At 45.5% G+C, this 138,823-nt stretch overlaps 2 protein-coding genes and 1 pseudogene across 5 annotated transcripts; 2 read left to right on the top strand and 1 right to left on the bottom strand.

Moving 5' to 3' along the window:
- Nucleotides 1–15,327: 15,327 nt before the first annotated feature.
- LOC114681163 lies at nucleotides 15,328–16,923 on the top strand (annotated as a pseudogene).
- Nucleotides 16,924–51,448: 34,525 nt separating this feature from the next.
- On the top strand, nucleotides 51,449–79,484 carry Cap1 (cyclase associated actin cytoskeleton regulatory protein 1). Of its 4 annotated transcripts, none has more exons than XM_028854478.2 (13): nucleotides 51,449–51,639; nucleotides 65,658–65,779; nucleotides 66,641–66,741; nucleotides 68,431–68,508; nucleotides 70,379–70,522; nucleotides 70,624–70,709; nucleotides 72,776–72,881; nucleotides 74,182–74,359; nucleotides 76,281–76,465; nucleotides 76,640–76,763; nucleotides 76,899–76,981; nucleotides 77,297–77,440; nucleotides 78,407–79,484. In XM_028854478.2, the coding sequence occupies exons 2-13, from the start codon at nucleotides 65,668–65,670 to the stop codon at nucleotides 78,488–78,490; spliced, it is 1,425 nt and encodes a 474-aa protein (XP_028710311.1). In that variant the 5' UTR covers nucleotides 51,449–51,639; nucleotides 65,658–65,667; the 3' UTR covers nucleotides 78,491–79,484. The 4 variants fall into 4 exon arrangements, with proteins under 4 accessions (XP_028710311.1, XP_028710310.1, XP_028710308.1 ...); XM_028854477.2 differs by having other exon boundaries at nucleotides 65,655–65,779; XM_028854475.2 differs by having other exon boundaries at nucleotides 51,449–51,658.
- A 58-nt stretch (nucleotides 79,485–79,542) lies between these two features.
- Nucleotides 79,543–109,383, bottom strand: LOC114681149 (palmitoyl-protein thioesterase 1). The gene is made up of 9 exons (XM_028854479.2): nucleotides 109,246–109,383; nucleotides 95,348–95,457; nucleotides 94,913–95,040; nucleotides 93,703–93,773; nucleotides 91,840–91,942; nucleotides 85,247–85,337; nucleotides 84,422–84,520; nucleotides 82,772–82,843; nucleotides 79,543–81,104 (listed from the first exon to the last, which is right to left on the bottom strand). Exons 1-9 carry the CDS (start codon nucleotides 109,367–109,369, stop codon nucleotides 80,982–80,984), a joined length of 921 nt encoding a protein of 306 aa, XP_028710312.1. The 5' UTR covers nucleotides 109,370–109,383; the 3' UTR covers nucleotides 79,543–80,981.
- Between the last annotated feature and the right edge of the window lie 29,440 nt (nucleotides 109,384–138,823).

The following is a 138,823-nucleotide window of genomic DNA, read 5'->3' as shown; positions in this document are numbered from 1 at the left end:
TTATTTTTGGTTTTTCGAGACAGAGTTTCTCTGTGTAGTTTTGGTGCCTGTTCTGGATCTTGCTGTGTGGACCAGGCTGACCTCGAACTCACAGAGCTCCACCAAATTCTGCCTCCCGAGTGCTGGGATTAAAGGCATGCGCCACTGCCATCCAGCCACATTTATGTTTTTATAATAAAAAACTTTTAAATGGGGGGCTGGAGAAATGGCTTAGAGGTTAAGAGCACTGACTGCTCTTCCAGAGGTCCTGAGTTCAATTCCCAGCAACCACATGGTGGCTCACAACCGTCTATAATAAGGTCTGGTGCCCTCTTCTGGTCATACATGCTGTATACATAATAAATAAATAAATTTAAAAAAAAACAACTTTCAAATGTATTGTAGTTTAATTTGCATACAGGAAAGTATATAAATTATAACTGTTGGACCCCAAAATCTAGGGTCTCAAGTGGGTGCCCCAAGAACCCAGACTCCAGTCCAGTTGACGCAACAGCACAAGGTTTATTGAAGCAACTGTACAGAAGGGCAAACTCTGCTCCTAAGAGCAAGAGCCACATCTTACTGCAGCCACATGGGGGCTTTTAAAGGAAAAACCCACAAAAGCCATAAGGTTACAATTCCCATACAATTTCGTTTCACAGATCATGGTCTGATCACAGAGTGGGTACAGTCACGTCTGCATGTACATTCTTCCTGAAACCTCAAGGGGGGGGTATCAGGGCAGGAGTGGAGTTTACACAAAGGTCACAGTGGTCCTTCCTGGAACACCTGCAACTATCCCAGTCACAGTTGGGCACATCTCTCTCTCTCTTTTTTTTTTTTTTAAAGATTTATTTATTATGTATACAATGTTCTGTTTGCATGTATCCTTACAGGTGATAAGGGAGCCAGATCTCATTGAGATGGTTGTGAGTCACTATGTGGTTGCTGGGAATTGAACTCAGGACCTCTGGAAGACCAGCCAGGGCTCTTAACCTCTGAGCCATCTCTCCAGCCCGAGCACATCTCTTAACAGAAATCTTTTTACATTGTTACATTGTTACAGGGGAGGTTAGTAATGATTGAGTCAGGTGGCCCTTGGAACTAGTTTTCTTTTTAGTTCCTTATTTCCTGGGGCTTGGGGGTATAAGCCTGAAGGGTTAGGGTCTTTCAATAACCATATAGCTCAATTACTCATCATGGAACCCCCTTCCAGTTGAAAAGCCAGGACATGCCATGTTCCTGTTGTGCACACTAAACACATGCCCTTACTGTAACAAGGTCTCGAGGTCTGCTTTCCTTAAAGGCACCGACTCTTTACTTTGGCCTACAAATGTCCGATGGCTAAGAGCAGGATTTAAAACTTAGCCTTTCTGGGGGCTGGAGAGATGGCTTAGAGGTTAAGGGAAATGACTGCTCTTCCAGACGACCCAAGTTTGATTCCCAGCACCCAGATGACATCTCATAATCATCTATAACTCGTGCATGTGGTGTACAGATACACATGCAGACAAAAACACCAATGTACGTACAATAAATGAGTGAAAACGAAATTTGATGTTTTTGTTTCCAGTTTACTGCCTCTTTTGCTCTGAGTCATTCTCTTCTGCCGTCACCCTGGACTTCAGGGACAGCAGTAACTGGTGGAAATTAAGCCCCACGCAGCATTGACTTTGCTATCACTGTAAGGTCCTGCCTGACCAATCCTGATGATAGTCAAGCAGACAAGATTGACACAATGATGCATGGTTTTTGTCCCACCCTCCCCACTTATGTCCCTTGGCTATATAACCTGAGAGTTCATCTTGCTCCCTCACCAAGGCAGAGAGGGCTACAACTGCTGATTGCCTGCCTCCCTAGTATGGTTATGCTGATTAAAATGCCTTCCTGAGGATTGTTGATCATGCAGAGAACAGGAATTCAGTTCTCAGTACCTCTGTTAGATAGGTCACAATTGAACAGATTGTGGCCTGTAATGCCAGTTCCAGGGAATCCAACACCCTCCTCAGGTAACAGCACACACACACACACACACACACACACACACACACACACACACACGTTCATGAGCATGGGGTAAGGTGAGGGGGGAAGAGTGAGAAAGAGACACTCTGAGCCATCTATCTCTCCAACCTTTAATTTCATCTTTTAAAATCATTTTTAAAAAAATATTCAGGGTCCGCCTGGCAGTGGGGCATACATACCTATAATCCTAGCACTTGGGAGGCAGAAGCAGGTGGGTCTCTGAGTTTCAGACCAGCCTGGTCTAGAGAGCTAGTTCCAGGACAGCCAAGGCTACACAGAGAAACTCTGTCTTGAAAATCCAAAAATCGGGCTGGAGAGATGGCTCAGAGGTTAAGAGCATTGACTGCTCTTCCAGAGGTCCTGAGTTCAATTCCCAGCAACCACATGGTGGCTCACAACCATCTGTAATGAGATCTGGTGCCCTCTTCTGGCCTGCAGACATACATGCAGGCAGCACACTGTATACATAATAAATAAATCTTAAAAAAAAAGAAAAAAAGAAAATCCAAAAATCAATCAATCAATCAATTTCAGGGTCCTTTGACTATATGCATTGGGAATAAGCTTGTCATCTTACACACACACACACACACACACACACACACACATACACACACACACACAGATAATGTGCCTGCTGGGAGTTTGATAGACTATTGCATTGAATAACCATTAAATATTGCATTGAATTGACTGTTTTGGAAACAATATTTAACTACTATTGAGACTTCTAACTCATGAATGTGTAAAATTTGTGCATGTGTGTAGGTAATGCTTAATTGACTCAAGAATGTTTTGTTGAGAGGTGGAGACATGGCTCAGAGGCCACAGGCACTTGTTGCTCTTGCAGAGGATCCAGGTTTTGTTTCCAGAACCTATATGGTTTATAATGTTTATAACCCCAGTTCTAGGGCATTTGATGCCTTCTTCTGACTTCCTTGGGTACCCAAGCATGCAAGTAGTACACAGACATACATACAGGTAAAACACTCGTACACATAAAATAAAAATTTAAGGAAGAAAAAGAATATTTTATTGTTTTCAGCCTTGGGTGTAGAGACAAAAGGCCGAAAAACAAAGCAAGGTTCCCACAGTTAAACAGGCAACGACTACTTTTTTGTTTGTTTGTTTTTCGAGACAGGGTTTCTCTGTGTAGTTTTGTTACCTGTCCTGGATCTCACTCTGTAGACCAGGCTGGCCTCGAACTCACAGAGATCCGCCTGGCTCTGCCTCTCGAGTGCTGGGATTAAAGGCGTGTGCCACCTCCGCCCAGCACAACTACTGTTTTTTTTTTTTTTTTCTTATGTCTATTTTATGTTATGATGTTTTATCATCTATAATATAATGTTATATTGTGATTTTTTTACATAGACATCTGAAGTGTAACCCAATGACCAGTCTCAAGGAAAATTTACACTATTAAATTTATAATTTTATAAGAGAGTAATGCTGGGCAGTGGTGGCGCACGCCTTTAATCCTAGCACTCGGGAGGTAGAGGCAGGCGGATCTCTGTGAGTTCAAGGCCAGCCTGGGCTACCAAGTGAGTTCCAGGAAAAGGCGCAAAGCTACACAAAGAAACCCTGTCTGTGGGGGGGGGGGCGGGGAGTGAGATGTCCATGTGCCTACCCTGATGCAGTTATCCCCCCCACACACAAATTCTCTTGCTGATTAGACCAGGTAACTCCCCCTTTAACTGCTACAAGGGAGCCCCCACTCCTCTCAGAGGTGCCACCTCCAGTCTGGGAACATGCCTGCTACTTTCCCGAAGTGTATTTCAATTAATTCTGCCCTTTTCGTGCCTTTGGTAAACTTTTTTTTTTTTTTTTTTTTTTTTTTTTTTTTTTTTTTTTGAGACAGGGTGTCTTGTGTGTAGCTTTGTGCCTGTCCTGGAACTCACTCTGTAGCCCAGGCTGGCCTCACAGAGATCCACTTGGCTCTGCCTCCCAGTGTTGGGATTAAATGCGTGTGCCACCACCCCCAGGCACCTTTGGTAAACTCTTTATACCACCGTATCACAGGTCTTCCATGCCACTTTGAACAGCATTGAGATCACACATGTTTTTCAATGAATTTATTCTTAAATACTTGCCATTTTTTTTCCTTAGCTGGGCTAGAGGGAGCTTTATTCATGGTCATGGGAGGCAAGAACTTTGCCATGAGTTTACACCCAGCCAGCATTTGATGTTTTTGATATGGTTGCAATAATACATACACATACATATGTAAATACATAAAAAGTGTTTGTATTTTTGAAACAAGGTGTCTTAGGGTTTTCTACATGGTGAAGAGACACCATGACCATAGCAGCTCTTCTAAAGGAAAACATTTAATTGGGCTTTGCTTACCATTTCAGAGGTTTGGTCCATTATCATGGCGAGGAACCTTGCAGCATGCAGACAGATGTGGTGCTGGAGAAGTACCTAAGAGTTCTACATCAGGACCCATAGGCAGGGAGAGACACTGCAACTAGCTTGGGTTTTGAAACCTCAAAGCCCACCCCCAGTGACACACTTCCTCTAATAAGGCCACACCTCCTAATCCTTTCAAATAGTGCCACTCCCAAGCATTCAAATCTATAAGCTATGGGGGCCATTCTTATTCAAACTACCACACCAGGTCTCTGTTCATACCTTAGGTGTGCTCTGAGGTACATGATGATCCTCCTGCCTCAATCTTCCAAACGCTATGATTACAGGTATGTACCACCATACCCAACTATGATAACTGTTTTGTAAGTTTCATTTTCCAACTACTCATTACTACATAGAAATGCATTTGCTTGACTGCATATCCAGTAGACTTCTAAAATTCACCTTTTGATTCTATGAAACTTGCACATTTTTAAATTAGAAAACATTTTTATTGATCTTTAAGTCTGTATGTTGATACCCTCCTGCTCAAACTCAAATCTTGGACTTAACATGATTTTCATAGTTCTGTGAGATTGTCGTAGCAAAATGCATAGATGTGATGGCTTAAATAATAGCCGTTTATTTCTCATGGTTCTAAAGACTGAAAAGGACATGATTTGGTGCTGGGTGAAGAACTTCGCAGATAGCCACCTTTTCTCTGTGTCTGCATAAGGGAAGGGGAGAGAGGAGAGAGAGAGAGAGGGAGGGAGGGAGGGAGGGAGAGAGAAGAAAATGTGCACTCAGATATCTCTTCTTAAAGGGCCCAGATTCTATCATGGAGACCCTACCTTCATAACCTCCTCAAAATCTCACTGCTTCCTGGCTTCACCTCCTGTTCTTCCAACAACTACCAGAAGTTTCTAGGACCCCACCTCGAGTGTCTTCTCTCAGCCATGTTCCTTTCCGTGGATTGCTGGTGACTCTCAACTCTATTACACCAAAGCGTCTTTTTAATCAATGTCCTTTTGTTTTGTAAATTTATTTTATCTTTCTTTTTGCTTCTAGAATATCTTTACAGAAGTTATTTTATGCTTATGTGGGATTTGCCAGTGTACATGTATGTACGTGTACCACATGTGTGCCAGAAGAAGGCAACAGATCCTTTGGAATTGTAGTTACAGATAGAAGTGAGCCACCGTGTGGGTTCTGGGAACCAAATCCAGGTCCTCTGTAAGAGCAGTGAGTGCTCTTAATCACTGGGCCAGTTTTTAGAATATCAATTTAATACATGTGTACGATGTTTCCTAATCATTCCAGCACCCCCTTTCTCCTCCAGCTTTCCTAGGACACCCCCAACAACACCCCTTGCCACCCTCCTGTTCTCTCCTTTGTTTTAAAATAACCCACCCAGTCCCATTAGTGTGGCCTGCTGGGATGTTGACTGATCTATCCTATGGGCTTGACCTTGTACAGGTGTTGTGTAGATAACAGCTGTGAGTTCAGAAGAGAGCCTTTTACAACCCTCCTTCCTATCCTCTGACTCTTACGTTCTTCCCACCCCCATCTTCCTCCATGAACCCGGAGGAGTTGTTGATACAGATGTCCCATTTAGGACTGACTATCCAAAGGTCGCTCATTTCTCAGCACTTTGGCCTAAGTGTCTGCATTGATGTCCACTGCAGACATGCATCTCCCATAGTAGCAGTGATCTACAGGAATGTGGTGATTTGAGTAGGAATGGCCCCCAGAGGCTCACAGATGTGAATGCTTGGTTACCAGGGAATGGCACTAATAGGAGGTGTGGCCTTGTTGGAGGAAGTGTATCACTGGCTTTGAGATTTCAAATGTTTAAGCCAGGCCCAGTGTCTCTGCTTTTCCAGCTGTCTGCAGATCCAGATGTAGAACTTTCGTCTCCTTCTTGAGCACCATGTCCGCCCACATACCACCATGCTTCCCACCATGACAATAGTGGACCAAATGTCTGAACCCGTGATCCAGCCCTAATTAAATGTTTTCCTTATAAGAGTTGCTGAGGTCATGGTGTCTCTTCACAGCAGTAGAACTCTGAAGACAGGAAACAAACACGAGTATTTAGAAGGCAGTTTGATAATGTGTCTGTCTAGCAAAACAATGGCACTAGGTTCTTCCACACCCCCAGGGCCTCCCCAGCCATGGACTTTTGACTAGGTTTATAAAAGGGGATATAAATTACTTTGCTGGAGCAGGCCTCAGATCCAATCAGAGAATGTTTGGTTTGTAAACTATTTTTTTATGACATACATACAAAACAAAAGGAAATAATAGTACAATGTGTTCATAGGTATGGACACCTGAATTCAATATTCAGTATTTAACTATAGTTCCATCTATGATGGTTTGAAGGAGAATGGTCTCCATAGGCTCATATATTTGAATGCTTGGTTCCCAGTTGGTGAAATTGTTTGGGAAGGATTGGGAGGTGTGGCCTTATTGGAGGTGTGTCACTGGGGGAGGCAGGGGTGGGGGTGGGGAGTAGGGAGTGGGGTGGTGATGGCTAGGCTCTGAGGTTTCAAAAGTCCATACCATTTCCAGTTAGTGCTCTCTGTCTCTTCTCCCTCTCCCTCTCCCTCCCCCTCTCCCTCTCTGCATTATGCTTGTGGATCAAGATGTGAGTTCTCAGCTACTGCTCCAGCACCATGCTGGCCTGTCTGCTGCCATGCGCCTCACCATGATGACCATGAACTCTAACACTCTGAAACTGTAAGCCCCAAATTAAATGTCTTCTTTTATACGTTACCTTGGTCACGGTGTTTTAATCACAGCAATAGAAAAGTAACTAAGAGCTGGGCAGTGGTAGCGCATGCCTTTAATCCCAGCACTCGGGAGGCAGAGTTCGAGTCCAGCCTGGTCTACAAAGTGAGATCCAGGACAGGTTCCAAAGCTACACAAAGAAACCCTGTCTTGAAAAAACCAAAATAAATAAATTTTAAAAAAAATAAAAGGAAAAGTAACTAAAACACCACCCATTCCCATTATTTCTGTTTCTTCATCACAGTATTGTAAAGAAAATCCTGGGCAGTATCTTATTTCACTCTGCTTATCTCAGTATCCACGTCTTAAAGACATAGACAATTTTCTTATCTATCTATGGTGTCACTGTCAAATTTAACAGAACGTAAGTTAGTTCTTTGGTGTTATGGAATGACTGGTCTGTCATTGCTCAATGCCTCAGGTCCCATCATGGCTGGGTTTGCTCACATTTAGATTTGGGAAAGGGCTGTATATTACACCATGTTGAATCGAACCCTGCAGTCTCTTTAATCTGCAGTCCTTTCTCCCTCGTCATCTTTTAAACCACGGGTTTACTGCAGAACCGCTTCAACTGTCCTGTAAAATGTTCCACATTCTGGACCAACTCCCCTTTTTACAGCACGTCTTTTGTGACTTGGCTCAGCACAGTTCTGAAATGAAATGCAAAGATAATAAATATGTCTACTCTGTTAGTTAGGGCCTGGCAGGAAACAGATGGCACACTCAAACGCAGTCTGACTGAGACCTGTGTAATGAAGGGAGTATTGTCAAAAAAAAAAATATTGGCAAAGTTATGGGAGTCAAGAAGAACGATGAAGCGCCAGAGAGTCTCTGCCGCCCACAGGCTCGAAAGGACAAGATAGGAAGTAGTGACCTCTTTTGGCTGAACCCAACTGCAAGCCACTGGGCCAATGACCTGGCTGGTGCCATTCTTAGATACAGCTCCTGAGGGCAGGGAGTGGGGTACGAAAGAAAGTAGTGGATCAGGAGGGACAAATTGAGGACACCCACATACAACTGTGCATGGGAAGTTTCAGACTAATGAGCTGTATAAAATATTATACATTCAAACAAATACAGATCATGTGCAGCTTCATGAGAAGCCCTGACGTCACTGTCAGAGGCTTAAAACCATCCCTAGAGTTACTCTAGTGATGACAATAGTTGTGTATGTGGACCAATCTAGGAGACCTGGACTGGGGAGACGGCTCAATAGAAAATGAACAAAAGCTGGGAGATGATGGTGTACACCTTTAATACCAGCACTCGGGAGGCAGAGCCAGGCGGATCTCTGTGAGTTCAAGGCCAACCTGGTCTACAGAGTGAGATCCAGGAAAGGCACCAAAACTACACAGAGAAATCCTGTCTCAAACAAACAAACAAACAAACAAACGAACACCAAGAAAATAAAAATAAACTAAAATCAAGATCAAGAAACTGAGTAGAGGACCCAGGGTCTGAGCAGCCATGGGAAAGGCTTTGGCTCTAACTCTGAGTGAAACAGGAAACTATTGCAGGCATGATGTGACCTAGCTCTGTGGTGATTTTGTTTGTGCTCTAACAAATAAAGCTTGCCTGTAGATCAGAGTACGGAGCTAGCCACTGGTTAGTCAAAGAGCCCAGGCACTGGTGGCACACATTTTAATCCCTACACTTGGGATCTCCTGCCTTTGATCCCAGTACTTGGGAGGCACAAGTCTTTAATGCTAGCACTAGGGAGGAGGAAACAGGAAGTGATATGGATGGGTGGGAAGAGGAAAGTAAGGCAGGAGGAGACAGGAGGTCACCCCTTGCAGGCTAAGGAGTTGATGAGGTAAGAGGCAGCTGTGACTTGCTCCTTTGTCTCTCTGATCTTTCAGTATTCACCCTGATATCTGGCTCCAGTTTTTATTATTAAGACCAGTTAGGGGCTGGAGAGAAGGCTCAGTGGTTAAGAGCACTGACTGCTCTTCCAAAGGTCCTGAGTTCAATTCCCAGAAACACATGGTGGCTTACAACCATCAATAATGAGATCTGATGCCCTCTTCTGGCATGCAGGCATACATGCAGACAGAACACTGTGTACATAATAAAATAGATAGATAGATAGATAGATAGATAGATAGATAGATAGATAGATAGATAGATAGATAAATCTTAAAAAAAAAAAAAAAAGATTACTGCCGGGTGGTGGTAGTGCACGCCTGTAATCCCAGCACTCGGGAGGCAGAGGCAGGTGGATCTCTGTGAGTTCGAGACCAGCCTGGTCTACAGAGCTAGTCCAGGACAGGCTCCAAAGCTACAGAGAAACCCTATCTCGAACCCCTCCCCCCCCAAAAAAAAACCAGTTAGAATTGGAGCTACACAGCTCGCATTTAGAAGTCTCTCATACTGTCATCTTCTTCTCTGTCCTCTTCTTCTCTGCATGCTCACTGCCCTCTCTCTCTGGTCTCAACTACTCTCAGTTTTGAGCTGCTTGGACATGTTAAAGTCCCCTTGCCTTCTGTCTTGACTGCTTCAATCTGTTTGCCACACGATTTTCATAGAGACTTGTCATTTCTCTTTTTTATTTACTTTGGGGGGTCGGATTCAAACCCGGTGCCCCCATGCATGCCGGCCAAGTGATTTACTGCTGAGCCACATCCTCAACCCGAGAGGTTTTCCTTAAGCACAGATCTGACTGAGAGGTCTCCCCCAATTTCAGCATGCCATCAGCTCCCCCTTTCCAGAGGACCTCTACCCACACACAGACTCTGCCTGCCATGTCCCACTGAGACCAAGCATGCACCGGTCTCCGGCCAATCTCTCTACTTGTGCGCTGGAATCTCTCCTCTTCCTAGTCAAGGTCAAAGCCATTGCTCTTAAAATTACTACTTTTCTGCAACATTATCTTTCCCCAGAGGGGGGGTAAAATCATGCTGACACATTTCCCTCATTAGCAAAAAGAAAAGTCTTTCTTCAGAGACTGCTTCCTTTGTCTGCTGCTACTCCCAGCTCTCCCAGTGGCTGGGCCAGTAAGTCACGGCCTTCAAAGTGTCTTTGGCTGAAAGCAGAGAGAATATGGAATAGGAAGGGGGGGGGGAGAAAGTTATACATTCTGAGTATGGTCATGTGACTTCATGTGGAAATAGACTATTACAATGCATCTTTTCTTCTTTGTTCTCTGTGTGTAGATATTTTTCCAAATGTTTTTGAAACCAAAACACTTGTTTTATGACTGACTGTTGAAATTGCACCAGCCCCCCTCTTGGGTTCAGATGCTGCTCCTTTATGGAACCCCTGTCGGAATCTGAGACAGACAGTCTCTAGGTGCCTCATTCAACAGTGCCGGGATGGTTTGGGCTTTCAGCCTTTGCATCCCAGTTATACGTTCTCTTGCACTTGGCAGGCTTCCCACACTGGCCTCAGATGGACTTCGGAAGGTGGAGAGCTCCAGAGCCTCATCTGTGGCTCAGTGTGCACACCTGACTGAGGTGCTTCCCACATGATGATGTTCCCTCCAACAACTTGCTTCTGCTGCCGAAGCCGAAGAAATGTTCTGTGTATGTTCACAGACACACACACACACACACAGAGAGAGAGAGAGAGAGAGAGAGAGAGAGAGAGAGAGAGAGAGAGAGAGAGTTTGTTTTGTATTGCTCAGGATCAACCCAGGGCTTAGTATATGCTAGGCAAGTACTCTACCCATGAGCTGCGTCCCCAGCCCATATATTTGTATGTGTTAATATATTAATTAACTTACCCTCTCTCTTTCTTCAGTGTCTTTATAGGGATTAGTAGGGGTTAACTTTGTGACTGCATCTTTCCTTACAGGACACTGAGGTAGGATCACAACTCAACTAGAAGAATTAATGCCACTTTGAGATTAATTCAGTGACTAATGGGGCTTTTCATCTTCCTTCAGAGGTAGGGTGAGGTAGTGGTCTTAGTTTACTGGGCCTGTGTCTCACTCTGTTTCTTGTTACTATAACAAAATACCTGATACTGGATTTTTATTTATTTATTTTTGTAAAGGTGTTTATTTGTGTCTACCGTTCTGGAAGTTATCAGACAGCTCAGAGCCACTTGGCTTCTGGTGAAGGCCTTGTGTGGGGAAGATCAAGAATGACCATGCATCTGTGAACCCTTTCTGCTCTTGCAGAGGACCCAAGTTCAAATCCCCAGCACACACAACTGTCCATAACTCCAGTGCCAGGGAAATCTGACACTTGGACCTCCTAGGCACTCTCATTCATGTACATATGACTCACACACACACACACACACACACACACACACACACACACACGTTTAAAATCAATACATACATTTTCTTAAAGAAAAAAGAAAAGTTAAGCATGGATACAAGATCTTGCACATATGAACGTCGCCAGCTAACCCAGGGTGTAGATCACATCGTCCTGCTGACATTTTGGGGACATCCTCACTTCCTCCCATGCTTTCCCTTCCCATTTGAGTGCTGGAAGCCTGAGACTTAACTTTCCAGATTCCTCTGCCGGCAGGAATCCTGCTCACCGGTGAGATTCAAGGCCCGAAGGAAAAAAGAAGCCAACATCATTAAGCCACTGGTGAGGCCTTCATCAGCCAGCAGCCAGGAGTTTAGGGTACAGCTTCCAGGCATTACCATGAATCACTCACTTTGGTGTTTCTGGCAGATGGGATCACTGGTGGTTGGGCCACATGAGCGCCACACTTCCTGATTCCCAACGCCAGCAAACATCTTTGGCTAGAGATCCTTTTTCCCTTCAAAATACTTCTCAAATCTGTTATTACTAAGTGTTCTTCCTTTTCCTTAGCTGCACAAACGCGGAGGCCAAGTTGAGCAGGCCAGGGCAGCTCAGCCCCGTTCTCCAATCCAGAGCAGAGGCATGGAGTGACACCAGACCTCCTGGTACCCTACCACAGCTGGAATGTGTCACAAAAATTCATGTGTTAGAAACTCAGTTCTTACCGGGCTTGGTGACCCATGACTTTAATCCCAGCCCTCAGGAGGCAGAGGCAGCCAAATCTCAGAGTTCGAGGCCAGCCTGGTCTACAGAGTAAGTTCCAGGATAGCCAGGGCTACACAGAGAAAAACCAAAACCAAAAACCAAACCAAAACAAAAAACTCAAAACAACAACAACAACAACAAAAAAAAACAAAAAAACAAAAGAAACTCAATTCTTGATGTGTCCATGTTGGCATGGAACCTTTCAAAGGCTGGCAAGACGGCTCAATGGGTAGAGGTACTTGGTATGCAAGTCTGATGACCTGAGTTGGATTCCCAAGAGTCCTTGTAAAGGTGGAGGAAGGACACCGACTCCATAATGTCAGCCTCTGGTCTGCCCACGCACCTTCCTGACACATCATGCCTTCCCACAACAATAGTAATACATAAACAGTTTTAACCAGGTGTCTCCGGGACAGAACTATCATGGATGTGTTAACAGTATTACAGGAGCAGGTGTCCTGTCAACGCATGCCCAGTCTCCTCATGTTTTCTTACTGAGTAGCATCTTTCACCACATTAAACCCACATCACATGGGATCCTGGGAACCTGGATTTCCCAGGCGCCAGACCCAAGGCCTGAATCAATTTCAATTCGTTATGAATTATGCAGCCTCAGAAATTCTGTTATAGCAGCACAAACCGGACTAAGACACACCTCTGGACTTCGGTTCTAGCCCCCTTCCCAGGGAACACGAGGTAGGTGGTTCGTTGCAGGGCATGGACAAGGATGGAGTCGATCTAGACCTGAGCAGCTGCGGCCGTGACTCAGTGGTAGCGAGCCTGCCTTGCGCATGCGAGGTTCCAAATTTGATAGACTTCCAGCTCACAGCCAAGTGGGAGAGTAACCACGGGCAAGCTACGGAACTTCCCTGAGCCCCTGTGCCCTTGTTTCAGAAGGAAACACTAACAGGGGCAAGGCGAAGAGAGCCGCAGGCGGAGTCGCCCTCCTTCTCCTTTTCTCGGGACTCCTTGTAACACGGCCCAGGCGCAGCCTGGAGGATTCTCAGGGTTTGGTTTCAAAGCTCTGGCAGAGCCTTTGTGCCATTGTGTAGAAAAGGGAGAAGTCATTAAGAGGTACCTGACTCTTCAATAGGCTTGCCCGGTATTCCCAGCAGGCCTAAAAGAGCACTCTTTGAAAGGACAGGGATCAAAGAAAGAAAACTGCTCTTCCTTGCCCAGAGAAGTCTCGAGTCCTTTGTGAGAGGGGCAGCTTTGCTAATTATGGGAGCGAGGTGGCTAGGACAGGAAGCCCCAGTGGAGAACTGTAGAGACCTCCAAGGGAAAGTAGGCAAGGAGGTGCACCATAGGGCAGAAGTGGGAGGTACAGGCTTCCCCGTCCTGTTCTGATAGAGTGTGTGTGTGTGTGTGTGGGGGGGGGGTGTTAGGGCTATCTCTACACCGTAGTAGGGCTGCCGGGTGCAAGTTAGGAACGGGTGCCTGCTCTCTAAGTGGTGTCTCTCCCTGTCTGGTAAGAAGAGTGTGGGCAGTGTGACTTCAAGGTTATGCTAAGCAGCGCTGATTGGCAGCCTTCATTGTTGACAAGTGCAAGGTACATCTGCCCACAGGAATGGAGGACAAGAGGAAGGAGAACAGGGTGAGGCTCGCCCCCGGGTGCGGACATACCTGTGAATGTGAAAAGCTATTAATCCTTGGAGGCCACTTCAAATCAGCTCTAACTCCAGTCCTAAACCTATGGGGGATTCTACACTGTCCCTGAAGAATCCTGAATTTCCGGGGATTGCATTCTCGGGCTATCCTTCTGGTTTTTGGATTCCTTCTCCTTTTCTCCTTGTGGTACTGGGAATGGAAATCAAGGCTTTGCTTGTCCCAGGGAAGTACTCTACCACTGGGTGTATCTTCTTCCCTGGGATTCATTCTACAAGTACCATCTCATGTCTTTCTTGCACATTCTACGAGCACCACTCATTCTTAACATTCATTTGGGTATTAGGGTATTCCAAAAGATTTGAGGGGAACTGGAGAGACGGCTCAGAAGTTAAAAGCACCAGAGGAATGGGGTCTGATCTCCAGCACCCACATGGTGGCTCACGAACATCTCTAACTCCAGCTCCAAGGGATCCAACACCCTCTTCTGGCTTCCATGGGGCACTGTGTACCCTTAGTGCACAAACATCCATGCAGGCAAAAATCCCATACACAAAATAAAAATAAATACATTCTAATAAATAAATAAAATATTTGAGAATGGGTGATAGGAAAATGAAGTGTCGTTTGTCTTGTTTGTGTGGCTCAAACCCAAGGCTTCTCTCAAGTAAAACGAACTCTCCACCGCTCAGGTCCCTCCCAGTTTGAAACAAATGTCTATCATAGGTGAGGTACACTTAGACTTCAGAGCAGGAGGAAATCCCATCTCCCAACTCCTCTCAGTTGCCCGAGCACCCTGGAGTCCTCACTACCATGCAGCGCTTTACACACTCCCCCAGCTTTCAGGAGGTTCTGATTTTCCTTTCCTCCCCTCCCATCTCCAGGCTTATTTCACCCCGGCATGAAGAACAATTCAGAATTCCCCGGTTCTGGACCTCAGCTCTGGTAACTCCACCCGTTGAGGAGAGTCTTGTAGTGAGTGGAAAGCATCCTCTTCATACTACATCATCCAGCTTGTATCAAGTTGACAAGAAACAAAACAAAACAAAACCCCACCAACGATGCAGCCTCATTCAGCGCTGCGGTTTTCTGGTGACTCTCTGGGCTGGATAACACTTAATAGAGGGAACACAGGACGGTAAGTAGAGTCGGGAGAGCGAGCTTCAGCCAGACTAGAAGCTCAAGTTGTGGTGTGGATTTCCATACTGCTGGGAAAGGCAGGTGTTCCCCCTATCTAGTTTAATTGGGAGTATATTGGCCCCATTGACTTTTCTTTACATTGAAATCAAAGTCTCTCAATAATGAACACTTTAATTTGGCACTCCTTAAAGTACAGAAGGGGTGAAGTTAGTTAGGCTAGGTTTTGGGTTTTGTTTTTTGTTGCTGTTGTTATTTTGAGACAGGGTCTTGTGTGTCCTTTCTTTTTTTTTTTTTTTTTTTTGAGACAAGGTCTCACTATGTAGCTCTGGATGGTCTGGTACACACTGTTAGACCAAGTGACTTCTGCCTCCCAAGTGCTAGGATTAAAGGTGTGTACCGAGGTTCTCTTACATCGACCGCCTAAGAGTCGCGCTGTAAGAAGCAACACCTCCTCCTCGCCTCCGCCATCCTCCCGGCAACCGCGAAGCAACAACCATGCGTGAGTGCATCTCCATCCACGTTGGCCAGGCTGGTGTCCAGATCGGCAATGCCTGCTGGGAACTCTACTGCCTGGAACATGGCATCCAGCCTGATGGCCAGATGCCCAGTGACAAGACCATTGGGGGAGGAGATGACTCCTTCAACACCTTCTTCAGTGAGACAGGCGCTGGCAAGCATGTGCCCAGGGCCGTGTTCGTAGACCTGGAACCCACGGTTATAGATGAAGTTCGCACTGGGACCTACCGCCAGCTCTTCCACCCTGAGCAGCTCATCACGGGCAAGGAGGATGCTGCCAATAACTATGCCCGGGGCCACTACACCATTGGCAAGGAGATCATTGACCTTGTCTTGGACCGAATCCGCAAGCTGGCTGACCAGTGCACAGGTCTTCAGGGCTTCTTGGTTTTCCACAGCTTTGGCGGGGGAACTGGCTCTGGGTTCACCTCCCTGCTGATGGAGAGGCTCTCTGTTGATTACGGAAAGAAGTCCAAGCTGGATTTCTCCATCTACCCAGCCCCCCAGGTTTCCACTGCTGTGGTTGAGCCCTACAATTCCATCCTCACCACCCACACCACTCTGGAGCACTCTGATTGTGCCTTCATGGTAGACAACGAGGCCATCTATGACATCTGTCGTAGAAACCTCGACATTGAGCGCCCAACCTACACTAACCTAAATAGGTTGATAGGTCAAATTGTGTCTTCCATCACTGCTTCCCTCAGATTTGATGGGGCCCTGAATGTTGACCTGACAGAATTCCAGACCAATCTGGTGCCCTACCCTCGCATCCACTTCCCTCTGGCCACCTATGCCCCTGTCATCTCTGCTGAGAAAGCCTACCATGAGCAGCTTTCTGTAGCAGAGATCACCAATGCCTGCTTTGAGCCAGCCAACCAGATGGTGAAATGCGACCCTCGCCATGGTAAATACATGGCTTGCTGCCTGCTGTACCGTGGTGATGTGGTCCCCAAAGATGTCAATGCTGCCATTGCCACCATCAAGACCAAGCGTACCATCCAGTTTGTGGACTGGTGCCCCACTGGCTTCAAGGTTGGCATTAATTACCAGCCTCCCACCGTGGTACCTGGTGGAGACCTGGCCAGGTCCAGAGGGCTGTGTGCATGCTGAGCAACACCACAGCCATCGCTGAGGCCTGGGCTCGCCTAGATCACAAGTTTGATCTGATGTACGCCAAGCGTGCCTTTGTGCACTGGTATGTGGGTGAGGGCATGGAGGAGGGGGAGTTCTCTGAGGCCCGTGAGGACATGGCTGTCCTGGAGAAGGATTATGAGGAAGTGGGTGTGGATTCTGTTGAAGGAGAGGGTGAGGAAGAAGGAGAGGAATACTAAATTAAATGTCATGAAGGTGCTGCTTTTACGGGGAAGTTATTCTGTTCTGACATAGAAAGTTATGGTCTGGTCAGTTAATTTGTATGTGGCAATGTGTGCTTTCATACAGTTACTGACTTATGCTTTAAACGTGAATGATTTGTCATAGACCCAAGCTGTCCATCTCACTGATGGGTTTTAAATAAAACATTCCCTGTCTTAAAAAAAAAAAAGGTGTGTACCACCACACCCAGCTCCTTACTAGTGATTCTTAAATACTTATAAAGTCAGCAAATACTCGGCTGGATAAAGTGTTTGCCAAGCAAGGGTGAGGAGCAGAGTCCAGACCTGTCTGTAATCCTAGCATGTCCACAGTGAGCTTGGAGCTGGGGATGGGAGAATGCCCTGAAGTTCTCAGGCCAGCTAGCATCTGCAGAGGCGAACGAGAGCCTTGCCTCAGAAGGACATGGAAGGTGAAGATGGACACCGGAGGTTGTCCTCTGACCTCCACCTCTGCACATACGCGCTGGCACTCACAGACACATGAACACACACACATCCACGCTAGAGAGAGAGAGAGAAAGAGAGAGAGAGAGAGAGAGAGAGAGAGAGAGAGAGAGAGAGAGAGGTTAGTGAAAATGTGTTTCCGTAAGTCTTTTGCAAGTGTGTGCATGTGCATGTGGGTGCTCACACCTGTGGAGGCTAGAGGACAACCTTGGGTGTCATCCTCAAATGCCATCCACTTCTTTGGAGACAGGGTCCCTCTCAGGACGGAAGCTCACTGATTAGGCTAGGCTGGCTCACTAATAAGCCCTAGGGATCTGCCTGTCTCTACCTCCCAGCGTCGGGGTTGCTGGCACGTGCCACCATGCCCAGCTTCATTTTTTCTTTCTTTCTTTATTTCTTTCTTTCTTTCTTTCTTTCTTTCTTTCTTTCTTCCTTCCTTCCTTCCTTCCTTCCTTCCTTCCTTCCTTCCTTCCTCCCTCCCTCCCTCCTTCCTTCCTTCCTTCCTTCCTTCCTTTATTTTTGCATGGGTACTAGAAATCAAATTCAGGTCTTCATGCCTGAGCAGCAAGTTCTGAACTGACTAAGCTGAGACGTCTCCTCAGCTACAGCTTCATAGTCTCCAATGCCCTGTGACGGAGATGATGAAGAGGAGGGTGAGAAGTTGCTGTAGCAGGCAGCTTCCCATTGCTATGATCAAATGACTGAAGACCTCAGCGGTCCTGGGTTTCTCTCTGTTCCTGTGATAAACACCATGACCAAAGCCAACATGGGAAGGGAAGCGTTTGTTTCAGCTTACAGGTTACACATGATTGAGGGGAGCCGGAGCAAGTGAGCTCAAGGCAGGAACCTGGGAGCGAGAACTGGAGCGGAGACAGCGGAGGAATGTTTCTTCTGGCATGTTCGGCTGTCTTTCTTATACATTTCAGGCTCACCTGCCTAGGGGATGGCACCAACCACAGTGGGCTGAGTCCTCCTACATTAATTAGTAGTTAAAATAAAAAAAAAAATACTCCCATAGACATGCCCACAGACCAATTTGACGGAGACAATGTAACTGAGTCACTGTGTAATTGAGGGTCCTTCTTCCCATAAGACTCTGGGTTGTATCAAGTTGACAGTGGAAACTAATTATGACACTCCAACCCTTGTCAGCTTTGACCCACAAACACATAGCTTTGAGCCATATCCTTTTCATTTCCTGTCCCCAAGGTCTTCTGTTTCTATCACAGTATAAAACACAGTGCAATCTTTCCCCCCTTTTGTTAAAAATAGATTTGTTTTCTCATATCGTGTATCTTGATTATGGTTTTCTCCCCTCTATTCCCCCAGTTCTTCCCCCCTCCCCTCCCATTCAGATCCGTCCCCTTTGTTTCTCATTAGAAAACAAACAGGCTTCTTCTAGATAATAATAAAATAAAGTAACAAAACTAACACATCAGAATATGAACAAACAAACAGAAGGAAAAGAGGCCAAGAAAAGGAACAAGAAACAGATTTAGACGGACAAACCCACTTGTTCACACACCCAGGAATCCCATTAAAAACCCCAAACTGGAAGCTATAATATATACACAAATATCCTGTAGGGCTAAAAAAGAGGAAAGAGCCAGGCTGGTCTGCAGAGCTAGTTCCAGGATAGCTGGGGCTGTTATATGGAGAGTGGGGGGAAGGGGAGAGGAGGAGGAAGAGGAAGAGGAAGAGGAAGAGGAAGAGGAAGAGGAAGAGGAAGAGGAAGAGGAAGAGGAAGAAGAAGAAGAAGAAGAAGAAGAAGAAGAAGAAGAAGAAGAAGAAGAAGAAGAAGAAGAAGAAGAAATAAATAAGTCCTGACATGACATTATGGGACCAAGAACACTCGAATAAGCCATTGAGTTCATTTTCTGTTAGCCATCTAGTGCTGGGCATGCAGTCTACCCGTAAGAGTAGTTTGTTTCCCCAGTGAAACTCTTTTGGAGAAAACTAAACTTTCATTTGCAAGTGGTTATCTGCTGGAGATAGGTTCTGGGTTAGGGATGGAGGCATGTGTCCACTTCTCCTTAGAGCTCCAGGACCCCAGCTGGTGTAGATCTACGCAGGTCTTGTACATGCTGCTACAGTTTCTGTGAGTTCTTATGTGTGTCCATCCTGTTGATTCAGAGGGCCTTGTTTTCCTGGTGATCTCCATCCCTTCTGGCTCTTACGCTCTTTCTGCCTCTTCTTCCTCTGAGTTCCCTGGGCCCTGACAGGAGGGTTTTGATGGAGACATCTCGTTTATGGCTGAGTGTTCTAAGGTGTAGCTAGAGTTTTCCTGCCTTGCCCACAGTAAGGACAAATCTTTGTCACCCGCCAGTCCCACAGCCGCTCAGACCCAACCAAGTGAACACAGAGACTTATATTGCTTACAAACTGTATGGCCGTGGCAGAATTCTTGCTAACTGTTCTTATAGCTTAAATTAATCCATTTCCATAAATCTATACCTTGCCACGTGGCTGGTGGCTTACCGGCGTCTTCACATGCTGCTTGTCATGGCGGCAGCTGGCAGTGTCTCTCCTCCTCAGCCTTCCACTTCCCAGAATTCTCCTCTCTCCTTGTCCCACCTACTTCCTGCCTGGCCACTGGCCAATCAGTGTTTTATTTATTGACCAATCAGAGCAATTTGCCATACAGACCATCCCACAGCACTAAGGTCTCTCACTCTTTGCATATTGTCTGGCTGTGGGTCTCTGCATTTGTTCCCATCTGCTGCAGGAGGAAGCTTCTCTGATGATGGCTGAGCAAGGCACAGATCTATGGGCACAGCAGAATGTCAGGGGGGCTCATTTACTGCAGTGTTCCTTTAGTAGAACAGTCGTGTTTGGTGTTGCTCTAGACCCCTGGGCTGTCTAGCCTCAGGTTCTTGGTCACAGGATCAGGTATGGGTTCCATCTCATGGAGTGGGCCTTGAGTGAGATCAGATATAGGTTGGTGACTCTCACAAGCCTTGGGCCACCACGACACTAGCATATCTTGCAGGCAGGACAGCATTGTAGATGGAAGGGTCTGTAGCTGGGTTAGTGTTTATGTTTTTCTATGGCGGTGTGCAGAGTACCTTCCTGTACCAGACGCCAGCATGTAGGCTGAAGGCTGTATGTAGGCACCAGCTTGACTTCTCTGTTAAAACACAGTACAACTTCTAAAAGCACCAGTCTTTTTAAACATTCTGGTGGTTTTAAGGTTCAATATCTCTTTAGAAATTCAAAGACTATTAACTGGAGATTCTTGTAAAATCCAAATCACAGGGCTGGAGAGATGGCTCAGAAGAGCACTGTCTGCTCTTCCAGAGGTCCTGAGTTCAATTCCCAGCAACCACATGGTGGCTCACAACCATCTATAATGAGATCTGATGCCCTCCTCTGGCCTGCAGGCATGCATGCAGCAGGACACTGAATATACAATAAATAAATAAATTTTAAAAAAAATCCAAAATACATTACATGCTTCCTTATTCCAAGAGGGAAAAATAGGGGTACAGTTACAAGATCAAATCAAAATCAAAACCCAACTGGGTAAAAATGCCCACAAACTTGCCCATGGCCAGTCAGATGAGGTAACTCTTCAACTGAGGTTCCTTCCTCTCAAGTGACTCTCGAGTTGTGTCAAGTGGACATCAGAAGCTAACTATGACATTACTTATAAAGAGAAAAGATGTATTGAGCTCCCAGGTCTGGAGGTGCCACCCTGAGATTGGGTGAGTCTCTGGTGAGAGCAGTGCCCATGGCAGGAGTGTGCTGTGGACCAAACCGAATTCACTTCATGAGCCAGGAAGCAGATGAGAAAGAGAGGCAGCTGTGGTCCACTCTCAATACCTCTCACAAGACTCCCACCTCTGAGAAGTTCTACCACCTCTCCAGGGTCGCCGTTCTGTGGGGGACAAGCCTGTAACTCATGGACCTTTTGGAGACACTCATTTGAATCATGCCAGTATAATCACTTGGGGGTAATTTTACCTAAAAGTGGGGGCAGAGCTACCTCTGTAGCTACAGTTTCTAAATGCTTTGATCATTCATTTGATCATTCGAGTAGAGATGGAAGCAAAAGATCTCCACGTATAAACAAGTTAAATAAGCCAGAGATCTCCCTGTGTACCACATTTAACTGCATCACTCCAGACATCAGTGAATCACAAGTGGGAAGGACATAGGGCCACGCACATCTACTGCTTGCTCACTGATCTCACTGTTCCGTAGAGGTGAGGCCAGGAAGCTAACATGAAGTTTCATCAAGATATCTAGACATGGGGCTGGAGGGATGACTCAGTGCAGCTAGTAAGAGCTATAACTCCAGTCTCAGGGGATCCTACATCCTCTGCTGGCCTCCATGGGCTCTGCATGCACACGGTGCAGAGACATACATGAAGAAGGCAAAACACACACATTAAAGAAAAAAAAAGATATCTAGAAACATCTTTCTTTCTTCCTTCCTTCCTTCCTTCCTTCCTTCCTTCCTTCCTTCCTTCCTTTTTTCGAGATGGGGTTTCTCTGTGTCCTAGCTGTCCTAGAATTTGGTCTGCAGACCAGGCTGGCCTTGAACTCACAGAGAACCACCTGCCTCTGTCTCCTAAGTGCTAGGATTGAAAGCATGCCCCACCACACCCGGCAACATCTATCAGAGTTCTTAGCAAGCCCTTTTTGGGGTTGCTGAGTTAAGGGCGTGGGTGCCAAGTGACCTGGAATGATTAAAGCAGAAGCCTTCCCAGTAGATTGACAACCTCTGGCGAGCAGCCAAGAGCCACGGGCACTCTGCACACCCTGCTCTCTTCCCCTACGTCCTCATGCTGCTGAGATCCTCAACTTCCTGTTCCTGGGAGCAGACACACAACCCGGGAAGAGGGCAAATGTTTTAAAAAGAAATTCTTATTTTATTTGATGGGTATAGGTGTTTTGACTGTATGTGTATCTGCATCGCCTGTGTGCCATGCCCGTGGAGGCCAGAGGAGTGGGATCCTCTGGAACCAGAGTTACAGACAGTTGTGAGCTGCCGTGTGGGTGCTGGGAATCAAACCTGGGTCCTCTGAAAGAACACCAAGTACTCTTAACCGCGGAGCCATCTCTCCAGCCCATACTAATTTCAATTATATGTTGGTGTATGTGCATGCATGTGGGTATGTGCACTTGAGTGCAGGTGCCCTCAGAGACCAGAGGCCTCAGATCCCCTGGAGCTGGAGCTACAAAGAAGGTTGTGAACCATTTGATGTGGGTGCTGGGAACCCAAGTCAGGTCCTTTGGGAGAGCAGCAAGTGCTCTTAACCACCGAGCCATCTCTCCAGCCAAGTGGGAAATTTTCTTTTAAAGAAAAAGAATGCTGGGACCAGGGGGAGGTGCTCAGAAGCTAAGAGTGCTTGCTGCAAAAGCCTAGTGACCAATTTGATCCTTGGAATCCACATAAAGGTGGAAGCAGAGCCAGATGTGGTAGGACACATCTTTAATTCCAGCATTGGAGAGGAAGAGGCAGGAAGATCTCCATGAGTTCAAGGCCAGCCCAGCATACATAGCAAGTTTTAGGATAGATAGGGATTATATAATGAGACCTTGGTTTAAAAAAAGAAGGAGGACGAAGAGGAGGAGGAGGATAAAGAAGAGGAGGAGGAAGAAGAAGTGAAGAAGAGGAGAAGGAAGAAGAGGAGAAGGAGGAGGAAGAAGAAAAAGAGAAGAGGAAGAGGAAGAAGAGGAAGAAGAAGAAGAGGAAGAAGAAGAAGAAGAAGAAGAAGAAGAAGAAGAAGAAGAAGAAGAAGAAGAAGAAGAAGAAGAAGAAGAAGAAGAAGCAGAGAAGCAGAGAAACCATCTGTACAAAGCTGTCCTCCTGACCTCCACATACATGCTGTGGCACACAAATCCCCTCCACATACACGTCATGTGCACACACCCAATAATAATATAAAGGATACAAAAGTATGGTACAGGGAATGGAGATGTAGCTCAGTTACAGAGTGCTTGTGCGGCACGCATGAGGCCCTGGGTTCCAGAAATTAATTCTCAGCACTGCACAAGCCCATCATGGTTATACACACCCAGAATCCTGGCACTTGGGAAGTAGAGGCAGGAGGACCAGGAGTTCAAGTTTATCCTCAGCTTCATAGTAAATTGAGGTCAGCCAAGGATTCATAAGAACTTGCCTTAAAAAACACACACACACATTAAAATATGAATACAAAGTTAAGTACACGGTCTTGGAAGGGTGTGCCACAAGAAAGGGCCATAAATTAGGTTCCATGAGTTTCACAGTCAATATGCCTCCAAGTCTGCCCGAGATTTAGAAAGCCTCTTCCGGCCCACTGTATTTTTGGCCGTCTATTCTTCTGGAAGACAGCATGGAAAAGAACCAAAGTCCATGGCATTCATTTCTGCTGAATGGATGGCATAACATCAGAGCAGCCCGGGTCACAGAATCCAGCCTCTTTAGTTCATCAAAGGCCAACTTTGAAACGGGAGAAGCAACTGGACATGGCAGGAACCTATCTGGAAAACATCCGGGTTATTATGAGTGTTTTCCAAGCGTTCTCACACTGATTGCTCAGAAGTTGTTCACAGCGCACAATGCAGTGTGGAGAAGAGCCAAGCCTGGCTATTTATAACTTTCTATAGCAGCAACATTGCCCCACCCTATCTTTTTTTCTAAATTTCATTTTATGGGGCCTGGGAGTATGGCTCAGTGGTAGAGTAAGTGTATTATGCTTAGCATATATGAGACCTTGGTTTCAATCTCCAGTAGCTAATACATAGATGAATAGATCATTAATGGGGCAGCCTCCAGGCTTCCTGTACTGTGGCCAGGAGTGACAGAGCTATGTTTACCTGCTACCTTTCACACTGACCTGTGAGTGGATCTGATGTGATCTGACTTGATCTCGGCTGTGGTTTGGAGACCTCCTGGTGGGACAAGAGTCAATGCCGGTGGATGAGTTGGGGGCTGCAGTAGTTGAGGCAAGAGATGTCAGGGTTTAGTCTTGGTCCTGAGGACTTCTGAGGAAAAGTTAGATTCTGGGTATCTTTGGAAGGCAGGGTCAACAGAATAGATGATGAATTAGATGTGGGGTGGAGACTGAGGGACGGGAGGAAAAAGAGAGCTCAAGGGTGTTTCTAGAGTTTTGCCTGAACTACTAAAAGAAGTTCCAGAAGAGGTGAAGATAAAGCCAAGCACATGTTTGGAAAAAGACAAGAGTTCTCTTCTGGAGAAATAGGGATAGAGAACATTGACCCATGTAAATGATAGACGGGAGCAGGAAATTCCGGCATGATGTTACTGTATAGCAGGCATTGTATAGTCGGGAAAGTGCTCTGCCACTGAGTTATGTCCCCAGCCCTGATTTGTTTATGAAGAGTAGTTGGGGCTAGAGAGCTGGCTCAGATCTTAAGAGAACTGGCTGCTCTTTAAAGGACCCCAGTTCAGTTCCCGGTACCCACACAGCAGCTCACAACCTTTTATAACTACTTCCAGGGGATCTGCTGCCCTCTTCTGGCCACCAGGGGCAATCAGACAGGACTGTGGTGAGCAAACAAACACATAGGCAAACGCTCACACACATAAAAAGAAAGGAATCATTTTTATTCCTAATGCAAGGGTCCTGAGCCTCACTCTGAGGGGTGAGAACTGTCACTCACCTGGCAAGCTAACTCAAAGTGATGAAGCTGATAGGACAAGCCATGAACAACCTTTCAAAGCAGGACACGACCTTGAGCACATATTTTGATTTCCAGAAGCGCTGTCCCTGGAGAAATTTGGTTTTTTGCCGAGTTCTCTACGTTTCTAAAATGAAGTTTTGTTTTATTTAACCCTTTGATAGGAAGGACAGTGTATTTTGTTTACATTTTTCACAAGGGAGCAACAGGCCTTTTGGAATTGGAGCTACCATATGAGTGTTGGGCATGGAACCCTGATCCTTTGCAAGACCAGCAAATGCTTTTACCTGCTGAGTTGTCTTTCCAGGGCTCCCAAATAAAGAAATCTCTTAAAAAACAGAGAGCTCTCATTTCCTATGTAGGCTTGGTCAGCCTCCACATTACCATCCTCCTGCCTCAGCATTCTCAGTGTTAGGAGTATAGGCTACGTCATTGCTTCCAGCTTTACAAAACAAACAAACAAACAAACAAAAAGCAAACTCCTCCCCCTTTTTTAAAAGATTTTATTTTTCAATTATGTATGCAAGTGTGCTGTATGTGAGTATGTTTATCTGGGAGTGGGTATGTGTATTCTTGACTGTGTGTGGGTATGTGCATGTGTGTTTGTGAATGGGTATGTGTATTGGTGAAATTATTAAGGCCACTCACGTAGTTAAAAGGGAGGTTTATTTTGTGGGCAACTCACAAAAAGGGAAAGGTAGGTCACAGGGTCTGGGGAAGGTGTGGTGCAGTCCAGTGGTGTTCTCTGGAGAACTCTGCTCTGTCTACCTCCAGCGTCCAGGGTCCAGGAACCAAGAGAGATGGCGCAACCAGATCTCGGGTCTTCAGGGTGGGTCCTCTCTTGGCCCCGCCTTGTAGACATGACAGTTACCGAAGCCTCAATGGGGGTTGGAACTTCCAGATCAAAGCTGGAATGGCTACCCACTACATATGTGCATGTGCGTCTGCGAATGGGTAAGTGCATGTCTGTGAAGGTGCCTGTGGAGGCCAGAAGCATCAGATCCCCTAGAACTGGAGTCGCACAGACTCGATGTGGGTGCTGGCAGCTCAACTCCTATTCTCTGCAAGACCAGTAGGCACCAACTGCTGAGTCATCTCTCCAGACCCAGGAATTTCTTTTGATCACGGAACTGACCAGCATTTGAGCCCCAGTCTGTGGGATATGAATCTAAGCATTTGAATTTTCAAGTCAGTCAAGGAGGGGGCTCTGTAATTACCAATGCAAAGAACATATGTGTGCAGGTAAATTTTGTTCCTTTTACCCTAACATGTAGATAGTCATGGCCTGTCAGTGTCCTAACTAAGTGGGCATAGCCAAATTATACTTCCCCTGGAAGCTTTCTCAGTCTTACAAAAACAAACAAAACAAAACAATAAATAGAAGAAGGAAACTCAGGATTACTTTATTTATAATTTAAACAATGATATCTAAAAGACAAGTCTCAAGGATAAATCACCAGCAGTGCTTAAAGGGAATCCTGTCCTGTGGACAGTAGTCTTCTAGGTGCCTTCCCATTACTTTTTATAATGTATTTATTTTACGCGCATTGGTGTTTTGCTTGCGTGTATGTCTGTGTGAGGATGCTGGATCCCCTGGAGCTGGAGTTACAGACAGTGGTGAGCTCCCATGTGGGTGCTGGTGATTGAACCTGGGGCCTCTGGAAGAACATTCAGTGCTCTTAACCACTGAGCCATCTCTCCAGCCCAACTTTTCCATTACTTAACTAGCTAATTAATGTAATGATCTCCTTCATGAGCAAAAATGTGCTTATCTTCTCCAACAAGAGATAACACTTGCCCAGTTATGTCATTTCTTCCTTCCTTGGTTTCATTTATTCATTCACTAACCATTCATGGAAGCCTTCTGTGTACCAGGCACAGTGCTAGGCAACCTGAACACAGTTGTGAGCAGAGTATCTTCCTTGCTATAATGGGGCTTTCTTTCTAGTTGGAAGGTAGAAAAGTAAGCACATGGGTCTTCCAGCTTCAGTAATTCCACAGATTAGATAAGCTGAAAAAGTCCCTGTTCCATACTGGCTATGAAGAATAGAGATACAGAATTGATGTGTAATGTGGAAACATCTCCAGGGTCCAGAGTGAAGGCAGAGCTGAACTCCAGGGTGGTGTGAGAGGAGAAGACACAGCGAAGCTGTTCCAACATTCAGAAACATTATAGGCATACTCCAGGAGGGAGGACACTACACAAGGGTGTGAATATCGGGAGGTGGGAATCATTCTGCCTTGATGGCTGAGTTCCACAAACCACCTGGCGTAGCACTAAACCAAGTGAGGTGCTGGCCAGCCAGTGGTCGGACAGTATGGAATGCGGATGGGAGAACAGAATTACAAATGCCAGGAGGAGGAGCTGGAGAGATGCCTCAGCAGTTAAGAGTGCTTGTTGCTCTTCCAGAGGACCCGAGTAAGGTTCCCAGTACCCACATACTGAGAAAAGGGCGCTTGCAGGTTCGGCTAGTAACTCCAGCGTCAAGGGATCTGCTGCCCTCTTCTGGCTTATAGAGGCACTGCATCCATGTGCACACTTCCCCCTCCCCTACATTATATATTTTATTAAAAAACAAAACAAAACAAAAAAAACAAAACAAAAACAAAAACAAAACCCACAAAAAAACAAAAATGAAAAAGCCAGGTGTGGTGGCACACTCTTTTAATTCAGCACTCTGGAGGTGGAGGAAGAAGACTCTATGAGTTCAAGACCAGCCTGAGTTTCAGGCCAGCCCAAAAAGAAGACCGCTCTCCCAGACAAAACAAAAAACAAACCCCAAACCAACCAAATAAATCCCACAAATAATCAGGTAAGACTATAAATGGGGAGCATATCACTTCTTTTATGTATCATGATTTATTTTTGGTTGAAGTAGAAGTTATACGCATAAAGTTAGATATATTTAAAAGGCAATAAATCGGGTGGTGGCAGCTCAAGCCTTTGATCCCAGATGGATCTCTGAGTTTGAGGCCAGCCTGGTCTACAGAGCAAGTTCCAGGTCAGCCAAGACTACACAGAGAAACCTTGTCTCAAACCCCTCCTACCCTCACCCCATGCCCCACAAAAAGGTAATTATCCTTCTCTTGTCCTAGAATTATGTGTGTGGTGGATTGGTGCTGGTTAAATCTGACATCTGCCCACAAGTTGCTATGGAGGAGGATCATGATCAAACTCGGGGTGAGTGTGTGGGGGGAATGGATGCCATTACTGGGCACGGGTTGTGTCTTTTTGGAAGGAGCTGAGTGTGTCTTTTGTTTGCCTTTGAAATAATCATATTATGTGAGGCAGAAGCATTTAAAAAATTGTATATGGTATTTTAAAACGTGGGAACATGTTGCCTGGCAACCCGTGGTTGGAATGCAGAGGACATCTGTTGTTTTCCTCTATCAGCCTTTCTATCAGCCTTCTATCGCTTTCTCGTGGAGAAGCCCGTCCCCACTGCACACTTGGTGGGTTGTCAGTCACGGTTCAAACCCCCCTGGTCGAAGGATGATGTCCCATCACAGCCAGGCCAATTGGAGGCACTTCCTCTTGGGAACAACAAGAACAACAACAACAAAAATAGTGTGAGACAAGAGGGCAAAAAAATACTCGGAGTTGATTAACTCTGGGATAGGTAGCAGTATGAAGGGATTTGTCTGTGATCTGCGTATCTGGAATCACCTCGATCCCTGATATTTTAATATAATACTCTCCTGCTCTGATGGACAGTTTTTTCCAGATTGTTTTGAGTCTATGTATCATTCACATTTTTCTTTCCATAAATATTTTAGTTTTTGACACAGATCTCGCTGGGTAGCCCAGGCCAGTCTTAAACTAACGTCAGTCTTCTCCCAAAGGATGGGATTGGGGGGCGGGAACCACACTCGGGCTTTCTGTTCCTTCTTCAGTGTGTCAGAGCTGGTTGCCGTTGTTCGCAGCCAGCGAGCTTTAATTCCCGGTTGCTCCTCTGGCACTCCCTCAATTGGGAAAACACTCCAGCAAGGGGATGCATAAGTGAGAGGAATTATAACGATCAAGCTTTTCCAATATATGCGCATGGCAATTTCCTCCCTAGGCACGCCTCCACAGGGTGTAAGTCAGCAAGGCTCTCCGGGAAGGTGCCAGAACTTTCCGACACGTTGTACTCAGAACTACTCCCTAAGGTGTGCCCTGTTAACTTGGGTGCCACCGGCAGGCAAGAGGGCTCCGGTAGAGCATTTGCCCTGTACGCCCGAGGGCCTGAGTTTGATCCCTGGAACCAACCAGTGGTAGACGGACAAAATCAACTCTTTTGAAACGTGTCCTCTGGTCTTCACACACGCACGGTGGCACAAACACACGTCACACACATGTAACGGTAATAACAATAACATGCACTATAAAAGCCTCTAGGAAATGTCGCTCGTGTAGACTGTGGTGTGAACGGCCCCTGTGTGTTGTAAAGTGGGGGGCCCTGTGCACCTCTCTCTTCTTGCCCTTTTGAGGCAGTCCTTCTGCTGGATTTGTTCTTTGATGTCTCCTCCTTCCCTTGAATTTTTTTTCTCGAGTGTATGATTGAGCGTCTGCGTAAGCTGTTAAGGTCCTATCAATACGGACTGATTTGCTGCTGCTGTTTTGTTTGGAGGGTTGGTGTTGTCATTATTTTGTTTTGTTTTTGAGGCAAGGTCTTGTTATGTAGACCAGGCTGGCCTCAAACTCAGAGCTTTACCCAAACTCTGTCTCTGGTTTGCTGTGATTAAAGGCATGTGCCATCACACTGGCCAGACTGATTTCTTGAAAAAAAGAAAAAAAGAAAAAGAAAATATCAATTCAGAATAATTTCTTTTAAAAAAAGATTTATTTGAGCTAGGTGGTGGCGGCTTACACCTTTAATCTCAGCACTTGGGAGGCAGAGCAAGGCAGATCTCTGTGAGTTTGAGGCCAGCCTGGTCTACAGAGAGAGTTCCAGGAAAGGTTCCAAAAGCTACACAGAGAAACCCTGAATCAAAAAACAAACAAACAAAAAGATTTATTTTATTATTTTTAATTTAATTTTATTTACGCTTATGTGTGTGTATGTCTATGTATGTATGTATGTATGTATGTATGTATGTGTGTGTGTGTATGTATGTATGTATGTATGTATGTATGCCTGTGCCCATGGAGGCCAGAAGAGGGCATTAGATCCCCTGGAGTTAGTGTTACTCATTGTTGTGAGCTGCCTGATGTGGAGCTTGAAAAAGAATATATGTTCTGAAATGCTGAGCAATCTCTCCAGCCTCATATTTGGTTTGTAAAATTATGTGTGTGTGTGTGTGTGTGTATGTATGTATGTATGTATGTATGTATGTATGTATGTATGTATGTATTCGGTTATGTGCACATGCATGCAGGTACCCTTGGAGGCCAGCAGAGGGCATCAGATCACCTGGAGCTGGAGTTAGAAGAGATTGTGAGTTACACAGTACAGGTGCTTACAAACCAAACTCATATCCTCTGCAAGAGGAGGATGTACTCCATTCCCCAGGTTGATTTCTTTGGGTTTAAATAAAATGGTGGAGAGATTTTGTTACAGCTGGGCCTGAGGGTACATCCCTGTAATTCTAGCACTTGGGGGATAGAAACAGGAGGATCAGGATTCAAGGGCATCCTTGGTGGGGGGCCAGCCTAGGTAATATAAGACTTTGTCTCAAACAAAACAAAAAACCTTTTTTTTTTCTTTTTTTCTTTTTTGGTTTTTCAAGACAGGGTTTCTCTGTGTAGTTTTGCGCCTTTCCTGGAACTTGCTCTGTAGCCCATGCTGGCCTCGAACTCACAGAGATCCGCCTGCCTCTGCCTCCCGAGTGCTGGGATTAAAGATGTGTGCCACCACTGCCTGGCCCTAAAAAAAACTTTCTTAAGGTTCTAGGAGAGCTAGATATGGTGGTATTCACCTTTAATCCCACTACTCTGGAGGCAGGCAAATCTCTGTGAGTTTGAGGCCAACCTGGTCTATGTAGAGCGTTCCAGGTCAGCCAGGGCTGCATAATGAGACCCCGTCTCCAAAACAAACAGCAACAAAACAGAGGACAGAACAAAACAACAACAAAGGCCCCAGGGAATGTGCTGAACCGGTAGCGGAACCTAAACTAGTGTGTGAAGTCGACGCCCTCACTCCCAGTGGGGTTGTTCTGGAGACGACTCCTGTAAGGAAGTAATTAAGGGCACATTAAGATTGGAGCCTTAACTGGTGAAATCAGTATTCTCGTGAGACACCAAAGGAACATACCTCACACCTCCACACAGGTACACACCTCTACCTCCACACAGGAACATACCTCACCCCTCCACACAGGTATACACCCCACACCTCCACACAGGAACACACCTCACACCTCCACACAGGTACACACCCCACCCCTCCACACAGGTAGGTACACACCCCACCCCTCCACACAGGTAGGTATACACCTCACACCTCCACACAGGTACACAAGGTCACTGGAACACAGGAAGAAGACAGTGTCCTGCAAACCAGGATGTAATGACTCACCAGGAACCAAATCAGCTGGTACCTTGATTTTAAACTTGCTAGCTTCCAGAACTGTGGGCAAATATCTTTCTGTTCTCTAAGCCACGTGGTCCATGACATTTTGTTACTGCAGTCCAAGCAAAGACAGATTTAAATAGATAGATGGAAGCGGAGAGAAGGCTATTCTGTTCTTCAAGAGCGCCGCCTCTAGACTGTCCCCTTCTAGCTAGACAAGGAAGTGAAAATTTAATGTTTTTTGTGAAGAGGACCAGTCAATAAAAGATGTGAGAATATAGTATAGAATCAGCTTTGTTATGGATTTCATTGTTTTCCGCAATACATCATCGATAAACATTGCTCACTATAGCAAGGTAATTATCATACCGTCAAAACACACACACACACACACACACACACACACACACACACACACACACACACACACTATAAAACACAAACCCTATTAGCCATTAGAAAAATACAAACCCAAACCATAATGACTGAGCCAAATAAAAACAAGCAAAGAAAACAGGATTGGACAGATGCTCAGTAGTTAAGAGCATGTGCTGCTTTCCCAGAGGACCTGAGTTCAGTTCTCAGCACTCACATCAGGTGGCTCACAACTGCCTGTAACTCTAGCTTCAAGAGAGGACACCCTCAATCCCAGCACTCCAGAGGCAGAGGCAGGTGGATCTCTGTGAGTTCGAGGCCAGCCTGATCTACAGAGCAAGTTCCAGGACAGCCAGAGCTACACACAGAGAAACCCTGTTTTGAAAAACCGAGAGAGAGAGAGAGAGAGAGAGAGAGAGAGAGAGAGAGAGAGAGAGAGAGAAGAAGAAGGAGGAGGAGGAGGAGGAGGAGGAGGAGGAGGAGGAGGAGGAGGAGGAAGAGGAGGAGGAGGAGGAGGAGGAGGGACTCTCTTCATCTATACTCATGTGCATACACACATACATGCATACAACTAAAATAAATAAAAAAATTAATGAAAACAAGCAAAAACTCATAACAGAATACGACTCTCCACCCAGTAGGATAGCTGTAACCATAAGAGACAAGCGTTGAGAGAATGAGCTTAGAACCCCCAATCCATCAATGGGGGAGAATAAGGTTCTGCAGAGAACAGCCTGGCAGTTTCTGAAAATATCAAGAATGGACTTATGGGGCTGGAGAGATGGCTCAGTGGTTAAGAGAACTGGCTGCTCTCCCAAAGGACCAGGGTTCAATTCCCAGCACCCACATGGCAGCTCACAACTGTCTGTAACTCTAGTACCAGGGATCTGACACCCTCATACAGACAAATGTGCAGGCAGAATACCAGTGTATGCAAAAAAAAAAAAAAAAAAAAAAAAAGAATGTACTTATTACTACTCCTAGGTATATGTCTAAGAAGATTTAAAACATGTTCATACAAAGCCATGGCTGTTCAAATAGCCAAAAAGGGGGAGGGGAGGGGACACAAACAGCCTAATGTCTATTAGTTGATGAATGTATAGAAATGTGACCTGTCCATAACTGAGATGCTGAGTCCCCAAATGAGCGAAGTGACGGATGTCACACACGGATGAAGTCTGAAGGCATTGTGAAGGAAATAAGGACCACGTACTACACAGTCTTACTTACGTTAAGTGTGAAGTAGGAACGTGGAGCAGAGCTTGCCAAGTGCTAGGCGAAGGGACTAGGGAAGGGTTGTTAATGAGCATGTGGCTTCTCTTGGGGGCAATAAAATATTTCTGGAATTTGGTGGTGGCAATGGTTGCACTACCTTATGAAAAGGTACATATTATGTACTTGGGGGGTGGTGGTGGTGGTGGTGAATTTTATAGTGTGTGAATTATGTGTCAATAAAGAACACCAGAAATGAAAGCAAGGTGATTTCAATGCTTGTAGACTTTGGTAGCGCCATCCGACCTTATGTTTTTTCACCAAAATGTTAGGGGAGACGGCACGTCTGGAGGTTTGGGGATACAGACAACAGCAGCACTCTCCACAAGCATATGCACAGGTTTGATCTCCAGCACTGCCAAAACAGCTATGGCTAGAAAAAGAGAAATGACTGGTTATGAATTATGAGCCTCTAACTTTAAAAAACATATACATGCTAATGATGATTGCAACACAAAGGTCTGCAAAATGCAAACAATGCCTGCAGACATAGCATAGAAAGTCAGCATTTTCTTTAATTCTACGTAGAAATTAAAGACATGTTCATAGTTTAATGTCAGTCCTAATACCTCCAATGCATAATAGATACTTTACTTTTTACATTTATGTATTTATTTATTTATTTGTATATGTGAATATGTATGTGTATGGGAACATATGTACCACAGCACATATGTGGCGGCCACAGGACAACTTGTGGGATTAGATTCTCTTCTTGCACCATGTGGGTTCTGGGGGTCGAACTCAGGTCTTCAGTCTTGGTGGCAAGCGCCTTTACCTGCTGAGCTATCTGGCCAGCCTTCTTTTATTTTAAGAGTCTAAAATTCAAAATAGGATTGCAATAGTTTGTAGTTCTTTTTTAAGGTTTGTTTTTATTTGTGTGTGTGTGTGTGTGTGTGTGTGTGTGTGTGTGTGTGTGTGTGCGTGCGCGCAGCATGGGCAGGTGTCTAGGAGAGTGTTTTATCTCCTGGAGGTAGAGTTACAGGTTGTGAGCTGCCCTATGCGGGAACTAAATTTGATAGTTGCACAAATCAGATTGCTATCATTCCTGGTGTTCTTCATCGACGTACGATTCACACACTATAAAATTCACCTTTCCACATATATAATAAAATAACCTTTTGTTTGTTTGTTTGTTTTCCAAAACAGGGTTTCTCTGTGTAGCCCTGGGTATTCTAGAACTCGCTCTGTAGACCAGGCTGGTCTCAAATTCAGAGATTCATCTGCCCCTGCCTCCTGCATGCTGGGATTAAAGGCAAGCACCATGACCGCCTGGCTGAAATAACCTTTTTATATAAATAAAATAATAAAAAAAATCTGTGAGATTGCACAACCATTGTCGTTACCAAATTTCAAACTCACTGTTCAGGGTAATTCAGCCTATCAAGATGGAAGGTGTGGTAGGCACTCATGGAGCCAAGAGCAGCTCCTGTCTGTGGGAGCAGGAGTGTGCGGTTCGGCCTGTTACATTTTGGCAGATCAAGGATGGGATGACTCAGGTGGGAGGTGGAGCCAGTCTGTAACCCCCACAGCCCACACCCGTATCTCTAATTGCCAGTTCGATCCCATGTGCAAAAGGCTTCTTACCTCTTCAAAACTGTCACCATCTGGGAACCAGGCAGCAAACATTCAACCACGTGCACCTTGGGGTGGGGGCATTTTATAACCAGACTTTAAAGAGAATTACCCGTGCACAATTTTCATCATCTAGGGCCAACAAGGACATAAGCAAATTAGATGAAAAGAGAGAGGCCTTTGCACCTAGACCCTCTTAGAAGCAGGAAGTAGCCTAGTCATTTGTAAAGTTAATTTCCTTTTGGAAGAGAAGGGATGATTCAGAGGGAGCAACCAAGAGCCCAGATGCTGAGTCAAAACCACAGGGAGTGACCCTGAGCTAAGTTCTGGGATTTCAGAATTGTCTTCGCTCTCATTTTGCTCTGTTTTTGAGAGTGCAGCTACAGAGGCTACTCCACGCCTTTCTGGTTTGTATAAGAGGCAGAAACCTGCCTGTTCAGTTCACTGTGTAAGGAAGGGCTGTCCAATCAGGAGATAAATCAAGGAATATTATGATAGTCTCAGTAGGAGATGATGGTGGCTTCGAGTGGATAACTGTCCATAAAATGATTATGTGATGAGACCCAGAATATATTTTGAACTTAGAGTCCATAGGTTTTTTTGGAATATTAGAAATGATTCATGGCCAGGCGGGACATTGAATATGACACCACAATCTTTAGCTTGAAGAACTAGGTACATGAACATCCCTCTGTGACTTCTTAAACATTTTAGATCTTCCCAAATGCTGGGATTAAAGGCATGCACCACCATGCCCAGCTAGATTTATTTATTTTTATGTGTGTAAGTGTTTTGCCTTTGTATATGTATGTGTACCAATCTGTGTGCCTGTGTCCACAGAGGTCAGAGAGGCCATTGGAGGGACAGAAGGTTGTGAGCTGCCACATGGGGACTGAGAACTGAACCCAGGTCCTCTGAAAGAGCTTCAGATACCCTTAATTGTTGAGCCATCTCTCCAGCCCCTCCCCTGTGACCCTTTTTGACTGTTCGTTTTCAGATGAAAAATTTCAAGAGTAACCACTGTGTCTGTTTTCTGGCTGTCCACTTTTCATCCCACTCCTGTGTGGGCTCTGCTGACTGGCCCTCTACAAACAATGCTGCTGATGTTGTCAGTGGTCACCATCATGCTACAATTTTCGGTTCTCTTCTTCACATGATCATCATGTGGCGTTTAATACGAACTTACACTGTCTTTTTCTAAGATTTACTTCTTTTGTTTATTTGTATGTGTGTGTGTACTTATGTACAGGTACCCATGGGGGCCAGGACAGGACATCAGACCCCCTAGAGCTGAAGTTACAGGCAGTTATGAACTGTGGGGGAACATGGTGCTGGGAACTGAGCTTGGGTCCTCTGAAAGAGCATCAGGTGTTCTTAATAGTCAAGCTGGCTCTCTGGCTCTCTTCCCCATGCCTTTAAAAAATTTTTCTTCTCATGCCGGGTGGTGGTGGCATACGCCCTTAATCCCAGCACTTGGGAGACAGAGCCAGGTGGATCTTTGTGAGTTTGAGGCCAGCCTGGGCTACAGAACGAGATCCAGGAAAGGCACAAAGCTACACAGAGAAACCCTGTCTCAAAAAAACAAAACAAAAAGCAACAACAACAACAACAAAAACCCTTCTCTTCTCTTGGCAATATTTTAAAAGAAAAGTTATGTTAATTTGCATTTTTTTTATTTGTCGTTTATTTATTGTGTTACGCATGTGCTTGAGTGGAATGTAGAAAGTGCATGCAGGAGCCAGAAGAGGACCTTGGCTCCTCTGGAGCTGGAGTTACAGATGGTGGTAAGCCGTCATGTTGGTGCTGGGAACGGAATCTGGGTTCTCTACAAGAACAGTAAGAGCTCTGAACCACTGAGACATCTCTCTAGCAGCAGCAGCAGCAGCAGCAGCAGCACCACCACACACACACACACACACACACACACACACACACACACACACCAGCTCCAAAAACCCTGTCTCAAAACAAAACAAAACAGAAAAAGAAAGAAAGAAAGAAAGAGAAAGAAAGAAAGAAAGAAAGAAAGAAAGAAAGAAAGAAAGAAAGAAAGAAAGAAAGAAAGAGGGTTTCTTTGTGTAGCTTTGGCTGTCTTGGAACTCACTCTGTAGAGCAGGCTGGCTTCCAACTCATAGAGAACCACCTGCCTCTACCTCCCAAGTGCTGGGATTAAAGGCCTGTACTACCAGGTCCAGCTCCCTCTATCTGTCATTTCCCTTTATTATTTTACTTTTTTTTTTTTTTTTTTTTTTTAAATTTTTGAGGCAGAATTTCTCTGTGTAACAGTCCTGGCTGTCCTGGAACTTGCTTTGTAGACTAGGCTGGACTCGAACTCACAGAGATTCACCTGCCTCTGCCTCCCAAGCGCTGGGATTAAAGGCGTGTGCCACCAGCGTCCGGCTTCCTTTTATTCTTGTGCTCAGGCACACTGATCTCAACTTCTTCCTTTTTTTCTTTTTACATTTTAAAAATAATTTATCTTTATTTTTATGCCCATCAGTGTTTTGCCTGCACGTGTGTCTGTGTGAGGATACACAGTTCAGAAGTCTTGGAACTGGAGTTACAGACAGGTGTGAACAGGTGTGGGTGCTAGAAATTGAACTCTGGTCCTCTGGATGAGCAGCCAGTGTTCTTAACTGCTGAGCCATCTCTCCAGCCCCTGATCATCTCAATTGCTTGAGCATGCTTTCTGCATACTGTCACAATCTGCGCGCGCGCGCGTGAGTGTGTGTGTGTGTGTGTGTGTGTGTTTCTTCACTGTAGTAAAACCTGTTACCTGTTGCTGTCTGTTGTGTCTGAGATTTTCCCTTTGCCTTTTAATTCTTTAATCAGAAGAGAAATGAAAGCCAATAACTCCTAGAAGTTAACACTTTTGCATCAAAGCCTGATATATAAAATATACACACTAGGGCCATTTTCTTTTTCCTCTTTTTTCCTCCCTCCCTCCTCCCTCCCTCCCTCTCTCCTCCCTCCCTCTCTCCCTCCCTCCCTCCCCTGTCTCTGTCTTTCTGACTGGGTATCACTGCATAGCTCTGGCTGTCCTGGAACTGCTATGTAGAGCAGGCCTGGAACTCACAGACATCCACCTGCCTTGCCTCTTGCTGAGAACTGAGCCCAGGTCCTATGGAAGAGCAGTGAGTGTTCTCAAGCCCTGAACCACCTCTCCAGTCCCACAAGTCTTGTTAGTCTGGTTGTTACATTGCTCTGTCAGACTGGGAAAATTTGATTTTTCCTAACTTGTAATTTAAAAGAAAAAACGTAACACTATTGCAGAACGAAATTTATCTACTTAATGGGAGGATTACTACCCAAGTTTGGAATCTGAAAACTCTGGTTTCAAATTTAGAACCTGACTAACTAAGCAAGTTAACTAAGGTCAGCTTTAGTTTCCTCATCTGAAAAGGGGATAAACCCAACTTTTGAAAATTAAAAAAAAAAAAAAAACCATCAAACTTCTAGTATATTAAAAGACTCAGGATTGAACAGGATTTCAAGAATTCTTAAGACTAAAAAAAAAAAAAAAAAAGAAGAAGAAGTCTTAAGACTTACTCAGAAACTTCTTTCATCTTGAAGGAGCCTGTATACAGGACTCTCTGAAGTCAGAATTGGCAAGGCTGCCATCTTGTGGCGATTTAAGCTTGTGCTGGTTAACGTCATTCCCAGCAACTAAAAGATGTTCAAAAAAGTAAAGCTCTACCTTAGTATGTCAGACACTCTAGAGAGACTTTGGGATAAAGATAATAATTAAAAACAAGGTTGCGCGCCATTACTGGAAAAAACAAGAAATAAAGGACCTAAGAAGGAACCTTTAAGAATCCCAGCACTCAGGAGGCAATGGCGGCAAGATCTCTGAGTTTGAGGCCAGCTTGGTCTGTAGAGGGAGTTCCAGGACAGCCAGGGCCACACAGAGAAACCCTGCCTCGAAAAACAAAACAAAAAAAGAAAAACAACAACAACAAAAAGAATCATCCCATCTGCCCTGAGCGATGATGCACACCTTTTCTTTAATCCCAGCACTGGGGAGGCAGAGGCAAGCCTGCTTGGTCTACATAGCCAGTTTCTTGACTTGCTCTGCCCTCAGGCTTGAGGGGACATCTGCTTTTACTTTCCCACCTGTTGAAATAAACCTTGACTGCTTACTCTTAAAACAAAACAAGAACAAAAAACCAAACCAAACTCAAACAAAACAAAACACCCCTACCCCATCCCCCACAACAACAATACTTACTTCTAGTAGGGAACTCTGAAAAGGGGAAGAAACAGTTGATTTGAGCTGGAGATAAGGCTCAGAGGTTAAGAGCACTTCCTGCTCTTGCAGAGGACCCAGGTTTGACTCCGAGCTCCACACGGCAGCTCCAATGCTGGATTACAGTCAGCAAAGGACAGGGGTGAGCACACGTGGCCAGTGGCTAGGAGATTCAATTGCGTCGGAGCTTCTCCAACTTTCACGATGACTGGGAAAACAGAAGTTGCTGCCATAGGGTAGTACACTCCAGAAGAGCAACTTCACCTGCAATTCCATTTCCAAAGGCGTCCATGTCCTCTCTGGCCTCCATAGGTCCCAGGCACACACTGGGTGCACAGACAAAATTCAGGCATAATGCTCATACACATAAAATCACAAATCTGAAAAATGAAGTCTTGACTGCGTTATGTGGTTTTTTTTTTTTTTTTGGTTTTCCGAGACAGGGTTTCTCTGTGTAGCTTTGCACCTTTCCTGGAACTCACTTGGTAGCCCAGGCTGGCCTCGAACTCACAGAGATCCGCCTGGCTCTGCCTCCCGAGTGCTGGGATTAAAGGCGTGCGCCACCACCGCCCGGCACGTTATGTGTTTGAGATAATGGCTAAAGTCGATCCTGTCCTTTCTTTTGAAAATCTTTAAAAGCTTTTCAGCAGATTTGACCATTATGATCATGTTTGTTATGGATGTACCCAAACTACAGTTTCCACTGTGCCCCTTCTGAAGGTGTATAGGGAAATCTGTTCCTCCCACCTCCTTGCCACTCCCCCCCCCCCTCTATTTAGTACTGGGTGTTAGACCATGGGCCTGCCCCCTTAACGTGCTGATCACTCTGGAAGGCCAGATCTCCCCTGCAGGTCTCTCTTTGGGACAGAGTTAAGAAGCTTGTCTGTCCTGTGCTATTGTCCTGTGCTCCTTTGCTGGTTTGTTTAATTTATTTTATTTTCCATCGAGTGTGTGTGTGTGTGTGTGTGTGTGTGTGTGTGTGTGTGTGTGTGTATCTGTGTAGTGTGCACACAAGTGCAAATGCCAGCAGAGACTAGAGGAGTCAGATCTCCTTTTCCAGGGGTTAAAGCCACCTGGGTGCTGAGAATTGAACCTGGGTCCTCTGGAAGAGTAGCAAGCGCTCTTAACTGCTCAGCTACCTCCCTAGCCCTAAGCCTGTGACTTTACAACTCCTAATCCAGGGTTTTACCCATCGAGGACTCCTCCATTCTCCTTGCCACACAGGCTATCCTGGTATGAAACTTCTCAGAACAGATATAAAAGGCAAGTGTTTTCTTTGTTCTGGGGATTTCTCTGGAGGGTTCCTTCTTTGGGACTCCCCCATCCATCATAATGGCTGTCTCTTTTACGTCCTTTCAACTATCTGGCTTAATAAAGCTCCAGGTTTTAAAGGGAATCCTCTCCTTCTCTTTAGGTCCTCTTGTCCTGTTTTTGATACATTGTACTTTTCTTTTAATGCTGTGTCACCTCAGCATCCTTCATGAGACCATGTTCCAGGCCCTCTCTCCCAATAAAGCGTAATCATGTGTCAGCTCCTTTCCCTAACCAGCCAATCAACTGTGTGCTCCTCCCCCACACCTGCCTAATGAATTTAGGACCCAGAACAGGCAAACCCTATGACAGAGTTCCTTTTCCAGCCTTTCCTTTCCCAGCCTTTCACCGAGTTCCTTTTCCATCCTTTTCGAAGCCCTCTATGCTTTTCCTATCACCTGCTCTCTTTCCTTTTCTTGTTTTGATTTTCTTTGTTGTTTTATTCACCGCCCCCACTCCCACCCCTTCTGGGGACCGAACTCAAGGCTTTGCTCAACCACAGAGCTATACCCCAGTCCTGTTTGCCACATCTCTGACTCTGTCTTCCCTCCTTCCCTTTTACAGGTCCATGTGATTATGCTTGATTTATCTGGACAATCCAGGATGCTTTCCCCACCTAGTCTCCTTAATTTAATCAGGTCTGCAAGATCTGTCTTGCCACAAAAGGTAACAGGGTCACAATTTCCAGAATTTAGGATGTGGGCATTTTTGGAGAGCCGTTAATCTGCTGTACCACAATGCATTTCTCTTAGTTTTATATTTAGTGATGTAACTTTGATGGGTTAAGATCATGGGGAGTATTTAGACATACACCAAAAAAAAAAAACAAAAAAAAAAAAAAAAAAAAAAAAAAAAAAAAAAAAAAAAAAAACAAAAAAAAAACCCTAGAAGATCTAGAAAATGTTGCAAATCAGGGTTTTACTCTCCTGGAAAAACTGCTGCTAATCCTTTCTTGCATCCACACCTCTGGTCACAACGGCAGGCGTGTTATCAAACAGAGAAATGTCCACTAGTGTGCTGGCTGACACCCGTAATTCCACTTTGGAGGCTGGGGCAGGAGGACTGCTGGGAATTCCAGGAGCTACGCAGTGAGTTTGAAATTAATCTAGGCTATGCAGTGGAGACCTTGTCTCAAAAAAGTTAGAGGTGGGTGGCCCACACCTTTAATCTCAGGACTCAGGAGGCAGGAACAGGTAGATCTCTGAGTTCAAGGTCAGCCTGACCTACAAATCGAGTTCCAGGACAGCCAGGATTGTTGCACAGGAAACCCTGACTCAAAAATAAATAAACAAACAAACAAATAAATATAAAAAAATAAAAAGGAAGAAAGAAAGAAAGGAAGGAAGGAAGCAAGGAAGGAAGGAAGCAAGGAAGGAAGGAAGAACTTTTGGAGCTGGAGAGATGACTCAGAGCCTCCAGAGGTCCTGAGTTCAATTCCCAGTAACTACATAGGGGCTCATAACCATCTATAATGAGATCTGATGCCCTCTTCTGGTGTGCAGGCAAAAATTTAATAGAAGACTATGGGAATATTATACACTCCTTAGCACCCAGATAAAAGCTGGACGTAGTGGTGTGTGTCCTTAAGCCCTGGGTTGGATGTAGGTAGATCACAGGGCTGAGGCGGAAGCTCTATGTTCAGTGAGAGACCCTGTATTAAAAGCAAGCATGGAGGAGCTAGGGAGATGGCTCAGCAGCTGGAAGCACGTGCAGAGTACTGTGGGTCAGTTCCCAGCACCCACATAACCCAGATCCAGCGCCCTCTTCTGGCACCTCGCATGGATGCAGTGTACCCACATACATGCAGGCAAAACACCCATACACATACAATAATAAAATAAAGTAATTTTATTTAATGACCTCTGACATTGACTCCCCCCCACACACACACCTGAAGGAGGGAGGGAGAGACAGAAGGAGGATATATGGATAAAGATTGATTTGGTCCACATATGAAAAACGCAGCGATTGTCCCAACTAGAAGCTATGTAGAATGCATTCTACTGGATTCAATACAAACACAGGGATATGTGCTACTGCAGGACTGGGCTTTTAGGACATAGCACGCCTATTTCATGGCTTCTTTCTGCTTGCATTGCTAGGACCCCAGTGAACTGAGGTGTTGAATGAAGACAAAGAGAATACAGAATGAGCAGGGGACATGTGCAGTGAAAAGCTACCGACTGAGGCCTTGAGACCAGTCACAGGAAGGTTTCTTGATCTTCACTCAATATTTACATATCGTACCGAACTCTCTCCTTTCTTTCCCCTTCCCCAGTCCCACATAGCAGATGTGGCACATTGGAGGGGCTGAGTCTGTAGTTGACAGGGCACGGGCGGGGATGGGTGGTGGGGGGGGTGGGCTGCTCACTATGGAACTGGAAGAAGCACGACTGTTATCTGGAGATCCTGGACTCCATACTAGATAAAATAATGGAAGAGGTTTTGCGTTGATTCCATTTTTTAGGGTAAAAGGTAGGTATGGGACATACTATTTAGATTATAAAAAATTGTTCGAGGTTTGGGGGCTGTTTCAGTTTTTGAGGTGTAAAAATAGAGAGAAGGGTATATGTTGCTATTGAACACTCAAAAAGGTCTAGCGTAGTGCATGCCTGTCATTCTCATTGGACCGTCAACACTGGCATCCCCCCCTCCCCCCATGTGTCTGGGCAATGTGCTTACCAGAGACAATGTAAGGGAAGAGAGGTTCCCTTCGGACTACAGTTTCAGAGGGATCTTAGCCCATCACAACAGAAAGGGACAGGAATGTGCTGTGGCCATCACAGAGGAGGACTGTGTTCACAGGAAAGCCATCCAGGAAGCAGAGAAGGCACATTAGAAGCATGGCTGAGCATAACCTTCAAAGGGCCACTTCTGGTCACCCATTCCCACCAGTCAGGATCCGCTTCTGAAAGGCTCCACAGCCTTCAAAACGGTGCCACAACTGGGCACCAAGCATGCTCAAAATGTGGGGGCACGTTCCAGATTTAAGTCATAGCAGGCTTATCCCACATGGGAGAGTGGGAGAGGGCCCACCTTCTCCTGCCCAAGCTGACACTGCTCACTGTGGATTGATTTCCCAGGGCATTAGGCCCAACCAAGTCCATTGTTTTTTAAATTAGATTAATTTATTTAGATGTATGTGTGCCCGCTTGTCTGTAGGGACACCACATGTGTGCCGGTGCCCATGGAGGACAGGAGAGGATGCTGCATCCCCTGGAATTAATTATAGGTGGTTGTGAGCCACCCAGTGTGGGTGCTTGGAACCAAACCCAGGTTCTCTGCAAGACGAGCAAGTGTTTTTAACCACTGGGCCATTTCTTCAGCCCCTCCGTTCTCTTTTTAAAAAGTTAATTATAATTACTGTTGTTCTAGTGGTGTGTATATTTGGGGGACGGAGGGGCACCAGTGCAGGCCACGGTACACATGTGGAGGTCAGAGGACAAATCTGTGGAGTCAGTTCTCTCCTTTCCCCTTCCGTAGGTTCCAGAGGTCAAACTCAGATCACCCGGCTGCTGCAGCAAGTATGTTTACACACTAAACCCTCTCTCTGAGTTCCCGAAGACAAGTGAGTTCAAATGAGTTCAAGTCGTCTGGTGTGTGTGATTGTTTACAGACAGCGTCTCAAGCGTCTCATGCTAGCCTGGAACTCACTTTGTAGCCCAGGATGGAGTTGAACCCTCACCCTAACCCTATCCCCTCTCTCTGAGGCTAGGATGACAGGTGTGGGCCACTACATCTGGCTTATGCAGTCAGCTTGACATAGAAACTAGAGGTATCTGAAAGGAGGGAAACTTAATTGAGGAAATGCCTCCATGAATAGATGAGGTTATATGAGCACACTGGGGGGGAGGGGCGGTAATGGAGGGTAAGGGATGAGGGATGAGAACTTAGGGGTACGGGAGGTTCAAGCTGTAACAGGGACAGAGTGGGAGAGCAAGGAAAGAGATACCATGATAAATGAAGACATCATGGGAATAGGGAGAAACGGGGTGCTAGGGGAGTTCCCAGGAATCCATAAGGGTGACCCCACCTTAGACTACTGGCACTAGTCGAGAGGGTGCCTGAACCGGCCTACTCCAGTGATCAGATGGGTGAATACTCTAACTGTCATCATGGAGCCTTCATCCAGTGACTGATGGAAGCAGACGCAGAGATCTGTGGCTGGGTATCAGGCCAAGCTCCAGGAGTCCAATCGATGAGAGGAGGGATTCTATGAGCAAGGGACATTGGGATCATGATGGGAAAATTTACAGAGACGGCCAGCCAAACTAGTAGAAACGCATGAACTGTGGACCAATAGCTGTGGAACCCCCATGGTACTGGACCAGGCCCTCTGGATAGGTGAGACGGTTGTTTAGTTTGAACTGTTTAGGGGGCCCCCTGGCAGTGGAACTGGGATACATCCCTGGTGCATGAGCCAGCTCTTTGGAGCCCAGTGCCTATGGTGGGACATCTTGCATGCAGCCTTGGTGCAGGGAGGAGGGGCTTGGACCTACCTCAACTGAATGTACCAGGCTCTGATGACTTCCCATGGGAGACCTTGCTTTGGAGGAGGTGGGAATGGAGGAGTGGGTTGGGGGAGAAGGCTGGGGGGGCGGGAAGAAGGAGGAGAGGGGGATCTGTGGTTGGTATGTAAAAGGAATAGAAAATTTCTTAATAATAAATTTTCTTCCAGCACAAAGGAGGTGTAGCCAGGAGGATCTCTGTGAGTTCAAGGCCAACCTGATCTATAGAGCTAGATCCAGGACAGGCACCAAAACTACACAGAGAAACCCTGTCTTAAAAAACCAAAACAAAAAAATTCTTAATAATAATAATAATAATAATAATAATAATAATAATAATAATAAAGAAAATGCCTCCATAAGATCCGGCTGTAAGGCATTTTCTTAATTAGTTATTGGTGGTGGAGGGCCCAGCCCATTGTGAGTGGTTCTATCTCTGGGCTGGTGGTCCTAGGTTATAGCTATGAGCAAGTGAGCTCAGGACCTCTGGGGAACCCTGAGACAGGGAAGCTGAACTCAGTTCACTGAGAGATCTGGCCCTGAGACCGGAAACAGGGTATGCTTTGTGGGTTCTTGAGAAAACTTCATCTTTCCAGTTATAGACACTGCCTCTTCCCTTTCCTCTTTCCTTAAATATGATGAGACAGCTTGGCTGCAGCAGCTTACTTGCAACTGAAAGGGTAAGACAGGCAGTGGGGACGCATGCCTTTAATCCCAGAACTCAGGAGGCAGAGGCAGGCGGATGAATTCCAGGTCAGCTAAGGCTACATCCTGAGTGAGACCCTGTCTCCAAAATAAGTGGCAAGGGGGAGGGGTCAGAAGGTACTGGCTTTGATATTGAGCCATTGAAACATTTTTTTTTTTTTTTTAAATGTCCTTGCAACCAGGTTCTCTGCCATTTGCAGGCAAAGGCATTTCAAATTCCTAACTGATTTGCTTTAGTTTCACTTGTAGCCAAGAACACAGCCCCTGACCCTGTGTCAAAAGATAGCCACAGAAGTAAGCAGGGACTGTGGAGATCTTTCTGGTGAGATAGCAGTGGCAGTTCTGGTGGCACAGCCAGTGTGTTGACACTTCAGATCCTATTTTGCTCTCTAGTGGCCTTTACCAGGGGCGCAGACAATGGGTTCTTTGTTCCGAGTACTAACTGTTAACATTCACTGGTTCCTAAGAATCAACTGCTTTTATAAACTGTATAAATTTTCTTTCTTAATTATATCAAGCATTTCAGTGGGGTATACATTTCCTTCTTGGAGGTTAAGTGAGGATAATTCTGAGATCACAGTCAGTGGCAGATTTGGGATTCGTTTTCAGGTCAGTGTGACCCCGAAGTCAGATTTTTAACCACCACATTTTATCTTTGCTCTTTCTTTTGGCAACTCCTAAGTGTGGCCTGGGACCCTTTCTCAAGCTGTGGCCTGGGGCCCCTGCCTTAGGAAGGGGAGAAAGACCACAGTGTCCCAAAGTCTGTTGTCTGCCATCAGCCCCTCCTGGCAGAGGATACAGGATCTGCCCAAATGCACACAGGCACGGAGCCAGGCTACACAGATGCACACAGTCCTCTGAGCCAGGCTGCAGGGATCCGTGCTGTCCTCTGAGCCAGGCTGGGAAGTGCTCCAGATGAACTGTCAGAATTCTGTGTCTGAAACCCTGGGAGATAAGAAAGAGAGTTGGGTACCACACCCCCCTCCTACCCCAAACCCCCCATCCTGAGACAAAAGCAATTCTGCAGATCCAGAATGTGCTGAAACCCAGCCCTCCACCCCACCAGAAAAACAAAAAGAGGTGATAACATATGCAAAGAGTGTTGCAATTCCTCTCTTTTTCTTCCCAGGCTGGAGTTTAAGGCCTGAAACTCAAAGCCTACAAATCCAAATCCTGTCCTGCTCTCACTTCCCATCACCCACACCCCAAGTCTCCTACCCTTTTCATTTAGTCAATTTTTCCCTATAAATATTTGCTATCAATTCTGTGCCAGACACACAAGGAATTGCAGGGAAAAAGAAACTAACGGGGAGAAAGACATTCAAAGATAATTGTGCCCAGCATTTGGGCAACAGCAGCGGGTGGATCTCTGTGAGTTTGAGGCCAGCCTGGTCTATATAGTGATTTTCAGGCTAGGCAGTGCTACATAGTGAGACTCTGTCTCAAAACAAATAACCAACCAACCCCCCCAACAATTATGATTATAGTGCTCACTGAGGAAGAAATGCAATATTAAGTGAAAATATACACCTGCTGTCAGCCCTTCCAGCTACTATAGTAAAATGCCCGAGACTGGATAATTTATAAACCAAATAAATTTGTTTCTAACAGTTCTGGAGGTTAGAAGTCCTCAAGCTGTCTGATAAGGTCCCGTTCTGGGCTTTCTGAGATGGTTTCTTATTGCCAAGTTTTTTACAAGGTAGAAGGTAGGAGGGCAAAGTGTCTTTCAAGTCTTTTAAAGACATTACTGCTATCCATATGGGCAGAGTCCCCATGGCCTAATCATATCCTAAAAGCCCTGTCACTTGCTATTGATTGAGGCAGTTTCTATGAGTTTTAGAGGAACACCGGCATCCCGGCGGTAGTCCCGGGGACCAAATGTACTCTAGAGGATCATATTCATTAGTCCTACTTCTATCTCACAATCAGCATTCCTTTCTCAAGAATAGTGTCTTTTTATTTTTTATTGTGTGGATAGTTTTATGTCAACTTGACAAGGAATGGTGTCTTTTATCTTGGACCATATACTGCAACTTTGATTCAGATCCTCTCTCTCTTTAAAAAATATTTATTTATAATTTTAAAAATTAGGTGTATGTATGTATATCTCTGTGTGGTTATGTGCATATGAGTGCATGCGTTCATGGAGGCCAGAGACGTCAGATACCCTTGGAGCTGGAGTTACAGGCAGTTGTGACCCATCAGACATGGGTGCTAGGAACCAAATTTGGGTCCTCCACAAGAACTGTACACACTCTTAACTGCTGAACCATCTCTCCAGGGCCTGCCCTCTTTAAAAGAACATAAATTATCAAATTATTATTATTTGTGTGTGTGAGTGTGTGTGTGTGTGTGTGTGTGTGTGTGTGTGTGACATATGTGCGTATGCATGCCACAGAGCCATGTGGAGGTCGGAGAACAATTTTGTGGTTTGTTCTCTCCTTCCACCCTTATGTAGTTTCCAGGAATAGAACTCAGGTCATCAGGCTTCCGTAGCAAGTACGTTTACTCACGGAGCCATTGTGCCAGCCCTCTTTCTGTCTTCTAATAGGTCTCCCTGTCTCTTTGTCCTGCCCACTCAGGTCCATGCTCTACAGCACATTTTAAAATGCAATCTAATAGCTCATCCAGTAAGGTCCACCTTGCCTGTGTGTGTGTGTGTGGTGGTGGTGGTGGGGCACAGCCCAGGGGTAGAGCATTTGACTGCAGCAGGTCTAGCTCTCCTCTTGAAGGGTTGGTTTTGCTTCTTTGTCCAGCCTTATGTTGAGGTCTTTTTCTATAGGAACTACTTACCTCATCCTGACCAAATTCCCATTTCCACTGTTTTACCCATCCATCTTAGCCCAGGAAATGAGTATTCTGAATCCAAGGCACTTACTGAATATGTGCTAGAAGTGAGCCCAATTGTAGATGAGACATTGTGGAACAGTATCAGTGGGAAAAAAGAAACCTGGAAGCCACTGTTGTAGCTGGAAGTTTTCCTGCATCCTGCCTGGTCTCACAGCCACTCAGACCCAGATAAACATAGGGAGTCTTACGTTAATTACGAACTATATGGCCATGGCCTATGGCTCAAGCTTCTTGCTAGCTAGCTCTTAAAACTAAACTCAGCCCATTTCTAGTAATCTATATGTCGCCACATGTTCCACGGCTTTACCTGTGTGCCATTACATGCTGCTCCCTGGACAGTGGGATGGCGTCTCTCCTGCTTCTTCTTTCTCCTTTCACTATCTCCCTTGGATTTTCCTGCCTGGCTCCATCCTGCCCTGCCATAGGCCAAATGGCTTTATTTATCAACCAACCAGAGTAACACATATTCACAGCGTACAGAAAGACATCCCACAGCATACTGTTCTATCATAGTTGTGGAACTTGAAGAAAATAACATAGTGCTTGGTACACAGGAAGAGCTGAATACATTTCCTTCAATATATAGACAAATACACAACAGGCAATGTTTGTATTCTGTGACTGGAGTTGGATTCAAAACAGGCAGTTCCTTAGGGTATGGGTTGTAAGTTGTGTGTTCGTTTTCTATGATCATTTTACAAAATGACTTCAAAAAGGTCATTGTCATTGTGACCTCACGAATTATCATTCCAGTTTTATAGGTAAGGAAAAGGTCTTTCATTTATGTATGTATTATAATACATGCATGATACATGCCATTTCAAGTGCGTGGAGGTCAGAGAATAACTTCCAGAGTTGGTTTCTCTGCTTCCACCTTTGTGTGGGTTACAGGGATCTTCAGGTGTACATAAGCACCTTAACCCATGAACCATGTCACCGGCTCTCTTTCATCCCTTTTTATCCCTCTTTCTCCTATTACTCTTGGATGCATGTGTGATCTGTATGACATTTCTTGTCCCTATTCAAGAAAGGGGTGTGGGAGGGTGAAATAGATTAGGGGGAGGGGGTGTTGGTTCTTCATACACATTTAAATTTAACCTTTTAATTTTTTGTTTTGTTTTTAGACAAGTTCTTGCTGTGTAGCCCAGGCTGGCCTCAAACTCAGAATCCTCCTACCTCAGCCTCCCACTAGCTGAGATCATAGGTGTGCACCACACCTGTCTCTCACCTTTTGATGCTGAGACAGTATTTTTGACCAAGTGGTGGTGCTGCATGCCTCTAATTACACCACACAAGAGGCAGATGCAGGCAGATCTCTGTGAGTTCGAGGCCAGCCTGAAAACCCTGTTTCTAAAAACAAAAACAAATTTAAAGGCACATATATAGTTTTAAATAAAAAAAAAAATATTTATTGGCCAGTACACCTTTTAATGCCAGCACTCAGGAGGCAGAGGCAGGCAGATCTCTGTGAATTTGAGGCCAGCCTGGTCTACATTGTAAGTTCCAGGCCAGTCAAGGCTATGAGACATTGTCTCAAACAAAACAAAACAAAAATTGTGTCTGTGTGGGGACTAAGAGCACATGGGCCCTGGGTGACTTGCTGGGGTCTTCTCTCCTTCCATCATGTGGGCCTTGGGGGATTCAACTCAAGTTGTCAGCCTTTGCAGCAGGTGTCTTCACCCCACTGAGTCGTTTTTCCAGCCCAAATTTGCTTGTTTGAGGCAGGGTCTCACTGTGTATCCCTTGCTGGTCTGGAACCCACTATGAAGATCAGGCTGGTCTTTCACTCACAAAGATCTAGCTGCCTCTGCCTCCCAAGTGCTGGAGCTAAAGGTGAGAGTCATTAGGCCTGCCCCGCAAATCCACATATTTTAAATATACAATTTTTGTCAGTTTGTTATGCTGTCATTTCTCTTTTAAACATACTAGGATCATAGAAGTAGGAGAGGCCAGCAAGTTGTCCAAAGCAACTTGTCCGAAGTCGGACCCCTAGTAACAGGCTCAAGACAGGAATGGAACCAACGTGCATCTAGAGCCAGAGGCATCCAATGTCTCAAATGATTCCAGGTTGGTCTATCACCGGGCTTAATTAAACTCATGGGTTTTAAGAGTCAGATGTGTGTTCCGTTCAAAGTTCCAACATCTACTTTGTGACCTTGGCAAGTTATTCAGCTTCCTCATTTGAAGCTCCGAGAATGTAATGGTACCTACCGCAGAGAATTGCTATTAGGATTAAATGAAAACGGGTTGAGCGCTGAGCACAAGCCTGGCATGTAGTCAGCGCGCAGTAAGTGGTAGCTATTATTACAAGAACTGTATTTATTGAGTGATTGACTCTGGCATATAACACCTGCATTCAACTTGAACACGGAACTGTCAGTCATTCAGTCTCAGGGGTAAGAACCATAGCACAGCACTCGCCAATTTTTTTTCTAGAAATAAATCTTTGTGGGAGGATAATGACCAGTTAGAAAGTGTTAAGTCCAGAGGAAACAAAGACGTGATCTCCTGTCTAAGAAGCAGGGAGGCGAAGACTGCCCTGCAGGCTGCAGTTATAGTTCTCAAACGCGCTTGGACCCATTAGCAGCTACCTGGGCATACGTAGCCTGGGGCGAGGACGCCTCAAAAGCACGATTTTTGAGGAGTGGGATAGGATCCCCCTCTAATTCTGCTCATTTCATTCTCAGGGACCACACCCTGCTGGATGGGAGGAAGGACTCCAAAGCCTCGGGGCGGAAGCTTTCACGCGGCCACAGACCTGACCATCTATGGTCACAAAGCGCATAGAGCAAACAGGAAGTGGGGCGCGGGAGTGGAAGGTTTTCTCCACCTTCCCAGCCCTAGCCACAGAACCGAGCAAGGGCGGGCATGCTCAGACCTGCTCAAAGCCTGACCTGCTACGCTCAGCCTCCGTGAGTGCAATGCTTTTCCGCACCACAGACAGGGAAACCAAAGTTTGTACGCCCAGCGAGGGGTGGAGTTTGGCCCCGATCCCCACCACCACCAGAGACTCTGGCTCTCGGAGCCTTCAGCGTTACTGTTCTTCTCAGCCGCTTCCGGAGTGAGGTTAAAAATGGACCAGCCTCAGTCACCGAGCACAAACTGACAGGAGAAGCAGCCACTCAACTGTCCTCTTTTGCGGAGGAGGGACTTGTCCAGGGACTTCAGATCCTCATTGGTCCGGGTCTCGGGGCGTGACCAACCTGTAAACCCGCCCCTTCTCCTCGTCGCCCCCGCCTTGGGGGCGGAGCCCTTCCCCAAGTGCGCCTAGGCCGGAATCTCTCTCCGGTGGCGGGGAGTGAGGGCGGAGTCACGAGCCGGGCGGCCAAACTTCTTCCTCTCTCCGGGGCTAGCGTTTCAGCCGGTGGTTTATTTCCGGTGGGGGTGCCGCGCCCAGTGAGGGCCCGGAAGTGGGTCGCGCGAAGACCGCTGGGCGGTTCTTGCCGGAAGTGGAGAGCGGCTGATCGCAGTCCGGAGGTGAGGCGGAACTCTTAAGGTGAGGGTTGGTGTCTGGTTAGGGACTGGGGTGGTCTTTGGGGCCCACCGGTTCCTGGCGTTGGTAGTGGCCTTGTTAGCCTACTCGTCTATGGGGAGCCCTGTTGAGGGGGCCGTGGTTCTTCGGCGATCCCGGGTTCCTGGGTGCGGTCTCTTGAGGTGGGGCCGGGGTACCAGATTGAGCCTAGAGATCCTGGGGAAACCACTTTCCTCTCGATTTCGCAGCTCTGCCTATCAGCCTCCGCTGAGGCCCGACTCCGTGAGACCTTAGAATTTTCTTCTGATCAGGTCTCGTTCCCATTGCACGGATGGGTAAATTGATCTTGGAGAAGAAAAGAGTCTGGTTTTAGAGAGAGGCTTCCAGTCCCAGGTCCTTCCCATGTTCTTTTCCTTGGAAACGCACTAACTTGGGGTAGTTTTTCGATCTGGGCAGCTGCAGGTTAAAGGCTACCTGCTATCTGGAACTAAAAATAAATAAATAAATAAATGTTTGGGATGTCTGTTGAGTTTAAAATAGTCTAGTAAGCCCCGCGTTTACGTTCAGAGAACTCCCCTACTCTTAGACTGCCGCTGTTACTAGGAAGCCAGGCTAATTTTATGGGAGGTGCTGTCCACTTCTGGATCTGAAATCAGATGGTTCGGGTTGGATCTGGCCCAGTTGCCCAGTGCCCGTTAGCGGTAGGATTCCTTATTTAGCTTTTTTACGCCTTGTTTTGCTCATTTTTCAAGTGGAGGTGTTTGCTCTTCTCACAGGGTTAAATTCAACGTATAACAAAACTGTGTTTATTCTGTGTCAGCAACAGGGAAGATTCATCAAATACAGCTTTGAAAAGCCTTGTCCTTGCCCTCGTGGAGTTAACAGTGCAGAGACGGTTAAGAAGTAGTTATACATGTGATGAGGGTGCCGAGGAAGGATGTAGCAAGAGAGTCAGAAACATTTTGAAAGATCAAGAGGGGATGAGACTGTTTTAGATAGAGGTTAGCATCAGAACTGTGAGCTGTAGCTCTTTGTATCACTTTCCCTTGAAGGGAAACTCCAGGGTTAGGACAGCACATTCATCATTTGCTAAGCATTTATTGGCCCTTACTATGTGAAACACCTATTAGATAAGGCACTTAGCCTTTGTAGCTAGGAATGCACTTGTGAGGTTTACAGCTTGGGAAAGGGCCACCAAATCAAGGATGGCTGAGTGTGTGCACCGTGTGAGCACAGAGCTACTGAGACCAGAGAGGAGAAATATCCGAGCCACACTTCTAGGCCTATAAAGAACCTAGAAAACAGATTTCTAGGCAGAGAGTACCTTTGGTGGAAGGAGGACATAGAGACTTGGGCATGTGAAAGACAGTGACTAGTCAGCCTATAGTATGACTTGGAGAAGTGGAGAAAATCAGAGGTGGTGGAGTCCAATATGGAGGCTAAAGAATTTGATTTTAGCCTGGAAGCTATGAAGGATTTGAAAGGTTTTCTCACTAGGAGGATGGGAAGGGACCAGACACTGGAGTAGACCAGTATTGAAAAGATGCCACTGTGCCACGGCTTGCACTAGAGAAGGGAAGTGGAAGTGACCAGGAAGGGTTGTGTTTGAGCAGTGTTAAACTGAAATTTGGCCAAATGTGGTAGTGCATAGCTGTAATGTCAGCACCTCAAGTCTGAGGCAGGAGAATCACGAGTTAGAAGGCTAGCCTGGGGCAGATATCAAGGCTGGAATCCAAGGATCTGGAGGCTTGTTATTTATGGGAGTGAAGAAATAGTTGTAGTCTAGAAATTGCTGGTGTTCTGGCCTAAGGAACTGGGTGGTACCATTCAGACAAGGAATGTGAAAGACTCATTGGAAAGAGGAATAAAACTGAAGTGACAACGCAGGACAACATCTGGAGCCTTCCAGGTGTCTGTGGTCCAGCCAGAACAAACTGCAGGAACACGGGTGTGGAGGCAGAAGAGGGTCTGGTCTGTACGGCTTAAAGAAGTACTCAGTCCTGGGCGTGGGCAGACACTGGGGGTGGGGGGTCTGCCAGGCTGTTCGGGGCTTTTGGTGTCTAGTCCTCGTGTCTTTGGATTTTATTTTGTGGCTGTCAGTTTGCTAATTGGGTTGCCGTAGCCCAGCATGAAGAACTTTCTGTAGGTACTTCCTACTTTTCCAGAAATACTTCGGAGGTCAACTGAGTATAATTGATGACTCAGAGAAGTTTAATAAAAGTGGTAGCAGTAAAAGTACCCTGCAGACTAAGAGATAGATAGTACCGCAGACTCCCTGAGTGCATCTGGCTTTGAGGAAGCAGTGTTTGTGAAATGTTTCCATCCTGAGGGGGACCTTTTCGTCCGTGTCGGTGGTAGTGAATGCGTTTTTTAGTTGATTTTTTTTTTTTTAATAATTTTAATAGAGACTAAGCTTTTAAAGGTACGATTTCTTTCAGTTTTCTGTGAAACAATAAGTACAAGATTCATTTTGCTTAGAAAAGCAAATACAAAGTGTCACTGGAAGTAAAACCCTTTGGTTTGAAATTTAATGCTGAGGTTTGAAATCTGAGGGCCATATACTGTATCTTACCCAGTGGTTGTGATTATTCCGGTAGATCCCATCATCAGTTCATCTCCCATTAGCCCGTCTTCTGTACCTAACATTCCAGTTTGTGTACCATAGTGAATCTTATAAAGTTCTTTAAAGTGGATCATTTTTCACCCTTTGCCCATTTCCGCATTATTCTCACAGACTTCATATCCAAAAGAATCAAGTCTAAATTCCTTTTCCAGCTTACGGGGTCTCCACAGCTAGACTCCCACGAGTTGTATTGTGCTGTGTGGTGTTTTGTTTTGTTTGGGAAGTGCTGGGTTTTCGTCCCAGGGCCTTGGGCTTGCTTGTCTACCCCTGAGCTGGAGCACAGCCCCACTCAGACACTTACCTAAATTAATATTCAGACGTGACTTTCTAATTTAGAGTAGTGTTTTATGTGAGTCATTTGTTCTCCCCTTATGCTTCTTATATTAGAACAGGTTTTTTTTCAGCCTTGGCACAGTTGACTTTAGGGGCTGTCCTGTGAGATGTTTGGCCGCCTCCTTGGCTTCTATCAATTGGATGCTGGTAGCACTTCCTCAATTGTGACAACCAAAAATTGCTTCTTCTCTTCAGTCATTGCTAACTGTTCCATGGAGGAAAGAATTTCTCCTGGTGGAGAGCTGCTTAGGATGACTTCACAGGTGCTGGTGAGATGACTCCCAGTGCAAAGGCCCCTACTGCTAAGCATGGCCACCTCAGGTATATCCCTGACAACATGGCCATGGTTCTGCAGGGTCTTATTTCCTCAGCTAAGGTCTCGGAGGAAGCTCTGTAGCTTCACTTAGCACGTTATAAGTAGAACGAAGGAATCATTTGTTTCATTGAGGTACCCAGAAGTTATTGTGCTTTTAAGGAAGTCCTTGGTTGTCTTTAAAGAGCTCGCCATGCTCCTGGCACCCCCCCCCCCCCCCCCCCCCCCCCCCCCGTTTAAGTTATTTTTTAAAAACATTTTAATTTTATGTGTATGTGTGCCCAGGTGTATGCATGTACACCACATTTGTGCTGGTTATGGAGGCCAGAAGGCGGCATTGGATCCCCTGGAGCTGGTTACAGACAGTTGGGAACAGCCTGATGTGGGGCTGGGAACCTCGGCATCTTCTCTGAGAGCAGCAGTGTTCCTAACTGCTGAGCCATCTCTGCCTCGAGCGCCTCAGTTGCATCTTTTACTAGAGAAAGGCCAATGATTGGCAGGTCCTAGCAGCAGAGTTTGTGGTAGTTACCTGGCAGGTTAGCAGATCTGCCTCTCCCGATACTGTGGCTGTGTAAACTGCGTTGGTCATGTTGGTATTGCCAGCTTGCTTGGGTTTAGTGGATGGGGACTGTAGAGTTGATAGGTTTGTAGTTTCTCTGCCTTTAAAGCAGTATAACTTCAGCCTTCACCATGAAACTGTTTCTTCTTGATATACCATTATATAAACCCAATTAAAAAAACAGCCAAAGCTCTGAAAATATTCCTCAGCTACAGTGCAGCTTTGTTTGCCTTCTATTACCAGACATGTGCCAAACTTTTCCATTTGGCTGGAAAATAGTTGAAATGTTTAATGGAAGGAATAAGCAACCTTGCTATTTTTGTTTGAGGTTCCTTTTTGGGGGAGAAGTGTTTTTAGTTCTTTTTTTTCCCCCAGAGGCCATTACAATTCCTATATTTAAGTTAATTACAGACTTGGAATCACAGATCTTTTCATATCTCTAGTTGTAGCTGAATCATGGCTAAGGATGGATTTCATCTTGGAATCCGTATTTGTGAGCAGGGAAGGCTGTTCCATTAAAGTCCCCATCCAGGCCGAAATGGGCCGTGGAGTTGTTCGACACAGGATAAAGGAGGAAGTGACAAGGGCCTGCTGAATGTTCCTGATACTCTTAGTGTCGGGGAGAGGATCCCAGAGCCACCATTATCTGTTAACCCGGACCACTGAACCCTCTGGTTCCCAGGTCAGCCTTCAGCTTTAGAAGTACTGAAATACTGTACAGTACTGGTTTCACCTAACACTCCTGGAGCCTCCACTAGAGGACCGTGGAAGGAGGGAACAGGAGACAAGCACTGATACTGGGTTGGATTCCTTCCCTCCCTAGAAGAGAGGCCTTTCTTTTCTCATCTAATCCTCAGGTGGCAGTGACTTGGGCCCTAGAGGTCATTTTCATCAGTGAAACCAAAATCTTAGGGAAGAACAGTGGCTCCTGATTTGGGTTAGATTTAGATGACATCTTTACTCTGCAGAGTCAATTCTTTGGTTTCTGGGTTAAGCCAGCTGTCTTGGCTAGGGTTTCTGTTGCTGCAGCGAAACACCATGACCAAAAAGCAAGTTGGGGAGGAAAGGGTTTATTCTCCTTATACTTCAGACTGTAGTCTATCATTGAAGGAAGTCAGGACAGGAATTCAAACGGCAGGATCCTGGAGGCAGGAGCTGCTGCAGGGGCCATGGAGGGAGCTGCTTACTGGCTTGCTTCCTGTGGCTTCCTCAGCCTGCTTTCTTTTTTCTTTTTTTTTTTTTTTTTTGGTTTTTCGAGACAGGGTTTCTCTTGTGTAGCTTTGCGCCTTTCCTGGAGCTCACTTGGTAGCCCAGGCTGGCCTCGAACTCACAGAGATCCGCCTGGCTCTGCCTCCCGAGTGCTGGGATTAAAGGCGTGCACCACCAATGCCCGGCTTCTCAGCCTGCTTTCTTATGGAACCCAGGACCACCAGCCAACGGATGGCACCAGCCACAATCCCCCCCCCCCCCCCCCCCCCCCCCCCCCCCCCCCCCCCCCCCCCCCGCATTGATCACTAGTTAAGAAAATGCCTTACAGGTGCCCTTCTCCTTAGATGACTCTAGTTTGTGTCAAGTTGACATAAAACCAACCAGACACCAGCCTACATGTAGGTATTTCCTATTAGCATGTCTAGAGCCTAGTCCTAAGTATTGCTATATTGTTAGGGAGAGAAGAAGCTAATATTTAGCGTTGTGGTAGCTTGAAAGAGATACACAGGAGATAGTGTTCTCCCTCATCCCTTAGCCCCTTTTTGAAACTGGGTCTCACTATGTAGACCATCTGGCCTCAAACTCAGATATCAGACTGCCTCTGCTTCCTAGGTGCTGGGATTAAAGATGTTTTTCTTGTTTCATTCTAAAAAATTAGACTTTTAAGTCAAAGTTTAGAAAAAAGAATTTGCTGGAAAGTTCATCATTGTGATGTGATAGTTACTGTAAATCTTACATCCAGGTTTTTTTCCTCAGTGCATTTAGCTGTTCCCCATAATTAGGAGCCTAAGGTACATTCACTATAGACAGGTAGATAGATATTTAACACTGAGTGAACATCTTCATGTTATCACTTTCACTGTATTAGGATAGTTTACTTTCTTAGGATAAAGTCTCAACAAGCTTACAAAGCAAAGTCCAAGGGAAGCATTTGAAGGTCAGTTGGGTTATTAAGACTATAGGCTGACTTGGACGGTTGCTTTCATTTCCTTTTTGATGACTTAGAACTCCCATGGGACAAAATAGAAACTGTTTCTTCCTACCGGCTTTAATGGCCCCCTGAGTTGTGACCAGAACTGCTTGAGTGTCCCAGCCCATTGCCTTCTGTGAGTTAATGAATAGCAAGATTTTGGGATGAAGAGGTCGCGAGGTTGTGGACATAGCTCAGTGGCTGTGTCTGTGTAGCATGTACAAGGCCAGGCCCTGTTTTTCTGTCCCCAGTACTGCAAAATATAGGATCAGGAAAAAGAAGCAACTTCGGCAAGAATCTCTAGCCATTTCTAGTTTTTCTGGGTTTCAGGCCGCAAAAGAAATTGCTGGAGAATCAAGCTCATAGCTTCTTTCTGCTCTGCATGATGATGTCATGAGCTTTTCTTGCCAGTGACTTGTAAACATTATCTCTAGTCTTGATCCTTTCCCAGGCTCTTTCTAAATGCTTACCGGACATTTTTACTTGGAAGCTTCATCTTCTCTTCAAGATTCCATATGTCCAAAATGGGACAGCATGTTGTGCTAGCTAGAACCTGCTACTGCCTTAATTTGTCATCATCGTTCTAAGGCCCCCATCCGTGTAACTCCAGAATTGTCTGTATCTCCCTTCTCTGACTGCTGCGTGCCCTCAGTCAGGGCCACACAGTTACACTTGTTCTCTGTCTAGTTCACACTTGTTATGTGTGCCCTCCAAGGGCAGAGCTGAGAGCGGTGGGTGGAAGTTGCAGGGAGGCAAATTTGCCTCCATATAAGGAGTACTTTGAGCTGTCTGAATAGAATGGGCTGTCTCAGAAGTCGAGGCTCCTCCATCACTGAAGGTGCTTGGTCAGGGGCTGCCCAGCTAATTGCTAAGGATGTTGAAAGGACTGTTCTGGCGTCAAGAGGTGATTTCTAGTTACTTTAACCCAGAGAACTGATTCTGTGGAAGGGAGCTTTGTCTATCCCCTTTTGGGCAGGGAAACCATTTTATCCTTTAAAAAAAGTATCCCAGCCCTTAATTTAGGTGCTAGTTACCCAGTTGCCTAAAGGGGATTGTTTGTAGGCTAATTGATGGTTTTCATTTAGTTTGAATGCTTAGGCATCAATTATTGTGAGGTTTGATTTTTTTTTTTTTCTCATTGAAATCTACATGGTGTCATGCCTTTAATCCCAGCACTCCAGGCAGAGGCAGGTGGATCTCTGTAAGTTTGAGGCCAGCAGGTCTACACAGTGAATTCCAGGACAGCCAATGCTACATAATAAGACCTTTTCTCAAAAAAGAAAAAAGAAAAAGAAGAAAAAAAGAAAAAAAAACTTTTGTAGTAGCCTTCATTTTTTTCTCTGAGCAGCTAGATAGATGAGTAACCTTACGAACCCTGGTTTTTTTTTTTAATCTTTCATTCAAAACCCATTCTGTTTATCAGATAGTATCTGTAAGTTCTTTGCTTTCTTTATTGTAGTCCCTTTTTCATTTTATCATTATATCAAGCCAGACACTATCTGGCTTTTCCTGGATATCTGACCTAGCTAGCTTAGCCAGCCTTATTTCCATATGCCATACCATGTGCATTCTAGCTTTTTTTTTTTTTTTTTTAAATATAGCCTGTTTCTATCACTTTTTTTTTTTTTTTTTTTTTTTTTTTTTGGTTTTTCGAGACAGGGTTTCTCTGTGTAGCTTTGCGCCTTTCCTGGAGCTCACTTGGTAGCCCAGGCTGGCCTCGAACTCACAGAGATCCACCTGGCTCTGCCTCCCGAGTGCTGGGATTAAAGGCATGCGCCACCAACGCCCGGCCTGTTTCTATCACTTTTTAAAAAGATTTATTTTTAATTTTATTTATTATTTTTGAGAAAAAAGTCTCATTATGTAGCCCTTGCTGGCCTGGAACTCATTATATAGACCAGGCTAGCCTCACATAGATCCCCTTAAAAAAATAAATGGGCTTGTAAGTGGGCTTGGAGAGATGGCTCAGTTTATTTCCCCAGATCCCACCCCCTAAAAAATTTAGGGGGCTAGAGAGATGGCTCAGTGGTTAAGAACACTAGCTGTGCCAGGTGGTGGTGTCGCACACATTTAATCCCAGTACTTGGGAGGCAGAGCCAGGCTGATCTCTGTGAGTTTGAGGCTAGCCTGGTCTACAGATCAAGATCCAGGAAGGACAAGCACCAAAGCTTCATGAAGAAACCCTGTCTCAAAAACCAAAAAAAAAAAAAAAAAAAAAAAAAGAAAAAAAAAAAAAAAAGAGCACTAGCAGGCTGGAGGGATAGCTCAGTGGTTAAAGGCTAGGCTCACAACCAAAAATATAAGAACACTAGCTGTTCTTCCAGAGGACCTGGAACTGTGTATAACTCAAAGCCTAGAGGATTGGATGCCTCTTCAGGCTTCTTTGGGCAAGAAGCACACATCTACACAGACATACATGCAGACAAAACACACACACACACATGCACACACAATTTTTTTTAATTAAAGAAAACTGTAGTGTGTGTGTGTGTGTGTGTGTGTGTGTGTGTGTGTGTGTGTGAAGAAGATCGCTTGTGGGAGGTAATTCTTAGGATTTGTGTGTCCCGGGTATTGAACTCAGGTTGTCAGGCTTGGTGGCAGGCACTTTTACCTTCCGAGCCGGCTTGCTGGTCCTAAAATTACATATTCTAATAAGCAAAATTACTCACTGTGGTTCTTAGTTTTAAGGTATCTGTATATCTGTGATTTATGACTGAGAAGGCAGGATTTATTTTTAGATGAGCATTATTTTTTGTAAGCAAAGAATTATAAGAAGGAGGAAAAACACTTCCCCACAGAGTTGACAGGAAGGAGAGAGGCCAGGCCTGTTTTTAGATATTAGTAGGTAGGGTTCCACTCAAATTTGTATATTCATCTATCCAAAGACCTGGTGTAACCTACTGTATTTTTAGTTCCTGTTAATTTTGTAATGCTGTATTTACAAAGACAAGTCATGATCCCCTGCCCAGGGTGGCAGATTGCCTATTGGTCCCTTTCTTGTACATTTATTTATTTATTTACTTATTTATTTATTCATTCGTTTATTATTTATTGTGTGTGTTTGTCCATATGTCTGTCAGTACATGTCCCTGTCTGTTTGCTTTCTTTTACATCTGTGTATGTATATATGTCTGTCTGTCTATCTGTCTATCTATTTATTGTGTGTGTATTCGTGTGTGTATTCGTGTGTGTGTGTGTGTGTGTGTGTGTGTGTGTGTGTTCATCCATCTGTCCATTTGTCTGTCTGTCTGTGTCCCTGTGCACCTGCACAGAAGCACAGAGATGGAAGGACAACTTGCAGGAGTGTTTTCCCCATTATGTAAGTTCCAGGGATCTAACTCAGGTCATTAGGCTTGGTGGCAAATGCCCTTATATGGTGAGCCATCTTACCCACTCTAGCCTGTTGGTTATTAAACAATTTTAAGCCTCTGTGTGGTGATAGAGCTAAGTGCACAGTATCATGAAAGTACATAAATGGGCATGATTTTTAGGTAGGTGATATCTTATCTGAGTCTTAAAGAGATAGGGTAAAGTGCAACCAAGCTAATAAATGAAGAAGACATGGCTTTTTATGGAAATACAAGTAAGTCTTGGTTGCTGTAGTGTGGTTAAGATAGGTGGAGTGAGAGATTAAACCAGGTGAGCACAGGTGAGAATGCAAGGTTAACTTATGGAAAGGCTAACTTATTTGGACTTTACCCTGAATGCTGTGGGAAATGCTGGACAGTATTAATTAAAAGCATGTTAATTTTATGGGCCGGGGCAATAGTTTGGTGAGTAAAATCTCACACTGCACAAACCTATTGACTTGAGTTTGATTCTTGGAACCCATGTTGAAAAAAATCCCAGGTGCTGGCTGTTGGAGCTCACATCTGTAATCAGGCATTCTTACAGCAGTCTGGGAGGCGGAGGCGAGAGAATCAACCAAAGATCACATACACAAGGCAACCACAAGAGACACTGAGGGATCCTGCCTCAAAATCAACCAAAGATCACATACACAAGGCAACCACAAGAGACACTGAGAGATCCTGCCTCAAAACCTTCTATCTAGAAGGAGAAAATCAACACCTGAAAACTGTCCTCTGTGCCCCCCCCCCCATCTACACAAAATAAAAAATACATCCTAATTACATTTGCCTTTGAGATGGATGAAGAAAGGGTATGTTGCTGAACTTAGGGGAGACTAGCTAGGAAGTTAATGGCAGTAACCAAGGCAAAGCTTTAGTGGGTTTTTTGTTTGTTTGTTTGTTTGTTTCTTTCTTTTTTAATCAGGATGAAGGCAAGGGACATGTATCTATTCTTGAAATATACAAAATAGAGGCTGTAGTGTGTTTATTTCGGATGGTGTTCCATGAAGCATTTGGAAGATGTAGGCAGGAGAATCAAGAGTTTGAGGCCATCTTGCCCTAAGTGAGACCCTGTTTCTACAAAACAAAAAACTAGAAAGACAGCCGGGTGGTGGTGGCACATGCCTCTAATCCCAGCACTCGGGAGGCAGAGCCAGTCGGATCTCTGTGAGTTCGAGGCCAGCCTGGGCTACCAAGTGAGTTCCAGGAAAGGCGTAAAACTACACAGAGAAACCCTGTTTCGAAATAAAATAAAATAAAATAAAACAAAAAAACCAGAAAGACTACTTTTGTTCCCTCTTCTATGGCTGACACTTTCCAAGTTATTAGCTTAGGTATTTATGTGACTGCCGGCAGTGCTGGGCCACTGAGACAGTGTGGACAGGGCTTGCTGGGGAAGATGGGGAATTGTATTTCAGTTTGAGGTGCCTTCTGGACAGCCAGGTTTAGATGTCTAAATGGAAGCTGAATCTAAGATCTGAATCCGGGAAGAATGGCTTGACTTGGATATGCTGCTCTGAAGTCTTTACCAGATAGGTGCTTTCGAGTGGGTTGGGTGTGTTTCTACAGTAACAGCAGCTGAAGGCTAGGGGGAAGTGGACCTGACCACCCTGAAGAGAGTGTATAGGGTGAGAAGTGTGTCTTGTGGGAAGTGGTGGCTTGCACCTGTAATCTGAGCACTTGGGAGGAAAGTGGTATGTCATTTGGTTTGTCTCTCAGTCCCTTTGCTTCTGGACATTCTTTCCCATAACGCATCAAATATCCCTCTATTCCCACAAAACAAAACAACCCCAAAGCCCCAGAGTTCTCTATTTGGTTAGAGGGAGGAGGAGAGTAGCTATAAATAGTAGCTTTATCCAGGTAGGGTGATTCGTGCCTGTAATCTTAGCATGTGGGAGGTACAGGCAGGAGGATCTGGAATCCAGAGTCATCTTTAGCAACTTAGGAGTTGGAGGAAGATTTTTTTTTTTTTTTTTTTTTTTTAATTTTGTGTATTTGCGAGTATCTGCATGTGAGTGTAAGTGTCCATGGGACCAGAAGTTGTTAGTGCCTTGGAGTTGGAATTATAGGTGGTTGGGAGCTGTCTGAAGTGGTGCTAGGAACAGAACTCAAGTCCTCAGAAAGAGAAGTGCAGTCTCTTAACACTGATCCATCTTTCCAGCCCCTAAAGCTGTTATGATTGATGAGTGTTCAGGGCTGGAGAGATGGCTCAGTGGTTAAGAGCACTGGCTGCATTTCCTGAGGACTTGGATTCAGTTCCACCTACATGGCAGCTCACAGCTATCTGTAACTTCAGTTGCAGGAGATCTGACCCCCTTTTCTGGCCTCTGTGAACCATCTACATACATAATGCACAGGCACACTTTTCGTGATATTTTGTGTACCCCAATAAAGCTTGCCAGAGGATCAGAGGACAGAGCCAGCCACTAGATTAGATATAGAGGCCAGACAATGGTGGCACGCACCCTTAATCCTATCATGTGGGAGGCAGATATCCATCTGGATCTCTGTGAGTTCAAGGCCACACTGGAAACAGCCAGGCAGTGGTGGCACACACCTTTAATCCCAGTACTGGGAAGCACACATACGCCTTTAATATCCTAGGAAGTGACGACAGGGCATAGAGAGGTATATAAGATGTGAGGAAACAGCAACTAAAGTAGTTTAGCTGAGATCCTTTCCGGTGAGGACTCAGAGGATTTCAGTCAGGATTCGTGGAGTTGGAGAGGTGAGGTTGGCTGTGGCTTGCTCTGCTTCTCTGATCTTTCAGCTTTCACCCTGATATCTAGCTCTGGGTTTTTTATTAAAAGACCATCTAAGATTCAAACAACACACACTTGTAAGCAAAAACACCCATTCATGTAAAATAAAAACAAATCTTAAAATGAAGTTAGTTTTCACAGCTGCGGTAGCATGTACAATCCTACACAGTGTGTATTGTATTTTCCATATTAGCACTGGCCTCACTGGTTGCCTTTGTGTGTGGCAGAGCATGTTATACAACTGAGTGCTGTTCATGGACCATAGCTTTAGGATTGAGTTTCTTCCCCTAGACTTAGAGTGTAGATTATATGTGAGTGCCCTGGCCAGTGCCAGAATGGAACAGGGAAGCAGGATGGCTATTATTAATGCGTTTGCTAATGTGAGGGAGAGTGGATGTCTGCTGTCCGTGGTCTCTGGTGCTTGTGAGTAGGGGTTGGCCTAAAGGTTTATGTGCTTCTTCAGGTCAGGAAACAGAAAGGTTGCTTTGATTTTTTATGCTTATTTTTTTCTCACTAACACTCATAAATTTATAACATTCGGTAACAAGTGACTGACTGGGTCCAGAGAGATAGGACCTGCTCACAGAGGAGAATGAACAGGGATTGTATTGTCTGGCAAGCTGCTTATCTCCTGCACCGGGAGGCCAGTGTGGTAGATATTCTGGCGTGCTGTCTATGATTTTATGGAAGAATCATAATTGTTGTAGGAGTCGCTGAGTCCAGTCAGCTTCAGTTATTTGAATTACCGAATGTTTTGATGAATTGGAATATAAGTCAAGGCTTTAACTGAAATTCTCCTGGCACAGTTACCTTGTACAGGTGCAGCTAGGTAATGTCTCACACTCGGGTGTGTGGTCAGAGCAGCTGTCAGAGCCCTTGTCCCTCTGTGGCTTCATGATATGTATAGGTTCATAAAGACGTACTGCACACTTCCAACCTAACCTGCCAGATAGTGATCCATTGGAAGAGTAGAGTAAGACCCAAGTAGATAACCAACACTTTCTCCTCTCTTGGAGCTTACTTTCTTTAGGATCTTAGAGAGTGAATGAGGCCCTTTCAGGAAGGGACTCTGACAAGTCTGTAACAAGCTTTCAGGTCTGTCGGCTCCTACCCATTCTCTTTTGAGCCTGGCTCAGATGGCAGCTTCATGATCCCCTTATCTGATCCTCCCAGCTGATGCACTCAGCCCTTCTCTGAAACCCCATGCCACTCGGTCCGCAGCTTATGCCACCTTCGGCCTTTTCCCTATTTGTGGGGTGGCTGTTAGTGTATACATTGAGTACCCTCGCCCCGCCGTCAATAAAAAGTTAGCAAGGCTGGTATTTGTCCTGGTATGTGATGTCCCACTGCAGGCAGCAGGAAGTTGGGGGTGGGGGAAACCACATTGAACACATAGCTAGCTAGGAGATTTGAAAGTTGGCATCTGTAGTAACCTGTGTGCGACTAGAGACATGTCCTTGAATGTTACTAAGAATGAAATGTCTGTCTTGAAGAGTGTAGTAGTGGGTTGCGAGTCTGATGGAGTGCTTGCCTAGCATTGATGAAGACCAGGGCTCACCCTCCATCCCCCAAAAGGAGTATAGTAATTATTCCACATAGTTGTAGAGAGGCTTAACCTGAGAAAATATGTATGACCATACTTTGTAAATTCTAAATTCCCACACAAATATTTGTTAGTATATACTACGTACTCAGTAGGTGTTTGAATAAGATTTACATTAGTGAACACTTTTTCCTGAGTAGTTTTCTTACTTAATGAAGGCTGCATGGTTTTGCAAATTTTTTAGATGACTTTCCCACTGTATTTTATTACTAAATTATCCTGTTCCACAGAACTGGCATCCTTCTCACCTCATGTGGGTCTAATATTAAAATAACACCCGACATTTGATCTGTTTCAGCAGGTGGAACATTATGGCTGACATGCAAAATCTTGTAGAAAGATTGGAGAGAGCAGTGGGCCGCCTGGAGGCAGTGTCACATACCTCTGACATGCACTGTGGCTATGGAGACAGTCCTGCAAAAGGTAAGCCAGACCAGCGGGGTGCCCTGAGGTGCCCCTGCCTTAGTCTTTCTGTCCCAGGAGCCTTCCTCCCAGACTTACCGTAGGTAGTTCGTCTCCTGTGAACAGATAAGGAAGGAAGCAACTTGGCACAGGGAGGTCTGTGGTTAAGTAATTTTTAACACAAGAACTTCCTGCTTGTGTGGTGTTTCCTGCCCTTTAGCAGAATGACTTGAGTCATTCTGTCAAATGACAAATGATAAAGTTTCTTATTTCTAAATGGTTTGGCCAATTAACCATTTGCCTATACAGTAACTGACCCATAGAATGTTAGAGCTGCAAGGAATCCTGGAGGATCGTTCGTTCGTTGTGTTTATTTTCACTCGATGGAGAACATTGAGCCTGGAGAGTAAGGATGCCACAGAGGCAGTTAGTGATCCTGTTAGAGACAGCTCTGCCGCCCGACTGCTGCTCTAGTTTCCTGTGCACTGTGTCTCCTTGGCTTTCCACTTGTCAAGACACATCTCCTGTCTGGGGAGATAGCTCAGCCCGTTCAGTGCTTGCCAAACAAGCTCGAAAACCTGAGTTCCGATCCACGGAACCCGCTCAATGCTGGACACAGTAGCACGTGTCTATAATCCCAGTGCTCCTGTGTTGAGTCGGGAGACAGAGACAGAAGCCTCCCGGGAAGCTGCTGGGCTCATCAGCAGGTGTGTGCAGCCGTGAACAAGATGGGATGCTGTGTCAGAGCAGAAGGCAAGGACAGAGACCTGAAGTAGTCCTCTGACGTCGCATACGTGCCAGCTCACAGATCACCCACGCATGTTTCAATCCTTCTGTTGCATGACTGATTCTTCCTATTGTGTGTCTGCCTTCCTTCCCCAGGAGCAGTTCCGTATGTGCAAGCATTTGACTCGCTGCTTGCCAACCCCGTGGCAGAGTACTTGAAGATGAGTAAGGAGATTGGGGGAGACGTACAGAAACATGTAAGGATATGGGGTCTTTCTTTTCTTCCTGTTTAAGACCTGGCGGGTTTCTTCACATCTCCTTCACCCTCAGCTAAGCCCTCTGGAGCATCCTGGCTCCTTTTCTTCTACCTGCATTGGTCTGGGCACAGAAATGGTTTCATTTCCCTAGGCCTCCTGTTTCTATTACATATTCTGTGTATTTCTTTGAGAAGTTTGTTCATAAATTATAGCCGTGCTCATCTTTGTGGTGAAGAATGTGTTAGCGGTCTTATCTTCATGTTACATAACCAAGTGGAGGGTGGGCTTATTCAAAAGACTCATTATCCTGACTTAGCATTTCCAAAAGCATGCTTGATAGTTATTAGTTATGCTAATATGGGTTACTTTCACACTTACAGTCCCCTGTGAGAAACGAACAGGCAATGACAGATGCCTGTCCACCCACGTCCCTTCATGCGCCGCCTCCTACACTGTCACCACCACCCGCATCCCACACTCACATATACGTTACTCTGTATCTCTTCTGGGGCCCAGCACCTTTCTGCTGGTGCACTGAATGATCATTTCTAAACAGTAACTACATTTAGGATTTCTAACTGGTCCGGAGCCCCTTGTACACTAGCTCTTGGCAGTGTATGAGAGCTCTAAGCTCTGTAGAGTAGTGCTGGGACTCGGCAGTCACCGTGGGGGAGTGGTGTTATATTTTTTACTTTGGACAGTTTTGTAGCATTTGAAAAAGAATTAAAAGAAATTTAAAAAAAATTTTTTTTATGCATCCAGATTTTGCCTGCATGCACATCTCTATGCCACTTGTATGCATGCATGGTGCCCTCAGAGGCCAGAAGAGGGCATCAGATCCCCCGGAAGTGGAGTTACAGATGGTGTGAGCCACAGTGGATGCTAGGAATTAATTCTGGGGCCTTTGGAGGAACAGCTGCTGCTCTTAACTGCTGAGCCCTCTCTAGCCCCTTGAAAAACATTCCAAAACATATGTCACTTTTATCTTTGAAAGTACAAATCCAGCTGCATGTAGTAGCTCCCACCTGTCTTCCTAGTCTTGGGGGACTAAGGCAGGAGGAGGCCACAGTTTTAAGGTTTACTTAGGCAGGCTATAAAGTAAGATCCCCATCTCAAAACATCAAAAAGTGGAGTAAGGAGCCGGAGAGATGCTGCTCTGGCAGATGGCCTCAGCTCTCTTCCCAGCACCAGCATCAGGTGGTTCACAGCCATTTACGGCTCCAGTTCAGGGGATCTGACACCTTTTTATGGCCTACATTGGGATCTGCACACAGTGAGGTATATGCACACAGAGATACATGAATAAAAATAAAAATAAATTTAAACAAATTTATGTGGGGCTGTGATATATTATTAGCTTGGTGGTGGAGCGTTTGCCTAGCATTCACAGAGCCCCTCACCAAACAAATCCCAAAGCACTTCATGTGAACTCACTAACCCGCCTTCACCTAAGACAAGTCATAATTATCCTTATTTCCAGCTCTGGCTATTTGTCTTTGAAAGTTCCAACAAGAACAATAGGAAATGTGATTCTGGTATCAGTCCCTGGACTCTAGGATACATGAGGCAGACAGCATGGAGGGCTTGGATACTGTCAGGGCCTGTGACATGGAGGTTTCGGGTTCTACTTGATTAGGGCCTCTCCATTGTCAAGTGGCATGGATAGCAGCTGATTGTTTCTTCCTGCAGGCGGAGATGGTCCACACAGGCCTGAAGTTGGAGCGAGCTCTCCTGGTTACAGCTTCTCAGTGCCAGCAGCCAGCCGGTGTAAGTTCATTACTAGGTGGTTTAGTTGTTCTGTTGCTCAAGGCAAACCGAGGAATTTCCAAGAGGCGGTCACAACATGCTGTAATAGAGCTATCATACTCGTGGTAATATACAGTCATTCCAAATCAAGAGCTCTCGTGGGAATGTGTCTTGGGTAGCTACGGGTCCCTGGTGACTTTTGTTTTCTGTCATTTTGTCTCTAACTTGAGTTGCCCCTGGGACGCTGCTGCCTCTGACAGGAAACAGGTGGCTCTGGTGTTTGATGATAGGTGGGCAAGGCTGTGGTGCAGCACCCAAGCCTCTGGAACTGTGGCTCCCCTTATCCTTTTCTGGTCTCGGAGTCTTCCTTTAACTCGTACTTCAGCATTGTGCGCTACAAGATGTGGAAAGTTAAATTAGAGAAATGAGAGTTTTCTCAGAAGGAAAGAGTCTTCTGTCTTAGGTTTTCCTAGTCGTAGAAGATTATAAAACAAGTCTTCCTGCCAAAGCTAAAATTAAACACTTGATCCGTGTCAAGCCTAAGTAATTCGAAAATAATGCAGGATAATTGAAATATCTGTCTAGAGTTTTATCTAGATCTTTTCTCCAAGCTCATACTTTCCCAAATAAATAAAGCAGCTGAGACATTGTCATGTTTTAGACCAAGTGTTAGCAAAGCTACAAGTTGCAACTTAATCTGACCTGTCTCCCATGTATGGAAATGAAATTTTTTTGTGTGTTTTGTTTTGTTGGGTTTTTTTTTTTTTTTTTTTTTTTTGAGACAGGGTTTCTCTGTGAAACAGCCCTGGCTGTCCTGGAACTCACTCTGTAGACCAGGCTGGCCTCAAACTCACAGAGGACTGCCTGTCTCTGCCTCCCGACTGCTGGGATTAAAGGCACGTGCCACCGCCCCGCTGGAAATGAAGTTTTCTGGGAACAAATATTTACTGACTAGACTTTTAGAGAAGTTTTCACACTTCTCATTAGACTGTGTACATGTAGGATCTGAGAACTGACATGATTAGGAAACCTAGTTTTGAAGGTAGAATCAAAAAATGGAAACACGAGGTTCCTCCATTCAGCAGCTGCTCATGGTACATGGAGGACAAAGGAGAACTCAGACAAAGCCCTTGCCTTTGAAAAATTAACAGGAAAAGAAAAGCATATTTACACCAGGCTTGGTGGTATACCTTTAATCCTAGCATTTGGGAGGTAGAGACAGAAAATTAGGAGGAGTTTAAGGTTATCCTCGGCTACATAAAGACCAGCCTGGGCTGCATAAGACGCTGTCTCACAGAGAAACAAAGGAAAGGAAGAACATACGTGGGTCCAGTGGTAGTTTGCAGTGTTGTGTGTAGTATGGTGCTAAGACTGGTTATATTTTCACATGATGTAGAAGCATGCCATGGCTGGGGTAGCAGGGCTGTTCATGAAGCATTTGGATAGGTGGAAAAAGAATGTAAGTGAAGAGACAAAAACAAAGTGGCATCTTTTATCTACTAGGGGGTCAGAAAAGAGACAAGTGGCCTGAATGGTAAGCTTTCCTGGTATAGAATATGGATCTTGAGCACAGAGTCTCTCCTGAGTAGTTGAAACTTTATGCAGAGGAAGGATGTGAGCAGTATCTTAGCTACATGATTCAAGGCAGGAGGGATACAGCATTTACCTGTGTGCTCACTGTAGACCGTAACAAATTCTTACATCATCGGGTGTTTTAGCACATGGTTATAATTTCAACATTCGGGAGGCTGAGGCAGGAGTATCCTGGAGTCTAGACTACATAGAATATTGTCTCTAAAGAGGGGGAAAGCTTGCCTTCAGCATCAAGAGTTGATCAGCATCTGTAGCTTTTACAGAAATCCTAACCACAGTCATTTCTCGTCTCTCGTAGAATAAGCTCTCTGATTTGTTGGCACCCATCTCAGAGCAGATCCAAGAAGTTATAACCTTCCGGGAGAAGAACCGAGGCAGCAAGTTCTTCAATCATTTGTCAGCTGTCAGTGAAAGCATCCAGGCCCTGGGCTGGGTGGCTCTGGTAAGTGGGAAACGGGGGGCGGGCGGGGGGGGGGGCACTAAGCAGGTCAAGGAGTTCCAGCTACAGAGGCCCTCAGTCACCGACTGCTTCTTCCCCCACAGGCTGCAAAACCTGGCCCCTTTGTGAAAGAGATGACTGACGCTGCCATGTTTTACACAAACCGAGTGCTGAAGGAGTACAAAGATGTGTGAGTCTGGGGACGGGACGGCGCAGCTGGCTGCCCCTGGAGGGCTTCTGTGTGGCCTCTCTCACCGCAGCCCTGTTCTGTGGGAAGCTCGGTGGACCTGGCTCAGACAGTGCTTTTGCAAGCAGGAACTAGTTCCGCTTCCCTTTCTTTTTCCACTCTGAATGGCAGACGCTCTTCGGTTTCTTAGTCCTTAGTCTCCCAGGTTTAGGGTTATGCTGGAGGTGACGCGGATTAATGCCCTTGAAGTTGTGTCCCCCCCCCTTAAATACTGTATTATTCTTATCTGTTTTGGTGTTTTGCCTGTGTGTAAATATGTGCACTTTGTATATGCATGGTTCCTTCAGAGGCCAGAAGAGAGCCTAGGATCCCCTGGAACTGGAATTACAGATCTTGTGAGATACCACGTGGGTGCTGGGAATTGAACCTAGGTCCTAGGTGAACAGCAACCACCACTCTTAACCACTGAGCTATCTTTCCAACCCCAGGAGTTGCTTGTTTGTATCAGATTTTGCTCTCGTGTTGTTATGTCTCAGCATTGGTACTGTGGCAAAGGGGTCGGTGGGACTTCACTAGAAAATGACCTTGCATATTCACGTGTTCAGATAAAGTGACAGCAAGGTTGCCTAGCCAACACCGGGCTCAGTAAGGGAGTCAGTGCGTTCCAACCACACAATCATGCTAGTCACTCCTAAGTGACTTCTTTCTCTATTGCTAATTTTGAGCTGGAGTGACTCAATTACTAGCTCTATAGCTGTCCAGACCACGATCAGTCAGTAGACATTTGTTGACTGGTCGTGTAAGAAATAAACCTTCATTTGTGTGAAATGTGTCCACAACACCACACACTTTCTTTAATCTTTCTAGCAGCCTGGAATTACCCCATACTCTGCTTGGAATTTACCCTATCATTTTATAGCTGACGAAACTAGGTCTTGGGCTAAGTAATCACAGAGTCTTCCAGCTACCATTTAGAAAGAGAAGGGATTATTCTAGACACAGTGCAGTGTATCTTCTGTAATAAACACTGATTGTTCCGTTTTTTGGGTTGTTTTTTTGTTTGTTTGTTTTTGAGACAGGGTTTCTCTGTGTAGCCCTAGCTGTCCTGGAACTCACTCTGTAGACCAGGCTGGCCTCAAAGTCAGAAGTCCGCCTGCCCCTCCTCCAGAGTGCTGGGATTCAAGGTGTGTGCCACCACTGCCCGGCTGATGGTTTCCTCTTAAAGAAACATCTTCAGTTGGGAGCCTGCTTTGACAGGGACACTGGGCTCCTGGAGTCCCTCAGTTCCATGGCAGCGCTTGAGTCATCTTGGCTCCACCGGGGCTCCTGTACAAATGCCTGCTTTTACCACTTTGCTGCTCGGTTCTGCCTGTGGTATATTTTGAAAACCACATTTCTGGTCCTAACAAAAACACTGGTAAACAGTGCTATCAAAGATAGCCATCATGCCAGCACCTCTGTCCTCCTGGAATTCGGTCTCATTAGGGGAAGGGGAAAATTTGATTTTGGTTCTTTCGTTTTGTTTTGTTTCGTTTTGTTTTGTTTCGAGACAGGGTTTCTGTATGTATCCCTGGCTGTCCTGGAACTCAACTCTGTAGATCAGGCTGGCCTTGAACTCAGAGATCCACTTCCTCTACCTCCCAAAGATTAAGGTGTGCACCACTTTGCCCAGTTTTTTGTTTTTGTTTTTAAGAAAAACATCATTGAGAGGCTAGAGAGATGGCTCAGGAGTTATGAGCACTGGCTGCTCTTGGGGAGGACTCTGCTTTGATTCCCAACACCCATATGGAGGCTCACAACCATCTATAACTCCAGTCAGGGGATCCAACACCCTAGTCTGGCCTCCTCCGGCATCAGGCATACACGTGGTGTACTTGTAGGCAAAACATGTGTACACATAAAATAAATTAATTAAACTATTAGTTATTTAAAATTAAACTGTTAATGATGATAGGGAAGCTGCCATTGAGCAGAGCCTAAGAAATGCCCCAGCAGAAGGATGTGAGCCCATGGGCAGGAGGGGTCTGGAGTCACTATCATACTCTGAAATTCTTTTTTAACTTTCCCAGGGATAAGAAGCATGTGGACTGGGTCAAAGCTTACTTGAGTATCTGGACAGAACTGCAGGCTTATATCAAGGAGTTCCACACCACTAGCCTGGCCTGGAGCAAGACGGTTAGTGAGTCCTCCTCCCTCTTCCTCTCCTTCTCTCTCCAGGATAACCTTTGAACTCCTGATCCTCATGCTTCCTCTCCCCGAGTGCTGAGACTCTAGGTACATCCTACCATGACAGCTTTTAAAGCGTGCTGGGGATTGAATCCAGGGTTTCAGGTACATCCCCAGGCCTGGATTCTAGTTGGTTTTACTAAATACTGGTTAGGGACAATGATTGGTGCTGGAGGGCAGGTACAGATGAATGAGTCATGCTATCCCAGCTTTCAAGGAATTAAAAACTACAGATGATCAATGTGCATCTGCTCCCTTATGTGCACACGTGAGTGCATGCATACACACAGACACACATAGTCTACAAAGACAGGGCTATGGGAATATAGTTTAGTTGGTAGAGTGTTAGCCTAGCTTTCAAGGAGCTCTGGGCTTAATTCCCAAGTCATGATGTCACACGTTTATGTTAAACAAATCCATGAGAGTCCTTTAAAGGGGACCAAGGATTTATTGAGATATAAAATGGGGAGAAATACACTCTTGGATACAGAACAAAGTAAACAACAGTCATTGGCCTCTATTCTGCCCAGGTGGGGGTGGGTGGTCAATGGAAGCAGCCTTATGGTCTCTGACCACCTCAAGAGAGGCTGAATGCATGCCCCCTCCTCAATTTTAAGCAGTTAGGTACCCAGAGAAAAACACACCTGTATTGGGCCTTGATACCTCAAGGTCATTTGCCGAGCAAATTCTTACAACACGTGTGTTACCTCAGGAGATGGAGACATGAGGATCAGGATTTCAAGGCAATCTCTCTGCTACATAGTAACTTCCAGGCCAGCCTGGGATACATGAGTCCCTGTCTCAAAAAAGAGGAAAAAAAAAAAAGGTAAATAAGTACATCAGCCCATATCACAGCCAGTCAGAATCTATTTTTTTAAAAAAATGGAGAGACATGGGGCTGGAGAGATGGCCTAGCAGTTAAGAGCACTGACTGACCTGTTAGAGGACCTGGTTTTGATTCCCTAGGCCCACAGGGCAGCTCGCAGTTGTCTGTAACACCAACCTCCTCTCTGGCCTCCCTGAGCACCAAGCACACCTGTGGTACACAGACGTGCATGCAAGCAAGATACCCATACACATAAAATAATAAAAAAGTAAGTTAAAAGTAAATGAAATTTAAAAAATACAAAGATAGACCCCTATTATAATTACTGAGCTGAATGCTATAATAAATACACAGAGCACAGCAAATAAAGAAAAGACGGAGGATAATGAGAGGCTGACTATACTCTCTGTGCTTCCTGTTCAGGGGCCTGTGGCGAAAGAACTGAGTGGATTGCCATCTGGACCCTCTGTGGGATCAGGCCCACCTCCCCCTCCACCGGGCCCACCTCCTCCTCCAGTCCCTACCAGTTCCGGCTCCGACGACTCTGCTTCCCGATCAGCACTGTTTGCACAGATTAATCAGGGGGAGAGCATCACACATGGTGAGTATTTTGGCAGGAGCAGTTGTTAAAGCAAATTGTTTGGATTAGACTTCATCAACCAGACACAACAGCTAGTCTAAACCAGAACCCTGGCTTGCATGTGGGAGCATTCATTTGGGATGTCACTTGCCTTCAAGTTACCCAAAGGGACATCAAACCTGAGTTGTGATTGAAGGGCCAGTGAGCTGCTCAGTAGGTAAAGGTGCTTGCAACACAAGCAGGGTAATCAGTCCCTGGAACCCACAAAAATGGAAAGAGCTGACTGTTGTCTATGCACACTGGATGAGTGCCTCCTACCCACAATAATAATTCTTCATAATAGAGCAGCTGGTGCAGTGGAGAAAGGAGCTAGCCACCAAGTCTGATTGATGATTTGAGTGTGACCCCTGAGACACACTTGGTCCTCTAACTACCCTCTCCCTTCCTATAATAAATGCAGAAATAAATACTTATTTTAACGAGTAGAAAAAACTTGGGTAATGACAGTGGAAGTCATTAAGTAGCATGTCCGGGGCACCTTCTTAGCCAACTCAGTGCTGGCAGTTTGCCCGGAACCTGTGCCACATAGTAAGTACCACATGGTCTCTGAAGTCATTGTGTTGGGATGCTAACTTCTCAGAGGATGTATACTTGTCACATGGGTAATTTGCATAAGAAGGACCTATTGTTAGAGAGAAAGATGACACTTGTATCCCTAGCTGGTGGAATTCTAAATTGTACAACCCTTCATTAAGAATGTATTCATAAAAATAAATAAAACAGTCTTACATTGTTACAGAAGCCAGTGGCGTAGTCAGGGAAAAACCCAGCATTAAGGGAAATGGCTGTTACTGTGGTGTGTCCTCTTGATTGCACACTGTGCAGCCATGAGATAACCTCTTCCGCCAAAGGCACATGTCATGTTTAAGGAGCAAACAATCTCGTACAGAAGTGCCCCCTCTTGGAGCAGCTATGGGGATGCATAGATCCAGCCCACCTGAGGAAGGTAGATCTCAGCACCCTCCCTCCAGTTCTAAGTCCCTCCCGAAACAGCTTCTGCCTCCCAGACAAGGAGTGGTAGAGCTACACTGCCACTCCCTGTGGGTTTATGTAGTCAGCATACTTTGGACCAGCCTGCTTACGAAGACTGTGTGGTCTTTACCACCACTCCCCGCCCCCTCCCCCGCCCCCTCAAAAAAGGTAAAAAACATGAGAAGTTTTTTAAAATTGATTAGATCAAATTTGTTGACCATCTGTATGGCTGTAAGGAAATGGAACAGTGTGAGTAGGCAAAGACTAGATGACAGAGGAGAGCCAGGACGTAACCTCTGCTTACCCGAGCTCCTGTAAGCCAGCCTGGTGAAGCTCATTGTGTCGAACACAGGGACCGAAAGGAGAAGGGGCGGGGGCAGGGGACAAGAGAGGTAATGGGGGTGAGTGTGATCATAGTCTACACATGTGTGAAACGTCACAGTGAAACCGGGATTGTGGGTAAGTAATACACAGTAACAAAAAAGTAGATCGGCAGATGCCAACCAACACCTGCCTGATTAGGAGGGGTAGCTGTATGGGAGGCTTTCCTTGTACTAAATTTTCTTCATTGTGACATAATTTCCCCTTTTTGTTAGGACATACATACATATTCTATGTGCGTACACTTGAGACATACCTTTCTAGATCTGTTTTTGTGCATTTACATATTCTTGCTCCTTCCTCACCTTCGACACACACAGTTGGTTGTTTTTTTTTGTTTTTTTTTTTTTAAATAAACCATATAACCTAGAGGACAAGAGAAACCATCAAAGCACTTCTCAAACTGCTTGCAAGATGGCCTCTCAAGCGTTTGAGTTCTTGAAGTTTCTCTAAGGACTAGTGATAGCAGATCTCGGTCCAAAGCTCTGGTGTGAAGAACAGGAACAAGGTAGCTGTTGTGTTCTTCCAGCCCTGAAACACGTATCTGATGACATGAAGACTCACAAGAACCCTGCCCTGAAAGCTCAGAGTGGTCCAGTTCGGAGTGGCCCCAAACCATTCTCTGCACCTAAACCCCAAACCAGCCCCTCCCCCAAACCAGCCACAAAGAAGGAGCCACCTCTGCTAGAACTGGAAGGCAAGAAGTGGAGAGTGGTGAGTTAAAGGAGCTTGGCCTCCTGGGAAACGGGAGGAGGACCGGTGCTTTGTGCAGAATTTAGCTGAGTCGCGCAGGGTCTGGTTTATGGGGGAGAACAAAGGTTTGGGGTGAGGCACTGTTTTCGTGGGCATGTGCTTTGTTGTAAGAATCCTGGGGTGTGTCTTCATCAGGAAAACCAGGAGAATGTTTCCAACCTGGTGATTGAGGACACTGAGCTGAAGCAGGTGGCTTACATCTACAAGTGTGTCAACACGACATTGCAAATCAAGGGCAAGATTAACTCCATTACAGTAGGTGAGTCCTCCTAGCTGCCCTGGAGGCGGTTCTGACCTAGAGCCTGAGAGGGCTGGAGCCATCTTCCACTGCTTTGAATTCTTACGTTCTTGTCCTTTGCAGTTACACTGTTGATCTCTTCCTTTCTCCTCCTAGATAACTGTAAGAAGCTTGGCCTGGTGTTTGATGACGTGGTAGGCATTGTGGAGATAATCAACAGTAGGGATGTCAAAGTTCAGGTAACTCGATATCTTGGCTCCTCCTTTTGGTCCCTGAGGAATTAATTGAGAGACACAGCAGACTCACAGATGGTCCTTGGGCAGGAATCTGATTCTCCCCAGTCTGTAAGCTGAGCTGGTTTGGATGTGGCAGAAGTTGGCTCTTTAAGGGAGCTCTTTCCAGGACCTAGCCCAGCCCACCCGTTCCCAATAGCTGTGTTGTGTACTGGGGGGGCTTTTGTGAAGTAGCATAATCACTTAAAGTAGTGAAAATTCTCTCCACAGCGTAGTCTACCCGTACCTGCTGGAACTCAGTTGTCTTGGTTTTCTCTACAGGTGATGGGGAAAGTGCCAACCATTTCCATTAACAAAACAGACGGCTGCCATGCTTACCTGAGCAAGAACTCCCTGGACTGTGAGATAGTCAGTGCCAAGTCTTCTGAGATGAACGTCCTCATTCCTACAGAAGGCGGGGATTTTGTAAGCAATCTGTCTTTCTTTTTTCTTTTTTCTTTTTTTTTTTTTAAAGTGTCTCTTGTATTCTAGGCTGTCCTGAAGCTCATTGGTGATCCTCCTGCCTCTGCCTCCCAAATGCTGGGATATGACCATATAGCACAGGGCTGTTTATTTGCTGCTGAAGATTGAACCCAGGTCTTTGTTGCATGCTAGGCAAGCACTCTACCAACTAAGCTATATCCCTGAGGAGTAAGACATTAAAAACGGAAGAAATAGGCTGAGCCTGTCGGTATACACCTGTATTCCCTGCACTCAGGAGGCTGAAGTAGGAGTTGGAGTTTGAGGCCAGCTTGGGTTAGGTAGTAAGACCCCATCTCTTGAATTCGAGAAAAGTATTTGATGGTCATTTGGAACTCTGTAGGTAAATCCCAACAATGTACACAGAAGCCAGGTAGTCCTGTGAAGGGGGCCCCATGGGAGGGTCGTTCCTGTCTTTCTTAGCTCCCTAAGAGTCAGAGTCCTAGGCCCCTCATCAAGCTGGTGTCTAGGGCTTTCTGAGCCTGTCAGGATCATGGCTCACTAGAGTGAGCAGCGCAGCACCGAGTGGCTACTGGGTTGGTTGAGTTTTTCTCATTCCATCCCACACTGCTCTCAAGGTTAAGTGGAAGCCAAGCATTGGTGGAAGTGTGAAGTATAAATAGCCCCAGTTCATTTATAGGCAGGCTTCCACTGTTACCTCCCGAGTTTGTTGTTGCTGTTTAGATTTGTTTTCTGTGCTGGAGTGTTTTGTCTGCATTATGTAGTTGCACCACATGTGTGACTGGTGCCTAAAGGTCAGAAGAGGGCACCAGGTCACCTGAGCTGGAATTAGACTGTTGTGAGCCACCATGTGGGTGCTGGGAATCAGCTCAGGTCTTTTGCAAAAGCAGTCAGTGCTCTCAACTGCTGAGCCATCTCCGCCTCCATCAACCTGTTACCTCTTCCTTGCAGAACGAGTTTCCAGTCCCTGAGCAGTTCAAGACCTTGTGGAATGGGCAGAAGTTGGTCACCACAGTGACAGAAATCGCTGGATAGGCGAATGCCAGCGGGTCCTGTGCCCTCTCCCTTCACACCATGGGATACATCTTTATGGAGACAGTTCTTTTCTAGATTTCCTCTACCTTTCTGCTCTTAAACTGCTTCTCTGCTCTGAGAAGCCCAGCTACCTGCCTTCACTGAATATACCTCAGGCTGAGATTGGGGCGGGACAGCAGGTCAGTGGATCTTCGGCGGGAAGCGCAGCTGCACCACAGTCCGTGCTTAAGAGCTACAGGCCCAGACTGGGGCATTGAAGCTTTCAGCTTTGGGGGTCATTCTACCAACAAACAGTCCTTGGGGGGGAAAAAACGTCCTGGAAACAAACAGATCAGAATGCATACTAATCTAAGAGTGAGCATGGAGGTAGCAGGAGCCAGTGTGATTCCATAAGGTCCTAGCCACCCTAAGTTTTCATCGTTGAGAAGTGAGGCCAGGGTTGCACTGGACCAAAGGCCAAGGCTTGCCACTCGGCATTCCAAGCAGACTTGTTTCCTAAGAGCATTCCTTCATTCTGCATTCCACCCTGGGCCAGCCTCAACCACAGAGTAGCAGGCTCCCCCTTTTTGAGAAAAAGTCTCAAACCTTCCCTCCTCCCCCCAGGATGACTACCTTGGTTCCCTTGGGGACAAATTCCAAGGAGTCTGGCGTTCCTCTTCCCTGCCAGATGCCTGTCATCGCCTCCGCTCCTCCTCCTGCTGTCATGCTCAGCAGCTTAGGCCTAGTGCAGGCGCCTGAGCAGGACTAAGACCTCCGCTGCAGGCCGTTTAGGTCTCGATTCACACACGACTCTTGCACAGCATTGCTATTGTAAATCCCAGCTCTCCCTCTAGGACACACTGACCAAAATATGCAACTTTTTTTTGTTTTGTTTTGTTTTTGGTGGGAAGAGAGATTGTCCTGTGACTTCTGCCCATTTCCTGAGGCCTGTGGAAATAAACCTTTATGTACTTAAAGTTATACAGAAAATAGAATAAAGTTAATACCAAACTTGTTCAGTTACTCACCTGATCTGTACTGAGATGTAAAAATACTGAAGATGACACCATGGGTAAGAAACTATTCTTTATTTTAGACAGCCTGGTAAAGTTATTTTCACATCCTCCCGCTTCCTGTCCTTAAACCTCATTTTTTTATTTGAACAATAGATTTAAGAAAAGGAAAAGCTGGCAAAGGGCTAACAGGGTGCCTTCATGAAAACAGTCATTTCTCCAAACTAGATAGGAATCATCCAGAAAGTGCTGTGGTCCCAGCATGGGTGCTGAAGGGTCCATGCTCCAATAGCCCAGGAAGGGGTGGGTCGCTGCTCCTCTTTAACCATCAGAGTCGGCCGTCAGTTTTTAATGTGGGTTGGTCTCCAGAGGGAAAAGGAAGTCTACAATATTCCTCCGTTGTTTTCTTGAACCAAATCAGCAGCAGCGTGGAGTATGCTGGTAAATAGGATTGGGGTAGGAGTGTAAAAGTCCATCTTTTCAGACTGGTTCCCCATGGGCAGTGGTGTAAGCGACATTTACTAGTAATATGAGGGCAGTGAGCCAAGAATGGAGTGGCAGGGACAGTCACCCCTGGTTTTCACTTGTTTTTGTTTTTTTGAGACAGGGTTTCTCTGTGTAGTTTTGGTGCCTTCCTGGAACTCGCTCTGTAGACCAGGCTGGCCTCGAACTCAGAGTTCCGCCTGGCTCTGCCTCCTGAGTGCTGGGGTTAAAGGCGTGCACCACCACCACCTGGCCTTGTTTTCACTTCTCATTTCCCACTATCTCATGGTATATATAAGACACACATTGCTGTAAGGTGTGGTGGCACATGCCTCTAATCCCAACAGTCAGCAGGCAGGGGGATCTCTGTGAGTTCAAGGCCAGTCTGCTCTACATAGTGAGTTCCAGCCAGCTAGGGCGACAAAGTGAGTCCCTGTCTCAAAGGAAAAAAAAAGTGCATTTCTTCTCTTAAGCAACCCTGCTGGCTGTTCCCTCCTTTTGTGACTAATTCCACTGCTGAGGATACAAGGTGAGTTCTGTGGGGGCGTGGCGGTAGGCCTGTGGAGTGTAGGCCTGTGGAGTGACTGCTAGGTGCCACTAGATAGGAAAACAGCCTTAGGAGATGGTGCAGAAACATCATGCAGGTGATGCTTGTGTGAGCACCTCGGGACTGGGTACCACCAGGCTCTTACTCGCTCCCAAGTCTGTGGGTTTTGCCCTCAGAGCCTGTCTCCCTGCTCCACGTCTTGTCTGCTTTGGGCACAATCATTGATCTGCAACAGCAGACTCCTTAAGAGGAAGCTCGACCATATCACAAGGTCGTAAGGCAATCTCCATGGTTATTAGCTAATTAAGCTTGAATTCAACACCATATGGGATAGGAGGCGGCAAAGAATAAGATTGGGATCTTAGATCTTCCAAGTAGGGCATGGTAGATAACAGGAGAGGACTACTTGCAAGCTAGATTAGCAGAGAGAGCTGGGGTTTCCTGAGCTCTGCTGCAAAGTGCAAGGGCTTCACTTAAGGAAAGGGATGATGTGGGCATTAAACCATTCTTTAGTCATTTGAAGATGGTCCCCTTCCTTAGCCAGAAACACTAGCTTTCCTGCTTTGTCCATTTGTTTTAGCCCCAGGCGGTCCTGTAGAGAGAAAGGCCATAATGAACTCCAGGCTTCCGGGAAGGTTTTAGACTAAAACAGAAACTGTACAACATTTAGTCTCACAATGCACTCTGCCCTATAGAGGTGTACTGTTGAGGGGGAAAGGATAGCTTCTTTCAGGGGTTTGTTTTGGCTTTTTGAGACAAGGTCTTGCTTTGTAGCCCTAGCTGGCCTTGGATTTGCAGCAATCCTGCCTCAACCTCTCGGGTGCTGGGATTTTAGCATGCGCGGTTATGCCTAGTTCCTTCAGTTTCTTCTGTGCATTAAAATACATGGGTAAGGCCGGCATAGTGGCCCACCCCGCTTAATTCCACCATTCAGGAGCCAAAGGCAGAGGTAGGTGGATCTCTGAGTTCAAGGCCAGCTGGGTTTATCTAGAGTTCTAGGACAGCCAGGACTACATACAGAGAGAGGCTGTCTTTTAAAAAACAAAAATGTGCAGCTGAGGTTGTTCTGGTTCTGCCCCACTCCCAACCCCTGCAAGGTGCTAGAAATAAACCCAGGACCTGCCCCTGACCCTAGTGCCTGTCGTCAGCTTTCTGAAAAGCAGCAGCTGGGTGAGCCACAGGTACACCTGGCACAGAGCATCTTTGTGAAGTAGGGCTGAGCCAGAGGCGGGAGAAAACTGGCCAGATGTTTCTAGAGACAACATACCCAATGCTTAGGCTAGTGAACTTGGGACCTGTTAGTATCTTGCAGTTATGGTGTCATCTCCCAAGAGCCAGGCCGTCAGTCTCTTGTTGGGAGGAGAAGATCTAGCGGTAGACAGTGCCACTGCTTGTCTGTCTGCCCCAGGGTTTGAGTTTCATGATAAGGAAGATCTTGGCTGTAATTTCCAAAGCTGCCAGAAACTGGCTTCCTTTTATTTCTACCTCACCCAAATTGGGGTACCATATTTATGAGAAAAGCAGAGGAAAATAGGCCTCTGAAATTGTGTGGGAAAAGCTCTAGTAAAAGATGGTTCAGGTATGATATGTGGGCATCTGTGAGTCCATCTCCAGTATAAAGTAGACATTCTTTAGTTGGTGGCAAGCCATAACTGGATGTAGTGAAACACTGTAACAGCTGCTTGAGAAACAGGACCTACTGTTAAGCAGCATCCACAACAGCCCTGGTTCAGATCTTAGAGTAGGAGCTTGCCTGGTCAATGCTAGATTGATAGGTTTATTGTTGGTGCTAGGGAAGAAGCCCAAAAATCATGAATGCTAAAAGCACATGGTCTACCATGGAGGTATACCTTCAGACCTCCAAAGTCCACGCCTCCCATTTACTGTTGCTATAGCATGACATCTCAGCCATGTCTGCATTTACTTAGAGGCTTCTGGGATTTGTAGTAAATTGCAAAGGAAGTCAGCTCCAAACCTTTTCTTCAAAAGTAAAACCTTAGAGATGTGTCTCTCTTTTTGTGTTTAAAAGCCAGTAGCTGCATGCATCTCTAAGGATGAGGTAACTATCTACAAACTAGCACCTAGGAAGTTAGTGTGACAAGCAATAGCTCAGTAAGACCTAAGTCAGATAGATGGCTCATGAGTGCTCTGGGACAGACAAGGCAGGGTCTGCCCCCAGAGAGCCAGCCCAGCAGCTCCAGGAGCCAGGGCTGACAGAAAGAGCGTCAACCTCCCAAGGCAGAGCTCTCCCTCCATTACCTCTGTGTACAGAGTGCTCTCCTGGAGGGGAATGGTTTCCTTAGCTTGGCCACTTCGGTAAAATCCAAACCACTGCAGGAGAGAAGGAAGAAAAAAGTCAGATAATCCATCCACCCAGCACACTTTCAAGATTATCTGACGCTGGCTAGTCCCTAAAACCACCAGCAGAATGGACACTGCAATGTACATAGCAGGCAAGAAGGAAGACGGAACGGGTTTTGGGTTTTGGTGACCTGGAACTCACTTGTGTAGCCCAGGTTGGTCTTGACCTTGCAAGCTTTCCGTCTGAGCCTCCTGAATGCAAGAACTATAGGCATGTGCCATCATACGAAACGTAAGGGTATATCTTGAGTCATCTCATTTTCAAGTTCAATCCTGAGGGATGAACTAATAATCCCTCTCTAGTTTTCCATTTCCCCATAACCTGCTTCCTTCCATAATGGCATCAAATCAAAGCCCCTGTGCTGGCCCAGTTATTCAAGGATGAATATACAAGCCCCTTTCCTGAGAAGCTCCCAGTCCAGCAGGCACAGACCCATTTCATTGTTTAGCACGGGGTCAGCGGACTCTGGAGAGACCAGATGTAGACACATGGTCGTGGCTACTCATTTGCTAATGGGATGCAAAGGGAGCAACAGTGTGAGAAACGAGCAAGGGTTTTCTAATGAAATGCAGTTGTAGACATGGGAATTTGGTTTTCATAACATAAAATATTTTGATTTTTTTTCTCTGTTTATATATATATGTAAAAATTCTAGCCGGGCGGTGGTGGCGCACGCCTTTAATCCCAGCACTCGGGAGGCAGAGCCAGGCGGATCTCTGTGAGTTCGAGGCCAGCCTGGGCTACCAAGTGAGTCCCAGGAAAGGCGCAAAGCTACACAGAGAAACCCTGTCTCGGAAAACCAAAAAAAAAAAAAAAAAAAAAAAAAAAATTCTGAGCTCATAGGCCACTCAAAAATATGGTGAGATTTGGCCCCCAGGCTGCTCCCCCACAACCCCCATGATCTGACAGTGCCAGCAGAGCTTCAGTTGAGGCTGGTGACCTAAAAAGCAGAAACAGCTGGTGGTCCCTCACATCTGTCATCCCACTACTCAAAAGAGTGAGGGTGAAGGATCAGTGCAAGTTCAAGGCCAGCCCAAGCTACTTGGTGGGGACCCCACTAAAAGGAAGGAGCCAAATTATGGGAGTATGGATGATGTCCTAGAGGAAGTGACATTGTATTTGGCCTTAACAAAAGAACAGGTTCATCAGGTGGAGAAGCCAGGGAAAAGCATTCAAAAGACTAGGGCACATGAGAGAAGCCTACAAGCTTGGGGCATTTCAAATACTAAAATATGGGTGACGCAGCTGGAAAGACTGATCATTCTGAGTCAAGGCAGACCTGGACATCAAGCTTAGGAGTTTATAAACATGGGGCTAGTGATTCTGAACCTCTTTCGGGACAGATCTCTTTGAGAACCTCTATAGACCCTTCCCCCACAGAGTGTAACCACATACTTCTACATGAAATTCTGGGTGCAGTGAGGGGATCGCAGCTGACTTTCACAGGAGGAACGTGGGTGGTGAGGACAGATGTGGCCAGGAAGCAGCTGCAGGGATTACTGTTAACCTCGTACAGTCTGTTGGCACACTGCGGCCGCATGTCTCACCTCAGAGTCTACAGGGTCCACCATGGAATCGTTCAGGAATTTCACCATCACAAACTTCTTGAGGGCCATCAGGTTCTTCTTGTAGGACTCATTGACACACTGGAAGAAGAATGGGCAGTCCTGTAGTGTGGCTACTGTCATGTGCTGGCAGGGTTTCAAAGATCAGTCTTCCCTTATAACTGTTTGACCGACATGGCATCAAGCATGTGAGTTCTGTCCACATACTCTCTACAGACATTAGTCACGTAGGTCACAGGCTTCAAGCCAAGGCAAAGCACACAGAATTCTGGGATGTTCTGTTATCTGATTCAGCATTGTTTCCTGACTTTTGTTTTTGTTTATTAACCCCTTCATCTTTCCTGCTTCAAACAACAAATACCCTCTACTTAGCCATCATATAAAATGAACCAATAAATTTACCAGAGTGTCCCAAACCATGCTTATGCCCGGGCACAGTCCATGCCCTTTCTAGAGTCCCTTAAGTATGTCTTTTCTGAGACCACCTGCTCTGGAGGGTCCCACCAGGAAGCCATCCTTTGAAGACGGCAGCTGTGAATTCCCACTTGGCTCAGCAGACCACCTACTGTAACTTCATCCTGCTGCTTCAACATGAAGGAAGCGGAGGGCTTCAGGGAGGAAGAGGGCCAGATGAGCCCCAGCCCAGCTGCCCTAAAAAGAACTGAAACTCATAGGAGTACTGCCTCTCATAGTGAAAACCCTTGGTTCCTGACTTCTACTCCAGCTATTTTTCATGAATGGTCCCTGCTCATCTTTCTGACGGCCAGAAAGGAATGCCTACCCATGGGAGCGTGTTTGGGTGCCTACCCTCTCTTGGTTTATGTCTGCCAGGAAGACGCTGTGGTTGCGGTACACATCCTCCTGGAGGGGGTCATGCCAGTACTCTGCTTGCACCAACCTGAGGAAGAGAAGAAATAAAGGTGAGTAGGTGCTTCTCAGTCAGTGTGTCCAGGGCATGCCTCAGTGCCTATATAACCAAGGGACTTCAAAAGGATGAAAGACCAAAGTCCCCAAGTCCCGGGCCTTGCCTTCTGATAGCGATGATGTCGTAGACCTGTCAACAAGACATATCTTACTGAGAGGGGGACAGGCCATTTGGCAGACACAGGTATTTGGGGGTTCTTTGTCTATCAAGGGCCAAAATCAATACTTGGCTTCCTTCTAATCACAGGGGCCCAGGCTATCCTTCCTCACAGCTCCACCTCCCTCCCTCTCCTTTGCTTTCCATTCATCCCGTAAGATGCATCTTCCTCCCCATTATCTCTTTCCTCGTCTTCCTCAGCCAGGGATGGAGACTTAGCCATCCCAGCCTGACTGTCACTAATCAGAACAACACTCTTCTAATCTGTTCATAAATGTATTTGGATGCCGGGCATTGGTGGCGCACGCCTTTAATCCCAGCACTCAGGAGGCAGAGCCAGGCAGATCTCTGTGAGTTCGAGGCCAGCCTGGGCTACCAAGTGAGCTCCAGGAAAGGCGCAAAGCTACACAGAGAAACCCTGTCTCGAAAAACCAAAAAAAAAAAAAAAAAAAAAATGTATTTGGAGCCAGAGGTGGTGTACCCACCTGTAATACCAGCACTTGGGAGGTAGGAGCAAAGGGATCAGAAGTTCAAGGTTATCTTTAGCTTCTGGTAAATTAGAGGCCAGCCTGGGCTAACATGAGACCCTGTCTCAAAAAAATGTATTTGGAAGTTCCAAAAAGTTTAATTTCATTGATACATAAAAATTCAGAGTTATGAGCTAAAGAAATGGCTCAGTGGTTAAGAGCACTGGCTGCTCTTCCAGAGGACCTGGGTTTGATCCCCCACCCCCACCCCCACCCCACCATGGTGGCTCACAACTATCTGTAACTCTAGTTCCCAGTGATCCAAAGCCTTCTTCTGGCCTCTCTGGGCACCAGGCACATATGTGGTGCACATACATACAGGTAGGCAAAACACCCAGACATATAAAAATATCTAATATATAAATAAATAAATAAATAAATAAATAAATAAATAAATAAATAAATAAAAACTTCTGGGCTAAAGGTATAGTTCAGAAGTAATAGTATTTGTCTGACCTGCAATGACTCTGGGTTTGATCCCCAGCACTGCAGAAAAAAATTAGATAAATGAAAGTTCAAAGGACAATGTATTAAGTACTGCCATCAGTACTGATTTTTGTCACGGCTTTAGTATTACTGTTCCCTGTTTTTCCCCTACAAGGCTGGAAGGCCCTTGATAGACAGACAGTAGATGCTCTATACTAAGGGTCTGCTAAATGACACGGACTCACAGGATGTGAGACAAGCTATGCTGGAGCTTGGCTTAGGATGTAAGAAGAAGGGAGGCTGTAGTAGTGAGAACACTCCGGGTGGGGCCACAGCTTCAAAAGTCGGTGGACAAAAGCACCAGGTGACACCGCTCTCCGAGGTGACTCATCCCGGCTCACTCACACAGTGGAAAGGGATGACGAGGAAGGTCTTTGGACCCAGTCAAGCCAGCTTCCTGGTGACCCTGACTTCCAGGAGGCCAATGACCAAGGGTGGCGTGAGGGCAACCGTCACCATTACGCTTTTGCCATCAAAAGGAGACAGCTAAGAGGAGATGGCAGGAGGATGCCAGGGACTTAAGTCCATCTTAAGGGGCTTGATGCAAGCGGTACAGCCCAGAGGAGGCCTGAGGATGAACAGAAGTGGAGGGCCTGGAAGGAGGAGGTTCGGGCACAGACAGAAGAAAAATGGGTGTGCACTTCCACAATCAACTCGCACCACCCAGGGGTAGATTGGAAAACTAATCTAAGCTCTACCACAACAGTAAAGATAAGTCTACCCACTTTGTTTGGAGTTCTGAGACAGGGTTTCACTATGTAGCCCAACTGGACAGTCTTCTCGCCTCCATATCCCCAGTGCTCGGATTACAGGCGTGCGCCACCACATTTGACTGTTTATCAGGGAAGGTCTTGCTATGTATCTGACTGGCCTGGTCCTTCACCATGTAGCCAATGCTGGCCTCAAACCTGCAGCAATCCTCTCGGGTCACCCTCCTGAGTGCTGGCGTTCCAGGGAGGAGCCAGTCACCATGCTCTCTGAGGTGTTGGGAACCGAAATGTTCTGGAAGTCCATTGATCTATTCTAGTGCGTATGTGTGAGTATACACATGTGTTCACATGGGTATGTGTGGGGATGACCCCTGTTCTTGTGGAGGATGACTGGATGTCCTCCTCTCTCTCTCTCTGTACCATAGTCTTTGAGACAGGGTCTTTCACTGAACCCGAAGCTTACAGCTCTGATAGGCTGGCTGGACGGCGAGCTCCCAGGATCCACTTGTCTCTGCCTCACAGTGTGGGGGTGGGGAGTGGGGGTGGGGTTGCAGGTGCATGCCACTCTCCCGGCTTAGTATGTAGCTGCTGGCAATCTGAACCTGGGTCCTCATGTCTGCACAGCAAGCATGACACCCATTCAGCCTTTGTGCTAGCCATTCTTTTCTTGGCTTTTCCCATGTTCTTTCCATCTCCTCCTTCACACCCCAGCTTAGAGGTACCCAGTGCGGGAACCACCTTCATTACTTGCATGCCTGCGTCTTAGCAGATCCCACCTAAGGTGTCTGTCTCCTCTCCCCGGCTAAGCAGGAGACCCAGGCGCCCAATGACCAGGTCTGGTAAATAGTAACTCAATATTTGATGAAATTATGAATTAAAGACGCCACAACTAAAAGAAAAGACAAAATGATACTAGAAAGGAAACAGAAAGCTGAATGTTTTAAATATAGCCCAACCATGAGAACAACCCAAACCTGTTTATGATGGGAACTCAGGCTGCACTAAATAGCTTATACTCAGCTTGCTTAACCTTGGAAATGACTCCAGGAAGGCATGTTACTAACCTCATGTCAGAGGTTCCAAGTGCCCATGGCCACACAGCTAACTGATAACAGAAAGATAGCTCGCCAGAGTCCCCCAGGAGGAGAACATGGGAGGCCATCTCCTTCCCCTTTATTTTACTTCATTTGCCTTCACGCTGGGTTGCTCCTTGGGACAGGCATACAGGACTCAAGGTTGGTGGACAAAGCTCCACACCACAGCCTTCTGGGTGGCAGTGGTGCTGTAGTGGAGTATGCTGCCCCAGGATTTGAACTCTTCAGCTGCATCCTAGTTAGGACCTATTCTCCATGCCCGATGCTTTGAAATTTCACAGGAGTGCACTGCAGTATGGCTTTTCTTTCTTTCTTTCTTTTTTTTTCCTTCTGTCTTTGCTGGGTATTTAGCAAGCTCTTTCAGTTTGGAAGCTCATGCATGGTAATGGCTTGGACATCTTCTTGCATTACTTCTTTAATTCCAGTTCACCCTTCCTCTGCTTGGAAAGTCCTGTTCGTCACACCAGACATCCTATCTGCTGCTCTCTGTTCTCTTTTCCACCTCTGTTGTAGTTACTGTTCCACTGCTGTGAAGAGACACCATGACCAAGGCAACTCTTACAAATGAAAGCTTTGAACGGGGGGCTTGCTTACAGTTTCGGAGCGTTAGTTCACGGGTGGGAAGCAGACAGGCATGGCACTGGAGCAGTAGCTGAGAGCTTGGTATCCTGGTGTGGGTTTTTGAAACCTCAAAGCCCACCCCCAATGACACACTTCCTGTATTAAGGCCATATCTACTCTAACAAGGCCACATCTCCTAATCCTTCCCAAACAGTTTATCACCTGGGGACTACTTATGCAAATATATGAGCCCATGGGAGACATTTTCATTCAAACCACCATAACCTCTCTGAATTTTTTGTTTTGCTTAACTTCTAGAAGTTTCTTCAACTTTAGATTCCAATATAACTAACAACTTAAAAAAAAATGGAGTTGTGATATTTCAATTTTCAAAAGCTCTCATTCTGACAGTTGATTTTACTCATGATCTGTTCTAGAAGCGACTTCTTCCTCTCTCTGAAGACAGTGATTACAGGTTTTGGAATCTGGTCTTCTAGGTTTTCTTCTGGCCAGGAATGTGGCTCAGTGGTAGACTGCTTGCCTGGCAAGTTGCTGCGCTGTGAGCAGTCTCTACCATGGGAAGTGGGAGAGGGAGGCAGGTTCCACAGGCTGACTGGAAGCCCTTCCTCCACGGGCAGAGCTTAGATAGGAGCTGATGAACTGGTGGCATCAGCACCCAGCAGTTAGGAGACTTTTCTTAGTCACTTCCTCCAAAGAGAGACCCCACAAACCCTGCCTTGCAAGTAACAAGGTTAGCTTTCAGTCTGGGTCACCCAGTCATGTTAAAGGGAGTAGATTTTGTTTCTGCTATGGTGGAGGAAAAATAGTTCCCTGGATGTGCATGAATTGGGGAGTCAGACTGCTTGGCCTCAGGTTTCTAATGAAAAGGTCTTGGTTTTGGCCCCACACTCTTACAAAACCGTCCAAAGTACTGTACAGCCCGGTTCCCACGCCTTCCGGGGGCTCCAGAGCATGGGTCACTGCTGTGTGCCTTCTACAGAGGTAAAGCCTTCGACCTTTCTGCTGCACTCCAACCATTCTTAGGTCCTGTTTGCTCTTTGAAAAACATGTACTGGCCGGGCGGTGGTGGCGCATGCCTTTAATCCCAGCACTCGGGAGGCAGAGGCAGGCAGATCTCTGTGAGTTTGAGGACAGCCTCGTCTACAGAGACAGCCAAGGCTACACAGAAACCCTGTCTCGGAGGGAAAAGAAAAAGAAAAAGAAAAACGTGCTGCCTCTTATTTCCTCTCTTGTTTGCTTTGCCCCTCTGAGTTTTATCCCTTTTAAGTCCTTTATTAATTTTTTATTTTATTTTATTATTTTTATTTTATTTTTTGATTTTTCAAGACAAGAGTTTCTCTGTAGCTTTGGAACCTGTCTTGGAACTCACTTTGTAGACCAGGTTGGCCTTGAACTCACAGAGATCCACCTGTCTCTGCCTCCCTAGTGCTGAGATTAAAGGCATGCGCTGCCAACCACCTGTCTATTTTTATATTTTTAATGCTGCGGGCCACAGGAATCTATCATAAGAACTCAGCTGGTTATGGCAAAGTCACTACTGTTGGTTATTTGTGCTGCTCGTGGCTGGCTACCGTGGGCAGCGGCCACGCCAGCAGAGGAGAGTGCTGATTGGAAGAATCACAGCCATGGTTACCTTTTAGAGCCCGAATCCTTACAACTACCTGGAAGGATCAAGGATTTCCTCCAGAGGAAGCCAAATTCTAAGGAGCTTTTGGTGTTATTTGGCTTGTTATATATCAGCTGTATTCTGTTATGAAAATCATGTGTGCCTTCATAGTTTTCCCAACTGACTTTTCCCTAAGAAGGGCTAACAGTGTGGACTGATCACTCTCTGGACATACACATTCCAGGTATTTGGAGAACAGCCTCAGGAAAGGCTTTTTCCTCTGGAATCCCTTAGCTACTTTCAAGGACTAACAGTGATAACAGTTCACCTGCTAGTCACCTGACTTAAGGTAAATTCCACAAGGAGACACCGCCTAGGTCAGGTGGACATTAAGTAATAGCTTTACACAATTTAGCTCGGACCCTCCCTTTTTTTATACCAGGACTTCCAGGGCATGGGACGGAGAAGAGAAAAGAGAATGGAAGAACTAGATGGGTAAGAACTTGAGAGGAACAAACTGAGATGGGGAAGAACTAGGTTGAAGGGCTAGAAGAGAGGACTAGAGGAACGAGATGGAAGATGAGGAAGAGCCAGATGGGGAAGAACAAGATGAAAGAGAAACAGATGGGAGAGGAGCTGATATGGGAAAGAACTAGATGGATGAACCTAGAAGGGGCAGAACTAGATGAAAGAATTAAGATAGAACCTGGAGGGAACAACAGATAAATGTAGAGAAACAGCAAGAAAGGAGCTAAAAATGAGAGCAGATTATAAACTTGTAGAGAGAGAACCAACACAGAATAATAAAGTGTATGAACTAAGAAGTTTCGTTTACATAGACTCATTTCTTTTCATCAAAGATTAATTATCAGCTGGTTGATTCTTCCTGGACCCTGGGAGGGGACTATTGAGGGGCTGGACCCCAAAGTCTCACTATGTCACCTTGACTGGTGTGGAACTGGCTATGTAGACCAGGCTGGCCTCAAACTCATGGAGATCTGCCTGCCTCTGCCCCCTGAGTGCTGGGTTAAAGGTGTGTACCACCACAACAGGCCTCATATGTTTTAAGGACAATTTTTAAAAAAGGTTTATTTATTTATATTTTTATATATATGGGTGTCTTACTTGCTGTATGTCTGTGCACCACCACATTCAGGCAGTGCCCCCAGAGGCCATAAGAGGGCATAAGATCCCCTGAGACTAGAGTTAAAAACAGTTGTGGTATCATTAGCAAATACTCCTCGAATCACTGAGCATGAATGTCAGCAAGGTACTCACGCCCCCAGTCTGGACGGGACAGCTAGCCACACTCACCATTCTTGAACAGTTTTGGAGTAAGCACCAGCATTGATCGTTTTCCTGATGAAGTCACAGATGTGAGAACTCTCTCCTGGGCATCGAGGGAAGCCAAAAACACCTGTGTAGGTAGAAGACAACCATGCCTTACTCCAATAACCATGTATTGAATGCCCTCTGTACCAGGCACTGTGAGAACAAAAACAAAATGGCAAAGAGCTGGAATATGAACTTAGTCATTTACTCCAAGAAAAAAAAAAAAAAAAAAGCCTTAAGTTCTGAGAACTAACACCACCACCAACTTCCTCCTGGCACTCTCCCAGGGATCTCTGTCCCAGCCTTACCCACATGTGGCTGTTACATACAGCCACACATCGCATGACTGCCTCTTCCTCTTTCTTGGGAAATCATCTGGCTCCCTGTCCCCATTCCCCTCCCTGTCACTCTCGGTCATCCATGCACCTCTCTTCCTTTAAATCCTGTGTAAATTACCTTTGCTACCTAATACAGGGCAAGTGCTCTGTGGACTGTCATTCCACTGTGTTGTTTAGGGAGTGAGAAGAGTCTGTACATGTTCAGTACAGATGCGATCGTTTCCCCCACCCTCCCTCCCCACCCCTGCCCCTCTCTTCCTTTTTATGAACATAGGGTAGGGTCTCACATAGCCCAGGCTGAACTCAAACTCTCTGAGGATGATTCTCCTAACTCCACTCCCTAAATGCTGGGATTGTAGGCATACATAACCACCATGGCCTCTTCCAGAAGAGTTCTCATCCACGGATCTTTGAATCCACAGATATGGAACTCATGGATTCAGAAGGCCAAATGTGTGGTGGGGTAGAGTTCTTGTGGTAGAGTTTATCCAGGATAACACACACACAGACACACACAGACACACTCACACTCACACACAGACACACACACACAGACACACACACACACACACACACACACACACACTCACACACGAATCTAGGTCTAGGCTATCTCTGCATGCCCAGGCCTTGCTCTCAATATGTGACTTTAGCACCTGCTTTTCTTGCTAAGTGCAGCTCTCAGCCTCATCACAGAAGCTTCCTCCTGCAGCAGATGGAGAATGCTACAGAAATCCACAACTGGTCAAAATACAGAGAACAGGTGACTGTGAGGTGCCCAGCTGCAACTGATACATCTGCAGCCCACCACACCCAGGGCTTAGGAAAGAAGGGCCGAGAGAGTTGTAGGAGTCAGAGGCCCAGCACAGCTGCTGCTGAGAGTGTCTTCTATACGTGACTACAGGGACACTACACCCATGAAATCTCAGCAACATGGTCACCTAAACAAGACCTGCATAATGACATAATGACATGCCAGTGCGGGTGGGGGAAATCTCACGGGGCCCCACACCTAGATGAAGAACTACAAGCAATTAATGATGGCAGAGAGTAGGAGAACCAGTCTTCGGGGATGAGTCCCTGGTAGGTTGTCCAATCCCAAGTGGTCATATTCATATGAGCAACCCTAAATGGACCCAGCAGCTTACACACACACACACACACACACACACACACACACACACACACACACGCCAGGTGTGGTGGCACATGCCTATGATCTCAGTACCAGGGTGGCTGAAGCAGAATTGCTAAAGGTTTGAGGGCAGCCTAGCTACTGAACAAGACCTTATCTAAAAAGGAGGAGGAGGAGGGGAAAAGAAAGAAGAAAGGGAGGGAGGAAGGAGGGGATGAAGGGAGGACCGGAGGGAGGAAGGATGGAAAAAAGGAAGGGAAAGACAGACAGGAAGGAAGGGAAAAAATGAAAGAAAAACGAAATACAAAACATCAGATAGACATGGGTTAGAAAAGAGGAAGAGAACCACAGGGACAAGAGGGTGAACATTACCTTGATGTTGTCCCCCAACTGAGACCAGGTTGATCATGGGAGGTGATGGGCATCTCTGGGCCACTGCCCTCCTGAAGAAGTCAAAGGTGACTGTCAGCTCTGAAGGTCAGATTGGAATGTATCAACACTCACTTCACAGGTTAAGCTATTCAATACACCACGGGTCCCCAAACCATGGAGTTACAGGATCTTCCTCCTGATTGGATACAAATCTCACTTCATGGAAAACAAATCAAGAGGAGTTGGGAAGATGGCTCAGTCAGTGAAGCCATAAGGACCTGAGTCTGGATTGAACGCTCCCCCTTAGATAAAAGAAAAGGAGAAGCCTGGTACGGGGCAGTTCCGGTAATACCAGTACAGGGGAGGTAGAGGCAGAGGGTGGGTCCTTGGGCTTGTCAACCAGCCAGTCTAGCTCAACACTGAGCTCCAGGTTCACGGAGAGACCTGTTCTCAAGAACAACAACAACCACCATGCTGTCCAGTGAGATGGGTTAAGCACTCACTGCCAAGCATGATGACCAGAATCGATTCCTGATGACCGGAATCTATTCCCGGGCCCCACATGTTGGCAGGGGAGAACTGATTCCTCAAAACTGTCTGTCTTCTGCCCTACACACACACACACACACACACCAAGGCATGCATACATGCATGGGTGCATGTGCACACACACACAGTAAATACAGTTTAAGCATTTTTAAGTTAAAATAGAGGATTGGCGAGATAGCTCAGTGGTGAAGAGTTCTGGGTCTATCACAATAACTTATAACTCCAGCTTGAGGTGATCTGATACCTTCTTCTGGCCTCTGTGGGCATTGCATTCACATGTACACACATCCCAACACACACATAACTAATAAAAAAAAAATCTTTGGGGTTGGGGATTTAGCTCAGTGGTAGAGTGCTTGCCTAGCAAGATCAAGAAGGCCCTCAACTAAAAAAAAATCTTTAAAGTTCTTTTTCTAAAAATGTAAGGTGGAGAGTAATTGAGGAATACACCACACATCTGACCTTTGACCTCCACACGTATGCTCACACATGTGTACACACAGAGAAAACAATAAACTTAAGCTTCTTACGCAGTGACATTTTAAGACCAACTTCCTTTCTGTGAGAATAGAGGACCCCCAAATAGTTACAACCAATTTATCCGAAGAGAAGGAAGGCCAGCTCCATGTGGGTAGTAACCATGGCACAGGAGGGTACTTACAGAAACTGGCCTCCCTGCGAGAACCCGATAGCATTGTAGCCCTGCTGCAACTTAGGATCCTTTTCCAGAATCTGGCACACTATCGTGACTTGGGAATTGACATTCATGAAGAAACTGTTCTTCACATCCTGAAAAATGAGTAGTGAGCGTGACATCAATATGGATGCAGGTCAATACCCTCAGACAGCCACTAGAGTTCAAGCGTTAGCTGAGTTCGATGGAACAACCCTGTCGTTCAAGCACTTGGCAGGATGAGGCAGGAAGAGCCAAGTTCCAGGCTAGCCTGGGCTACACAGCAAAACCCTCCATCCCAAAACAAAATGAAACCAAACCAGGGGGGCTATGGCTGGCTGGTCAAAATGGGAGGTGAAATGTTCAAAGAGCACACTTATCAAACCCGGCGGCAAACTCCCGGGGAATGCGCTGCCATCTTACCTCCATCATGTTCTTCCCAATCTCTAGAGACAGGATGTAAATCCCAGGTATTTCCTTCTCCACCATCTTTTTAATGGCACCCATGCTTATGGGGTTACAACAGCTGTCTCCTAGCCAAGGAAAACAATGATGGAAACTCATGAATCAAAACATTATTTAAGAAACAAAAACCTTTTATGTCTCAGAGGGCGATATCAAGATTGTGAAAGGGCAGCATACAGAATGGAGAGGACCTGGAAACAAGGGTCTACTGCAGGGATCTCCAGCTTTCCCCACACAGCGCCCTTCTCAACTCAAATGCTTACGACACCTTGGCTATATGGGTTGATAAAATATGTATACAAATCTAACGAGGACTATGGGGGTCCAGCCCCTTGATAGTCCCCTCCCAGGGTCCGCGGAAGGCTCTATCAACCAGCTGAGAATCTTTAGGGTCGGTAAATCAGTCTACACACTCAGAGTTCTTTGATCCATTCGCTTTAATTCCTCTGGCATAACATCCTTTATACACAGTTTCAGTTCTGTTCTCATGTCTAGCTCCTTTCTTGTATGATTTCTCTCTATATTTATCTACTGTCCCCTCTAGGTTCTATCTTAATTCCTTCATCTAGTTCTGTCCCCTCTAGGTTCTCATCTATCTAGTTCTTTACCCTATCAGCTCTTCTCCTGTCTCCTTCTCTCTCATCTGGCTCTTCCTCATCTTGTTCTTCCCCATCTGGCTCTTCCTCATCTTCCATCTTGTTCCTCTAGTCCTCTCTTTTAGCTCTTCAATCTAGTTCTTCCCCATCTCAGCTCGTTCCTCTCAAGTTCTTACCCATCTCGTTCTTCCATTCTCTTCTCTCTCCCCTCCCTGTGTCCCCTGCTTTACAGTTATATATCTCCCCAAAATCACAATCCTCCCTCCACCCAGGACACTCAGCCTGAACTTCCTCAGGCAGTGATTGTCCACTATCAGGATCAAATGGAGGGTTGATAAGAATTACAAAGAAGGGCACTAGTTGTTAATTACCATTTGTGACCCAAAGGGGAAGTGACTAATGAATCAACTAAAGGCTAAATATGGGTAATATCTAAGAAGAGGGGTCTTACGTGCACAACTATAACCTTAAATGTGTTTGGTAAAGGATGTTAAAAATCTATAAGTTGCTAGGTCAATGGGAGAAAATAAAACTGTCTTCTTTTTTCCTGTGGCTCCTATCTGTCCAAGCTGTCTGCCGTTTTTCTGCAGGGTGGGGGAAAGTGTGCTCAGTCTCTAGGCAACCTGTGTACAGCTAGATGCCTCTGGTGATACAGGGAGGCTTGAACTGGGAGTTCTGGCTGAGCATAGCTGTTAGCACAGAAGTTTATCTAAATATTCCTAGAAGTGGTTAGGTAAGTAGTTAGAGGTCTATAAAGTTAGTAAGGCTGTAAGGAAGAAGGGCCTAAGCTAAATTGTGTAAAACTATTACTTAGTGTCCACCTGGCCTAGGCGGCGTCCTCTAGTGAATTTACTGTGTCAGGAGACTTTCAGGTGGGCTGTTATCATTGTTAGTCCTTGGCAGTTGGGCGTCCACCTGGGTGGTGTATCCTATAGTCCTTGAAGTGGCTAAGGGGGATAACTGGTTCCAGAGAAAGCCTTTCCCTGAAGCTGTTCACCAAATTACCTGGAATGTGTATGTCCAGAGAGTGCTCAGTCTACACTGTTAGTCCTTCTTAGGGAAAAGTCAATTGGGAAAGCTATGAAGGCACACATGATTTTCATAACAGAATACAGCTGATATATAACAAGCCAAGTAACACCAAAAACTCCTTGGGATTTGGCTTCCTCTGGAGGAATTCCATGATCCCTCCAGGTAGTGACTTTGCCATAACCAGCTGAGTTCTTATGATATATTTCTGCAGCCCGCAGCAGTTCCCCTTTTTTCATTTAGTTAAAAAAATTTTTTTGTAGGACAATGAATATGTAGATAAACTTAAGTTTGGAGATTTCTGAAAAATGATAAGTAATGATTAATTTGATATTTAATCAATATTGTACCTATGATATATATATTTATAACCAATAGTCTATATAGATGGCAGGCTGAGGATTAGTTTAACCATCTAATTGGCACAGCTGTATATAGTTAGAATAGCTCTGTCTCAAAAAGGGAGCAGAGGAATAACATAAGAATCTATCCTTAGCTAGTATGGCATGATATGGTCAAAAAGTGTCTGAATACTATGATTGTGACTTATCAAAAAGAAATGGTTAGTTTGGAACATTAACTCTATCTATTAATCTTTGATTAGTGGTATTAATTTGGTTAACCTGTAATTTAATGAGGCATAGTTAAAGAGTTACCTGAGCTAGTCCTGAACACCGTGGGACCAAGGCTGCAGCTGAGGCTTACCTAATTTAAATTTGTAATCAATGCAATATTAAACTATTAGCTATGAGAGAACAGTAATAACCTGTGTCAGGGTATACATAGCAAGACTTACATACATACAATTCAGGATCATGGGCCGAACTTATACAATTAATAATAGAGCATTTTTAAGGGCAGTCCAGCCCCTGGGCTGGAAAGTTCAGTTCAGAAAAAGGGGTACGTGACAAAGGGGGGCTGTAGAAATCTCTCATGGTTACTTTTTGCGGATATGGGGGCGAAGCTGGGGGTCTTGAGGCCTGGGATGCAGTGGAAACCCAGGAATCGCAGGCTGTTTCAGGCTCTGTGAGACAGGCAGTGTAGCAGAATTTTCTGTCTCGAGGGCTGGAGGGCGTGATGCAGGGTTGGGCTGGACAGCACATCGGTGTGGGCTGGAGGGTGGGGTGCAGACCTGCAGCTAGACAGCATGTCCATGGTCCAGAGGATGGAAACCTGTAACTCTTTAAATGGTTAGAATTTCTGCTGGAAACAAATGTGTGTATTAATGGTAGAACATGCAGCCGAAGAGTTTTAAAGATGAGGAGTTTTAAAGAGGAAACTTTTTCTCTTAGGCGTACCTATGGGATATTAAATGCATGGTTAGCAGATAAGAGAAGGGGATACCAGGTCAGGGAGAGGGAAGGCTCCTCCCCCACTCAGAGAAGAAAAATTTTGTAAGTGGGAGATAAGAACTGTAGTTAGGTTGCATTCCTCCCAGTCCTTCTTTGGCTTGTGAGCGTTGGCAAATTTTGATCTCCTGAAGCTGATAAGAAACTTCTTAATGGACAAAAGTCTTAGACATGTTAGCAATATAACAGTGGTAAATTTTGTCAGAGCAAAATTATGAATCCTTGGAACCTCAAAAAAACTTCAGGATAGCCAGAGAATGAACTCTGAAATGTGTCATTTATATATCTCTCAAGTCTCATTTATCTTTTGACAAAAATTAATAAAATGTATTTAGAACAGAATTGTTACTTCTAATATATCATTGATGAACAGTTCATCAAAAGGAATCTGGAGTTGTATCAATTTATTTATATTCAAAGCTCAATATTTAAGAATCTAGAGGTAAATAACAGCCTGTATTCAGTCTGGCAGTTTTAGAGCGCCTATGTCCTGCAGTGGCCTAGTATGTGGCATGACCAGGCGATCCAGGATTCATAAAGGCAGGTCAATGTCCTGTGAAGACATGTAGGCATATCCTCCTCCTGACAGTATGAAAACATCAGGACTTTTTCAAATACCCGTGAGAAGATCACAGAGGCTTAGGTGTAACTTTGTGGCTTGGCCTGGGAGTAATAAGGAATGCCTGTAGTGGGACATATGAAAAATCTAAGCGCCAATTCTTAAGAGTTCTTGAAGTATAAGTAAAGCTATTGTCTATATAAGTTCTAGGCATTCCTAAAATTGAAAAGCAGTAAAAATAAATGGTGTATTACTTCTTATTTCATAACCATAAATCATAAGTAAGCCTCATGGTGAACTTCCATAGGGAAAGAATTTGTAATTGTTGGACAGACATAAGAAAAGGTGCCAGTATATCCTGTAGAGTTATTTGCCATTCTATAGACTCATAAGTTTCATAGTTTGATATCACCTGTGCAATAAAATTATTGTAAGATACACACACACACATACACACACATACACACACATATAATTATTAGGTTGGGGGACTGTGAGGAAGCTATAACTGACAGTTCTGAAAGTTAATCTGTATTGATAAAATGAGGAATTCTGTTCAAAGAATGAGTCCTGGATAAACAGAACTCGCATTTCCTGTTCTATATGTCGGCTTTGGCCTCCATCATGGCAGGGTGAGTAGCAAGCTACAAGTATTTGAAATGCTGACAATCTTTAGGGTGAGGAGGCATGGTAAAGAAGCAATCTTGTACATTTATGGCAATTATTTTTTGGTTTCTGGGGATGGCCGTGGAAGATGGGAAGCCAGGCTGTGAGGTTCCCCTTGGCTTTAATAAATTATATTTAATTTCTTAAGGTCTTGTAACAGTCTATAATCCTGATATTCCTAAATAAAAAGATATTGGGGTGATTTAAAGGCTGGTGGGGGACTTTATATGCCCAATATTTAAGTTTTTCCTCCACCAGGCAGGTAGCAATTACAATTCTCTCAGCATTTAAAGGTCATTGCTTAACCCAGATAGGAGCATCAGATTTAGAAGTAATGGGATCAACAGTGGACAGTGGCCCCTTGGATAAATTTTGATACCTTAGGCCATGTCTGTCATTTATAATTTCTGGAATAAAGGGCCCAATTATGCCTTGAGCTTGTTTACTCAAGTTCCTTTAAGTTTAAAACCCATATAAGAGACAAAGGAGTAATAGTCATCTTAAGTACTTGGCAAATCTTTTCCTGAAATATAAGAACCAACCGTGCTTATGTCTAGCAAGCCGATTATTTTTTCCCCTGTATTTTAAGTGTTTAGTTGGTTTGGAATCCTGAATCCAGAAGGCCATATCATTGGAATTCACACCAGTAGCTCCCTTAGGCTCTGCCCTGCATGAATCTGAATTGTTTTTGTAGAGGGTTGTACAATAATCTTAATTTCTTTAATAAAGTCAGGATCAACCTTTACTGGGACAATTTTTATACCTTGTACAGCAGAGGAGCTACAGCCTATATTTAGCCCCAGTGTCCCTTCTGGGGAGGTCCAGACTCTTATATTAAGACATAAAAGTCCATTCATAAAGCTTATATATCTCAGACCTCAATAAAAAACTTTATCCACAGATCTAACTTAGGCATACATCCTCAGTATCTCTAGGTTATTACTGAGATTCGTGTATCATTAATAACATATCTAGATGTTTATGTGTTACAATGATCTATCCTAATAACTGGCAATTCATATATCATGTTATTTTTTTTTAACTTTCCTAAACATTCTCTATATCTAAACCTTTATATCCCTATAAAAACTTTATATCCAAAAGCATCTATGTATTAAACTTGTCGGGAGAAATAAGTGATTGATTATTAAAAATAGCCAATGTAAAGTGAATTTCTTTTAATAAAGGAATGGTAAAGGGTCATTTCGAAATCTGTTAGGTGAACTATCTTTTACTTGAAATTGGATAGTAAGGCAATTTGTCTTTAAACCTGGTAAATGGAAATATAATCTAAATTATCTTAAAGCATAGTTTGGACAAAACCCTGGCAATGAGGGGTATGGCAGTTTTGTCCAAAGTGTAAACTTTTTAAATGTTAGGGGATAAGTAATGAATTGATTATATGAAATTTAGCATACATAGCATGTATATAAGTATAATTTTGTATACATTAGAGGATTTGATCATTTATGATGATCAAGTTTTAATTTGTATCCTGAAAATTATCTCTAATAGCTTATAGCTTAAGTTCAACTTATCCTTAACAGTTTACAGTTTAGGTCGGCCAATCAATCAATAAGTTTTATTTCTTAATTATCTTTAATTAAAGTAAACTTATTCTTAACAATTTATAAGTTAGTTGCCCTTATAAGCTTAGAACTTTGGTTTTATACTTGTCAGTTTAGCCTTAAAAATATTAAGTTTGTATTGAAGTTATTTTAATATAGAAACAGGAACTCTTATTCAAAAATATAGTATATGAGGAGAGCAACAATTTAATAAATCCTTTAAGGTGTATCATGAAATGAGATAAGCACAGTAAATTTACAGGCTAAAACAAAGGAGGAGGAATTTTTTCTTTCTTTCTTTCTTTCTTTTCTTTTCTCTTTTTTTTTTTTTTTTTTTTTTTTTTAGCAGCTGCAGCCTGTTTGTCCAGTCTGTATCAAGCCAGATAGCCACGCCACCGGGAATGGCAAGGTGAGGAGAAGGGTGGAGCCCAAGTGAGCTGAGATGCAGATAGCAGATAGTTAGGTTCAGAGAGAAGAAGGCAGATGTTTAGGATTCCGACCCCCAAACGTCTTCAGGGGTCTGATGAATCCATACAGGTCGTAGTAGGGCGTCCCCTAACCAGAACCTGTTTTTTTTGAAATGGGTTAACTGAAGTTCTTGTACTTGGCCAAGATTTTTGTAAATTACCAAGAACTTAATAGTCAACCCAGGAAAAGGAAAGAGAGAGAAAGAGACACTTTTTTAGGAGAGCTGGGAGTTGCCATTAGTTTTTAAATCGGCACTGGCTGTGAGGCTTGCATTAATTTAAATGAAGGCTGCTGGAGCGGAGCTCCTAGTTAGCTGCAGGGCAAGTTTAGGGCTCAAGTTAGCCCTTAGATTCCAGTAGTTTTAGCAAAAAAGGCTGTTTGTAGCAGGACGCTGCTACTACTATGGAGAACATAGTGAACTTCATTAGCTCTGGTTTATGCTCTCAGGAGGTCTGGTAGTGTGAGAATATTGTGTTACCTCCTTGTAAGACCCTGAATGAAGTAACGGCAGGTTTCTCCCTAAAAGGGAGGGGTTAAAATCTCTGACGCTTATCATAGTCTGATGGTAAATTAATTTAATAAGGTTGGCAGCTTGTAGGGGTCTCCTAAATCTTTCCATACATTTTTTAGGAGGCCTTATGGAATTAAGATAGTCTGTTGTTTCCTTATTTAAGCTTATAAACTGACTGGAGCGGACTGAAGTGCCTTTTGTCTTAAGCCTGTGTCCTGTAACTTCTATCAGAAGCTGTTTCTCTTCAGACTCATTCTGACTATTTGCGGGGGGGGGGGGGGGGGGGGGGGGTTCATAACTACTCACCGCTCCAACGGGGGGGCCGGTTTCCCCGGGATCTGCAGCATCCTTCGGTGAGGGCTGATTATAGGTGATACTTCGGAGGTCTCCAAAGCGTACCTCCCAGAGAGTTGAACCTCTAACTGGGCAGCTCTCTGTGAAGCGATACCTCTATCCCTGGATATGCTTCAGTACCTACTTCTCGTAGTCCCCTGAGTACCTAAACAGTTAAGTCTGTTCGTGGCGCCAGGTAACGAGGACTATGGGGGTCCAGCCCCTTGATAGTCCCCTCCCAGGGTCCGCGGAAGGCTCTATCAACCAGCTGAGAATCTTTAGGGTCGGTAAATCAGTCTACACACTCAGAGTTCTTTGATCCATTCGCTTTAATTCCTCTGGCATAACATCCTTTATACACAGTTTCAGTTCTGTTCTCATGTCTAGCTCCTTTCTTGTATGATTTCTCTCTATATTTATCTACTGTCCCCTCTAGGTTCTATCTTAATTCCTTCATCTAGTTCTGTCCTCTCTAGGTTCTCATCTATCTAGTTCTTTACCCTATCAGCTCCTCTCCTGTCTCCTTCTCTCTCATCTGGCTCTTCCTCATCTTGTTCTTCCCCATCTGGCTCTTCCTCATCTTCCATCTTGTTCCTCTAGTCCTCTCTTTTAGCTCTTCAATCTAGTTCTTCCCCATCTCAGCTCGTTCCTCTCAAGTTCTTACCCATCTCGTTCTTCCATTCTCTTCTCTCTCCCCTCCCTGTGTCCCCTGCTTTACAGTTATATATCTCCCCAAAATCACAATCCTCCCCTCCACCCAGGACACTCAGCCTGAACTTCCTCAGGCAGTGATTGTCCACTATCAGGATCAAATGGAGGGTTGATAAGAATTACAAAGAAGGGCACTAGTTGTTAATTACCATTTGTGACCCAAAGGGGAAGTGACTAATGAATCAACTAAAGGCTAAATATGGGTAATATCTAAGAAGAGGGTCTTACGTGCACAACTATAACCTTAAATGTGTTTGGTAAAGGATGTTAAAAATCTATAAGTTGCTAGGTCAATGGGAGAAAATAAAACTGTCTTCTTTTTTCCTGTGGCTCCTATCTGTCCAAGCTGTCTGCCGTTTTTCTGCAGGGTGGGGGAAAGTGTGCTCAGTCTCTAGGCAACCTGTGTACAGCTAGATGCCTCTGGTGATACAGGGAGGCTTGAACTGGGAGTTCTGGCTGAGCATAGCTGTTAGCACAGAAGTTTATCTAAATATTCCTAGAAGTGGTTAGGTAAGTAGTTAGAGGTCTATAAAGTTAGTAAGGCTGTAAGGAAGAAGGGCCTAAGCTAAATTGTGTAAAACTATTACTTAGTGTCCACCTGGCCTAGGCGGCGTCCTCTAGTGAATTTACTGTGTCAGGAGACTTTCAGGTGGGCTGTTATCATTGTTAGTCCTTGGCAGTTGGGCGTCCACCTGGGTGGTGTATCCTATAGTCCTTGAAGTGGCTAAGGGGGATAACTGGTTCCAGAGAAAGCCTTTCCCTGAAGCTGTTCACCAAATTACCTGGAATGTGTATGTCCAGAGAGTGCTCAGTCTACACTGTTAGTCCTTCTTAGGGAAAAGTCAATTGGGAAAGCTATGAAGGCACACATGATTTTCATAACAGAATACAGCTGATATATAACAAGCCAAGTAACACCAAAAACTCCTTGGGATTTGGCTTCCTCTGGAGGAATTCCATGATCCCTCCAGGTAGTGACTTTGCCATAACCAGCTGAGTTCTTATGATATATTTCTGCGGCCCGCAGCACAAATCAAATATTTACTGATAATAAATATAAAGAAGTTTTTTATAAGATATTCTTTGGTATACATAAAATTTTATTATCTATTGAGGGCGAAATTATACAAAATGATAAAAATAGACATACTTGTTTATATTTCCATAGAGAATTACATTTTAATCTGGGCATAGTGGGTCACCCTCTAAACCCAGCACTCAGGAGGCAAAAACAGATCTCTGTAAATTTGAGGTAAGGCTGGTCTACATGCTGAGTTCCAGTCTAGCCAGAGCTACATAGTGAAACCCTACCTTTCAATTTAAAAATAATTAAGGGCCTCCTGGTGGTAGTGGTGCATGCCTTTAATCCCAGTACTTTGGAGACAGAGGCAAGTGGATCTGAGTTTGAGGCCAGCCTGGCCTAAAGAGCAAGTTCTAGGACAGCCAGGACTACACAGAGTGATTCTGTCTTAGACAAACAACAAACATAAAAGAACCGAGTTCCGGCTGAATAGCAAGACAATGAACATCCTCGGTGTTCTTCATAGTTAATATTTTGATTTTATAATCATTAATACTAAAATACTGCTCACATAAATATATAGTAAGAATATCAGAAGCATGCTTCTTTCAGAAACTGCTCCCCTTGCCCAATTTATACAGTCCTGGGGTCATGCCTATGACCTGGTGCATGCTGGGTAAGCACTCTATCACCATGGCTACCTCTCCAGCCCCACATGGCCTTCTGCAGCTTGTTAGCACCTGACAGACAGAGCTACACAGGAAACGTTCTTTTATCTGTTCCTGCTGAGGGGAAATTCATGGGACATCAGCTTCACAATTTTCAGTGCCCAATTTGGTGGCCTTGAGCCTGTTCACCAGCTGAGGCAACCACAGCTTCTCTCTAGTTTCAGAACTGTGAGCACCAGGCAAACCTCCATTTGGGTTAATTCATCATTTCCTCCCCCTCCTCTCACTGCTGATAACCTCCTTATTCTGGACACAAGAGGTGAAGGTGTGGATAATTTGTCTTTTGTGTCAGGTTATTGTACGGAACATGCTTTGAGGTTCATCCAGGTTGTAGCATGCTTCAGTAATTATTCCTATTCATGGGTGAATAGTATTCCATTGTGTGACTATACCACAGGTTATTCATCCTGTAATGGACATTTGGGCTGCTTCTACCTTTTGCTATTCCAACACTACTACTGTCAACATTGTGTAAGGTTTTATGGATGTATGTTTACATACTGTCAACATTGTGTAAGGTTTTATGGATGTATGTTTACATATTGGCTTGAGTGTAAAGGTAGGAGTGGAATTGCTGGGTCATCTTATAATTACATGCTAATTTTTTGTTTTTTTTCAGTCATTGCCATATTTTCCAACAGGGAATGCATTGGTACAGTTCCACCAAGAGGGTACAAGTGTACCTATCTCCTCATGCCCTTGCCAATGCTTATTTTCTAATTTTAAAAATGGTATTTTTTGGCCAAGTGTAGCAACTTTAACCCCCGCTCTAGGGGGGGCAGAAGTAGACAGATATCTCTGAATTTGAGTCTAGCTTGGTCTGTGTGGGGAGTTATAGGCCCGCCAGGGTTATATAGTAATACTTGGCCTCAACAACAACAATAAAAGTTATTTTTAAGCAGTCTAGGTAGGTGTGAATGGACACTTTACTGTTTTAACTTGCATGTCCTTCACAGTGATGCCACTGGCCATTTCCTATCTTCTTGGAGAAATGTCTTTGCATCCTTTCCCAATTTATGTTTAAGATTTAAATTTGTGTGTGTGTGTGTGTGCGCCCGTGGAGACCAGAAGAGGGCATCATTGGATCCCTGGAGTTAGAGTTGGTGGTGAGGTGCCCTGCATGAGTTCTGAGAACTGATTTCAGAAACGCTGGAAGTGCTCTTAACTACAGATCCTTCTCTCTAGCCTCTCCCTTTCTTTTCTTTTAAAAACATTTATTTTTATTTTTATGTATATGTGTGTGCCTATGTGAGGGTATGTCAAGTACATGTAGGTGCCCAAGGAGGCCAGATGATGGTGTCACATTTCTTGGATCTGTAATTACATGTGGTTGTGAGCCAACATGAGTGCTGGGAACCAAACTCGGGTCCTCTAAAAGAACAATATCTTGGTCAGTGTTCTGTTGCTATAAAGAGACACCATGACAAGGCAACTCTTTTTTTTTTTTGTTGGAGCTGAGGACCGAACCCAGGGCCTTGTGCTTGCTAGGCAAGTGTTCTACCACTGAGCTAAATCCCCAACCCCCTAAAGGCAACTCTTATAAAAGAAAGCATTTAATTGGAGTCTGCTTACAGCTTCAGAGGTTAGTCCACTATCATCATGGTGGGGAGCAAGCCTAAGCCAGAGGCTGAGCTTTCATAATTACTAATAAATCTCCGTGTCATTTTTTTGTAAGCTGGTGGCCCAAAGAAAAATCCGTCTACAAGCTTTGGGAAAAGGTTGACCTCCAACTTGTATAAACTTGGGAGTGGGAGCCTCAGAACATCAACCTAGTGCCGGGATTGTTTCCTTTCCCACAAAGAATCAGACCTAAGAACAGGAAGCAGCAATCTGGCCACCTACTAGAGACGTGTCCATTTTTCACTGAAATCACAGCATTTCACCTGGACTGGAAGTCTAAGGAGAAAACACTCTGCCCCAGAGAAACTTCTGTTTCTTTTCTAACAATATCCGCCACACAGTAATGAATAGGGGCAAAGAGGGGCCTTGGCTACATATCTAGGTCATTGATAACCCGGCCTACAAAAGATACTGTCTCAAAAATATCAAATGAGCCCAGCCTATTTGCAAATGCCTGTAATCCTAGCACTTGGGAGGGGGAGGGGTAAGATCAGACGTTCAAAGTCACTCTTGTCTAGACAACAAATACACATTCCTAGCTAGCCTGTGCTACATGAAACCTTGTCTCAGCCAAAAACTAGGTCTGGACATATGTCTTGGGTAAAGATGCCTGCTCCCAAGGCTGACAACCAGAATTTGATTCCTGGAAACCACAGGGCTGAAGAGAGAACTGACCCCTGCAAATTGTCCTCTGACCTCCACGTGAATGCAGGGGTGTAGGTGTTACCCCCACATAATAAAAAGTATTTTACTAAAAAAGTCCCCCAATTTAAACTAAGCAGCACACCAAAGCAATAACAACATGTCCTTCAAGTTTATAAGTTCAAAAGCAAAATCTCTTTCTTTTGTTTTGAGACAGGGTCTGGCTATGAACCTCAGCTGGCTTGGAGCTATGACCCTACTCTTCCAGATTCCTGAGGGCTCCAAGTATCAGTGTGTGCTACTTCGTTTGGTTTAAAGAACTCTGACTATCCATACACACCCCAAGTGTGCTCCCCTCCAAGCTGCTCCATCTTGGTAAAACAACTTCAACTTTCGAATTGTCCCAGCACAAACTGTGGCGTCCTCTCTGCCCCCTTCCTCTCTCACACCACATCTAAACCCTGATGTCACCCTCAAGTCTGTCAGAGTCCCACCACTTCCCCACACTTCCTGTGACCACACATCTGTCACTATGCAGCTCTGAGCCACAGGCATCTAGGGTTTAAGTCCTGCAGTGTCCCCTTGCAGCTCTCTGTGACACCTACAATCCATTCTCAGCACAGCAACTAAAACAGAAGTAAGGCCACAGTGGGACAAGACAGACAGACTGACATGCCTTTACTCCTTAAGGTCTGATCCCATAGAGTCTCTCCTCACCTTCACACCCATGGAATATGCCTGGTCCTCATCCCTCTTCCCTTCATCCCAGGAGAAAGAGAACAAGTGACTACCTACAGGATGAAGTCTGGGGTCTCCAGGACAAACAGGCCACTGAGCTGAGTCTTACACGGGGACTCTCCTCAAGAGGAGTCTCCAAGAAAGCCAACCTTCACAGCTAATAAATCCAGATCCCCAAGACCCTGAGAAATGCCTGTTGTCATCTCTGTGGACAAGCAGCCTGAATTCTCTGTGATCCCAGCTGATTCTGTTCCTCTGTCCCTTCTTTCTAATGACAGCTTCTCCCCAGAGCTCAGAGCCACAACTTATTTCAGGAACCACTAGAAGGGGCCACATGACCATCTAGTGTCACCAATAAAGCAATCCTCTCATTTGATTTTTAACTATAGCTAAATACATATTATTATTTTATGGGTCTCCCCATGTAGCTCTGGCTGATCTGAAACTTGGCATGTAGATCAGGCAGGCCTCAAACTTGCAGAAATTCTCCTTCCTCTGCCTCCTCAGTGCTAGAATTACAGGCTCCCACCACGTTGCATTTGAACAATCTTTTAAAAATGTAAGTCAGGGGGCTGGAGAGATGGCTCAGTGGTTTGTTCTTGCAAGGTACAGTTTCCAGTACTTGAATGGTGGCTCACATTGCTCCCTCTGCTCCTACTACACTGATCTGGACACTTACATGCTCAGCTCAGGGCTTTGCCTCTGCTGCTCCTTTGACCACATATCCATATGGCATCTTCCCCCATCCACTTTAGATCTGCTCAGCTGTCACTCTCGGGGTACAAGTGCATGCTCACACCTTCAGCTCTCTCTTCTTCCAGCCTTTCTGTCTGTCTACACTGCACTCATCACCATTTGACATGTTTCCCCTATTTCTCTAGAGTGTGTTTCCTCGCTGAAAAGTGAGTTCCGGAAGGGCAGACAGTTCAGTCTGCTTCCTGCTCAGGTGTAGTCCGTGCTGTGCGGTGACTGTATAAAGGACGCACAGGTGACTGGTAGATCTCCATTCAGAGAGTGGAGGAATGAAAGCATGAGTGTGCCGCCCAGCTCTGCAGGGACCGCCGGCCTGACTGTCAGGTGCTGCTGGCTGATGCCATAGCTGCTAGGATTTTAACAAGGGCAGCATAAACCCTAGCAGTGCACAGCTCTCCCTGAGCGCTCACCAAAGACACCTGGCTCCCTTCCTTCCAGTGCAGAGGGGTCCCCACATTCCCAAACCTAGGTCAGGCGGGTGCTGTGGAATCACTATCCTCGCCCTTCCAGCTCTGCGATGCTAACCCAGGCGGGGAAAGGATGCCCCTCTCCACACTCACTCACCCATCCCATGCCAGATCACCAGCGGCGGCGGCGAAGGCGGGTTCAGATGCCCCAGCTCCCAGGCGGCGCAACACCAAGGCAGAAGAGACACAGCCAGGAGCCACCGGGAACCGGGCGACGCCATCTTAGCTCAGTCACATGACCGCGCGCGGGCGCGCGCCCAGGACAGAGACGATCCCGAGGTTTGCAGGGTCCCGGGTGACCACGCCCCTGCCGGGCGCCACAGCCTGAGTACTGACCTTGATCCAGTGCCTCCCACCGACCAGACGCTTTGTCCAAGGGCTTTCCATCTTTTAATTGGCCTCATGCACTGCTCTCATTTTACACCCAAGAACATCCAGGTGACAATTTTCCCCCACGGAATTGAAGAGATGTCTATTCTCTAACGACTGTCTCATTTTTTGCTTTGTTTTATTTTTATTTTGTGTGTGGGCGTTTATATGTGTGTGGCACGCGTGCTCCAGCGCACGTGTGGTCAGAAGGCAGCTTGCAGGCGTGGGATCTCTCCTTCCAGTCTGTCAGTCCCGGGAATTGAACCCAGATCATCAGGCTTGGCTGCGGAAGCTTTTCCAGGAGGAGACTATTTTATTTTAGCGGGTGTGCGTCCCTGGGAGAAAGTAGATAAGGTCCATAGAGGCAGCAAACTGTTCAGCACTGTGTTGTCCTTACTGCCCTTGGAAGAAAAGTCACTTGATTTTCATCCATGGCTAGTTAGATCATGGTGAGTTTTGTTGTGTATCTTGAAGGAAAGACAGTATTTCAACAAGCAAACATGTAATTCGGGAGGAGGAAGTTTTAGCTCCTGAGGGGAGAAAGGTATCTTAGAGATCCATTCAGGGCTTCCAGATTGGCATGGCTATCAGGTGTTGGGTGTATCGGAAAGATGGGGAAACATGGCCACTTCCTATCCAAGTTACACCCTGGTTTATGGCCAAAGGCTCGTGTTCTCTCTGTCCCTACCTCTTTTCTAGCTTCTCTCAGTCCCGCCCCAGCATTTCAATTATGGGCTCAAACTTTCCCCCCTAGAAAAACATGTGAACCTGTCAAGTAGGATGTATCCGTGGTATAGGGGGTCTCTTTGACACCGGCTTTATAAAAGGATGGATTAGTCTTACAGAGAGTGACATGAAAAATCGGGAAGAAAAACCGGTTGCACACCCACATGAAACCCTTCTGTCCCACGCTGTTGAAACTAGTAGTTACTTGGTAGTTGAAAAGCCAATTAAATACAGGATTATAAAGGGTTATGCAGTGCACAATTGATAGTCTTTGCGCCAGCAAGATGGTTCGGCTGGATAAAACACTGGCCACTAACTAACCTGGTGACCTGATCCATTCCTCTTGGGACAGCTTGAAGAAAGAAGCAAGTTGTGCAAGCTCTGACCTCTACACAGTGACATGTCCCGACACATACACGTCAACACACAAAGTAAAATAAAACATAATAAAAAGCAAAGAAAAAGAGGCTCGGGAGAGAGCTCAGTGAGTGAAGGGCTTGCTGCACAAGTGTGGGAACTGATCGGATCCACATCCACAGGTGTGGGACGTGCACCTGTCATCCTGTGCTGAGGAGTGAGGACAAGGGGGTCCCTGGGGCCACACAGTCTACCCACATCACCAGGTCCCAGGGTTAATGGGAAACTGTCTCAAAAATAAGGTGAGAGGGATTGAGGGAGAAACCAGATAGGTCTCTGTCATGTAGCCCAGGTTGTCCTGGAACTCTATGGGTAGCTGTGGGTGACCTGGAACTCTTGCTCCTCCTGCCTCTGCCTTGAAAGTGCTGGGATTATAGGCCTGGGCCACCATACCCAGCTCATTTTTTACTTCTACATTTCTGTATCATTTGGATTTTTATACCAAGGATACATAGCAAGACTCACACTGTATGTGTATGTGTATGTGTATGTGTGCCTGTGTGTGTGTGTGTGTGTGTCTGTCTGTCTGTCTGTCTGTGTATGTGGAAGCCTAGGATGTCCTCAGGTGTCATTCCTCAGGAGCTGTCTACTTACTTTTCAGACAGGGTCTCTCACTGGCCTGGAACTTTCAAAGTAGCCTAGGCTGGGTGACCAGAGATCACCGGGGACCTGCCTGCTTTTGCCTGCCCAGTGCTAGGATTACAACATCTCACCACTGTGTGTAGGCGAAAGTCTCTGTCCCACCAACTCCCAAATACCCAGCAGCTGCTTCCCAAATTACCTCACAGAGACTAATAATTATAAATGCCCAGCCAGTAGCTTAGGCTTATTACTAACTAGCTCTTACACTTAACCCATAATTCTTATCTATATTTATCGAGGATTATTCTGCAGCAACAATGCCTGGAATTTTCACCTGGGTTCTGAGGATCAAACCCAGGTCCTTGTGCTTACAATATAAGCATCTTACTGACTGAGCTATCTCTCAGTCCTTTTTTTGAAATAGAGTCTCACAATGTACTCCTGGCTGGACTGGAAATCACTAGGTAGACTATGCTTGGCCTTCAGTTTGAGACAGTCTTTCTGCCTCTGCCTTCTATTGCTAGAATTACAGATATTGCCACCATACTGGCTATGGAAACATAACTTTTAAAATCAGAATTTAATGATACACACTCAGGCACGCACGCACGCACGCACGCATGCAGGCATGCATGAAAACTGCATGTAAAAGCTTCAGCAGCCAGAGTTGAAACTGGTTCTATTGGCAAGCATGGAGGAAGGTAGATTTCCCTCCCTGGTAGTTACAACCACTCCATAACCCAAAGTCAGAAGTCTACGTAACAGGAGGAAAAATAATTATTAGTTAAGAAAATGGAATAATTTGAGAATCATTTTTAAAATCAGGTACTTAATTTTTAAAATAAAATTTTGGTTTATTTGTATATGTGTATCTGTCTGTCTATTTGTGTGTGTGTGTGTGTGTGTGTGTGTGTCTTTGTATCTATCTGTCTATATGTATGAACACACATACACCTCGGTGCACTTTTGGGACCGACTACTTTGAGGAGTCAGTTTTCTCCTTCCACCATGTAGGTCCCAGAGATAGAGCTCAGGTTGACAAGTGGCGGCAGGCGCCTTTCCCTGCTGAGCCATCTTGCTGACCTAGGTTCTTAGTTTTGTTTGTGTTCTCTGTTTGAGAAGTATATTCTTGGGATGGTGGCCTGGCTCAATAGTAGAGTGCTTGGATCTGCAGCATGGGTTGGCGAGAGGGAGGGAGGGAAGGAGCGAGGGGAAGAAGGTCGTGTGTGTGTGTGTGTGTGTGTGTGTGTGTGTGTGTGTGTGTGTGTGTGTGGTGGATTGAGGTTCCCAGTATCATTTGTGTTCTTTTCTTAGTTTGGGGAAGACATGCTAAAATCTCTTCATAACGGTAACAATGGGTTTCGCTCTCTTTGGCCCATTCTCATCTACTGATGGTCCCATGTTCAAATATTTTTAGACAAATAGTTAAAATTGTCTAGAGGAGAACTGACAGAGTTCTTACTTCCTCTGAATTTGGTTTTAGGAGGAAACATTTAGGGAGAGATAAGTACAGTTCTCTCAATTGAAGTTCTGATTTTAATAAAGGAGCCCTCAAAGCCACAAAGCCTGAATTTCCACGTTAACTTCAAAGAATACTGAAAGCGACTAAACACTCTGCCAGTTCCCCAAATAATTTATATCGTGCAAGAAATCATGGGAACTGAGAAGCATACAAAGAAATGGAAGTGCTTTATAGCTTACACATTTTAGTGCAGTCACTTGCTGGTACAGGAACCCAGGCCTCTGTGCATGCTAAGCCAGCTCTGTGTCAACTGAGCCACACCCTCATCCTGTTTCCTGGTGTCTATTTCTGATGCTTGAGATCGAATCCAGGGTCTTTTCCATGCTAGGAGAGAACTGTGCCATGAAGGTGAACCTCCAACTAACTCCTGGCTGAATTTTAGAGCAAGAATCCCACTGAGTCAGTTTAGTGAGAATCACCACCCCCCCTTGATAACATCTGACCGTGTTCCACAATTTCCTACCCTCAGTGTCTAAGCCCTTGGCTTGCCCTTGGCAAGAATCCTATCAGTAGTAGTGAAATTTGCTCAAAAGCCTATAAGGTTATAGGAGCTTATAGGTCCTAGCGGGGAACCCACTGCTGTGGTTCTGCAAGACAGACAGAAGTGTTGTCGAACTGAGTGTTGATGGTTATGCTTGTAGGTTAGTGTTGCTCTCCACCTTGGCCAGCAGTCAACGCAGAAATTCGTGACTGGTTGAGGTGCTGAAATGAAGTGGCCGTTGGATGCTCAGCTCTAAATGAGACATCTATACTAACCCAGATACTGCTCTGGGAGTAACTCCAAAGATGGGGGGAAAGAGTAAGAGCTGGGGGATGGGGAAGAGCGCTGTGGCATTCTGCCTTTTGAACATGGCATGGACCGTTGTACGCATGAACTCAAGCAGCTGTGGTCACCTGCACAGATTAAGTCAGTCAATGACTCCAGCCCGTTTGAGGGGCAAGCTCATGAGGCTCCACCACCCGCTGGGGAGCTATTGGCAACTGAGTGAGAGGGAGTCACTTTTCTTCTTTTCTTTGGGGGTGTGGTTGTTGCTAGGTTACCCGTGCTCACCCAGGCAGCACTAAATGGACTCAATGGACTATAGAAAAGGGAGAGAAAAAGGATAGGAGGTGGGGAGGAGGAGGAGGAGGGAGAGGAGGGAGAGAGAGTCATTCAGCTCAGCATGATGGAAGGTGTGGTGGCACCCATGGAGCCAAGCTCCTCCTCACCGTGGCAACAGGGGTGTGCCGTTCAGCATGTTACATTTTGGCAGATCAACTCAGGTTGGAAAGAGGAGGGGGAGTAGGAGGAAAATGAGGAGATGGTGGTGGTCGCAAAAGGGGGGGGGGGCATGTGTTTAAGGAATCCAGGGGAATAGGAGGGAGGAGCTGGAGGTGCTTATAATACACACACACACACACACACACACACACACACACACACACACACACACAATTTACAAGGAAAAAATAGAAAAAGAAAGAAAAGAAGACTTCAATTAAGTCAGTTTACCAAGAATGTGCCTTACCTCAGAGGTCTGATCTTACTAATTTTCCAAACCAGGCCTGGTGGAGCACACCTGTACACTCAACATTAGGAGGATTAGAAGTTCAAAGTCCTTTTAGCGACATAGTGAATTCAAGGCCAGGCTTGCATACGTGAGACCCCACATAAAAAAGCTACACCCACTGACCCTCATTATGTTTTTAGTATATTTAGTTTTGAACTCAGTTTTCTTGTCGCAGTAGTACTGAATACAATGTACACCCCCCCCACCCCCCGACATTGTTTCTCTGTGTAGCTTTGGAGCCTGTCTTGGAATTCACTCTGTAGACCAGGCTGGCCTGGAACTCCCAGAGATCCGCCTGGCTCTGCTTCCCGAGTGCTGGGATTAAAGTCGTGCACCACCACTGCCTGGCTCCACAATGTGTCTTTAATTGAATATAAATTGCCTTTATTTATGTTTGGATATATATCTCTTTTTCCCCTCTTTTTTTTGGTATGTAGTATGTGCAAGTATGTAAGCATGTTTGTGTATGTGGGGTGATGGTGATGCAGGTATGTGTGTACATATGTGGAGACCAGGGGTCACCCTGGAGTGCAGTTCGTCAGGAGCCATCTACCGGAACCTGGGCTTTCGGATTAGACTACACTGTCTTGCAGCCCCCACTCTCCCCCCCCCCAGCACGGGGGTCACAAGCATGCACCACTACACCCGCTTTCTTCACAGGTGCTGGGGAGTCAACTGGGGGCCTCGTGCTGCAAGCTCTTTAGAGATGCAACTGTCTTCAAGACACCCTTTTTTTGTTGTTGTTGAAATAGTTTCTCCCTCTGTAATTAAAGGTGGCCTGGAACGCACTGTGTAGCTCAAACTGACCTGAACTTGAGATAATCTTCCTGCCCCAGCCTCCTGAGTGCTGGAATTATAACTGTGAACCACTACACTGAGCTCTGGCTCTTTATCTTTTGAATGATCCTATGGGATAAACTTTTCCTGAGGAGACACACACGTGTCTACTCACCCCAAATAGTAAATGAAAGGCCCGGTATTGGTACAAGACACCCCAAGACCAAGTTCTCATCACATATATATTAAACATATCAACCATCGCTCCCCTCTCTTCTCTCCTCCTATTTCCTCCCCCACCTCCTTTCTACCCAACCCCCCATTCACTCCTCAGAAAGGGTAAGGCCTGCCATGGGAGTCAACAAAGCATGGCATATCAAGTTGAGGCAGGACCAAATCCCTCCCCCCTGCATCAAGGCTGAACGAGGCATCCCACCATAGGGAATAGGTTCCAAAATGCCAGCTCATGTACCAGGGACAGATCCTGGTCCCACTGCTGGGGGCCCCACAAACAGACTGAGCTACACAACTGTCACCCACATGCAGAGGGTGTAGGTTGGTACCATGCAGGCTCCCTAGCTGTCAGTCTAGAGTCTGTGAGCTCCCATGAGCTCGGGTCAGCTGTCTCTGTGGGTTCCCCCATCTTGATCTTGAGCCCCGCTTGCTCACATAATCCCTCTTCCCTCTCTTCAACTGGACTCCTGGAGCTCGGCCCAGAGCTTGGCTGTGGATCTCTGCATTTGCCTCCATCAGTTACTGGATGAAGGTTCTATGATGACAATTGGGGTAGTCATCAATCTGATCACAGGGGAAGGCCAGTTCAGGCTCCCTCTCCATTATTGCTAGGAGTCTTAGCTGGGGTCGTCCCTGTGGACTTCTGGGAGTTTCCTTACACCAGTTTTCTCCCTAACCCCATAATGGTCCCCTCTATCAAGATATCTCTTTTATTACTCTGCCTCTCTTTCTTGCCTCCAACTCGACCATCCCGATTCCTCATGTTCCCATTCCTCATTCCCTCCTCCCCCGACCCTGCCCCCAGTTTACCCAGGAGATCTCATCTATTTCCCCTTCCCAGGGCAATCCATGTGTCCTTCTTAGGGTCCTCCTTGTTACCTAGTTTCTCTAGGAGTGTGAATTGTAGCCTGGTTATCTTTTGCTTTACATCTGTTATCCACATATGAGTAAGTACATACTGTGTTTGTCTTTCTGGGTCTGGGTTACTTTACTCAGGATGATTGTTTTTTTAGTTCCATCCATTTGCCTGCAAATTTCATGATGGTATTTTTTTTAACCGCTGAGTAATACTCCATTGTGTAAATGTACCACGTTTTCTCTATCCATTCTTCGGTTGAGGAGCATCTAGGTTGTTTCCAGGTTCTGGCTATTACAAATAATGCTGCTATGAACATAATTGAGCAAGTGCCCTTGTTAGGTATGACTGAGCATTCTTTGGATATATGCCCAAGAGTGGTATCACTGGATCTTGAGGTAGACTGATTCCCGATTTTCTGAGAAGCCACCAGTACCATTTGTTGAAGATACTTTCTTTTTTCCATTGTACAATTGGCTTCTTTGTCAAAAAATAGGTGTAGGTGTTCATAGGTGTGTGGATTTATGTCAGAGTCTTCAATTCAATTCCATTGGTCCACTTGTCTCTTTTTATGCCAATACCAAGCTGTTTTTATTACTGTTGCTCTATAGTAGAGCTTGAAGTCAGGGATGGTGATGCCTCCGAGAGTTCCTTTATTGTTCAGGATTGTTTTGGCTATCCTGGGCTTTTTGTTTTTTTCATATGAAGTTAAATATTGTTCTTTTGAGGTCTGTGAAGAATAGTGTTGGGATATTAATGGGGATTGCATTGAATCTGTAGATTGCTCTTAGTAATGTTGCCATTTTTATTATGTTGATCCTACCATTCAGGAGCATGGGGGATCATTCCATTTTTTGATATCTTCTTAAATTTCTTTCTTCAAAGACTTAAAGTTCTTATTATACAGGTCTTTTACTTGTTTGGTTAGAGTTGCCCCCGAGATACTTTATATTATTTGTGGATATTGTAAAGGGTGTTGTCTCTCTGATTTCTTTCTCAGCCCTTTTATCATTTGTATGTAGGAGGGCTACTGACTTTTTTGAGTTCATCTTGTGTCCCACCACTTTACTGAAGGTGTTTATCAGCTGTAGGAGTTCCCCTGGTAGAATTTTTGGGGTCACTTATGTATACTATCATATCATCTGCAAATAGTGAAAGCTTGACTTCTTCCTTGCCAATTTGTATCCTCTTGATCTCCTTTTGCTGTCTTACTGCTCTAGCTAGAACTTCAAGTACTGCATTGAATAGATACAGAGAGAGCGGACAGCCTTGTCTTGTTCCTGATTTTAGTGGAATCGCTTTGAGTTTCTCTCCATTTAATTTGATGTTGGCTGTCAGCTTCCTGTAAATTGCTTCTATTATGTTTAGGTATATTCCTTGTATCCCTGATCTCTCCAAGACCTTTGTCATGAAAGAGTTTTAGACTTTGTCAAAGGCTTTTTCAGCATCTAATGAGATGATCATGTGTTTTTTTTCTTTCAGTTTGTTTATATGGTTTATTACATTGACAGATTTTCATATGTTGAACCATCCTGCATCTCTAAGATGAAGCCTACTTGATTATGGTGGGTGATTTTTTAAAAAAAATATTTATTTATTATGTATACAGTGCTCTGCCTGCATTTATGACTACTTGCCAGAAGAGGGCACCAGATCTCATTATAGATGGTTGGGAGTCACCATGTAGTTGCTGGGAATTGAACTCAGGACCTCTGAAGAGCAGCCAGTGCTCTTAACCTCTGAACCATCTTCAGCCCCATGTGGATTTTTTAAAAAATGTGTTCTTGGACTCATTTTGCCAGTGTTTTATTGAGTATTTTTGCACCAATGTTCATGAGGGATATTGGTACGTAAATCTTTGTGTGGTTTGGGTATCAGGGTAACTGTAGCCTTATAAAAAGTGTTTGGCAATGTTCCTTCTGTTTCTATTGTGTGGAATAATTTGAGGAGTATTTGTATTAGCTCTTCTTTGAAATTCTGGTAGAATTCTGTGCTGAAACCATCTGGCCTGGGTTTTTTTTGCGGGGGTGGGTGGGAAACTTTTAATGACTGATTCTATTTCCTTAGGGGGTGGTGGTGGGGGGATATGGTTGGCCAGGGGAAGAATGATGGGTTCAGGGGCTTTGGGTGGCAGAGTGGGTCTCTTCTTCCAATTGGGCAGGTGGTGCTGGTGCCTCTAGGGGCTGCTGATTTTGCAGAGGATGGTTGGCCGAGGGGAGGATGATGGGTTTGGTGGTTTGGGTGGTGGAGTGTGTCTTATTGGTTACAGGGTCCAATGGGTGGAGACAATGGTGGAGCAGCCTTTCTGTAGGACTCTTACCTGCTAGCTGGCTGCTGGGGCTGAGATGGGAAGGGGAGGGACACGGGATGTACCCTGGGGCTTAGGGCCTAGGGTTTGGGGCAGTTTAGCTGGGTGATTGGGGTGTTTAGCTGACAAAAAAGTTTTTTTGCCCCAGAGGGACAAAGGGCAGGGGATACAAGACAAAGACAGGAGACAGAGGATGAGGGAGAAGGGGAAAGGAACAAGGGATAGGAGAAGGGGTATTTGTCCCTAGGGAGGACAAAGGACTGCCTCTGGATAGACAGGGGACAGACATGGCCCATAGGCAAATGGCAGTTTATGAAGGAAAGGGGGAAGCCCCATGTTAGGATGTGGTCTTTAATTTTAATTGGGCATGTTCATTAGGTGAGCCAAAGGGGGTTTCTGATTGCTAGTGGTTGTCAGCCTCAGGAGGAGGAAGTGGCCAAATAAGGGAATAGAGACCTTGGTGGCTAGCTTTAGGAACTTAAACTAACAGTTTTTAGCAAGGCAGAGGGAATGGGGGAGAAGGGCAAGGCCTGCCAGAGCCACATGATCTAGTGGGCCAGTGTCCCTTCAGGCATTAATTCTTTTTTTATTCTTAAATTTTTTGACAGTCTCTCTCTCTCTCTCTCTCTCTCTCTCTCTCTCTCTCTCTCTCTCTCTCTCTCTCTGCAGTCTTGGCTGTGCTGAAACTCTCCAGGTACCATTTCTCAATCTGTGGTTGGAGACCCCCACAGTGGTCATATATCAGATATCTTGCCTATCAGATATTTACAGTATGATTCCTATCAGTAGCAAAATTACAATTATGAAATAGCAACAAAATAATTTTATGGTTGGGGGTCACCTCAGCATGAGGAAGGCTGAGAACCACTGCTCTATATAGACCAGACTGGCCTAGAACTCATAGAGATCCACCTTCCCGAGCCTCCTGAGTGCTGACATTAAAAGCGTGCACTACCACACCCAGCCCGTTAACTCTTTCTCACTTGCTTCTCTGAGGATCTAACACAAAGCTGGTGTTCTGTCATTCTCACATAATAAGCAACAAAGGCAAGGGCACACATTGTGCACACCCAAATCTTTCAGAGAACGATCTAGATTCTTCTCTGAGGAAAGTATACCCGGGAGCCTGAAGCCTCCTCACCCGGGGGCTGCTAAGGGGAGGGGAAGCCAGGCTGCTACACTACGACCTTTGAGAAGGGAAGAAAGTTGGACCTAATCAGGAGGCAATTGAAAGCTTTAAAAACAGAAAAATCATGTCACATTGCTGCTATATTTAGAAAGTGTCAATCATGCCCAATTCATTTAACTATAAAGAATTCAAGTGGAAACTGGAGAGATGATTCTGTGGCACATACCTTGTCACACAGTATGAGGACCTGAGTTGAAGCTGGATACAGTGGCTCACACCTGTGTTATCAGTACTAGGGACATAGAGACAGTAGGATCCCCAGGGCTCGCCGGCCGACCAGTCTATGTGAATCAAAAGGCTTCAGGCTCATTGAGAGGCTGTCTCAGAAAACAAGGTGAGGCTGGAGAGGTGGCTCAGTGGTAAGAGCCACTGCCATACAAACACAAAGAACTGAGTGTGATCCTCGGGACTCACGTCGAGGAGGAAGCGAAAAACCAACTCCACAGAGCTGTTCACTGACTTCCACATGTGTGGTGGCATATCACACACACACACACACACACACACACACACACACACACATAATTAAACAAATAAAAATTTAAAAGAATAGGAGGAAAAACGGTTGAGGAAGACAGCAATGTTGAGCCCTGTCCTCCATGGGCACACAAATGCGTGGGTACCTGTTGTGGTGTATTCATCAGAGAACACTGCTCGGACACGGGTTTAAAACAATAGAAAGTCTTTATGAGCCATCTGGCGATTACACTGAGTGTTCAGGATCCCAGTGTGGCTTCCAGCCTTTCTCAGGGTGAGCTTTTGAGCACAAAATCCATGTCCTGGATTGACATTTAGTTAACAAGAACAGATAGCCAGAAGCAGAGCTGCAGAAGCCAAAAGGCAAGGTTAGGACATTTAGAGACTTTCCCATAACCACAGACTCTGATGAATTAGGCCTTTGTTGTAGTTTTGGCAGGTGGTGCTGTGTACGTGATGAGGTTTACTGCCTGAATGGTACTTCCCCATGGAGTCAGTTGTGCTGAGGTCTCTGGGCCTGCTAAGGTCTGAGGACTGTCACAGTACCCATCTACAAACATGAAAGGAATCAAGTGTGTTTTCTGATGTGTGAGACCACACTGTGTAGACTCGGAATTAACTCTGCAGCTCAGCCTGTGGTCCTTCCTTCCTGCTTCTCACTCTGACCTGCCTCCACTTCTCTGTGTTCCTTATGAGTATGTATTACTATTTCAAATTATAATATCAAAATTACAGAGCTAATTAACATAAAAAAGAGAAGTATTGCCAGGCATAGTGGTGCAGGCTTTTAATCCCAAAACTTGGAAGACAGAGGTAGGAGGATTTCTGTGAGTTCAAGGTCAGTCTGGTTATATAAGTTCTGGGTCAGCCATGACTACATAGTGAGACCATAACTCAAAAAATAAAATAAAAAAAAAGTAAATCAGGTGTAGCACAGAATACCTATAATTCCAGCATGTGGATGTACCAAGCCAACCTACGTTATAGAGAAAGACTCTGTATTAAAATTTAACATGGGGTCCAGGGGGTGGGTGGGTGGGTGTAGATGGTGCATTCCTTTAGTGAATGGCTGTGTTAAGTGTGTATTGACAATCCACACTATTTAAGTCTTTCTCCCACATCACTCAAGAAATGGAAATTTGGGGGCTGGAGAGATGGCTCAGCGGTTAAGAGCAATGGCTGCTCTTCAGAGGTCCTGAGTTCAATTCTCAGCAACCATATGGTGGCCCACAACCATCTGTAATGAGATCTGGTGCCCTCTTCTGGACTGCAGGGATATGTGCAGACAGAATACTGTATACATAATAAATAAATAAATCTTTAAAAAAGAAAGAAAGAAATGGAAATTTAAGATCTGTATTTTCCAAAATCTCTTTGGGGTAAGGTGTGGGTTAGTTCCCGCACATGAAAGGCATTGGAGATGAGATTTGTAAAGCAAAAGAGAAAGAGAGGCTGAGGCATCGCTCTTGGGATGACCTGGACGACAAAAGGGTGTCAGAGCCTCCACACGTTTCTCTACAGTCACCCACACGGCTATTGCAAGCAGTAGAAACTGCTGCAATTCCTAGAATTTCCAACCTTTTGAGAGCTGGTGTCAGATCTGAGAGCAACGGCTGACTTTTTCTGACTTTCTACACTCTGGCCCTCATGATTTTGTAAAACATTGATTTCTCTGAAAGAACTAGTTTTCTATTTGAGCTTTCTGGGGGTGTTATTTATTTTTCCCTGACTGACACAATGGGAAAGACAATGAAAGTTAGGAAGATAAACCTGTTTGAAAACAAAATTGGCTAACTAAGGTCCTAGATCCTGAAGGCAAGAGATGTGGCAAGAGATGCGGCTCAGGGAAAGGGGACTGATGCACCTGGGAAGAACAGAAGGTTCAAGAGGCCTGAGAGCAGAGTTACCAGGGAATGAGAGTCTAGAGTAGTGTTTCTCAACCTGTGGGCCAGGACCATTTCACAGATGTTTACATTACGATTCATACCAGTAGCAAAATTACAGTTATGAAGTAGCAATGAAAAGAATTTTCTGGTTGGGGTCACCACCACATGAGCAGCTGTATTTGATGTTGCTACATCCTTTGCCTAGCACAGGATCACAGGGCACTGGAGTAGGCTAAACATCCCTTTGCTGTGACCTGTCCCTTTCTCTGTACTTCCGTTCCAGTGGCTGTCACAATACAAAGTCCAACTCAAGCTCGCTCAGTTAATAAAGAGAATTATTAACATGGTGTGAGAGTATAAATCTAGATTCAGAAAATTAAGATGGGGCATCACAAGTTCCAGGCCAGCCTGGACTATGACGTCATAGGCCATCTCAAACAAAACAAAAGTAAAATAAATAAAATAAAATTGGGCCAGCAAGGTGGCTCATTGGGTCTAAAAGGTACTTGTTGCCAAGCCTAATGACCTAAATTTGCCCCCCAGATCTCACGTGGTGGAAGGAGAGAACCAACTCTCATATGCTGTCTTCTGAGTTCCACATGCATGTGAGTGTTGTGGCATGGGTGTACCCCTCCCCAATATATACACAGATTAAAAAAAAGTAAGAAAAAGTCAAATCAAACAGCAAATGAACAACCAGAATTTATCATCTCACAGGACTGAAAAATGGCAGAGCTCTGTTGAAACTTGAAATCTGACCTTCCGAGAAAGCTTGACCCAGCAGTTCAACACGGATCTAGTTTATCTTCATCTGCTAACTCTGTCCTCCATTAGAATGACTTCTTTTGTGGTCCTGTGACTTCTTTTGTGGTCCCTGCAGGGATAGGGCCATCTTTCCCATCTTATAGGGCAGAGTCTTTAGTTTAGCACTCACTTAAGAAAAAAAAAAAGAGAGAGAGAGAGAGAGAATAGATTGGATTGGAGGATGCGAAAACCCAAACCTATCACTATGGCTGAATAGGCCCTGAAGTCCTCCTCCCTGGAATTAAGAGTCTGCACCCCCTGGACAAAAAGAAACATAATGAGGGAAAACTTTTTCTTTTCATTTTTTTTCTCTACTTTGAAGTAATTGGTTAACTCAAATTTATTGCTAATTCCTAAGGAATTCACACTTTGGCATTCTGATGGCTGGTCAAAGGAACCTCTTATAGTGAGATGGTTATACAGGTCTAAATGCCACCGTGGACCAGATACATGGTAGTTACCTTAGTGACAGACAGCTCACATCTCTCAACCGCAGGCCCTGATTGTTCCCTGGGCAAAGAAACTCATTCTCTTAAAAAAAAAAAAAAAAAAAAAAAAAAAGCACTAATAAGGAAGGGCAGATGCGTAGTTCTTCATATTTTTTGTGGTGGCCTAGGAGTGTAGCTTAGCGGTAGAGCATTTACTTAGCACTCATAGGGTGCTGGGTTGATCCCCAGCATTGGGAGGAAAAAAAAAATCTTATGGTTATTGAAATAAATGACCTAAGACCTTGGATCTCACTTCCTCTTTCCTCCCACGACTTAGTTTTAATTTATTTCCTCTTGCTTCCTTATGGCCAGAATGTCCTTAGCATTTGATTTTTTTCCCTGAGCACTACAAACATGCCATGCTTTCTCTGATCTTAAACATGCATTTCCCTGGAAGGGCATGATGGCACACAGCTTTAAAAGCATCACTCAGGAGGCAAAGGCTGGCAGATCTCTGTGTGTTCCAGCTCAGTCGGTGAGGCTCTATCTTAAGACAAACAAACAAAAACAACAACAAAAAGCATCCCCTTTATAATACTAACTGGAGACTCGAATCTTGTGCAGTAAAGCACATGCAGGTCAGCTACTTCAGGATCTGAAATGAGGATTCCTTGAGTCTAGGAGTCAGGGGTCAGACTAGACAGATTGCCTGTGAAAAGAATTAGAGGTTTGTATTAGTCCCTTCTCTGTTGCTGTGATAAAATACCATGACCAAGGCAACTTAAGAAGAGAGGTTTTGCTTGGTCTTCTGGTTCCAGTGAGTCCACAATGGTGGGAAAGGATGACAATGGCGGCTAGAGCAGGGAGCTGAGGAACTGTATCTTTGTCGAGCCTTTTTTGTTTACTTGTTTGTTTGTTTGTTTTGAGACAAGGTTTTACTCTGTAGCCCTGACTGGCCTGGGACACGATGTGTAGACCAGGCTGGTCTCAAACTCACAGAGATCCACCTGCTTCTGCCTTCCAAGCGCTGGCATTAGAGGTGCCCGCCACCACCAAGCCTCACCATGTCATGTCGTCGACTACAAACACAGCACAGAGTGCTCAAAGGGGAAGCAGGGCAATACTCGACACACTTCCTCCAACCAGGCTGCACCACCTGAGCCTGAGTGGCGAAAATTGAAACTGTAACTTGGCCACAAATGTTTGTGATTTTCGTCCTGATAAACCCCACTTCTGCCCCTGTTCAGGGCTGTCAGGAGAAACAAGGCTCCCCAGTCCTTGTCCTGCAGCCCCAATCAATCAGTGACCTGCTTATGTGGAGATTTATTAAAATCTTTGGAACCTGTAAGTGTTGTCCCTCTCCTTTCTCATGGCTCATAGTATGCCAGGCGTGACAATCCTAACAGGGTGTGTGTGTGTGTGTGTGTGTGTGTGTGTGTGTGTGTGTGTGTGTGTGTGTTCCCATTCTACCTTTATAAACCACCATTTGCCCATGTATCACATCTATCTCCTCTCTCTCCAGAGGCAGTTCTTTGTCCCTCTGGGTCAGATAACCCTGCCCCCTTTCCCTTGTCCCCTTCCCCTCTCCCTCATTTCTATCTCCTCTACCCCACATCCCAGCCCATTCTGACACAGACCTGCCCTTTTCCCTCCTCTTAAAAATTACACCCGTAAGGTCGTTTGCTGCTGTTTCCTGTCTGAGTCAGAAAGCAGCCACTTTAATTTATTCCCCACTTAATAAAGGATCTCTCTGGGAAACAGGTGTTTGGGTGTGGTTTGTGCCTAATCCGGGGTCTTAGAGGGAGCCCTGCTGTGCAGGAGTCCCCTTCAGTTTTTAAAAAGGATAGTTGTTTTAAAGGGAAGGTGTAGGCAAGCTGAGCAAAAGGAAGGTGCACTGATGGACAGTTTAAGGATGTACTAATAGATAAAGTAAATTCTAAAATGAAACAGTAACATTTTGATTTATCAAAAGTTAACAGTTGAATATTAGAAATTAAAATATAATTTAGAGGTGGGCATAGGGGGTCCATGCCTATAATCCCAGCACTTGGGAGGCAGGGGCAGGAGAATTATCACTATTTGAGCTCAGCCTGGCCTATATGATGAGTTCCAGGACAGCCAGGTCTACATAGTGAGACTCCGTTTCAAAAAAAAGGCCCAACTTATGGAATGTCTAAAAGCATTGTTCTAAAAGCACCTGCCTCTCTTCTGAGTTTGTGAACCTTCTATTTACCGCTGTTCACTGTTTCCATAGACCTACCCCACCTCTCCATCTGCTGATCCAGCAGGTAAACTCAGGAATCCACAGTCAGAAAATGGTCAAAGGCCTTATGCAAACTTTTCCCTAAAGACAACGTGTAAGAGCCCGTGAAACGGCTCTGCAGTTAAGAGTGCTTGTCACACAAGCCTGATGGCCTGAGATTGATACCCAGGGCTCTCACCCCACCCCACCCCACCCCACCCCACCCCACCCCATCCCAGAGCAAGGAGAAGACCAGAGCCTGAAGATTGTCCTCTGACCTCCACACACATGCTGTGGAAACCTTACACAACACATGAACACAGAGAGACACTAATACTAATAAATAAATAAAATCTTTTTTTCTTGAAGCCCAGGTACACTTTTATTAAAATTTGAGATAAATGCGATAGGACAGGCAAATTGAAAGATCTCCGCAGCCTCAAAGAGAAGGCAAAATGAAGAACAATCATGCCGTTTAAGTTAGGCATGGAGGTCAGAGAAACAGAGAATGGCCAGAGTGTCAGGGAGAGCAGGCTTGGGAATGTCAAGCCTTATCTGAGCTCAGAGAGTGCCTGCCTCCAGGTTTCCGCGCCTCACGGCAAAGGATTGCATCATGGACATAAGCTTAGAAATGGAAAGGAAAAGTACTTTTTGCCTCCAGAGCTTCTGAACTATAAGCTGGGGTTCTGATAACACCTTCTTAGGGTTTAGTTATTTGCTAGTGTTGCATATAACAGGATTTACTTACATTTGAGAGTTCATTTTAAAGGCTGTAGACAAGCTGTGATGCATGCCTTTATTCCAAACACTCAGGAGGCAGAGGCAGGTAGATCTCTGCAAGTTCCAGGGCAGGGCAGCATGGCCCACATATTGAGTTCAAGGCCACTCAGAGAGACATGGTGAGACCCTGTCTTATAAAAGGAAGGAAGGGCTGGGTGGTGGTGGTGCATGCCTTTGATCTCAGCCTCAGGAGGTAGAAGCAGGCAGATCTCTAAATTCAAGGCCAGCCTGGGCTACAGAGTGAATTCCAGGACATGGAGGGTTATACAGAGAAAGCATATCTTAAAAAAAAAAAAAAAAAAAAAAAAAAAAGGAAGGAAGGAAGGAAGGAAGATAGAAAATGTTAACCACCTCACATGGGGGACACACTGAAAACAAGACATGTGGGAAAGGCCACGAATCTCCCATGGCATGGCCTTTCCTGGTCCACCATGCTGTGGTACGGTACCCCCACATGACAGCATTCCAGAAGAGCTTTTTTCATCTATAATTCTTATAATGAGTGTGTGTGTGTGTGTGTGTGTGTGTGTGTGTATAAGTGCATGTATGTGTGCAGATACACAAGTGTGTGAAGATCAGAGGTCAGCCTCAGATGTCATTCCTCAGGAGCCACACACCTTGTTTTTTATTTAAGACAAGGTCTCTAATTGGGAACTGGGACCCACCAATTAGGCTAAGGTGGCTGGCCCATCAACTCTAGGGGTATTTCCGTCTCCACTGTCCCATTGCTGGGATTACAAACCACCATGTCAGAGTGCCTCAGCTGTAAAAACAGGATTCCTAGGAGGTTAAGCTGGCCTTGCTCAACTGTTATCAGTCAGCCACAAAGAGACCGTTTACCGAGACAGCCATTTTCCCAAGAGACTCTGTCTCAGTAGAGCAAACAATTCCAGGAAGAAGAGACCACTAATCTGCACATATCCCCGCTACAGCTTCAACTTCCTTATTCCCTAGCCCCTCACCTTGTCTTATAAAGGGTCCCAGACAACGTTCCCCCTTTGCGGACTCTCCATTCCAGAGGGAGAGTGTGTACCCTTTGCTGTTGGAGGTGAACAGTCTGTTGGAGTCAGAGTCTGGTCTCTGGCCTTACGTATCTTTCCTTTCTACCCCAAATCTAACACACCGTACCCGGTTGTTGTTGTTATTGTTGTTGTTGTTGTTGTTGGTCTTCGTGAGGGCTACAGCTTGAATGGAGGTCTGAGTCCAGACTGAGCTACCTCCTCAGCCAAAGTTCTTGGATTTTTGATGATTAACTGACGCTTCTGTCTCCACTTCTTAGATAATTGAGGCGGGGCTGAAAGTTCCAAACTTCTGATCATGGTCCGGTCTTTTTGTGACCATCCCTGTGTCAGAGTCCATTAAGACTCAGCCGGAACTGACCTGCTCTGGTGACGGTTTGGCCAAACACCCTAATTGTCATGCTAGAAACCTCACCCAATGACTGAGGGAATCGGATGCAGAGATCCACGGCCAGGCCCCAGGTGGAGAACTCCGGGAGTCCAATTGACGAGAAAGAGGAGAGTTTAAATGAGCGAGAATTGTTGAGACCAAGGTTGGATAAAGCACAGGGACAAATAGTCAAACGAATGGAAACACATGAACTATGAACCAATGGCTGAGGAGCCCCCAACTGGATCAGGTCCTCTGGATAGGTGAGACAGTTGATTAGCTTGAACTGTTTGGGAGGCACCCAGGCAGTGGGACTGGGACCTGTCCTCAGTGTATGTGCTGGCTGTTTGGAACCTGGGGCTTATACAGGGACACTTGGCTCAGCCTGGGAGGATGCTGTGGGATGGTCTGTATGGCAAATGTGTTGCTCTGATTGGCCAGTGGCTAGGCAGAAAGTATAGGCGGGACTAACAGAGAGGAGAACAGAAAGAACAGGAAGGCAGAAGGAGTCACTGCCAGCCTCTGCTAGGACAAGCAGCATGTGAAGATGCCGGTAAGGCACGAGCCACGTGGCAAGGTATAGATTTATGGAAATGGATTAATTTAAGCTATCAGAAAAGTTAGCAAGAAGCCTGCCATGGCCATACAGTTTGAAGCAATATAAGTTTCTGTGTCTACTCGGTTGGGTCTGAGCAGCTGTGGGACTGGCAGGTGACAAAGATTTGTCCTGACTGTGGGCAAGGCAGGAAAACTCTAGCTACAGGAGGAGGGGACTGGACCTGCCTGGACTGAATCTACCAAGTTGAACTCAATCCTTAGGGGAGTCTTTGCCATGGAGGAGATGGGAATGGGGGGTGAGCTGGGGGGAAGGCAGTGGTTGGGGGGTGGCAGGAGGGGGAATCCGTGGCTGATATGTAAAATTAAATTAAATTATAAAATAAAATTTAAAAAAATATGAAAAAAAAAAGACTCATCTCATTACAACCAAAGACACGTCTATCTGCAGGGAGATTTGAGTGATTTAGGAACTCTGTCAGACACTTCTATCAGTCTAGAAATTACAAGGGTCTGAGAATATTTGTGTGAGGCACTGGGACCACAGACTGAGTGTGGAATGCAGGGTTCTCTTGGCTCCCTCATCTCCTACGATTGTTAGAGCTTTGTTTCAGAGCTGAGCAGAAACATATTCCACAGTATTTCACAAAGGCTGCTCTTAAACAAAATGAAACAAAACAAGTGTTGGTGAGGAGGTGGAGAGACTACAGCTTGTGTATCATTGGTAAAGAGGTGAAAATACACAGACAGTTTGGGAGACAATCTGGTACTATCCTTAGAAATTAAAAATAGGATTACAGAGCTAGAGAGATGGCTCCATGGTTAAGAGCACTGGCTGTTCTTCCAGGGACCTGGGCTTGATTTTCAACACCCACCTGTCAGCTCACAACCATCAATAACTTCAGGTCCAGGGTGTTCAACTTCTTATTCCAGACTCTTTGTGCACCAGATGCCTACATGGTACACATAGACAATGCAAGCAAAGCACCCATACACATAACAAAATTTAAATGTAAAAGAATTATAAAGTAGAATCACTATATGATTCAGCACTTCCAGTTCTGGGTGTGGGCTCAAAGGCATGGAAAGCAGGTGTTGAAGAAGTACTCGGAGATACATATTTGTAGCAGCTTTATTCACAATAGTTCAGATATGGATGCAATCCAAGGTCTGCCAAAGAATGCATGGGGGAACACAATGTGGTATAGACACAGAGAGGAAGATCTCTCATCCTCGGGCAGGAAGGAATTCTGACTCACACTACCACGTGGACAGATCTTGAGGACATAATGCTAAGTGAAATAAACCAGTCAGAGCTAATATGATATTTCATTTATATGAGGTATTTACAGAACTCAAAATCACAGAGATAAGAAGTAGAATGATGGTTGCCAGGGAGTAGGGAAGGGAAGTGTATTAGTTATTTTTCTCATTGCTTGAAAAAATATCTGAGAAAGTCGGGCAGTGGTGGCACCTGACTTTAATCCCAGCACTCGGGAGGCGGAGGCAGGTGGATCTCTTGAGTTCAAGGCCAGCCTGGTCTACAGAGCAAGATACAGGACAACCAGTGCTACACAGAGAAACCCTGTCTCAAACACCTACTCCCCGCCCCCAAAGAAAGAAAATAATATCTGAGAAAAGCAACTTAAGGAAGAAGCGTTTATTTTGGCTCATGGCTTTTGTCTATCTATCTGTCTATCTATCTATCTATCTATCTATCTATCTATCTATCTATCTATCTATCTATCTATCTATCTATCTATCTAATCTACCTACCTACCTGTGTTTGAGACAGTTTTACTATGTAGCTCTGATTGACCTGGAATTCACCATGTAGACCAAACTGGCTTGAACTTACAGAGCTCTGCCTGCCTCTGCCTTCGAGTGTTGGGACTGAAGATGTGCACCACCACACTTGTCCTCTTGGCTCACAGTTAGAGGGTGCAGCCCATCATAGCAGGGAAGACATGGTGGTAGGCGCTTGAGTCAGCTGGTTCCATTGCACCCACAGGCAGGAAGCAGAGAGAGCAGTGAAGGCTGATGCTCAGATTTCTTTCTCTTTCTACTTCAGTCTAGAATGCCAGCCCCTGAAATGGTGCCACCAACACTTAAGGCAAGTCTTTCAGCCTCAGTATACTCAATCTAAAAACGGCCTCATAGGCATGCCAAGAGGTTTGCCTACTAGCCAATTCTAGAATCTGACATGTTAGCAATCAATATTGGCCATCACAGGGAATAAGGAGTCATTGTTTAGTGGTGGCTTAGGGTAACTGTCACTGTGATGACCAAAAGTAACTTGGGGAAGGAAGGGTATATCTTGCTTACACTTAGTCATAGTTCATCACTAAAGAAAGTGAAAGCAGGAACTCAAACAGGGCAGGAACCTGGAGGCAGGAGCTGATGCACAGGCCGTGGAAGAGTGCTGCTTACTGGCTTGCTCTCCAGGGCTTGTTTAATCTGTTTTCTTATAGAACACAGGACCACAGCACAGTTGTGGCACCACACATCATAGACAGGGCCCTCCAATATCAATCACTAATAAGGAAAATGCCCTACAGGCTTGCTTGTAGCCTGATCTGATGGAGGTGTTTTTTTTTTCTCAGTTGAGATGCTCTCTCAGATGTCTCTGGCTTGTGTCAAGTTGACATAAAACTAGCCAGCACAAGTGGGTACTGAATTTGAGTTTTGCAAAAAGGAAAAAGACCCTAGAGGTGGATGGCGGTGATGGTTGTACAAGATAGACTCAAGAGCTGAAGAGATGTCTCAGCAGTTAAGAGCACCTGAGTTTCAGTTCCCAGCACCCATGTCAGGTGACTCACTTCTGTAACTCCAGCTCTCCAGATCACTCTGGTCTCTGTGGGCACCTAGATACATGTTTGCACACACCCCCACAGCCACACACAGCTACACATAACTAAAAAAATAATAAAAAATAAAGCTAAAACCCAACTTGGACTCAATGCCTCTAAATAATACACTAATAAAAATTAAGATAAGGGCTGGGGAGATGGCTCGTCAGTCAAGAGTGATTGCTATGCTAGCACAGGGCCTGAACAGAACCCACATAAAAAGCTGGATATGGTCTACACCCACCTATAATTCCAGTTTTGGGGGAAGGGTTGCTAGGGCTCACTGGCCACCAGCTTGCTCCAGATTCAGGGCAATCAGGTGAAATGTCGTAGAGCAGGACACTTGACATGGTCCTTTGGTCTCTGCATGCACACATGTGCACATCCACTATACACAGCCACACACAGAGTAAACACACACACACACACACACACACACACACACACACACACACACACACACACACACGATAGAGAGGTGCCTTTGGCCTGTAATCCCAGTACTCAGGAGGAGGCAGAGGCAACAGGATTTCTGTAAGTTTAAGACCAATTTGTACTAGGCCAGTCTCAAAAATGACCCCCAAAAACAAACAAACAAACAAAAAAAGGGTCAGGGGCTGGAGAGATGCCTCAGTAGTTAAGAGCACTGGCTGCTATTCCAGACAACCCAGATTAAATTCTTAAATTCTCAGCACCCACATGAATGCAACTCAGTTCCAAGAATCTGCCTTCTTCATCTGGCCCTCCTCCTGGCGCTAGGCACACACATGGTATGCAGATGTACATGCAGGCAATACCTATGAACATAAGAAAAAAAAGATTTTTTTTTTCTAAGACTGGGTTTCTCTGTATAACATTCCTGGCTGTCCTGGAACTCAATTTGTTGACCAGGCTAACCTTGAACTCACAGAGATCCACCTGCCTCTGCCTTCCAAGTGCTGGAATTAAAGGCCTGTACTGGGGTTGGGGATTTAGCTCAGTGGTAGAGCGCTTGCCTAGCAAGCGCAAGGCCCTGGATTTGGTCCTCAGCTCTGAAGGAAAAAAAAAAAAAAAAGGCCTGTATTACCATTGCCCTGCCTGAAAATTTTCTTTAACGTGTCAAGATAATTAATTTTATGTTACATGTATTTGGCACGGTGGAAACAAATTGGATTCTGGACTGTCAACTTTCCTCTGCTTATGATTTTTTAAAACTTCTTCTCACCAGAGAAAACAACTCTTACCCAGTGGTGTGTGCTTGGTGTCTTGGTGTCTCTATTGCCTCTGCACTCACTTTCTCTGGAACTCCCTGTTTGTTTCTTTATTTTTGAGACAAGGTCTCACTATGCAGCCATGGTTGGCCTAGGACTCTCTCTGTAGATCAGGCTGGCCTTGAACTCACAGAGATCCTTCTTCGTTAGCCTCCCAAATGATTGGATTAAAGGTGTACACCAACACTCTCAGTTGTGTTTTTTTTTAAAAAAGATTTTATGTGGCTGGCTGTGATGGCTCACACTGCAGAGTAAGTTCCAGGAGAGCCAAAACTATAAAGTGAGAGCCTATCTCAAAATATAAGAGAAATAAATAAAGAGGGATTATATATATTATATTTTTATCATGTATATATATGTGGAGTGGGGTGTGTATATGAGTGCAATGCCCACTGAGGCCAGAAGAGGGCATCTGATCCCCTGGAGCTGAAGGGAGAAGCGGTTAGGAACTGCCATGTGGGAATTGAACCTGGGTTTTCTGGAAAAGTAGCCCAGTGCTCTTAACCTCCGAGTCATCTTTCCAGAACCTTGAAAGGACTTTCGAGAGGTGGTGAATGTAAATGGAAGGCAAAGCAATGACTGGTACACCAGAGCCTAGGGCAGGCCCTGGCCGAAGCAGAGGCAGGCCAGGAGAATCTGTCTCTGCAAGTGTCAGCTGTGGAGAAGGAAAGGGAAGTGAAGAGGGGTCTAGCTGTGGAGGAGGAAATGGTTGGTAGGTGGGAGCTGGTGACTGTAGGTAGGAGCTGGTGACTGTAGGTGGGAGCTGGTGACTGTAGGTAGGAGCTGGAAGACTGGAGCGCAGGTGCCAGGTCAGTTGGCTAGAAGGCACAAATTGGTAGAGATTCCACAGGGAGAGGGCAGTGTGGGCAGAGAGGTGTCCCCCACAGGGTAAGCGGAGCAGATTCCAGACAGCTGTTGAGCGGTTCTGTGCACTTGACAGCTGTGGGGGGCCGGGGATGGGAATGAGAGCAGCAGAGTGAATGAGCTGTAGGAGGAGAATGGCCTGCAGATTTGGGCTCCAGAAAGAACAAGGAATGAACATTGGGGGAAGTTTAAGGATCTGTGGAGGTCAGAGACAGAGCATGTGCTGGGGAGAAGTCGGTTAGGTGGAGTCTCATTGGGGAGACCCAGGCAGACTGGAGAGCAGGGAAAACTGTGGACTTTTAGGTTTGGGTAGACAGGCAGACCCAGCAGAGGCCTGTGGTAATCTGCCTGACTGAAAAGCTTGTGGTGAGACTGAGGAGGAACATCCAGTTGTCAGAGCTCTGTGGAGGATGCTTGAGAGAGACAATGAGAGACACCCAGTACAGGGCTGGGTGGTGGGTGGTCCAGCTGGTAGAGTCTAGGAAGAGGTGCTGGCTGGGCAGGGGGCTGCCTGTCAGAGGTAGATGGGCAAAGGACACGGTTCCCAGCTGTGGAAACAAAAACTAGGGTCATGTGAGGCTAAAGATAAGGAGCCCAGATCTTTGGCTGAGTAGTGGCTAAAATAAAAAATGTTCTAAAGGATTAGTTTAGAAGCCAGGTGTGGTGGTGATCCAAGCACTCAGGAGGCTGAGGCAGGTGGATCTCTGTGAGTTTGAGACCAGCTTGTCTATATGGCCAGTTTCAGGCCAGTCAGGGCCACTCACACACACAGGAGAGAGAGAGAGAGAGAGAGAGAGAGAGAGAGAGAGAGAGAGAGAGAGAGAGAGAGAGAGAGAGAGAGAGACACAGAAAGACACACAGAGAGAGACAGAGAGAGAAACAGAGAGACAAAGAGAGGAAGGGAGGGAAGGAGGGCAAGAGGGGGAGAAGATGTTGAAGTTGGGCTTCACATTGGGGACCATTTAGTCACCTCTTGGTCACCTAAAGTTTCTATAATATGGGAGACCTAGGTCATGTAGGTGTGCAGGGGGATGAGGGACACAGATGGTCTGGAGTGGAGTGCTAGTAGCTTTTTAAAGGAAGCTTCCAAATGATGCCAGTGTCTCAGTCCTTATGGGAAGGATTACTTTGGATGAAAGGGACCTAGGGTCAGAGGGCAAATTTTAGTACTTCTACGTAGAGGGGGTACAATCGGAGCAAAGTCATTTCAAAGGAAGCGAGAAGTTGTCACAGAACAGACAGTTCTTCTCTGCACAGCTGAGAGAGGAGGCACAGTTCAGTTCCTTGATGACACTGAAATTGTCACCTCTATGTCCTTATGTATATAATGGGAGCATTGCATAAGATCAGTTGAAGGGCAGAAGAGCAACTTCTGGTCTGTGGTAAGCTCTGAATAAGTCCGTGTCAGGAACGGTTTTCCTGCAGGGAATACTCAGGCTGTGGCATCTGGCAGGGGCGTGGCCACCTAGGTCCCTGTAAGCACCCTGATTGTCACCCAGGGACACAATCACTTGTTGGTGTCACTGAGCTAAGATGGTGTTCCGTGGTTCCTGGTGGCTCCTGTCTATCTGTCTTCTGTCCTGGTGTTGTAACACCTGGGGACAGAGTGGGGACTCAGAGTCAGACACATCAGGAACACCTCTGGTGATCTTTCAGGAGATAGGTGAGTGAGAAGTACATGGGTACAGGGTAGGTGACACTCTTCCTTTCCCAGTCTGGGTTCCAACTTGCAAAGCCAGAGCTGGAAGAGTGAGGATAGTGATTTGGGATGTGAGGACCCCTCTGCACTGGAAGGAAGGGAGCCAGGTGTCTTTGGTGAGCGCTCAGGGAGAGCTGTGCACTGTGAGGGTTTATGCTGCCCTTGTTAAAATCCTAGCAGCTATGGCATCAGCCAGCAGCACCTGACAGTCAGGCCGGCGGTCCCTGCAGAGCTGGGCGGCACACTCATGCTTTCATTCCTCCACTCTCTGAATGGAGATCTACCAGTCACCTGTGTGTCCTTTATACAGTCACCGCACAGCAAGACGACACCTGAGCAGGAACAGACTGAACTCACTTTCCAGTGGGGAAACACACTCTACAGAAATGGGGGAAACGTGTCAAATGGTGATGAGTGCAGTGTAGACAGACAGAAAGCCTGGAAGAAGACAGAGCTGGAGGTGTGAGCATGAGCTTGTACCCCGAGAGTGACAGCTGATCTGATCTGAAGTGGATGGGGGAAGATGCCATATGGATGTGTGGTCAAAGGAACAGCAGAGGTAAAGGCCCTGAGCTGAGCATGTAGTGTCCAGATGAGTGTAGCAGGAGCAGAGGGAGCAGGAAGAGAGGGTGGACGCGTCTCTTGGGGCTCTCAAGACTGGTGTGAGGACTGGGAATTGGACTGGGACAATTAGAAAGTGATTACCAAGATGGAGAACCTCATAGGATGAGAACATCTGAGGAGTACTCTGTGTGTGTGTGTGTGTGTGTGTGTGTGTGTGTGTGTGTGTGTGTGTGTGTGTGCAAACACCCTTGTATGCACGAAAGCCCAGGTCAGCATATGTGGAGGTCTAAGGACAATTTTTGGGAGTCAGCTCTCTCCGTTTCCTATGTGGGTCCCAGGGATGGGACTCAGGTCATTATCTTGGCAGCAGGTGTCTTTACCCACTCCAGCACCATGGAGCCTGTGTACTGGCTTCTTTAATCCCATACAGTGCATGGAAACCTAGAACTTTCTATGTAGCCAAGGATGCCCTTGAAATTCTGTTTTTCATCTTTTACCTCTCAAGTGCTGGTATTACAGTCAAGTGTTACTATGCTTGGCTAATTTGATTTTGGGAGACAGTGTCTTATGTAGCCTTAATTTAATATGTAGCCAAGGATGACTTTTCCCTTTTTCTGTTTTTTTCCCCCTGAGACAGGGTTTCTCTGTGTAGCTTTGCTCCTTTCCTGGTCTCGCTCTGTAGACCAGGCTGGCCTCGAACTCACAAAGATCCCCCTGCCTCTGCCTCCCGAGTGCTGGGATTATAGATGTGCGCCACCACTGCCTGGCCCCTTTTTTTTTCTCTCTAGTTTATTTTGTTTCAGTATTTATTTTAAGACTGGACTTCACTATTTAGCAAGGCTGTCTTGGAGCTCACTATGTTGTCCAGGCTAGCCTCAATCTCCCTTGATCCTCTTCCCTCCACCTTCTGAGTGCTGGGATTACAGGAGCCTCAAGTCCAGGGTCCCAAAGGTAACCTTGAACTCCTGATCCTTCTTCTTCGTTCTAAGTTGTGGGGTTATGAAAAGTGGATCACTATGCCCAGCTCATTTTGGGGAAAGGGGGAGGGGCACTTTGTTTCAAAACCAGGCTCAGTGTATAGTCCAGGCTGACTCTGAACTCAGGATTCCCCTGTCCCACCCGGGAGTTCTGGGCTTAAGGTGGCACACCCAGCTTTGGATTTCGTAACTTTGATACCCTTTTCACAGACCTGGGAGGTGTTAAGAGGTGTTTTCAAGGGTGGGGACTTTACTTCAGAGCCATTGGCCTCTGGCTTGAACTTAAAGTCCTGTCCTGGGGTAAGGTCACCCCAGGAGTGACTGTGCCAGGAGTGAGGACACCTCAGCTCTGGAGGTGGAGCTGACAGTGAGGAAACAGCCCAGGAGAGACATGAGGGAACATCCTGAGGGTGGAGGAGGTCAGGAGAGGTCAGTGTCCTGAAGTCAGTGAAGAAAACGTTCTCTGAAGAAGGAACAAGCCAAGAGTGAGGACTGACACCTGCAGTCCCAGGACTGGGGGAGCAAAGGGAGGTAGATGGCTGCAAGTTCAAGGCCAGGGTGGATTTATTTGTCACTAGTGAGATTCTAGTGAGTCCCTGCAACTTCTGCAGTGATAGCCCAACCCAAAACCAAACAACAACAAATAGGAAGAGAGCAGGTCAATAGACCACAGGTAGAGGGTCCGTCAGGAGCAGCCCGGGAACTGATTTTTGGACTCAGCCATCTGAAGACCTGTTTCTATATTGACAGAAGCAGTTAGAGGCTTAAAGAAAACCCCAGAGAGAAGTTAGTCAGTGAATCCGGACAGCTCTTTCAAAGCTGCTTCAGACCCCAAGGCTAAAGCCAGGCTCACAGAGGATGTGAGATGGATGCTGCCCTCTCCATCACTTGGGGTATCACTGAGCAGAGCTGTGTTGTTCTGGAATGTCTGTGGTGCAGGGTAAAGATTCACCAGAGCAGAACTGACATTAGAGTTTTAATGAAGAACAGACTCTGTGGACAGAGACACAGCAGGCTGGTTCTGAGAGAGAGAATTGCACCCAGCAGGAGTGGGGCACTTTCTCCACAGTTGAGAACAGTTACCCGGCCCCCTTCATTTTGCCCTCTGTGTACTTGTTTGAGTGACAAGGTGGGCAGCTCACTATTTGTCCACAGTGACTCCTGTCACACCAGGTGTCCATTTGGGGTGCAGGCTCTTTAAGCTCTGATTTTTTGTAAATTAGCACAGGTCACTCTGTCAGGATCTGAGAAGCAGGGGAGTTGTTTTTCACTTTTAGCCTTTGCTTGTGAGTGCCACAGGCACTTCATGTACCTCATCCTGGTCCTGGCAATCCTCCTGCTTCAGTCTTCCAAGTAATGAGATTACAGATTTGTGTCAGCACACCTGACTCCTACTTTGTTGTTTTTATTAATGTGATGAGCAGTGGAGAATAACCTTGACTTATAATCTTCCTCCCTCTGCCTGCCAAGGGCTGGGACCATATGTGTGCTCCCATTCTCCAGTTTACACAGTTCTGGGGTCCTGCCGGGGGGCCTGGTGCATGCTGGAAAAGCACTCTATCTGCCGCGCTATCGCTACCTCTCCAGCCCCACATAACCTTCTGCAGCTTGTTAGCACCTGACAGACAGAGCTCCACAGGAAACGTTCTTTTATCTGTTCCTGCTGAGGGGAAATTCATGGGACATCAGCTTTTCACCTTTGCTATACCCCAACACTACTGTCAACACTTGTGTAAGGTTTTATCTGGATGTATGTTTACATTTTTTCTTGTGCCTCCATCTCCAGAGGATTCAGTGCCCTCTTCTTGACTCTTCAGGTACCAGGCACACAGAGTGCCCATACATCCATGCAGGCAAAACACTCACAGACACAAATAAAAATAAGAGCTTCTATATAATGTTCAAGTTTAAGAATGTGTATTTGTGTGAATGTCTTGTGTTCAGGTGCTCACAGAGGACGGAAGAAGTAGTGGTACCCCAGAGTTGGAATTACAGGTGATTGTGAGTCACCAGACTTTAGTGCTGGGACCTGGGCCCTCTGCAAAAGCAGTGCACAGCTTAACCACTCAACCATCTCTTCAGTCTACTCCACCACACACACACACACACACACACACACACACATACACACACACACACACACACACACACATACACACACCCACACCCACACACACACACTCGCACACCATTTCTTTATTATACTATGTATTTTGCTAAGTTGTAAGAATTCTTTATATCTTCTGGATATTAACCTCAGAAATATGTTTCACAAATATTCTCTTTTATTCTGGAGACTGACCTCACCCACTTGCTTCCAGCTTCTTCTTCTTTCTTTAATTAATTTTTTTTTGTTTTTTTTTTTGACAGGGTTTCTCTGT

This window comes from Peromyscus leucopus, chromosome 2 (assembly GCF_004664715.2).
Source record: "Peromyscus leucopus breed LL Stock chromosome 2, UCI_PerLeu_2.1, whole genome shotgun sequence".
Taxonomy (NCBI): Eukaryota; Metazoa; Chordata; class Mammalia; order Rodentia; family Cricetidae; genus Peromyscus; species Peromyscus leucopus.
Note: the sequence above shows the minus strand (reverse complement) of the source record. Positions and strands in the feature narration are given on the sequence as shown.

What these genes read in the sequence shown, in the direction of transcription:
- LOC114681149 (XM_028854479.2), bottom strand. Translation starts at nt 109,369, where the DNA reads ATGGCGTCGCCCGGTTCCCGGTGGCTCCTGGCTGTGTCTCTTCTGCCT. An exon ending in TTGGGAAGAACATGATGGAG is followed by an intron (nt 95,041 to 95,347) that starts GTAAGATGGCAG and finishes CTCATTTTTCAG; the next exon opens with GATGTGAAGAACAGTTTCTT. An exon ending in CAGACATAAACCAAGAGAGG is followed by an intron (nt 84,521 to 85,246) that starts GTAGGCACCCAA and finishes TTCTTCTTCCAG; the next exon opens with TGTGTCAATGAGTCCTACAA.
- Cap1 (XM_028854478.2), top strand. Translation starts at nt 65,668, where the DNA reads ATGGCTGACATGCAAAATCTTGTAGAAAGATTGGAGAGAGCAGTGGGC. An exon ending in CCCTGGGCTGGGTGGCTCTG is followed by an intron (nt 70,523 to 70,623) that starts GTAAGTGGGAAA and finishes CTTCCCCCACAG; the next exon opens with GCTGCAAAACCTGGCCCCTT. An exon ending in CTACAGAAGGCGGGGATTTT is followed by an intron (nt 77,441 to 78,406) that starts GTAAGCAATCTG and finishes TCTTCCTTGCAG; the next exon opens with AACGAGTTTCCAGTCCCTGA.